Here is a 144,179-nt window from a genome sequence, read left to right as displayed (position 1 = left end):
ATTTCTCCAACCGAACCGTGTGTTGCCCAGAGGGTGATGTCGTCCGCGTACAGGGCATGCTGCACACCCGGGACCTCACCCAGCAGGGTAGGGAGCTTCATCATGGCCAGATTGAAGAGAAGAGGCGAGAGGACTGCTCCCTGTGGAGTCCCTCGCGTACCAAGTTGGTACGGGCCATGTTCACTGTCTTGGAGTCGGATATATGTTTGCCGATCTGTGAGGAATTGCTTGATGTATTGGAATGTGTTGTATCCACAGTTCACTTGGGACAGGTGGGATAGGATGATATAATGAGTAACATTGTCGAAAGCCCCCCGCAAGTCCAATGCGAGGACCACCTTGTCATCGTTAGGGTGCTCGACGGGATCAAGAATCTCTGCGCAGCGCGCCGGCGGCCAGACGTTGCAATGCAGCCTACCGCGAAAGCATCGCCTCCCTTCCTGTACGGTGCGGTTCGGGTGTCCACCGAGATGACAGAGAATTACTGCGTAATTTCCTTTCCTCAAAACCCGTCGCGTTCAAAGGGCAATGCATCTCGCCGAAACGGGTGGTGGCGTTCTGTACACTGCCTGGCAGCGCTACAACACGCTGTCGCGTTCCGCTCCTAAAGGCGAACCTTATAAGCGTCATTAACTAACTTTGATAACATAACCCTTACTAAGAGTACCACCAAGACTCACCACCAGCCAACCTACGCACAGCCAGGGGAAATTGCTTTCTCAATTACCGGGCTTAACCAAGGTAAGCCTTAGCCAATTTGTTTTTTTTCTGAAAACAAGTTTGCGAAGTATATCTACGACGAGGAGACAGCAGCTCTGGCGGACTCCTCGTCGTAGATATACTTCGCAAACCTGTGTTTACGAAAAAATTTATGCATGTACACATCCCAATGTTACCATATACATTAGCATTTACAAGAACACATGACACTAAACATGGAATGCGAGCCAATTAAAGAGGTGTTTAGAAAAAAAATTTATTTACATATGTGCACATGCCAAGGTTACCAGATACAGTGACATTAACAAGAACACATGACAATAAGCATGTAAGGCGAGCGAATTAAACAGGTACCATAAACATCTCTAAGTGACTAACAGGAATCGCACGTAGGCGATGTAAAACAGGATAGCATACCTATTGACAGAAGGGTGAAAAGGCAATAATTTGACATTGAAACACTTAAAAGGAGACCTTAGCGCCAGTTTGGCCTAAAAACCAGTACAAGACGACTGTTATTTACAGAAATGAATGGGGATGACCGTTGCCGGAGAAACTCTTCCTCACCCAAGAAAAATAGTTCCTCGGACAAAAACTGATCAGTTCCCGTCGGAGACGGCCGAGAATCGGCCACACAGCGCGGCGTCGAAAGCCTTCAGCGACCGCGGCGCATCGACTGCGCCATAAACTAAAAAGACCTGCAACAATTAACAGGCGAGCAAAACGGCCGCTGGGGAAGCGGCCGCGAGAGACGAAGCACGAAATGCCCTGCCCACGGAATCCCGCATAAAAAGTGCGCCAAAAGACACCCGCTGCCACGCAGGTGACTGTAGCGTTGCGATCACATTCTGGGAGCGGGCAATTCGGACAGGTACTGGAGCGTAACACACCCCATCGCTCTAACCGATCACAAGTAGGCAGCACTGCCCAGCCAACTTTCCAGACAAAGTCGCGTAGATGGTCTGGGAGAGGTGTCGACGCTAAGCGCGCCCACTGAACGCGGCGAATAAGTGAGCGGCGAGCCGTTGGCACAACAGGCAACAATAGCGAGCCCATAATGTCCACCACACGGTCTGCGACGATGTTGACATCAGGTGCTACTGCTGTTACGTGCCTGTAAAAGGCCACTGACGAGGCATAGAAAGCGGTAGGTTGCTCTGAATGAGGTCCATGATTAACAGGGGCCGCGGGATCCAAAAAGCGTAAAGAAGGGACCAAAAAGTACCGAGTCAGGCCTGATTCTCACAGCCGGTCTCCTCTCCGGCGCGGCGGGCGACGGAGCCGGGAACCGCGGCCGCAACGGAACGGATTTGTGTTCTAATCGAAAGAGGCGCCGGACACCGGCAAACCAGTTTGGGCGGGCGCTCGCTGCTCCCACGTGACTCTACGTCTGTGCCTTTTTTTTTTCTTCCGCGCGAAAAAAAAAACGCTGCTCGGTGGTGTCCGTAGGACATGCCGAAGTAGCGGTGAGGGTCGTCTGTCGTCTGCTTGCGCTTTGGTTCACTGCGCTCTTATCGGAGAAAAAAAAACGATGCAATCCCGCAACCGGTGGAAAAAGGTTGAAGTTAGTTTATTAACTCCACCCAACTCCCCTGTTTTAGCAGCGAAACACCACGCGTACAGCACCAAAACAAATATATATGAGTAGAGCAAGCTACTTTTAAAGCCGCTGCAGAAATGAGTGCTGCAGTCACAGTATTCAGGCCAATATTCACGAAATTGAACATATGTAGGGTGGTAATGAACTTTGTTATCAATGGCTTGAGATTGGTCTTTATACAACCATTCAAGAATTAAGCTAGCAAAACAATTTAAACGACTAATAAAAACAATGGGGCCTCAAGAGCTAGCAACGGGTGAACGGAATTTTGTTTTTTTCTGCTCTTTTCGTTATCTCTGCAGTTACCTCTCTCGCCCCTTTCTCCTTTCTTCACCTGGATGGCTACCCTTTGCATCAGCCATCCCCTTCACTTCGCTTTAAACCCGGCAGCAGTCTTTTCGTCCCCCACTTCGTTACCCTCCAGAAAAAAAAACAAATAGTTTATCGTATATACCACGCCTAGTGCAAACACAATGCTCATTCGGAAGGAAGGAAGGGAAAACTTTATTTACACTAATGGTTTTTCCTGCGGTTTGGGGGCATCTTCAGAGACGTCTTGGTTCTACCCCCAGGAGCCTTCTCTGTCGAAGTCGTCCGCCTCTAATCAGTGGTCGGTTGCCCTCAGTCCAGGGCTCCGCTGGCCAATGCCGCCCGTTGAGCTCGCTGTACCAGACCTTGTTGGTCTTCGCAGCGGTCGCTGGACAGCAGAGTCTCCCACTGCTCCGCACTCGGGTTTTGTATTTTGGGGACCACGTCTATGTTTTGGCAGGCCCATGTGATGTGGTATAGTGTAGGTTTTTCGTCGCACCAGGGACATTTGTTCGTGTATATCGTAGGGTGCATTTTGTTTAGTATATGTAGGTTTGGGAAAGAGCCTGTTTGTAATTGTCTCCAAGTGACAGCTTCCTCTCTGCTGAGAGATTTGTGCGGTAGGGGATATCGCATTCTCCTGCCTCTATAGTTTTGTAGTATGGCCGAGTATTCCCTGGGTGCTGGCGCGAGTTCCGCGGTCTCGTCGGAAGCTCGGAAAGTAATGTATCCTCGAGCTAGCCTGTCGGCCTTTCGGTTCCCTGCCACCCCCGTGTGCCCCGGTACCCACACAATTTTGTGTCGGATCTTGTCGTTTTGTTCTTCCCGGTTTTTAATTGTGTCACTCGCTGCAAGGAGTATACGGAGCGCGTGACGACCTATCCTGCCATTCATGTAATTTCGGCAGGCTGTTTGAGAGTCCGTAAGTATTGTTAATGACCGCCCGGTTCTTAGCCCTCCGCCATCGCTAGAGCAACGGCTACTTCCTCGGACTCTGCAGCTGTGCAGCCTCGGAGAGACGCGCTGGTCATTTCGCGTAAAGACGAATCGACCACCGCCGCTACAGCGATTTTGGTATCTCCTCCTCTCTAAGACGCGTCTGTATACACGGTCGTGGCTTGAGGAGCGTATGTTTTCTCGATGAATTCGGCCCTCGCTTCTCTTCTGCCTCGATGGAGGTTGGGATCCATGTTTCTTGGTATTGGCGCTACCTTGAGGGTCTTGCGAAGCTCGTCGGGGATCGTTGCCGTCCTCGTCATTTCTCGCATCTGCTCGCGGTATCCGAGCCTCTGCAGGAGCGCTCTTCCTGTCGTTGTTTGCAACAGCCTGAGTTTTTGCGACTCAAGCTGCGCCTCTCGTAGCTCCTCAAAGGTGTTGTGTAATCCCAGGGCCATGAGTTTTTCTGTAGGCGTGTCGCGCGGTAGTCGGAGCGCTGTCTTATACGCTTTGCGTAGCAGGGCATCCGCTTGTTGTATTTCATTTTTGTTGAGGCACTGGTAGGGTAGGCTGTACGTGATTCGACTAACTACTAGGCTTCTGACTAGTTTTAGTGTGTCTTCTTCACGCATGCCATGTCGCCTGTTGGTGATGCGGGTGATCATGCGTGCGACTTGTAGCGTTGTTGCTTTCAGTAGGGTAAAAGTGTGAGTACTGCGCTGGTTGGATTGAACCCACATGCCCAAAATTCGTATTGTTGTCTTTTCGGGTATGGGCGTCCCTTCTATGTAGACGTTGAGTTTTAGGTCCTCGTTGGTTGGGACGGTCCGGTTTTGCTTGCCTCTCCAGACTCTCAGCTGTTCCGATTTCTCGGTCGAGCATGAGAGTCCTCTTTCTGCGAGGTATTGCTCTACACAAGAGGCCGCTTGCTGTAGCCTTTCTTCCTTCTCTCCGAGACAGCCCGTGTTTGTGCAGACTGTTATATCGTCAGCATACATTGCATGCCTGATGCCTTCGATGTTCTCTAGTTTTCGAGCTAGGCCTATCATAGCTATGTTGAAGAGTAGGGGTGAGATAACTGACCCTTGGGGTGTTCCTTTGTTTGGAGTGCGAATTTTTTCCGATCGAAGGTATCCTATGCCGATGGTGGCAGTTCTATCGGACAGGAAGGCTTTGACGAAGCCGTGGATTCTGCGTCCGCAATCCAGGTTGTCTAGGCCCGTAAGGATCGCTTCGTGGCTGACGTTATCGAATGCCCCCTTGATGTCCAGGGCCATTATGACATTTTCTCTCGTCCGAGGTACGTTTCGCAGGACATCTTCTTGTATTTGGAGGAGAACGTCCTGCGTCGAGAGCTTCGCTCTGAAGCCGAACATGGTATGTGGTACACAGTCGTTGCCTTCCATATAATTTTGCAGTCTGAAAGTCACAACCCGTTCGTAAAGCTTGCGAAGGCACGACGTGAGTGATATAGGCCTGAGTGCTCATTCGGAGACCCGTTTTGGCTCGGACACCTCGTATATTGCCATATGAAATAAAACTGCCATCCGCTCTCTGCTCCTCGACAGCGGGCGCTTTTCGGGGCGCAAGACGCGTTCATCTCCCGACGGAGAGTACAAATATGAGCAGGCTTTTTTTATTTTCTCCCTGCCCGCGCACCCGCGCATCGCCGCCGCCGCCGACTATGCTCGCCAGCGCCATCTCTTGGTCGCAGCAAGCAAGCCGCGGGTGACGTGAGGCGAGCTCGCGCTATGACTGGTACGTTTTCCATGGGGCGGGGCTCCGTCGCCACCGCTCGACGGAAACGTAGAGCAGGACCAGGCGGCACCGGCCACCCGATTTGGGGGGGAAAATGGCCCAAACCCAGCCCCCTCCGTAGGCTGCCGGCGCAACGGAGGCGAAGGAGCAAGGGAAAAACCGGCTGTGAGAATGTGGCCTCAGCGTTCGCTCCGGAGACGCGTTTCCTAGCATTATATGCAAAATACCCTTTAAAGCTAATAGCGAGGACGTAAAAGACAAATTTGGAAAGGCGAAACCTCCTCTCTCCAGTGGTTGCCCAAGAACAGCACGAGCCACAAGCTCGGTACCGTCTGACCAAAAAAAAAAAGAAAAAGCTGTAGTCTGCACCCGCCTTATTACACGAAGGGGTGGTTTAACAGTGTAGCAGAGGTACCAGAAGGCACCGAGAATGACTGACTAACCCAGGTAGCGCCTCTCAAGCAGAGGCAGGTCGAATGTCTGCGCCCTTCGCACACGAGCTGTAATGTCTTCGACGACCGAAGACCACACACCGTTCCATATTCCAGCACAGTCGTAGGATGGATGGAAAACTTTATTAAGCAAGCGAGTTTGGACCGTGCAAGGTCTCAGGGCCACCGTACAGCCTTCACATTACGCGCGTGTGTCCAGGCCACGTAGGGCCATGGCACTGGCACCCCGTTTCACACAGCGAAGTTGCGTGTCCGGGTCCTGTGACGCAAGGAGGGCCTCCCATTCGTCCCATGTACCGATGGCGGGCTGTCCCTGCCAGGGCTGGGCAAGATACTTCAATATAGTATCTTCGATGCGATACTCGATACCTTTGAAAATTGTATCTCCGATACAGATACAAGATACAGTACCGAAATCAATTTTCGATACAGATACTCGATACTGTATCTTCGATACTTCGATACATCACTAAAATATCAAATATAATACAGGTTATATTACGACTAACAAAGTTTACATGACTGAAATCACTGCCTAATAATTCCGGTAATATAATTGGAGAACTTAGGAAATGTACGCGTGGTTTCTGTAACCTTTAGTGTATTTCTATGGAGCACTTTTCCTGAAAGGACTTATAAATGAATCCGACCGTATGGATCTGTTGAAGCTCCGCTGTCTGCGCAGTTGGCCTTGTTAGAACTTTAATTTGGACTAAAGCCATATACCAGGTGTCCCAGCTAAATGTAACCAAGCTTTTAAAAAACACGGGGTGTCCTAGCCGTCTGAAACCAAATGAGGGTTGTTTAGAGTCGCGTGACCTAGTCCGCAGTATTTTTTTAATTCTTCAAGGTTGACTAATTAGTCAACTTAATTAACTAACTTTTTATTTATTGACTTCAGGAACAAAGTGTCAATGGAAAAGTTGTAGATCGCGGACCGCGGACACTAGGCGCGCCGCCGGAGCGGACGCCCTGCTAGCTTCGTGTTCGAGTGCGACAGGAGTTGCGCGAGGCGCGATCTCCGCGTCCACAGACGCCGTCTCGGCGAAACAAAAAGGAGGTAGTACGAAGGCCGTAATGTAAAACCAAAACCAAAGCGTATGTATACAGGATGGTCCACTCTCCGTGAACACGCGAGTATGCGGCCGCGGTCTTCGGAGAGCCGGTGAGCCTGTCCCTACCGTTCACGAAAGAAGTGGCGGACGACGCGCAGGCAATTTGCTCGCTGCTCGATTTTCCAGCCTTGCGACTGCGAGACGCAAGCCGCTGAACCAATCAGCGAGACAGTCGAGCTTTCGGCAACGACGCCGCCCGCGGACACGCCGAGCGACTAACTGCGCTGCCCCCCGTCCAACGTTTCTCCCTGGCTGCCGTAGTCGTCGCTAAGCCTAACTGTTTTTCATCGATGCCGCAGCTGAGGGCGCTTCGGAATTGGCCAGCGCTGTAGTAAAGGTGCTACTCGCGTCACCGTTTTACTGTGCTCCTCGTCTCATAATAAAATAAAGACATGATCGATTTCTGCGACGCCTCCAACAGCGGAGCTAGCAGACAGCAGGCCAGCCGCACTGGGCATCAGGAAGAAATTTGCTTGTATCGCAGTTATCACTTCTACCAGCAACTCGGTATTGGCCAACGATCCTCAAAAATGATTCATTTGTTACATTCCTCTACTCCAGGGCTTGTTATGAACGCGAACAAAGAATATTAGCGCATTTTTCTGACGCCGGCGGCAGGCATATACAGGCCGGCAGCTTCAGACTCGCTGTCCGTTTCAGACGAATCTTCACTGCTGGACTCTGAGCTTTCAGTGCCCGAGTCGGAACTGTCACTTCCATGAAGTAAAATTAGTGCCGCACGGCTCGAAGCAAGATCATTGCCGTCCACTGTTGACTGGAAAGCGCCCGTCTGTCCCGGCTCGCCCGGCTCACCACGTAGCGACGACAGGAACGAAGCGGCTGCTGCCGGTCGCGACCGGAAGCAGACACGGAAAAGAAAACGTCACGCGAGGTTCCGGTCAAATCCGCCGATTTCGGCAGATCAAGAATCGCTGCTCCACGGAGCGATCCGGGATTTACGCCTGATCCCGATCTGCCATTGGAACATACAACTCGCGCTCCCATTTTACCATTGGAATACGACTGATCCAAACCGAGCAGAAAAACTTGATCCCGATCTGCCATTGGAATTCACCATTAGAGAATAAAATCCGTTTTTTCTGAAGTCCTCTCCTCGATGAGACTTCGGGTGCACATTGAGGCAGAGAAGTGAGCGAGCAGCTGGTCACGTGATAACTTTCTTTTAAGGCCAATAAATGAAGCTACGTAAATCGTAACTTGACGGAAACAGCACTACTAGCGGTTTTTCGAGGTGATCTAAAACTTTTGCATTGACACTTTCTTCCTGAAGTTAATAACTAAAAAGGTAGCTAATTAAACTTAACTATTAATTAACTTTTAAGCGCGAAAAAATTCTCAAGACTAGGCCACGTGACTATGAACAACCCTGAGTTGGTTTCACTGCATGACTAGGACACTTCGCCTTTCTTAAAAGTTTGGTTACATTTAGCTGGGACACCCGGTATATGTTGAAGTGATTGCTTCCGTAAGCAGCCTAGCGAAAAATAAATTAACTCAAAGTTCCTCATACGAACCAATCTGTGAGCACTTGCTATATGAATAAACCTGAAACGTTTTCTGTTTTCGGTTCGATACTATAGAGTACTTACCCGATGGCCTGTGCTTTTGATCAAACTAAATGATGCAAGCTCCGTGCGCTTGGGAACCGAACAGTTAGTTTGCCAGTACTGCGACAACAAACTTCTGAAGCTGAAACTATTCTTGAAAAGCTGGAATTAAAACAACAACAAGTAAAATGGCTGAACGTTTTTATTAGGCTAAAGATAGTCGTTACGTTTACTTGAAGGTCTTAAGTAACAACATTTGCTCGAACCGCCGGTCCGAAAGAGCCCCGCGATGTGGGCGCGCTATAAGGGAGGCGGCAAATGAAAAAAGCCTCTCTACAGGAGCAGACGAGCACGTCGCAGTATTATACTTGACGAAGGCGCCTCTTATCAGTGGATAAGAATGAAGCATAGCAACATCAACTCGATGATCTTGTAAATAACTGAGAAACTGAAGCTTCACTAACGCCTTCTGAGAGCTACGGCTGGTTATACCGCTTGTCTCTTCAAATGAAAAGAATGCGACAGCTGACGCATTTGATGCTGCTGGTGACGATGATTCCACTGCCTCGCGTGCGGAAGAATGCGCGGCTTGTGTTGTGCTGACATAGTCGACAGCAGCTTCTTCTGTAAGCTTCTGAGCATGACGGAGGAAGTCTTCCATTTCTGCTCGCAACCACCGCAACTTGAAATAGGGGTGTAGAACAGCAGTAACTGTTGCCTCTTCTGCACTCGGTTTCATCTTCAAAAGATGGTCAAACCTGCGGGTGAATCCATTTCTAACTCCGAGAAACGATGATCCAGAAGTGGTAGCTTGGGAGTTAGCTAAAAAGCAGCGAAGGTGCTGCCGCCCGTCTGGTACTACCGCCTGAGCGAGCGCTTTTACAGGTTTTTTTTTTTTGTATCGAGTATCGTAAAATACACGATGCACTAAAAATGTATTTTCGATACCGATACTCCGATACTCTAGTTTTCAGCACGCGATACCTAATACCGATACACAAAATGTATCGAAAGATAGTATCGAAGATACATGTATCTTCGATACTGCCCATGACTGGTCCCTGCGGGGGAGGATCGGCAGAGCAGCCGAAGAGGATATGGTCCAGGGTGGTGTGCGATTCTCCGCAGAGAGTGCACTCAGGGCAAACATGGCGGAAGTACGGTAGACGCTGAGGGGTAGGAAGAGTTCGGGTCTGGAGTCGCCTCCAGAGGATTTCTTGGGAGTGCGATAGGCGGGGGTGGGGAGGGGAATAGAGTCGACGGGCAAGGCGTGCTTGTTGAGTCAGTTCTGAGAACGTGTGTGCCCGCTCCCTCGAAAAATCCCGGCTGGGGTCGCCATTAGCCCGGCAAATAAGTTCTCGGGCTATGTTATCGGCGGCCTCATTTCCGGGATTGCCAGAGCGAGCCGCCACCCACACGAGCTCAATACGCCTATCGGCATTTAAGGTGCACATTCACAATATCTGCCACGCGGGGGGATGGACGCGTCCACGGGCGAAGTTAAGATGGCTGTTTTGGAATCGCTAAGTATATAAGCCGCATTAGTTTGGGCAATGGCTATTGCTATAGCTGCTTCCTCTGCTTCATCCGGGGTACACGGGGGGTCTATGAAATGGGTAAATGGGTGGGCTGCTGGATGGTAAGCCACAGCTACTGAACGGTTTGGACCACACGCGGCGTCCACCCAGCGCACATCCTCTGAAGTGCCATATTCTTTATGGAGAGATTTGGCTCGCGCGACTCGGCGGTATTGATGGTATTCAGGGTGGACATTCTTAGGAAGGGGTTTCAGGATAAGCGCGGTGTGTATGGCGCGAGGGAGAGAGATGAAGTCTGTCGTGTGTGCCGGTATGCGAATTCCCAGAGAATTCAGTATATGTCGTCCGGTTTCCGTGCTAGCCAGACGAAGGTACTGTGTGTAGCGATGTGCATCTATAAGTTCTTGTATAGTGCTGTGCATTCCTAATTTGAAGAGCCTGTCAGTGCTAGTGCTCTTTGGTAGGTTTAGCGCTGCTTTGGTAGCCATGCGGATACGAGCATTGATCTTGTCTTTATCCGCACAGGAGAGGTTCAGGTAGGGCGTGGCGTAAAGAATGCGGCTAAGCACAAAGGCACCTAAAATGCGCATCTGAGCGCACCACTGCAAAGATATTGTAGATGTAATACGAGTCAGGGTAGACCCCACAAAAAAGTAACGACTTTTCGAGTAATTAAGAGCAGCTCCAGACAAGGAGGCGTACTCACGAAAAACATTTAGAGTTTCAAGCAGGCTGCGTTCATCAGCTAAGTACAGAGTGATGTCATCTGCATAAGCAGTGACGCGTACCGTTTCGCTCCCTGGCAAAGCCAGACCTCCAATAAGGGAGTGGCGATTGACTGCCAAGAGGAAAGGCTCTAATGCTAAGATAAACAAGAGGGGGGAGAGCGGACAACCTTGACGGACGCCGCGGCGAACATCAAATGCGGTACTTTCCCGGCCATCGAGGAACAGAGTGCTTGAAATATCTCTGTACGTCTCTTTAATGAGAAGCACGAAAGAAGCGAGGAAACCGAAAGCATCCAGCGTCCCGTAAATATACTCGTGCTCTTAAAAAGTCGAACGCCTTTTCTTGATCAAGGGAAACAAGAAGACCCTGTGCACGCCGCCGTAAAGTATACGCTAGGATGTCTCGCGTTACAGAAGATAAACTATGTATTTCACGGACTGGGATGGAGCAAACCTGGTGGCAGAAATTAAGTGACGGGAGGAGAGCCCGTAGACGACGAACAAGTAATTTTGCTAGTACTTTGTAATCTGAATTTAGTACAGTGATAGGGCGCCAATCTGCCGGAAATGTCGAGAAAGGAGACTTTTTAGGAATAAGGAAAATGCGGCCTCTTTTGAATGATTCAGGGAAGACTTGCTGAGTGAAGCATATTTTTAGCACTTCCGAGAAAATGGGGCCAACAATATCCCAGAATTGTAAATAGAACTCCACAGGAAGGCCGTCTGGTCCAGCTGCTGAGCCTCGTTTCATGGAGTCCAACGCCTTATTGATTTCCCCTGTTGTTGGCCGAGAGATAAGGCCGTCATGGAGTTGAGTGGAAACCTGCGGCAAGCCTGCTAAAAACGAGTTCGTGGAAACCACATTGCGATGAAGCAGAAGGAGCGGCTGAGCAATACTCCTGAAATGGCTATAAAACGCACTGAAATTCCTGCCACCTGGTTGGGACATCACCTGCGGTAGATGTAAAGGCAGGGGCACCTTGTGGGCTCAACAGCTCTTGACGCGCAAGCCGAAGTACCTCGGGATAAGCAGTGGAACTGCGTCGACAATGCCATGCAGCAGCTGTCACAGAGGAGGCACGTAAAAGGCGCTGTAGGCGCTCCGAAAGCTCCTCTTTCCATGCGCACATAAGCGACGAAGGTGACGGGGTGCGTTGAGCAATACGCAGCTTCGCCGTCACCACGCGCACCTCATCGGACACGCGAGCCCTACAAGCAGGACCAGACGCGGCGCAATGGTGACGCCACTGCTCCTCCAGACAGTCCCAGTCACCAGGCACTGCCGCAACAACCGAAAAACGCAAGACCCGCGTGAGCCCTTCTTTAGTGCTCGCGTCGTGAAGGATGCGTACATCCAATCGCCATGTTCTCTGAGTAGATACTGAAGTCGCCGGAACCGCGAGTGATAGAAGAAAAGGGCGGTGGTCTGATATGTGCACCGGTGAGGATGGCAGCGTCATTACATTAGCTGCACACACTGGCCGCGAAAGGCTCGTCGGAACATACGCCCTATCTAACCCACTCGCCGATGACCCGCGACGCCAAGTCCACACAAAGACGTTGCCATAGAGGAGCTCATAAGCGTCCGTGAGCATGAAATGGCTTACTAGGCAGCCCAACACGCGCGCATTCCAGCCTGGCCTACCCCTACCAGGGCCCTGCACATCAGCGACCGTATCGAGCACGCAGTTGAAATCCCCCAACATCACATGACGCCCTCCAAGAAAATAGACATCTAAATCTTTAAAGAATGCGTTCACCAAATTAGAATGCGCAGGAGCATAAATGCAAAGGATTCTCAGGTGATGGTGGTCAAAAACATTAATGGGAAATTAAGTTTTTTTACATAAAGGTGATTGGGGTAGGACCCCATTGGCCCTTTCCCCTTACAATACTGGGTGGAGCCCCTATTCCGGTGCCCCATTGGCAAGCAACGCCGCCCGCGTCCGTTGAACCGAAGCCTTTTAGCTCTTTATGTCTTGACAGCCGAGCAGGGCCGCCTCCCAGTCCTCTCTGGTGGGGTTGGAGTTGGGGGGGATAGATGGGTTTGATTGACACGCCCAAACCATGGGGAAGGTGTCAGCCACCTCCCCACAGAATTGGCACGCGCCATCAAAGAATGTATTGAAATGTTTAGGCACCGCCGGGCACAGTACAGTGTTAGTAAGAATTCTTATGAGGAGGCGCTCGTCAGCGCGAAACAGACCCTTACAAGGGGCTGGGTAGCGCCGGTGCTCCTCCTCGTAGTAATCGGTGATTTGTTTGAATGTAAGGACCATATTGTCTGATTGGGAGTACCCTTCCAAGGACAGGGAGATAGCCCGGGGAGAGAGTGCGCGGGCGGCCTAATCGGCCTGTTCGTTTCCCTGCAGTCCTGGTGACCGGGGGCCCAAATCAGGTTGCGTGGAGTTGGATCTTCGCATCGACAGCTATATTCCAGTATGCGCCAGGCAAGCGGGGGAGCCCACCCAGCCCAACTCGTACTTCCGACAGGCCCCTCGCGAGTCGGTTATGATGTGTTTTGACTTGGGATTCGTGAGAGCCAGAGCAATGGCAATCTCCTCGCGTGTGTTGCGTTGTAGGCTTTGAAAGTGAGCCCGTTAACTGTGTTTGTGCTGTGTACGACTGCGGCCGTGTACCAGCCCCCGCGGTGTGGGCCGGCAACGTCCACGTAATACACGTGTTCTTGGTTACCATAGTATCGCGCCAACGCTTCCGCGCGCGCCTGGCGAAGACCGCTATGGTCTTCTCTGGACATGTTGCGGGGAAGGGGTCGGACCCGGAGGGCGCGTCTCCAGGGTTCTGGCACTCCCTCCCTTTCCTCAATGTGGTAGTCATGTTTGATGTCTACCCGATCCAAGAGGCGGCGACCGGACGTGGTCTGTGCAAGACGCGTGTATTGGTTGACTAAGTGGGCTTCTCAAAGCTCCCGAAATGTGTTCACCACGCCCAAGGCCAGAAGCCTCTGGTTGGACGTGGTGACCGGGAGATCGAGAGCCCGCTTGATGACTTTCCGCAGGTTGACCTCTAGTTGGTCATCATCGTGTTTGCGCAGGTGCAAGTAGGGAGTTGAGTAGAGGATTCTACTCGTTACGAAAGCATGGGCAAGCCGCCCTGCATCCTTGCTTCGGAATCCGCCCCGCTTGTTGGAGACCCGGCCGACCATGCGGCCCACCTGGTCTTCCACCGTGCGAAGTTTGGCTAGGGTGGTGTCGACTCTGCGTTGGTGGTGTATGAAGATGTCAAGGTTGCGGATCTCCTTGGCCTCCCGGATCGGTCCCGAGGGCAGACTGATGCGAAGCGGTGTTGTGTCCCGAAGGGAGGGACGTAAGTGCACAAATTATGATTTAGCTGGGGCGCACTGGAGTCCGCAGTAGGCCGCGTAGTCGTCGACTAGGGCCGCCGCTGCTTGCAGGCAGGACTCCATGTGGCCCAGGTTACCTTGCGTGGCCCAGATTGTAATGTCATCCGCATAAAGAGCGTGATGTATCCCGGGCAGAGAAGACAATTTGGAGGGAAGACGAAGCATTCCCAAATTGAAGAGCAGGGGAGACAGCACCGCGCCTTGAGGTGTTCCCCCCGAGCCGATGGTGTATGGCCCGTGTTCCGCATCTTGTATGCGTATATAGGCTTGACGGTCTGTAAGAAATTGTCTTATGTAATGGAATGTTTTGTGGCCACAGTTGGTGTTACTGAGGTGGTCCAGGATTACTTCATGTTTGACGTTGTCGAATGCGCCTTTAAGATCCAAGGCCAGGACCACCTTGTCGTTGTGGGGACATTCTACAGGATCTAAAATTTCGTGGTGGAGCTGCAGAAGTATATCCTGTGCTGACTTGTGAGGACGAAAACCGAACATAGTGTCCGCGAAAATGTGCTGGTTTTCGAGATAATCGGAGAGGCTGTCACGCACCATCGTCTCCATCAGCTTGCCGACACAAAACGTGACGGAGATGGGGCGAAGGTTCTCCACATCAATAGGTTTGCCGGCCTTCGGAATGAAGGTCACGAGAGCCGATTTCCAATCGAGAGGGAGAGCAGTCTCTCCGTCCCAAATGGTATTGATGTATTTGAGGAGCGCGGCGTAGGCTGCGTGGGGAAGGTTGGCCAAGAGCTTGACCGTAACCTTGTCGCGCCCGTGTGCAGTGCCCCGCTTCATCTTGCTTAATGCCGCCCGGAGGTCGTGGAGCTGGAACGGAGTGTCCAGCTCTGTGTTCTCTTCGCCTGCATAGGAGTACGCCGCCGGCCGGGGGTCTTTAGTGGTGCACAGGTATCGATCCCAGAGCGTGTGCGCTAGCTGTGTTGTCGATCCTGTAAAGTTGTGCAATGCCCTATGAAAGTGGCGTTGGGTTTCCGTGCGTGTTTGTATTGGATCGATGAAAGCGCGGAATAGGCGCCACGTGTTGCGACCAGAGATCTGGCGCGCAGTCGCGTTGCACCGGTCCACCCAGTTAGTGTCGGCTAGCTGAGTAGCATGTTCCGCTGCCTATTCTGTGAGTTCGAGGATGCGTTTCTTCAGGCGTCTGTTATGTTTCTGTTTCTTCCATCGTTTGGTGAGGCTGCGGCAGGCCTCCCAAAGGTGGAGCAAGTGGTTGTCCACGTCTGTTTGTGTTTTTGTGAGCTGTCTCTGCTTTTCGTGTTGTATGAGTGTAGGCGTGAGCGATTTGGACCATGCGTCGTATCCCGACTGGAGGGGGTCTACGATGGGTAGGGAGGTGCGGACAGTCGTCCAGTCCGGGACACGAGCTTGTGTTAGTGGGCGTTTCAGGGGACGCATGTAAATGGTTGTGTTGATTATACAGTGATCACTACCCAGAGTGTCCTCTGTATTCAGCCAGTCGGCATGGCGTATGTTGCGTGTAAATGTGAGGTCCGGGCAAGTATCTAGTCGAATCGAATTGCCGACACGTGTTGGGTTGGCGGGGTCAGTGTGTAAAGTGAGTCCGAGTGTGGAAAGAAGTTCCGCAAGCTTCCTCCCCCGTCTGTCTTCCCGGGGGTACCCCATAGCCTGCTCGGGACGTTGAAATCCCCGACGATCAGAAGGGGATACCTTCCAGCCACCTGCATAGCTTGGGTGAAAATTTCATTGAACGTGCCGTTCTTACGTTTGGGTGGGCAGTAAATGTTTAGAATGTGTACAGGTGCGTCAGTCCGCTTTAGGGGCAGCACTGACACCATCGTGTATGGGAAAGGCGTTGTTCTGGGGAGCGTGACCTCCTGCGCAGTATACTGCTTGTGAACAAGTATACATGTCTGCGGGTTGTGTTCAAATGTAGTGCAGTTTGTTAGTTTGGCCCCGGCGCCGGGTTCCTGAAGGGCAACCACGGCAACGAGGAACTCAAAGGTCTCAAGATAGAGGCGGAGATGAGTCCGCTTCATGCGGTTCTTGAGACCACGGCAGTTCCACTGAGTTAGTGTAAGCGGCTGAGTTGTTCTTGCTCGCCATGGTTGGGGGCCATGGTCGGAGCGGAGGGTGGGGTTCCGTTGTTAAGACTCCCAGTCCGCTAGTACACGGCGCAGACGTGCAGGAGTCTTCCGAGAAGTCAAACTCATCGGGAATAACTCTGTTGAATTTTGAGGGGCGGTTAGCGTCCCTGATGGGCCCTACGCGTTTAAGGACGCGCGGATTGTCCTTTATCCATTTTTGGATAATGTGAGGTACGGCTTGTGTCACCTGTGCCATGACACTCTCTACTTGACGCGCAATGGTATCGTGGATAATTTTGTGGAGGTCAGGCAATTGTGTGTCAATCGCGGTCACCCGGGTCTCCAGGGCCGCGGCGCGACTCTCCACAGGACTAGGAATCTCCCTGTCTGTGGTTTCCTTCCTCGGCGCTCGACGCGGGCGGAGTAGGGAATTGTGCTTTGAGCGAGTTAAGCTCGCTGGCTAGTTTTTCGCTTTGAGCTCGCAAGAGGGCGAGCTCGCGCTTGAGTTCCTGCGTCTCGGCGGTGCTGGTGGGGGAGGAGGGAGGAGGGGAAGGAGAGGAGGCGACTCTCGCCCAGCTGCCTACCTTGGCTTGGTTGCAGGCGGCGCCGCTTACGGACTCCCGAAAAGCATGTGATCATTACTTGGTAGGGGAGATCTCCCCCTTAGCTTCTTGTATTTTAAGACGGATTGCCACTGATCCAACACCCAAAAGAATCATTTGGACTCCTGGCCACCAGGGCTTACGAGGTAATGAGGCCGCTGACGCGGCTGCCCGAGCGCTTATTCACCGGGCTCCTCATCCCAGCTCTTCTGGCTCGGATACTAACCAGCCGCTGCTGCGATTCAGGGAAATTATAACGCATTATAGCGACATCCACCGTCTTTTTCCGGCCCCTGCAAAGAGGCTGAGTAAGACGGAGGAGCGAACTTTAAGGCGCCTGCAGACAGGTACTCTACTCTGTCCTGCAATCTTAAAGCATTACGATCCATACACGGATGGGCGATGCCCGCACTGTGCGGAGACCTGTGATATCTTCCACATGGTGTGGGCATGTACTCAAAATCCGCACCTCCCCCCTTCCCCTACCCCTTCCAGAGAGGCATGGGAGACTGCCCTCCAACTGCTCCTCGCTTGAGTCCCAAAGGGCTCTGCTGAAACGGGCGAAAGACGGGGCATTGTCATGCGGTGTCCCGGACTAGGGACGCCGACCATGTAGCGGGGCCACTTTGTGGCTCCCAAACTCTATTTCAACAATTAAAAGTTTTCACCACCACCACCAAATGAAGCGCTGAGAGCTGGGAACTCCGCTGCCCCGGGTGGTGGCGGTACCGCTGCTGTCTTGCCAGGCGGAGGCCGTGGCGTCTTCTGGTTGTTTTGCTGCCGGCCGGTGGCGTGACTTCCCCGTGTCGCGCCGGAATTGGCTCCCTTGGGTGGCTTGATTGGCGGCCTGGGCCCTGGATGCGGAAGCCGGATGAATTTGCTGGTGCATTTGCGGGAGCTGGTGAGGTGCGGGCCCCCGCATATTATGCACATGGGATTGCAAACGTGGGGGGCCATCCGCTCAGTACCAACCCCCACGTTCTGGCCACAAAGGCCGCAACTTTCTTTGACCGGGGTGGGACAGTTGTCCACCCGGTGCCCCAGCGTGCCGCAACGGTAGCACGCTGGCACCGTTTTCTTATACTCCTTGACGGGAGTCAGTTCTGTATTGTAGTGGACGTAACGCGGAACGCTGCGTCCCTCGAAAGTTAGCACAGCTACATTCGATGTTCCCAGCTTGCGCACATGGACTAATTCACCACCGCGCCACTGCACACTATGTTTCAAGGATTCGCTGGTTTCAGGGCTATGCACAGTAATCACACCACGACACACATCACCGGTGAGCTTTAGGTGTCCGTGAAGCGGGAGCGATTCTTTGCTGGTGGTAATTTGGATGTCCGTCAGAAGCTTTTGAGCCACCTCGGGGTTCTGCGGGCCACAGACGATAATGTTTTGTTCCCAACTGGGAGAAATTGCAATCGCATTCACATGCTGTCTGCCGATGAGTTGCGAAATGGCAGCGCCGAGTTCACCGTGCTGAAATGCTGTCTTGAGGGCGACCGTACTGCGTGGCCTCAGCACGATCACGTAGTCGTCAGGGTTCATCCTGACCGTTGGCTTAGGCGTCCAGTTGGAGACTGGTGAAAATGTCTTTTGTGGACATTTAGAAGACGGAGCGCGAGCGTCTCCTGTTGCTGAGTTGTCAAGAGGAGTCTTGGGCATTGCAGCTCCTCGTGCGTTCTGCCGGCGCCGGCTCTCAGCGACTTGAAAAAGGGCAGCTTGCTGCGCCGAAATGGTGGATGAGCCATCCTCTGGCTGGCTTGCAGGGACAGACGACCACGACAGAGTCGTGGGGTCGTATCCGCGTTGTTCAGGCAGAGCCATGTTGAGAGGTTGACCGGCGGGCGTCTCCGCAGCCAGCGGCGGGGGAGCATTAGCCATTAGGCTCAGCTCGACCGCTACGTGGTGTTGCGGAGGGTTGCTCGAAGTGGCCGAAAATTGGGCGTACCTGGGTCAGATCGGTGTCTCCAGGATCCTACTGACTTCACAGATGCAGGCGCACAGGTTTGATGGGTGTTACATCAGATTGCCGCGGTTCCAGTCGAAAATCGACGGGGCCGATGTGCCACGCGTCCGATCGCTCCGCGCTCAAACCTTTGAGTCCCTTCTCAGGTGAAGTGCGTTAAATGTGCAGTCGAACGCCAGCACGCGTCCAAGTGCATCGTAGATAACACGATGATCTCGCAAGAGTAAGCGGTTCAAAACAAGAACGCCAACGCCGCTAGAAAGAACGCGTGCTGGCGTACGAAAAGAAGGCATCGACACCAAACCTACGCTTGAATTTAAACATGTCACTGAGTCGACAAAAATTGGTTTCTTGCAGGCAGACGATATCGCAACCCGAGGAACGAGCGAATGCGACTACCGCTGCCTGCTTCGAAACACTGCGGCACTCCTGCACGTTAACAGTAATAATCTGAAGGTTAGTCATTTTGCAAATGGAAAATAAAACCTGGACAGTCATGATGTGTAATCAATACAAAGCGCACCGCGAACGGCGCTAAACGACCTCACTTTTTGCGGAGGGTCGGACCTGAGGAGGCACGACGCCTCCTTGGGCGACCTGCAGAGTTGTCCGAGTCCGTGGTCGACGTATGTGGATGCTTTAAGGTAGAACTCAAAGCGACCATCTCAACATCTGACGACTGTGCGCTGGAAGTGCTGGCGCTGGTCCTCGATGTCGAAGAGGACGGCGACTGCACAGGGTCAGCGTCTGGAGATGATCTTGGCTCCTCTCCAGCAATACCAACGACGGCGATGTCGGCGTCGGGTCCTCCTCAGGCGGCATGACAGTCTCGTCAATGACGAGGTTGATTGAAGAGGCTGAGGACGGCAAGCTGCTGTCGTCACCGTCAACCTCAGCTATGTCAGCGTCCCTGCTCAAAACCGCAACGCTGGCCGCGGGCTGTAGCACGGGCTCCAAGAGAGGCACGTTCTCAGGGGTTTCCAGGGCCACAGTAGGCTCGGCCCCCGTGGCATCAGGGACGCTCGGAGAGACTGAGGCTGACGCAGCAGGTACCTTTACTGTCTTCTCGCTTGGTGCAGTACTGGCCGCATCAACAGCAGACACGGGTTCTTCCACGCAGGGACGCTGAGACGCAGCGGAAGCACCGTTAACGGCGTCGGTGTTGGATCCGCCGGATTCCTTGATGACTTCAACTGCTCTCTGTGCGGCCTGCGGCGGCGCAGGGCGGGCCGCAGCCTCCGAGTACGAGGGCTTGATAGTGCACGCCACGGTAGCGTGTGGGTCACCACAAGGCGACATGGCAGCACTCAGCCTTGGCCTTGGTGCCCAAAGACAGCACAGCGGGCGGAGAAAGGAGCAATGCACAGTTCCCTGAAGTGCGCAGTGAACCCACAACGCCGGCAAACCCGCTGCATGCCTTTGTAATCACTCGTCACGCGGTGGGCCGCGACCTTGATGTAGTTGGGTGCGGCTGACTCCGGCTTCATTTCCATTCGCACATACCAGGCCCCGGTGGTGACAGTGGAACGCGACCCCATGACACCGCGACTTATGTGCAGCATTTGCCATAAGGGGAGAGAGCCTTGGCAAGGGCGTCACTGGGTACACGGGCGGGCAGAGAGAGAACAGTCACCTGGGTCACCTGCGGGCGCAGGGGAACGATGGCGACGCGTTCCTTGCCGATGATTGGGCAGGAAGCTTCGACGATTGTAGCCATGGCGGCTTCGCTGTTCACAGTCACTTGGTAGTTGCGTCCACCGAAGTGCTGGACGCAGTAAACTTGCTCCAATCCAACAACGGAGGCTGTCGCATCGACGACATCCTCCGGACTAGCCCCCTCAGGGACGACGACGTCAAAGGAAAGAGCCTTTGTATCTGGCTGACTCACCATATTGAGGCGCCCGCCAGCCGAAGGACAGCTTAACAAAAGAGCACGTCCAAAGGTCGATGGAAAACATTATTAAGCAAGTGAGTTTGGACCGTACAAGGTCTCAGGGCCACCGCACAGCCCTCACATTACGCGCATGTGTCCAGGCCACGTAGGGCCATGGCACTGGCACCCCGGTTCACACAGCGAAGTTGCGCGTCCGGGTCCTGCGACGCAAGGAGGGCCTCCCATTCCTCCCATGTACCGATGGCGGGCTGTCCCTGCGGGGGAGGATCGGCAGGGCAGCCGAAGAGGATGTGGTCTAGGGTGGCGTGCGGTTCTCCGCAGAGAGTGCACTCTGGGGAAACATGGCGGAAGTGGGATAGAAGCTGAGGGGTAGGAAGAGTTCGGGTCTGGAGTCGCCTCCAGAGGATTTGTTGGGAGTGGGATAGGCGGGGGTGGGGAGGGGGATAGAGTCGACGGGCAAGGCGTGCTTGTTGAGTTAGTTCTGAGAACGTGTGTGCCCGCTCCCTCGAGAAATGCCGGCTGGGGTCGCCATTTGCCCGGCAAATAAGTCCTCGGGCTACGTTATCGGCGGCCTCATTTCCGGGATTGCCAGAGTGAGCCGGCACCCACACGAGCTCAATACGCCTATCGGGATTTAGGGTGCACATTCTCAATATCTGCCACGCGGGGGGATGGACACGTCCGCGGGCGAAGTTAAGAATGGCTGTTTTGGAATCGCTTAGTATATAAGCCGCATTGGTTTGGGCAATGGCTATTGCTATAGCTGCTTCCTCTGCTTCTTCCGGGGTACAAGGTGGGTCTATGAAATGGGTAAATGGGGGGGCTGCTGGATGATAAGCCACAGCTACTGAACGGTCTGTACCACACGCGGCGTCCACCCAGCGCACATCCTCTAAAGTGCCATATTCTTTATGGAGAGCTTTGGCTCGCGCGACTCGGCGGGATTGATGGTATTCAGGGTGGACATTCTTAGGAAGGGGTTTCAGGATAAGCGCGGAGTGTATGCCGCGAGGGAGAGAGATGAAGTCTGTCGTGTGTGCCGGTATGCGAATTCCCAGAGAATCCAGTATATATCGTCCAGTTTCCGTGCCAGCCAGACGAAGGTACTGTGTGTAGCGATGTGCGTCTATAAGTTCTTGTATAGTGTTGTGCATTCCTAATTTTAAGAGTCTGTCCGTGCTAGTGCTCTTTGGTAGGTTTAGCGCTGCTTTGGTAGCCATGCGGATAAGAGCATTGATCTTGTCTTTATCCGAACAGGAGATGTTTAGGTAAGGAGTGGCGTAAAGAATCCGGCTAAGCACAAACGCATGCAGCACCTTGAGATTATCTGCTTCGTCTAGACCGGCTCGTGAATGTGAAACCCTTCTAAGAAGATGGATGACGGAGTAGGTGGACTGTTTTAGTGCTTTCAGTGTAAGGTTGTTTTTCCCCGTTTCCTGTAAATGCAGGCCAAGAATGCGGAGGGTAGGTGTTTGCGGTATGGGAGTGTCATGCAGGTAGATAGTGATGGGGGAGGTAGGGACACGCCGCGGGCGGATTATGAGGAGTGCTGACTTTGTGGGGGAGCATTCAAGCCCAATGTTTGCCGCGTGAGTAGCGATAGTTGTAGCGGCTTCCTGAAGGGTCGATTCTATGTCGCCATCCGAGCCGTATGTGGTCCAAACCGTTATATCATCCGCGTAAAGTGTGTGTCCTAAGTGCGGGATGCGGCTGAGAGCCTTGGCCAGGGGGATGAGGGTGAGGTTGAAGAGGAAGGGAGATAACACTGCCCCTTGCGGGGTACCAATGTTACCAAGCGTGAAGGGGGGGGGGCGTCTGTATATCATCTATATGCAGTGAGGCTGTGCGACCGTTTAAGAAGGCTCGGATATAGTTGTAGGTCTTAGGCCCCAACTGCAGCTCTTGGATGCCATGCAGGATGCCGCTGTGCGTAACTTTGTCGAATGCTTTGGTGAGGTCGACTGCCAGGATTGCTCTGGTGTGATGTAACATGTCATCTCTCGGCACAGGACGCCCTACTGCAGATTTCACACGCTATCCTCCAAAGGTCGAACACCGGCCACCGACTCAAGCCGCTGGCCGGAACACACACCGAAGCGTCCACTAGCTACCGAAGCTGGCTTCACCTTCCCCGATGCAGATGGCATGACGTCACAGCAGGGGGTCATGCTAAAGGTCATTGGTAGCTACCGGCCTCGCTACGCGACGGGCTGAAAGCGCAACTGTATTGCTTTCGCAATAAAAAATTATTTCTATATCTTTACACATCCCAATGTTACCATACACATTAACATTTACAAGAGCACATGACACAAAGCAGGTTTGCACTCACCGTGCAGTAATATTTCACAAGTGGAGACGCCGGCAACGCCTCGCAGCTGTGACTTTTTCATATTCAGCGCACCAAGATGCACCGAGTAATATCATGTGAGAGAACACACAATTGCAAGTTCGAGAAACTAATAGCACTACACTTCGAACTACAGCGCAGGTTTTAATAAAAGTTCTAGATTAATATTTCTAAACTAAATAAACTAAGATAGTTTTAATGATTTTTGATAAAAAATTGACTTTGGCTTAGCTAAGGTTAAGCCTTGATATTTCGAAGCGAAAAGCTGCGGCGAGGCGAAGGAGGAGCCGCGCGTGTAGTGAATACAGTGCTGTCTTATAAGGTTCCTTTAGAGACATGTACTGTGGTATGCAATTGTTTCGGGTGTACACCGAGATATGAGAGACAGGCATCTGCTTTCCTTAAATGCAATTTTAATTTCATTTCATTTTCCTTAAGGCCCTTACGGCGCGGTTCGACAAACTCTGGCAGGAAGGAACGGTGCCCGCCGAGTGGAAACATGCGGTCGTGGTTATGATCCCGAAGCCTGGCAAGAAACTACAAGTGGAAAACCTCAGACCGATCTCCCTTACGTCTTGTCTAGGCAAGATGTACGAAAAAGTAATAACGAAGAGAATCCAGTTGCACCTGGAGAGGAACCAACTCTACCCCGATAGCATGTACGGGTTTCGAGCTCACCTGTCCACGCAAGACGTACTCCTCCAGCTAAAGGAGGAAGTACTGGAGAAGATGCCAAGAAGCGGGGAGAACGTTGTCATGGCCCTCGACATCAAAGGGGCCTTTGACAACGTGAGCCACGCCGCCATCATGGAAGGCATAAACGACACGAACTGCGGGAAGAGGGTCCACGACTACATCAGGGCCTTCCTAAGTGACCGGACAGCAACCGTAGGGCTAGGCGAGTTACGAAGCGACGTCTTCGCCACGCCCTGCAAGGGAACACCCCAAGGCTCTGTCATATCGCCTGTACTCTTCAACATGGCGATGCTAGGACTAGCGAGAAGGCTCAAAGGGATCCCGGGTATTTAACACGCGATGTACGCCGACGACATTACCGTATGGACCACCCAAGGGTCGCTAGGAGAGAAACAAGATCGGTTACAAGAAGCTGCCACCTGCATAGAAGACTACGTAAGGGAGAGAGGCCTGAGGTGCTCGACCGAAAAGTCGGAGATCATCAGAATAGGGAGACACCCCACCCAAGCTTCACTGGATGTCGTCCTCGAAGGACAGCTGATCCAGGAAAAGAACCTGGTCCGCATCCTGAGTATGTGGCTGCAAAGTAGCCGCAAATGCAGTCACACCATCACCCTGCTCAAGAGGGCCGCGGAACAAGTGGGAAGAATGATCAGCCGAGTATCTCAGAGAAGATACGGAATGAAGGAAGAAGACACTCTAAAACTCGTGAACAGCTTGATCGTCAGCAGGGTCATGTACTCGCTGCCTTACCACGCTACAACGAAAGCGGAGAGGGAGCAGGCCGACTGTGTCCTCAGGAAGGCCTACAAGATCGCTTTGCACCTACCCAGGAACGCATCAAACGAAAAACTGCTCCAGCTCGGAGTCAGCAACACCTTCGACGAGCTCGCAGAGGCTCAAACGGGTGCACAACTGGTTAGACTCAGAGGCTCCCCCACAGGAAGGGCGCTCCTGAAGAGGTTGGGTCGGAACACCGGTGGTCTGGCTGACAGATACACAGAAGTACCAGACGACCTCAGAAGGACTTTCAATGTAGGGCTATTGCCTAAAAACATGGATCCCAACTTACACGAGCAGAGGCGGAGGGCTAGGGCAGAGCAGATGGACAAAAGGCTAGGCCGATCCGAAAACACACTATATACGGACGCTTCTATGTACGCAAGCGTAGAGAAGCGCACAGCCGCTGTAGTGGTAGTCAATGGTACAGGGGAAATGACCTCCTGCGCTTCAGTGGGAGTGTCGGGGATAGCGGAGGCCGAAGAGATTGCCGTCGCGCTGGCGGTAGCCGAAGGCTATAGAAGAGGCCGCTCCCTGAACATTCTAACGGACTCGAAAGAAACATGCAAGAGTTATACGAAGGGCAACATTAGCGGCATCGCCCTTAGGATCATCGGCGAGGCGGCAGCTTCCGCTGGAAAAACGCCTATACAGCATATCATCTGGGTGCCAGCTCACGCAGGCGTAGCAGGAAACGAAAGGGCGGACAGCCTGGCTCGAGGGCTCACTTACCGAGCAGGCTTATCGGACGCCCCGGAGTTACGGCTACTCACGTGCGAGGGAGGCTACGCAGAGACCCTACAACTTTATAGGGGAACTAGATTGAGGTATCCACCACCACACAGAGCACTGACTAGGGAAGAGGCTGTAGGATGGCGTAGGCTACAGACGAACACTTTTCCTAACCTGTACATATACAGCAAAATGTCACCAACGCAATTCAGATCAGACTGTCCCTGGTGCGGCGGTACACCTACACTCTATCACATTACCTGGGAGTGCGAAAGAAACATAGCATTCCACAATTATCAAACACCGAGTGAGGAGCAATGGGAGAGCTGTCTCTCCAGCAGCGAGCTCGAGGCCCAGAGGGCCTTGGTACAGCACGCTGTTGAAGCGGCACGACTCAGTGGAGCCCTGGACTGAGGGCCCACCCTTGCTCGAAGACTCAAGTCGCCAGCGCCCAAGCAGGACGACCAAGAAGTCTTCATCTCCGCGAATCTCTTGAAAGAGCAATAAAAGTTTTCTCTCTCTCTCTCTCTCGAGTGTCCACCGAGATGTTGTTGTTGTTGTTGAAAACTTTTATTGTCCAACAGATAAGGACCACACCGCCTGGGGGTGGTGGTGACGAGGTCGACAGCCTTCGGGCTTGCGGCCGCGTATCTTTTTTTCAGCCAGCGTCCGCTCCAGCGGACGCGGTTGTTGCGACGCGCGTCTTTACTTTCTCTCTTTTTCTCTTTCCTCTTATCTTTCAACTCTCTTCTATCTGCATGTGGCAGCGGTGGTGGCTCGGCTTGAGCCAGTTGGCAGGCCCGTGCACTTTCCTTTTGTTTCTTCTCTCAGTCGCAACCACCAACCAACCGAGCCGCTCTGTCTCACCCCCTTTAGGGGGGAGGGGACTTAGGAGCGGCCCAGCCGCACGGGATTGTCGCAGTCGATGCTGGCCGGGTTGGTTTCGCCGGCGGTCTCTTCTGCCAGTTGGACGGCGGTGAATTGGAGCTCAGGGTCCGAGCTCCGTAACAAGGTTTCCCAGGCTTCCCTACTGCTAATGTTTTGCGCCCTGCCTGGGGAGTAAGGGCACTTCCCTATTATATGGTCGAGGGTTCCTCTCACCCCACAAATTTTACAATTTATCGTCCTCGCAGTCCAATCGGATATGTTTATTTTGTACTGGGTTTGGGTATACTCCAGTCTGCAGGCGTCTCCACGCCGCCGCCTGACTCCTATTTAACGCCGTGTTTGGTGGGGGAAAAGACCTCCGGCATTGCCTGTAGTGTTCTGTAATCTCTTGATACGAGATTTATCGCCCTTCTCTATCATGTTCGGCCTGAGCCAACCCTTCCAGTACAGCTCAGAGGTAGAGGTCTCGAGCTGCACTGTGGGCCGCCTCGTTACCGCTGACAGATTTAGTGCGCCGGGGTCCAGATGATGTTGATCGTCCTATCAAACGCTCCTTGTGTTAAAATTGTGTGTCCACCGAGATATGAGTTTTTCATGGCGCACTGTTTGCCTATCATTTATTTTTTTTGTGATATTTTATTTCTGTCATATCTTTATTGTTTTTGTTTGAGTGGTTATTTTTATTTATTTTTATTGTTTTTTCCTTATTATGTATTCGTATTATGTCAGGCGATGTAATCTGCGGCGGCGGTGGCGACGGCGGCTCCCTGCGCCGTGCGTGACGTCACTCGGTTTCGCGCATGCGCACAAGTGCCAAATCTGGGTTCCGGATCACGCGAAGCGCGGTGTTGACTAGCCTAGTGAAGCTTTTCGCTTCAAAAAACGTTAGAGAGCACTGCGGCGACCCGCGAGGGAGAATGCGAAAGCACGGACGCCTGTTCCACTCTTGTCGTCTTTCATTGCTTCACTTGGGGACTCTGCCTCACTTAGTACAGAGAGAGCAAAACTTTATTTAACAATTATAGAGGCTTAGCTGGCGAACATAGTGATGTAAATGCCGGCAGCTTTACCCGACGAGGTGCCTCATTGGTTAAGGCGCTCGTCTACCGAGCCGGAGTACTCGGGTTCGAAACCGACCGCGGCGACCGCGTTTCGATGGAGGCGGAACGCTAAAGGCGCTCGTTTGGTGTGCGATGTCAGTGCACGCTAAAGATCCACAGGTGGTCGAAATTATTCCCGAGACCTCCACTACGGCCCCTCTTTCTTCTTTCACTCCCACCTTCCTCGCTTCCCTTACGGCGCGGTTCAGGAGTGTCCACCGAGATATGTGAGGCAGATACTGCGCATTTCATTTCCTCAAAAACCAATTTACCGGCGTCTCCCTTGTGCGTGTGCCTAGTACGGGATGCGGCACTGTTCCAAAAACATGGAAAACAGCCAATATACACTTTATCCCCAAACCCGGTTAGAAAATGAGCATCGAAAACCAGCGCCCCATATCCCTGACGTCGTGTGCAGGCAAACCGATGGAAAAGGCACTCCACGCGCATTTCTCCAATTGTCTTGAGGACAATGAGCTACTGCCACACACGATGCTTGGATTCAGGGCACACTTGTCTGCCCATGATGTGCTTCTGCAACTCAAACGCGAAGTCACTGAACCCGCACGCTGAAGGAGTGACCAAGCGCTTCTAACCCTCGACCTCAAAGAAGCGTTTGACAACGTGAAGCACTCCATGATGCTAAACAACCTCCACACCACGAACTGTGTCCAGGGAGTTCATTCATACATCAGCGATTTCCTTACTAACAGAACCATCAACACCAGAACCGGCACAAAACAATCAACGCAAGTGAAGATGGGCACGAGAGGCACTCAACAAGGGGCAGTACTATCCCCAGTTCTCTTCAACATTGCACTCCTAAATCTCCCACCCCTTCTCAATCAGGTACAGGAAATACGCCACGCCCTGTACGGTGATGAGATAACCATCTGGACAACCATGGGAAGTATGGGAATGATTGAAGAACAACTACAAACAGCGGCAACAACAGTTCAAAATTATGCACGGACGTGTGGACTAACCTGCTCTCTCGAAAAATCTGAACTCATAGTCTTCTGTCAACGCAATAATCAGGACACCACCAACATCCGCGTAGACAACTCATCCATCAAGGAAGTTCGGGCCCTCAGGATACTAGGTCTGTACATAAATAACAACGGCAACAACCCTCTCACCCCCCAGAAACTACGGCTCGTAAGCGAGCAAGTCGCCAGTATGATCGTCAAGATGAGGACACGCAAATCACGGATGCGAGAAGACGATTATCTGCGACTGGTGCAGGCTTTCGTTTTAAGCCGCGTCGCCTACGTAGCGCCCTTCCTCCGCCTCAAGATGCGTGACATCAAACACCTCGACATCATAATCAGAACAGCCTACAAGAAGGCCCTGGGGCTCCCTCCTCGACATCGACGGACCGGCTCTTGCGACTGGGTGTGCACAACACGATAGATGAGCTGATAGGCACACCTTACGGCGCCGGTGGTACGCCTCTCCACTACTCGGACTGGCCGACAAGTCCTGAGTGATTTAAACATCAACTGCCCCCGACAGTTAGACACCAAAACCGACATCCCAGCCCCACGGAGAGGACAACTCAAGGCAGCTCCACTATCCAGAAATATGCACCCCGATTTTCACCAGTCGAGACAACAAGCAAGAGCTGAAGCTATGAAAAAGCACTACGGTGGGCGTGAGGGCGTCTTCTACGTCGATGCTGCGGGTCCCGCGCAGGGAATGACGGTCGTCGCGATAGTCACCGAAATAAAACAATGAACGTACTAGTACTGGCTAGCCAGGACACACTGGCTGCGGAAGAAGTGGCGATTGCTCTAGCTGCCAGGCACTCTAGCTCGGAATACATTGTTACAGATTCACAGACAGCCTATCGCAATTACCCCAGGAGCAGGGTCGCTCCGCTAGCAGCTAAAATCTTGCAAGATCACTACCTACACCCAAGGCTACCAACCCACAAAAAAACACTTATTATGGGTACCAGGTCACCAAGCCATCCCAGGGAACGAGAACACACATGCCTCAGCCTGAGCATTTCTCCCCCAGGCACCCAACACGGATGCCATGGAACCTCCTACCCCACTACTAACTTACACGGACATACTTCAGCACTAAAGAATAGCCCGTCGGGTCGACCCTTCGCCGGCTAAGACACTACACAAGCGGGAGGAACAACATCACTGAAAGCTACAGACCAACACTTACAACAACGCCCGAAGACTAAAAGGAACTGACCGGGAGTCTGTTGACTCACAATGCAAATTCTGCGGAGAGAAGGCAGACCTGTACCGTATGGTATGGGCCTGTCAACGAAGTCAGGCGATCACTGTTAACCAGCCAACGCAGGAGGGGTGGAAGCCAGCTCTGACCAGCTCGGACGAAAAGAGTCAAACTCAACTCATCGAAAGAGCCCGGACAGCAGCCTACGCCAATGGTGTTCCGGACTGAGAGCTCCAACCGCCGCTACAACCTCCTGAACGACTTCATTAAAATACTTTCACCACCATCCCGGACACGTGATCAGGCACGTGTCCTTGTGGCGTCATCCCAACTTTCCCTCCAGCTTGTGAGCAAACTGTTCAACGCAGCAAGTAGCAGAAAAAAATGATTTGTCGCAAGAGGTTGCTCGGAAAGAGCAACAAGGATTTCACAGGCTCCACCTCTCGCATCACCAGCCATCCCTGGCTCTGGTGAATAGCTTAACCTGTGCACCACTCCGCCAGTGATAGTTTTTTTTTATTTGCTCCTACTGTTCGTCCTGCCTCATATCCATATTGAGGTGACATTGAACGAAATAACGACACGCTGAAATTCATAGAAAATGGTACATCCTACATCTGGCAAGCTCTTCTGACGAAATAGCAAGCAGTATGCACGCACGCACGCACACACACCCACACACCCCCCACTCGCACACACCCACCCACCCACCCACACACACACACACACGCGCGCGCGCACGCACGCACACACACACACACACACACACACACACACACACACACACACACACGCACGCACGCACGCACGCACGCACACACACACACACACACGCACACACGCGCACACGCACACACACACACACACACTAGTATACAGGATGTTTCACCTAAGATTTTACAGAATTGTTACAAACAGGCTTTCTGAGTTAGAAGAGCGCTTATTTAGCCATTGCGCAGAAAGCACTATGGTACATCAGAGTACAGCTATGACCTGCAAAGTAGCAGGGTGGTTAAGTCGCATCAAATAGTTAACTTTCTAACCATTGCTGCTGGCTCCTTATTTCTTCATAGGCGTGTAGCCCACCGTAGGTAATATCCATTACAGTTTTAAGAATTTCGAAATTGTGGTTATGGTTTGGCTTGCCGTTTCCGGGTGTATAAAATCTCGAAGCGACTCAGGCTATGATTCACGCCTTAGTGGAGGGCTCAGGAAATTTCGACCGCATGGGGTTCTTTAACGTGCACTGACATCGCTCAAACACAGGTCTCTAACCTTTCGCCTCCATCAGAATCCCAGCCATGGCAGTCAGCACACGTGCCTCTGGAAATTTTAGTGCTGTCGCGCTGAAAACGATAGAGTCGCTGGTCCACGTGGCCAACAGACGAGGCAGCAGCCCAGAGATGACGGACCCTGTAGGCATGCGGGTACGCGCAGACCGGGCAGAATCGTGGGAAGGGCGGGTCAGGCCACGAGTGCAGGCTGGAAGCCGCAAGATGCACAAGTAGATTGCCCTCACTCCAGCGTGAGGAGGACTGTGGTGCAGGAAAACTGATCGGCGAACAAAGAATAAACACTAAAAGATGACAAAAATGTAGCGCACTGCCGTCGACTGCATATCCCTTTAAAGATGATGGAATGAAGCAGAAACAGATATTTGAGGTCGTTTCTAAGCCAGCTTTTATGGCCTGTGTTTTCCAACAGTGAAGCGCTCACAGGCTGCTGTCACCGGTGAATGGCTGCCCATATGTTGTCAATAACACCCCACACAACGGTCCTCCTGCTGCAGCAAGAGCGCTACCGACGAGAACAAGAATGCACGTGAGCAGCTGTGAAGAGTTCAGTTCTTTGTCCCAGTTGCATATCTCTTGATGACGAAAATTCACAGGGTACTGAAGATTGCTAACGTGCAGTGCAGGCGAAAGCATTAGTGAGCCAACGTGCACATTCGATCTTTGAGCAGATTGCGCGCACTGCGAAATCAAACGAAGACGCGCCTACGCACGCCGATTCCACAAACGCTGAATCTACAAAGGGCTCGGAAGCACTTGGAATGCTTTCTCGCGAGCTCGCTTCCAACGTGGCTAAGAGACATATGCTATATGCAATGAAAAATCGTGTCGCACCACCTGCAAGTCGTACGTCGAACAGGTGCGGAATTCCATTTCTATTAGATAATAAAAATTAGGAGGACGCTTAAGCTTCGCCTTAAGAGTAGATACGATAGCGCCTTCCCCTCGTTTTCCTCTTCTCATTCCTTTTCTTTCTCACTGCTCACCTAAACTCAAGTTACAGTCGTAGTTGTCCGCACATCTTTCTCGACAAAGCCGGTGTCACGAGCGCCAGCATAGCTTTCGCACCGAACGAACGTTCAGTAAGCCGCAAGCTTCGTGGTTAACGCGCCTTGGATGTGCGCTGCTCTGTTCGCCGCTCACCGCGTAATTCCTGCTTGCCCGTCCGACTCCACTGCGCCCGAACGAGAAGAGCGGGAGGCGCTGCCGTCGCGCGCTGTCTGTTGGGCCATGGATGGATGGAAATACTTTATTTTCGTCAGGTAGCATGTGTGGACGATTCCGTGTAAGATGACACTCAACCCATGGCTGACGGCGACATGGGTGGCCCACTCCACGGCCCTGGTCTGTACGACCGAGTCTGAGCTGGCCAACACGGCCTCCCACTGCTGGAGGGAAGGATCACGCATAATATCCGCCGGTGGCGGTGCTATGCTGCAGCTCCATAATATATGGTCATAGGTTGCCAATTCCTCACACCATTTGCACTCCGGCTGAATGTCCGGGTAGATTTTGATCAACACGTGTGGGTTGAAGAAACATCTAGTCTGCAATCGTCGCCAGACGCATTTCTGCGCCTTCACCAATTGCTTGTCCGGGGGTGGGTAAATCCTCCGCTCAGGTCTGAAATGGTCAGTAACGGATACCAGCCCATCTCTCGTGGACCTTCCCGGGACGTCCGGCTCACCTACTCGGCGGACGAAACCTCGAGCATTCATGCGACCCGTCTCGTTCCCAGGGTTCCCAGAGTGTGCAGGTAGCCAGATAATTCCCGCCTCCGTAGTCCCTCGCGCCGTGGCCCGATTCAGCAAAAGCTCCGCTGTGACAGATATTCTGCCCCTCGCCATATTTCGGATGGCTGTTTTTGAATCGCTGAAGATCAGGTCAGCATTACTACTAGTTATAGCTAGTGCTATCGCGGCTTCCTCTGCAGTTTCTGGCGAGCGGGTTTTGACTGATCCAGAAGCGATCAAGCGTCCCCGCCCGTCCACCACCGCAACTGCAAATGCGTCCTTGTTCTTATACTCGGCGACTTCTACATAGACTGCCCCGTCGTACTTCCCGTACTTAGCATGTAAAGCTTTGGCTCTTGCCTTCCTGCAGTCCTCGTATTGTACTGGATGCATGTTCTTGGGCAAAGGTTTTATGTACAAGCCCTTGTGCATTTCCCGCCTCATCTGAATTTCATGTCACCGGCTGGAACGTCAACTCCAATGCCGATCCTTTCCAATATGTCCCTTCCTGTTTTTGTTTTTGCAAGCCTACCGAGCTGCATCACCAAGTGCGCCTCCCGTTGTTCTTCTAGGGTGTTGTGCACCCCTAATCCCAGCAGCCTTTCGGTAGACGAATTGTGAGGCAACCCAAGGGCCGCTTTATACACCTGCCTAATCATAGCCTCCACCTTGCATTTCTCCGTCGCGTCCAACTTCAAATAAGGCGTCGCATACGCAATTCTACTGAGCACAACCGCCTGCACTAGCTTACACAAGTCCTTTTCCTTAACACCTCTCTTACGATTGGCGATTCTCCTGATTAGCCGCACGATTGCATTGACCGTATTTTTAAGCCTTCGCAAGGACTCGCTATTCGTCCTGTTAGTCTGCACATACATACCCAGGATCCTGATCGTTTGGACCTCAGCGACCGGTACTCACACCACTTTCACCTCTAAAGGTGATGGCGGCACATAGTGTCTCGCATGTATCCTTCTTGGTTTATCCCTCAGCACAAAAAGCTCGGACTTGGGCTGAGCGCACGAGAGTCCTGCTTCCCCTGCTAGCTGCTCCACAATATCCACCGCCTGCTGTAGAGTTTCTTCCAATTGTGCGTCACTGCCTCTTGTTACCGATAGAGTAATGTCATCTGCATAAAATGTATGTTTAAGTCCTGACATCCCTTGAAGCCTGGGTGGTATCTTGATCAAGGCGAGATTAAATAGGAACGGCGATAATACCGACCCTTGCGGTGTCCCCCTGCCCCCCTATGGGAAGGGATTCGATTTCATTTCTCCGACTACAATCTCCGCCGTCCTACCCTTCAGAAACGATCTGATGTACCGGAAGGTTCTACTCCCCGGTCCTATGTCTGATAGGTTCCTCAACATTGCCTCATGGGTAACATTGTCAAAGGCCTTAGATAGGTCGAGCCCCAAGAAAGCATTGGTGCCCGTGCCGTACCCAGGATCAACCACGTCTTTTCTGAGCTGTATCACGACGTCCTGCGTTGATAAATTAGCCCTGAAGCCAATCATTGTTTCAGGTATCAACTCCTTGTCCTCTACATAACCCTGAAGCCTGTTCAGGACCACATGCTCCATCAATTTGGCCAAGCACGACGTTAGCACGACGTTAGCCAGTGGCGTACATTGCGAGGGGGCGGGAGGGGAAGATAGAGTGGCTTTTGAGAACGCCGCCTCATGGCGCTACGTGCGCGCCAAACGAAGAGGAAAAGTAGTGGTAACGTACTTTGCTACTCGATTAACTGCGACTTCTGTAATCTCCATGCTCATAATTACTAATGTGCACCACAGCACATGTCTCTAAAGCGCCGTTCTCAGACAACACCGTATTCACTAGACGCGCCTTTGTTCATTCCAAACGGAGTGGTTAGCGTGCTCGTCTCGCACTCCGGAGTCCGTGGTTCGATTCGCCATTCGACCAATTTTCTATTGGGCTCTATTGATTAATGCTTCTGTGATTTTGTAGCGAACACTACATTGACCTCGAACTTGCGATTTCGATCTGCGGTGCTCCGAGGAGGCACAGAGACCGAACTTGAGCCGTTTGCTAGCAACCGCCACAGCTGGCGGACGCCGCGCGCTCGCCGCCCAATCTGGCATGACCTTACAGCGCGCGCCTCACCGCGGAGCCGCCACCGCCGTTTGGTATGACGCCACACCGCTTGCCTTATCGTTGCGCTCGCCTCCGCTCGCTTTGCCCACGGCTAACCAAGCTATGGCTTGGCTTTCTGTACGTATATCCTTGCATAGTCGAGCTAAGCCAACTGCCAACTTTCTTCGCAGGCCAACGCCGCCGGTGACAACACCGGCTTTTCTGCGACACGGGGCCCTTAATGCTGTCGCGTTAAAACCAGCCGTGGTGACAACAGCGGTTAAGGCTCTCGGCTACTGACGCCGGGTTCGAACCCGATCGCGGCAGCATGTTTCGATGGGGGTGAAACGCAAAAGGAGCCCGTGCGCTGTGCGATGTCGGTGCGTGGTCAACATCCACAGGTAGTCGAAGTTATACGGAAGCCCTCCACTACGGCGCCTCTTTCTTCTTTCCTCCTTTCACACTCCCTTCCGGCCGCGGCAGCTGAATTTCGGTGGAGGCAAAATTCTAGATGCCCGTGTACTGTGCGATTTCAGGCGAGTTAAAGGACCCCAGGTAGTCGAAATTTCCGGAGCCCTTCACTACGGCGTCCCGCATAGCGTGAGCCGCTTTGAGACGTTGAATCCCCATAAAGTAAACCATTATCCCTTCCATTACGGCGCTGTTCGGATGTCCGCCGAGATATGAGAAAGTACTGCTCCATTTGCTTTCCTCGAAATCTATTTTTGTGGATAATAAGTTTTTTTCCTCCTCCTCCCGTGTGACAGTTTTGATACGAAAATTGGCTTTTGAGGAGTAGAAATTGCTGCATACCACTACCGCTCTTTATTGCGAGAGATAGAGCATGGGAAGGCATACAATCGAAAGCGCATAGGTCGTTGGTTTGAATCCATGTCGTAAGCTAGACTGCAACTTGAATAGCACAATTGAGCTATATGCAACTACAAATAGCCTGACACCATTCGAGTCGCTGTATGAGAGACGGTTGCATATACAATTTCGGGAGGAATGGATTCGGTAAAAAAATGGCTGAGGGTTAGCTAAGGTAAAGCCTAGTCAGATGCGAAGCATATTGATGCCTAGTCTTGGTAATACACGGCTTTCCTTGGTTGAATACTTGGTCATTTTAATACAACCACTAGAAGCCTTCGTCGTGGGGGAAGACAACGGCATGGCTACAGCGGAACGCCGACTAACACCGATACGCGCGTTGGGTGAGCGCCTGGATTGCCACCGAAGCCGCGTGCGCCTGCCCGGTGGAGCGAGCGTTTCACCTACACCGAGTGTGAACGCGCGTTCGAAATGCGCGGGAATGCCGCTCGAGGACATTCCGGCGTCTGTGCGATGGCATCGTTCTCCCTCTCCCAGCGCGTGACGGCGATCTGTCGTGACGTCATCGCGTCACGTGGTGTGGCATCATCGTGTCGCGTAATTTGGAGGCGCACAACCACAGCGACGGCGCGAGGTGGGCCCCCGTTTCTCCACTGTCGTGACGCCATCGTGTCACGTGGTGTGGCATCATCGTGTCGCGTAATTTGGAGGCGCACAACCACAGCGACGGCGCGAGTTGGGCCCCCGTTTGTCCACTGCCGTGACGTCATCGTGTCACGTGGTGTGACGTCATGTATCACGTGATTTGGAGGCACACAATCACAGCGACGGCGCGAGGTGGGCCCCCGTTTCTACACTGTCGTGACGTCATCGTGTCACGTGGTGTGACGTCATGTATCACGTGATTTGGAGGCGCATAACCACGGTGAAGGGCTGAAGTGGTAGCTAAAGTAGTGTGCTTCGCATAAAAGGCACCACATCGATGTCTGCCAGAGGAGGAGGAGAGGAGACTAATGAATAATGGGATGTCTGCCAGAGAGAATGTATACATGGAACGACATGCATCTTCGCGGTGTCCCCAGTGCGATGCGACCGAGACCCTCGAGCACGCCATGTTCGAGTGCGTAGTGGCGCGCACTTTTTGGAGACTTTTGTCCGGCATGTTTTTTGTAACTCTCGACGCGCGCACTAGGCCGCCCGACTTTTTTGTGCGCCTGCTCCTTTGTGTGGGCGCTTTTGTGTTGTGGCGCCAGCGTGGCGTCGCGTCTCTACAGGGCCGACCGCAGCGAGCCATGTTCCCCCTGCTCCAGCGGGTTCGGGCGCGCCTCTTCCAACAGGCGTGCGTGGACCGAGTGCTTGGTTCACCGGACGCGGGCGGCGTTGCTTGCCAATGGGGCCCCGGAATAGGGCCTCCACCTAGTATTGTTAGGGGAAAGGGCCAATAGGGCCTACCCCAATCACCTCTCTGTAAATATTTATTGCATTATAAATGTTTTTCACCACCACCACCCCGAGGAAGAGTTCCTTCGGCGTTGGAGCACTCGCTTCATCGCCGTCGACAGGGGCCGCGTGACTGTACGGCTCCTGCCTTATTGAGTGTGTGCAGTGCGCGGTGTTGTTGCGCGTTTCTTAGTTAGGGAGCGTGCTTCCCCCGCTGCATCCGGACATTATGGACACTGTGGACATTAGCGTTTCTGGCAAGGCTACCCGTCATCCCCCACCACCCCAGTCCTCCCAGGCAGATCCGAGAGACCAGGAGCTCAAGGCCTTGCGTGAAGAGGTTAAGCCGCCTTTCCTCCCTCCTAAGCACCCCCGCCCCCTCCATGCCCCCTAAACCCGCACCCGCTGTCATTAACTCGACCCCATCATCCACAGACACATCGAGCACCCCTCCCGCAAAGAAACAACGCACCACAGACGCCACACCCCCTCCCGTACCCTCAGAAATAGACGCTAAATTAGCAGCACTCGAAGCCAAATTTGACCACAAACTAAAAGAGCTAGACGCACGCCTCGAGGCCAGATTCAATCACCTTGCCGCCACCTTCACCGAAAAACTTGAGCAGCGCATGGACGCTATGCTTACCAAGATGATAGAGCTCTTCGAACATAATCTTAACCATCGCTTCACCCAACTTCAAACCCCCTCCACTCCCCCCATCCTTCCTCCGCAAGCACAAACCACCTATCCTGAGCCACACATACCAATTGACACCCGTCTTACTTCCATCCTCAATCCCCTTACCATCCAATATGGCGGGGGGGAACACTAATTATCTACCCATTTCAACTTGGAACTGCCGCGGCTTCCGGGCAAAGCGCGCGCCTCTGCAACTTCTCCTTCCCACCATCACACCCACGCCCCACATACTACTTCTACAGGAGACCGCACACCGGGCAACCCTCCCCTCCTACACATCTACACATTCAGATACCACTAACACACCCAGGGCGTCCACACTTGTCCACCGCAGCCTCACCTACAAAACTCATCACATCACGTCTGAGACGCCCTGCGTGATCACTGAACTTATACATCACACACATTGACTTCCTTCCATATTTATAGCAAACATATACCACCCCCCGTCCCAGCCGATGGCCTCGCTAGAATCACTTCTGCGAGACCTACATCATCTAGCAGGGAAACATCCCCTACTCATAGGCGGGGACTTCAACAGTCAGCATACTGACTGGGGATACACAACCACGACACATCGAGGTCGCAGGCTCTGGCTGCTCCTGCAGAACCTCCAACTCACTGTGCACAACACGTTTCAGACGCCTACGAGGATCGGCAACAGTGTGAGCATGGACACCAGTCCGGACCTGACGCTGAGCCGCTGTATCCGCGGCGTTACCTGGAACAGAACACAACATACACTGGGCAGTGATCATTACATTATACAAATCACTGTCCCGTACAAAGCACCCCGTCACGCAAATACAACACACAAACTCATTAACTGGGATGCCTTTCGCGCTGTACGCACCGTCCTCCCAGACACTCCCATCGCAGACATCGACGAATGGGTGCAGTCACTCAAGCATGACGTTCACCGCAACACGCGAGACATGAAACTACAACCGAAACACCTACCCTTGACACACGCCTAGCCCACCTCTGGGAGGCTTATCACAGCATCCAAGAACGCTGGAAAGGCAACAAACACAACAGAACGCTTAAGAAGCGGCTGGCCGCGCTGCAGACACAAATCCAATAGCACTCTGAGGAGCTCTGTCGATCCAACTGGGGACAGATATGTGACGGCATCGCCGGAAACCTGTCCAGCAAACGCGCATGGCAACTCCTCCGACACCTCATTGACCCCACGCGCACCAAATCAGCAACACAGCACCACGTGACACGCCTCACACATAAACACATTGACGATCCCGACACCCTTCTAGACACATTTCGAACCATGTACACATCTCCAGGCGGCCCCATACCTCTACCGCACTACACAGGACAAGCAAATCCAACACTCGACACCGACATCACGGAGACGGAAGTCAGAGCGGCCCTCCTGACTCTCCGGGCCAACTCCGCACCTGGTGCAGACCAAATCACAAACTCCATGCTCCGTAATCTGGATGACCAATCGATCACCCACATTACGAAATACTTCAACCAGTGCTGGAGGGAGGGTAACCTCTCGCAGTCCTGGCGCCACGCGAAGGTAATATTCATACCTAAACCCAACAAACCACTTACACTTCAAAACCTTCGCCCTATTTCGCTAACCTCATGCCTTGGGAAGCTCCTAGAGCATGTTGTGTTAGCGAGACTCACAAGTCACATGGCGGACAACAATCTTTACCCGCATAGCATGGTAGGGTTTCGTCCCCATCTACCCGCACAGGACGCTATGCTGCAACTCTCACACGACATTTTCGACCCGCTTCTTCCGGGTCACACCAAGGCAGTCTTAGCTTTGGATTTCTCCAAAGCTTTTGATCGCATTGAACATCAGCCGATCATGACTGCTCTATCCCCCTTGAATGTGGGTGTGCGCACGTATGCCTACATTCAAGCATTCCTCACTGACCGCACAGCTCAGATACACTTCGGCCCTCTGTCTTCCCGCTCCTACACTCTTCAGAGTATCGGCACCCCTCAAGGGTCCGTCTTTCTCCCTTTCTCTTTAACATCACCCTCATCCCCCTCGCCCGAAAATTGGCCACTATTCCCCACCTGAAGCACACTCTTTATGCCGACGATATCACCCTGTGGACCACTCACGGCAGTGACGGAGACATAGAGAACACCTTACAGGAAGCAGCCACCCTCACCCAAAATTACGCACGGACCATCGGACTGTATTGCTCCCCAGAGAAGTCCGAACTCTCCCTCATCCGGCCTAAGAACCACCGCTGCCCCCGCTCCCCCATTGCCATTGAACTGAATGGTGACCCGGTACCTGAGGTTGGAACCCTCCGTGTATTGGGCCTGCACATCCAGAACGATGGCAAAAACACCACCACCCTCAAGAAACTCAAGCAGGTTGTAGGCGCGATATCGCACCTCATCCGCAGGGTTTCGGGACGTCATAGAGGCATGAAGGAGCGCGACCTATGTCGCCTCATTCATGCCTTTGTCCTCAGCCGTGTGCTGTACACTACCCCATACTTACACCTATCCAAACATGACATAAACGCTTTGGATGCTTTGATTCGCAAGGCATTCAAGGTAGCACTTCACCTTCCCCTCAACACACCCACAGACAGATTACTAGGCCTGGGCCTCCACAATACGATCGGGGAACTGGTGGAGGCCCACCGACAGGCCCAATACATCAGGCTCACACAAACCTCCACAGGTCGGTATATCCTGGACACCCTCGGAATCAAAATACCGGCCAACGACCCAACCCTCCTCGCCATCCCACGATCCCTTCACCGAGAGCTCCTCATCAGGCCGCTCCCGAGGAATATGCACCCGTCCCACAATGAGCAGCGCCGCAGAGCCCGTGCGAAGGCACTTCATCGAGCGTACGGCCCCCAGCAGAACGCCGTGTGGGTGGACGCTGCCTGCACGGGTGATGAAGCGACAGCAGCTGTGGTGGACTCCTCTTTATCCGCCCTCCTCACACTACCTCTCCCTCCAGACACGTCCCCAGAGGCTGCAGAGGAAGCCGCCATTGCCCTTGCGATAACCCGCACGGAAACCCGGTACATTTTAAGCGATTCTAAAACTGCGATTCTAAATTTTGCTCGAGGCCGAGTCCATGTCCCTGCTTTTGGCATACTGGACTCGCCCGATGCCCCCCCGCCCCGCCAAGTGGAGCTGATATGGGTGCCCGCGCACTCCGGGAATCCCGGAAACGAGGCCGCCAACCTTTTAGCCCGAGGTTCTTGAAACCGGGCTCAGGTGGCCTCTGATCGGGGATTCACGAAGGAGCGCATGCGCTCATTCAGTGAGCTGACCCAGGCGCACAGAGCCTTACGCCAGCTCTACCCCCCGCCCCCCCCCCCCCTCCCTAGATAACAAACACGCAACACTCTGGCGCAGACTACAGAGACGCACACTCCCTTCACCCCTTACCCTAGCCCATTATCATCCCTCCTTCCCCACTCCGGCATGCACTCTATGCTCAGAACCCGTCGCCTCTTCCCTCCACATCATTTCCCTCTGCCCGGCGGACCCTCCCCCGCGGGACCTAGAGAACCTCAAGACCTGGGAGGACTGGGAGACCCTGCTGCGCTCGGAGGACCCGGCCGTGCAGACCATCGCCACCGGCAGTGCTGCCAGTGTTATGGACCTTCGGAACATAAACACTTGAGTGCAGTGGGGTCGTGCGGGGACCCTGGGGCGTGCCCCGAATTCCTCTGTAAATAAAGGTTTCTCTCTCTCTCTCTCTCTCTGGACATTATTACGTGCAGTGAATGACTTTTGTTTGCAGGGCGACAGGAGTCGCCGTCGTGTCTTGAGTGATCGCTTTTCCGTATTTGAGCGTCACTAGTCGCGAACTGTACTCTTGTATTTTTTGAGGGACTGTGGTCCCTTATCGTGTAACCATGGGGTCCAATAAAATTCTCTTGGAGGACATGTATATAATTGTCTGAAAAGGCGGTTCGGGGCTTCTTCTGTGCGTCCTGTGGACTAATCATGACGTCAGCCTATTGTTATTGAAGCCGTTTGCTTTTGTCGCAATGGACAAGTAAGGGTTTTGCTTTGAAACTGGCAGGAAATAAGTTTTTCTATACAATAGACTTTTTTTGGACTTTGACTATTACAGAGAGGATTTCGCGTGCGACCTCCAGCGCCTGACCATTAAATGTCATGAGGAGGACGGGAAGGGGGGGGAGGGGTCTATAGTCCGGAAACCCCGTGAATTCTGCGGTGGCCCGGTCTCGAGCCGCCAGGGCTTATTGGGCCTGGAGGTCGGAGCAACTGAGCAGGACAGCCTCTCAGTCCTCTCGGGTAGTGTGGGATGGGATGGGAAGGAAGGATTTGAGGGGAAAGCCCACACCATGTGGTAGGGTGTCCACAAACACCTCTCCACGATAGGCGCACTCTCCTGAGAATGCTGGATTCAACTGCTTTAGTATTGCAGGGCACAGTACCGTGTTGGCGTATAGACGCAGAAGCCAGCGCTCTGCCGCCTTTTAACGCGACACCGTTAAGGGCCCCGTGTCGCGGAAAAGCCGGTGTCGTCGTCGGCACCATTGGCCGTGAGCGAAAAATCGCAGAAGCATTAAAAATCTCTGCCTCTCCCGTAACCGAGAGTAGAGTAAGCATGAAATGTTTACGGGCCTAATGTCATCTCGGTGGACACCCGAACCGCACCGTACAGGACGGGAGGAACGCCACCACCCGTTCAGCGCGATGCCTTGCCATTTGAACGCAAGGTTTTTTGAGGAAAGGAAATGGCGCAGTAATTCTCTGCCATCTCGGTGAACACCCGAACCGCACCGTAAAGGAAGGGAGGAACACCACCACCCGTTCGGCGCGATGCCTTGCCCTTTGAACGCAGCGCTTCTCCCCAGGGCCCCTGTGCGCCTGCGCGGCTTTGCTTCGATGCGCGAAGCCCCTAAGAGATCACGTATGGCAACGAAGTGTATCGTGGCATTTATGTGCTTTTCGCACGCGTTATTAGAAATCGAAAATTATAATTCCGTGCATTATCAAACGCACAGCTCGACTGATACTTGATAAACATTGAGAAGCCACTTGCAGCAGTTATTTTTTGTGACTCCTTTGGAGACCAATCGGCGCTTGCATGCCGGTCGCGTAGGAGGGCTTAGAGAGTCTCGTTAAATCTCGTTAAGTCTCGTACGGTGCCCGGGTGTTCTCGTTTCAGAGCCCGGATGAGTGGATTTCGGTCTCAGCGTGACGTCACCGCACTGCCGACAACGGGAGCTAAAAGCATTTCATGCTTAATAAATAAAATCCAGTACGAAATTGGTCGAGTTCGGGAATCGACCCAGGGCCTCTAGACTGCGAGGCGAGAACGCTAACCACTCCGCCACGTCAACTCGATGGTTTGGAATGAACAAAGGCGCGGAGCGATAGGACGCGTGGCGCATCGGCTGCGTCGATTTTTCGGCTGGAACCGCGGCAACCTGATGTAACGCCTATCAAACCTGTGCGACTGAATCCGTGAAGTCAGCTGGATCCTGGTGACCCGATCTGACCCAGGTATGCCCAAATTTCAGCCATTTCGAGCAACCCTCCGCATCACCACGTAGCGGTCGAGCTAAGCATAACGGCTCCGGCTCCCCCGCCGCTGGCTGCGGAGACGCCCGCCGGCCAACCTCTCAACATAGCTCTGCCTGAACAACGCGCATACGACCCCACGACTCTGTCGCAGTCGTCTGTCCCTGTAAGCCAGCCAGAGGACGGCCCATCCACCATTTCGGCACAGCAAGCTGCCCTTTTTCAAGTAGTTGAGAGCCGGCGCCACCCCCGGCAGAACGCACGGGGAGCTGCAATACCCAAGACTCCTCTCAACAACGGGAGACGCTAGCGCTCCGTCTTCTAAACCTCCACAGACGACTTCTTCACCAGTCTCCAAGTGGACCCCCAAGCCAACGGTCAGGATGAACCCTGACGACTACGTGGTCGTGCTGCGGCCATGCACTACGGTCGCCCTCAAGACGACCTTTCAGCAAGGTGAGCTCGGCGCTGCCATTTTGCAACATCGTCTGTGGCACGCAGAACTCTGAGGTAGTTAAAAAAATCTCTGCCTCTCCCGTAACCGAGAGTAGAGTAAGCATGAAATGTTTACACTGAAAGCACTAAAACAGTCCACCTACTCCGTCATTCATCTTCTTAGAAGGGTTTCACATTCACGAGCCGGTCTAGACGAAGCAGATAATCTCAAGGTGCTGCATGCGTTCGTGCTTAGCCGCATTCTTTACGCCACTCCTTACCTAAACCTCTCCTGTTCGGATAAAGACAAGATCAATGCTCTTATCCGCATGGCTACCAAAGCAGCGCTAAACCTACCAAAGAGCACTAGCACGGACAGACTCTTAAAATTAGGAATGCACAACACTATACAAGAACTTATAGATGCACATCGCTACACACAGTACCTTCGTCTGGCTGGCACGGAAACTGGACGATATATACTGGATTCTCTGGGAATTCGCATACCGGCACACACGACAGACTTCACCTCTCTCCCTCGCGCCATACACTCCGCGCTTATCCTGAAACCCCTTCCTAAGAATGTCCACCCTGAATACCATCAATCCCGCCGAGTCGCGCGAGCCAAAGCTCTCCATAAAGAATATGGCACTTTAGAGGATGTGCGCTGGGTGGACGCCGCGTGTGGTACAGACCGTTCAGTAGCTCTGGCTTATCATCCAGCAGCCCCCCCATTTACCCATTTCATAGACCCACCTTGTACCCCGGAAGAAGCAGAGGAAGCAGCTATAGCAATAGCCATTGCCCAAACCAATGCGGCTTATATACTAAGCAAATTCCAAAACAGCCATTCTTAACTTCGCCCGCGGACGCGTCCATCCCGCCGCGTGGCAGATATTGAGAATGTGCAGCCTAAATCCCGATAGGCGTATTGAGCTCGTGTGGGTGGCGGCTCACTCTGGCAATCCCGGAAATGAGGCCGCCGATAACATAGCCCGAGGACTTATTTGCCGGGCAAATGGCGACCCCAGCCGGGATTTCTCGAGGGAGCGGGCACACACGTTCTCAGAACTAACTCAACAAGCACGCCTTGCCCGTCGACTCTATCCCCCTCCCCACCCCCGCCTATCCCACTCCCAACAAATCCTCTGGAGGCGACTCCAGACCCGAACTCTTCCTACCCCTCAGCTTCTATCCCACTTCCGCCATGTTTCCCCAGAGTGCACTCTCTGCGGAGAACCGCACTCCACCCTAGACCACATCCTCTTCGGCTGCCCTGCCGATCCTCCCCCGCAGGGACAGCCCGCCATCGGTACATGGGAGGAATGGGAGGCCCTCCTTGCGTCGCAGGACCCGGACGCGCAACTTCGCTGTGTGAACCGGGGTGCCAGTGCCATGGCCCTACGTGGCCTGGACACATGCGCGTAATGTGAGGGCTGTGCGGTGGCCCTGAGATCTTGTACGGTCCAAACTCACTTGCTTAATAAAGTTTTCCATCCATACGGGCCTAATGTCATCTCGGTGGACACCCGAACCGCACCGTACAGGAAGGGAGGAACGCCACCACCCGTTCAGCGCGATGCTTTGCCATTTGAACGCAAGGTTTTTTGAGGAAAGGAAATGGCGCAGTAATTCTCTGCCATATCGGTGGACACCCGAACCGCACCGTAATGGAAGGGAGGAACGCCACCACCCGTTCGGCGCGATGCCTTGCCCTTTGAACGCAGCGCTTCTCCCCCGGGCCCCTGTGCGCCTGCGCGGCTTTGCTTCGATGCGCGAAGCCCCTAAGAGATCACGTATGACAACGAAGTGTATCTTGGCATTTATGTGCTTTTTGCGCGCATTATAAGAAATCGGAAATTATAATTCCGTGCATTATCAAACGCACAGCGACTGATATCTTGATAAACATTGAGAAGGCACTGGCAGCAGTTATTTTTTGTGACTCCTTTGGAGACCGACCGGCGCTTGCATGCCGGTCGCGTAGGAGGGCTTAGAGAGTCTCGTTAAATCTCGATATGTCTCGTACGGTGCCCGGATGTTCTCGTTTCAGAGCCCGGATGAGTGGATTTCAGTGCCCGGATGATGGCTCTCGGTGTCGGCGTGACGTCATCACACTGCCGACAACGGGGGCTAAAAGCATTTCATGCTTAAAAGCTGCTCACGGACATTCAACTCAACACCAGCAAAGGATCGCTCGCGCTTCACGGCCACCCCAAGCTCACCGGTGATGTGTGTCGCGGTGTGATATCTGTTCACAACCTAGAAACCAGTGAGTCCCTAAAACATAAAAATTACGAGGAACTTTAGCGGCTAAAGTGGTGAAAGGCGAAAGCCTGAGTGCTGCATTCTGCTACGCGATTGTTCACTTCACATTTTGTTGGTGCATTAATTAACTGCCAATTAATGACGGCTTAAGCTTCGCCTTTAGGAGTGGAACGCGACAGCGTGTTGTAGCGCTGCCAGGGAGTCCACGGAACGCCACCACCCGTTCGGCGTGATGCGTTGCCCTTTGGACGCAACGCTTTTTAAGGAAAGGAAATGGGGCTGTAATTCTCTATCGTCTCGGTGAACACCTGAGCCGAACGGTACAGGAAGGGGAGGAGGAGGAGGAGGAGAAAAGCATTTATTTTGTAATGTACAGAGAGGTGCTCGGGGAGAGGCCCCTAATGGGTCTCACCCCTTACAATGCTAGTCGGAGTCCCTCATTCCGGGATCCCGTTGGTCGAGACCGCTACACAAATCCGCCGAAACCGGGCCTGTTGGGCCGATAGTTCCTGGCAGCTGAGCAGGGGCAGTGTCAGTGAAAGAAGAAAGCGGGGCCGTAGTGAAGAAAATGAAAATTGTGTTTGAGGAAAGGAAATTACGCTTTAACTGTCTCGCATATCTCAGTAGACACTAGTCGAAAATTGTATTTGAGGAAAGGAAGTTACGCAGTAACTGTCTCACATATTTCTGTGGACACCCGTCAAAATTCGCACGTGGTGACGTCACGACAATTTGGACCAATCTGAAACGCGGACAAATACGCCTTGGTCATCGGTAAATTGGTTTTTGAGGAAAGGAAATGTATCTGTCTCTCATGTCTCGGTGGACACCTAAACCTCACCTTAACGGGAAGGGAAGGAGATGGGAGTGAACGAAGACACCGTATTCACTAGACGCACCTTTGTTCATTCCAAACCATCGAGCTGGCATGGCGGAGTGGTAACGTGCTCGACTCGCACTCCGGAGACCGCGGTTCGATTCCCAAGCACGGCTAATTTCTTACTCGGTTTTATTTACCTGGTCTGACTAGAAAGGTTAATTGGACTAATTGGTTAAGTAAGCAATTAACTAAACTCAGTCAAACTTACTTGGAGCATCACTATACGATCCCTTTAATTGGTTGCATGGTTAGTAGCCAAAGTACAATTGGACCCGTTTGAAATTCGCGCACTGTGACGTCACGACCGTTTCGACCAACTGAAAAGCGTGACATTTCTGTCGACAGCTCCTGCTTACAACGATGCGACATTAAAGACTTCCGCCTTAATATGCAGTGGCATGGTGGCGAACTAGTTCATCTCCGCATGCTGGGACGATCCAACGTAGCTGTGTTGACTTTCGAGGGACGCAACGTTGCGCGTTACGTCCACTATAACGCAGAACTGACTCCCGTCAAGGAGTACAGAAAAAAAACACTGCCAGCGTGCTACCGTTGCGGCACACTGGGGCACAAGGTGGACAACTGTCCGACCCCGGTCGAGGAAAGATGCGGACTTTGTGGATAAAACGTGGGGCTTGGAACTGGGGGTATGGCCCCCACGACTGCAATCCTATGTGCATAATCTGCGGGGGCCCACACCTCACCAGCTCCCGCGAATGCACCGGCAAATTCATCAAGCTGCCGCAGCCAGGGCCGAGGACGCCAATCAAGGGAGCCAATTCCGGCGCTGCACGGGGAGGGCGGCAGCAAAACAACCAGAAGACGCCACGGCATGGCGCCTTCCCCTGGCAAGACAGCAACGGTAACGCCACCACCCGGAGCAGCGGAGTTCCCAGCTCTCAGCGCACCATCTGGCGGAGCCGCCTGCAACCAACCCATGGTAGGCAGCTGGGCGAGGGTCGCTTCCTCTCCTTCCCTTTCTCCGTCCTCCCCGACCAGCACCACCGAGACCATGGAGGAAGAAAAACTAGGAGGGAGCATGACGTCACAATCTTGAAGCCTAGTCATAAAAAATATAATGGAAAGAATCATGGGAAATAGGCCCTCACGTGACAAGGCAGTGGTAGCTCTTAGCCGGATTTCGGTTTCGCTCTCTCGCTGTACGAGCAACTGCGCGACCATCTGCTTGTGTTAACTGACGGCTCCGTGGTGAGCGCAAACTGCTCGCTCGCCGCAGCGGCCACCGTCCCTGAGCGACGCGTGCGCTGACTGCGGCGCAGTGGAGACATTGGAGCACATGCTCCTTCGCTGTGCCCCTTCTGCAGTGCCGCGTCGAGAGATTCTCGCGGCCTGCAGGGTGCTGGGAACCATCCCGGACAGTCTCGAAGCGCTCCTGTGGCCGCGCGGCAGTGCGCGCACCCGTGACAGAACGATGGTGAGCCTCTGTGCGTTCATCGAGCAGGCGGGCTTGACTTCCCGCTCGCTCTTCGCCAGGTAGTGCACCCGTGACACGAACGCTACGTGGGTGCTACCTCGGACGGTATACGCGGCCGGGCGCCCCATCCCGGCCGCTAGTGCAGTGTGCCGCGCGCGCGATTAGTCCGAGACAGGAGGCTACGAGCGCGCGGCTATACTGTTTACTTCTTTTTGTAAGTGATTGTGCGCAGTGGCCGGGAGACCCCGCGCAGGGGCAGACGTAAAGCCGCCGGCACTCTCTCTCGACAGCGAGAGAGAGAGAAATACTTCACTGCTGCATTTCACGTCGGAACCGCGTATGTGCGCGAGCGTATTCGGCACGACTTGTGCCGGGCCCATGGGCGGGCCGAAGTCCGCCTGAGAAACAGAATCTTGCGCAGCGCGCCGAAGCGCTCGTTAAACACGTCCGTTCGCCATGAGTGCTCTGGAAGCCGCTGCGCCCTTTTTTAGAGGCTCGTTTCTTCGCCTACTCTCGAGTTCTCCGCTTATAGCATGCGCTGAAATAAACGCTCCGTATGTGTGTATAACGACGAAAGGAATTCCTCTCCATTCTCTTTATGAACCACAGTTGAACAGTGGCGAGGTCGCGGCCGCCCCCTTTGATGAAAAGTTTACCTGCAGTTTTCTACAGTGCACCCAAAAACTCAAGAGTGTAACAACAGAAGTGTTGAGACGTGGAGCCTTCAGACAACCTCGAGCTCGGTACGCATTCCGCCAAAGCTGCAACACAGGCGCTGCGCTTCAGCGCTACATGGGAGCACGGACGTTCACTAAAAAGCACCGCTGGTTGGCAGTCTGGTAACTGTGGAGGAGGGCCTATTTCCCATGAGTCAGTGCGCAAAAGGGCCCTCGGCAGCGGCGTCAGAGGAGGATGGCTTGCAGAGGCTGAGCGCACTCTCTCCTGGTTTTTTTTACCTCCATGACCGAGACACAGGAACTCAAGCGCGAGCTCGCCCTCTTGCGAGCTCAAAACGACTAACTAGCCAGCCAGCTTAATTCGCTGAAAGCCCATATCCCTACTTGCGCTCGTGTTGAGCGACGAGGCAGGAAACATAACAGACAGGGAGATCCCTCTTCTGGGAGGCTTATCACAGCATCCTGGAACGCTGGAAAGGCAACAAACACAACAGAACGCTTAAAAAGCGGCTGGCCGCGCTTCAGACACAAATCCAACAGCACTCTGAGGAGCTCTGTCGATCCAACTGGGGACAGATATGTGACGGCATCGCCGGAAACCTGTCCAGAAAACGTGCATGACAACTCCTCCGGCACCTCATTGACCCCACACGCACCAAATCAGCAGCAAAGCACCACGTGACACGCCTCACACATGAACACATTGACGATCCCGACACCCTTTTAGACACACTTCAAACCATGTACACATCTCCAGGCGGCCCCACACCTCTACCCCACTACACAGGACAACCAAATCCCACACTCGACACCGACATCACGGAGATGGAAGTCAGAGCGGCCCTCCTGATTCTCCGCGCCAACTCCGCACCTGGTGCAGACCAAATCACAAACTCCATGCTCCGTAATCTGGATGACCGATCGATCACCCACATTACGAAATACTTCAACCAGTGCTGGAGGGAGGGTAACCTCCCGCAGTCCTGGCGCCACGCGAAGGTAATATTTATGCCAAAACCCAACAAACCACTCACCATTCAAAACCTTCGCCCGATTTCGCTAACCTCAAGCCTCGGGAAGCTCCTCGAGCATGTTGTGTTAGCGAGACTCACAAGTCACATGGCGGACCACAATCTCTACCCGCATAGCATGGTGGGATTCCGCCATAAACTATCCTCACAGGATGCCATGCTGCAACTCACACACGACCTTTTTGACCCGCTTCTTCCAGGTCACACCAAGGCAGACTTAGCTTTGGATCTCTCCAAAGCTTTTGATCGCATTGAACATCAGGAGATTATGACTGCTCTATCCCCATTGAATGTGGGTGTGCGCACGTACGCCTACATTCAAGCATTCCTGACTGACCGCACGGCTGAGATACACTTCGGCCCTCTGTCTTCTCCCTCCTACACACTTCAGAGTATCGGCGCCCCTCAAGGGTCCGTCCTTTCCCCCTTTCTCTTTAACATTACCCTCATACCCCTCGCCCAGAAATTGGCAACTATTCCCCACCTCCAGCACACTCTTTATGCCGACGATATCACCCTGTGGACCACCCACGGCAGTGACGGCGACATAGAGAACACCTTACAAGAAGCAGCCACCCTCACCCAAAATTACGCACGGACCATCGGACTGTCTTGCTCCCCAGAGAAGTTCGAACTGCTCCTCATCCGGCGTAAGAACCGCCGCTGTCCCCGCTCCCCCATTGCCATTGAATTGAATGGTTACCCGGTACCTGAGGTTGGCACCCTCCGTGTATTGGGCCTGCACATCCAGAACGATGGCAAAAACACCACGACCCTCAAGAAACTCAAGCAGGTTGTAGGCGCGATATCGCACCTCATCCGCAGGATTTCGGGACGTCATACAGGCATGAAGGAGCGCGACCTATGTCGCCTCATTCATGCCTTTGTCCTGAGCCGTGTACTGTACACTACCGCATACTTACAACTATCCAAACACGACATAAACGCTTTGGATGCTTTGATTCGCAAGGCATTCAAGGTAGCACTTCATCTTCCCCTCAACACACCCACAGACAGATTACTAGGCCTGGACCTCCACAACACGATCGGGGAACTGGTGGAGGCCCACAGACAGGCCCAATACATCAGGCTCACAAAAACTTCCACAGGTCGGTATATCCTGGACTCCCTGGGAATCAAAATACCAGCCAACGACCCAACCCTCCTCGCCATCCCACGATCCCTTCACCGAGAGCGTCTCATCAGGCCACTCCCGAGGAATATGCACCCGTCCCACCATGAGCAGCGCCGCAGAGCCCGTGCGAAGGCACTCCATCGAGCGTACGGCCCCGAGCCGGACGCCGTATGGGTGGACGCTGCCAGCACGGGTGATGAAGCGACAGCAGCTGCGGTGGACTCTTCTTCATCCACTCTCCTCACACTACCTCTCCCTCCAGACACGTCCCCAGAGGCTGCAGAGGAAGCCGCCATTGCACTTGCTATAACCCGCACGGAAGCCCGGTATATTTTAACTGACTCTAAAACTGCGATTCTAAATTTTGCTCGACGCCGAGTTCATGTCCCTGCTTTTGACATACTGGACTCGCCCGATGCACCCCCGCCCGCCAAGTGGAGCTGATATGGGTGCCTGCGCACTCCGGGAATCCCGGAAACGAGGCTGCCAACCTTTTAGCCCGAGGTTCTTTAAACCGGGCTCAGGTGGCCTCGGATCGGGGATTCACGAAGGATCGCATGCACTCATTCAGTGAGCTGACCCAGGCATACAGAGCCTGTCGCCAGCTCTACCTCCCGCCCCACTCCTCCCTAGATAACAGACACGCAACACTCTGGCGCAGATTACAAACACATACTCTCCCCTCGCCCCTTACCCTAACCCACTATCATCCCTCCTTCCCCACTCCTGCTTGCGCCCTATGCCCAGAACCCTTCGCTTGTTCCCTCCACACCCTTTCCCTCTGCCCGGCGGACCCTCCCCCGCGGCACCTAGAGAACCTCAAGACCTGGGAGGACTGGGAGACCCTGCTGCGCTCGGAGGACCCGGCCGTGCAGACCATCGCCACCGCCTGTGCTGCCAGTGTTATGAACCTTAGGAACATAAACGCTTGAGTGCAGTGGGGTCGTGCGGGGACCCTGGAGCGTGCCCCGAATTCCTGTTAAATTAAAGTTTCTCGCTCTCTCTCTCCTCCTGTGGAGAGTCGTGCCACGGCCCTGGAGACCCGGGTGACCGCGATTGAAACACAATTGGCTGACCTCCCCAAAATTATCCATGATACCATCGCGCGTGAGATGGAGTGTGTCATCGCAGAAGTGACAGAAGCCGTAACCCCATTATCCAAAAATGGATAAAAGACAATCAGCGCGTCATTAAACGTGTAGGGCCCATTAGGGACGCTAACCGCCCCTCAAAATTCAATAGAGCTATTCCCGATGAGTTTGACTTTTCGGAAGACACCTGCAAGTCTGCGCGGGGCGTTAGCGGACTGTGGAGCCTCAACAACGTAACCGCACCCTCCGCCTCCGACCATGGCCCCCAATCCGAAGTCGCGAGCAATAACAACTCAGCCCCTTACACTAACGCAGCGTCCGATCCGGCGGACGCAGTTGTTGCTGCGACGCGCGTCTTTTCTTTCCTTTTTATCTTTCCTCTGATCTTTTAACTCTCCTTTATCTGCACGTGGCAGCGGGGGTTGCTTGGCTCGAGCCAGTAGGCAGGCCCGTGCAATTTCCTTTTCATCCTTCTCTGAGTCACAACAACAACAACGACAACGCAGTGGAACTGCGAAGGTCTCAAGAACCAGAAGAAGCGGACTCATTCCTTGTACAATAAAGCTTCTTTCTCTCTCTCTCTCTCCGCCTCATCTTGAGAACCTTTAGTTCTTCGTCGCCGTGGTTGCCCTTCAGGAACCCGGCGCCGGTGCCGAACTCACAAACTACACTACATTTCAACTCAAGCCGCAGGCATGTATACTTGTTCACAAGCGATACACTGCGCAGGAGGTCAGGCTTCCCACAACACAACCTTTCCCATACACGACGGTTTCAGTGCTGCCCCTAAAGCGGTCTGACCCACCTGTACACATTTTAAACATTTACTGCCCACCGAAACTTAAGAACGTCAAGTTGAATGAAATTTTCACTCAAGATGTGCAGCTGGCAGGTAGGGATCCCCTCCGAATCGTCGGCGATTTCAGCGCCCCGAGCAGGCTATGGGGTACCCCCGGGAGGACAGGCGTGGGAGGAAGCTTGCGGAACTTCTTTCCGCACTTGGACTCGCCCTACACACTGACCCCGCCAACCCAACACGTGTCGGAAATTCCATTCAACGAGATACTTGCCCGACCCGCACATTTACACCCAACATACGCTATCCCGACCAACGTTTTTAGATGCCGACTGGCTGAATACAGAGGACACTCGGGGTAGTAGTCACTGTATAATCAACACAGCCATTTACATGCGTCCCCTGAAACGCCCACTAACACAAGCTCGTATCCCTGACTGGACGCCTTTCTACCTATCGCTCTACCTATCGTAGACACCCTCCAGTCGGGATACGACACCTGGCCCAAATCGCTTACGTCTACACTCGCACAACACGATAAGCAGATGCAGCACAAAGAAACACAAACGGACGTGGACAACCACCTGCTCCACCTTTGGAAGGCCGGTCGCAGCATCACGAAGCGATGGAAGAAATAGAAACATAACAGACGCCTAAAGAACCGCATCCTCGAACTCACACAACAGGCAGCGGAATATGCTGCTCCGCTAGCGGTCTGGCCGCAACGCTTGGCGCCTGTTCCGCGCTCTCATCGATGCAATACAAACACGCACGGAAACCCAACGCCAATTACATAGGGCTTGCACAACTTTACAGGAACGACAACACAGCTAGCGCACACGCTCAGGGATCGATACCTGTGCACCACTAAGGACCCCCGGCAGGTATCGTACTCGTATGCAGGCGAAGAGAACACGGAGCTGGACAAACCGTTCCAGCTCCACGACCTCCGAGCGGCCTTAAGCAAAATGAAGCGGAGCATTGCACCCGGGCGCGACAAGGTTACGGTCAAGCTCTTGGCCAACCTTCCCGACGCAGCCTACGCCGCGCTCCTCAAATACATCAATAACATTTGGGACGGAGAGACTCCTCGCCCTTTCGATTGGAAATCGGCTCTCCTGACCTTCATTCCGAAGGCCACCAAACCTATTGATGTGGAGAACCTTCGCCCCATCTCCCTCACGTCTTGCGTAGGCAAGATGATGGAGACCAGGGTGCGCGACAGACTCTCCGATTTTCTCGAAATACAGCACACTTTCGCGAACACCATGTTCGGATTTCGTCCTCACAAGTCAGCACAGGATAAATTTCTGCACTTCCACCACGACTTCTTAGATCCTGTCGAATATCCCCACAACGACAAGGTTGTCCTGGCCTTAGATCTGAAAGGTGCATTCGACAACGTCCAACACGAAGTAATCCTAGACCACCTCAGTAACACTAACGGTGGGTACAAAATATTCCACTACATAACACAATTTCTTACAGACCGTCAAGCCTACATACGCATACAAGTTGAGGAACACGGGCCATACACCATCGGCTCGAGGGGAACACCCCAAGGCGCGGTCCTGTATGCTCTGCTCTTCAATTTGGCAATGCTTCATCTTCCCTCCAAATTATCTTCTTTGCCCGGGGTACATCACGGTTTTTATGCGGATTACATTACAATCTGGGCCACGCAAGTTAGCCTGGGCCACATGTAATCCTACCTGCAAGCAGCGGCGACCCTAGCCGACGACGACTACGCGGTCTACTGCGGACTCCAGTGCGCCCCATCTAAATCAGAATTTGTGCACATACATCCCTCCCCTCGAGACACAACTCCGCTTCGCATTAGTATCCCCTCGGGACCGATCCGGGAGTCTAAGGAGGTCCGCGTCATTGGTCTCTTGATACACCATCAACGCAGGGCCGACACCACCCTAGACAAACTTCGAACGGTGGGAGACCGGGTGGGCCGCATGGTCCACCGTTCTCCAACAAGCGGGGCGGATTACGAAGCAAGGATGCACTGCGGCTTGCCCGTGCTTTCGTTACGAGTAGTATCCTCTACTCTACCACCTACTTTCACCTGCGCAAGCACCATGATGACCAACTGGAGGTCATCCGCCGGAATGTCATCAAGCGGGCTCTCGACCTCCCGGTCACCACGTCCAACCAGCGACTTCTGGCCTTGGGCGTAGTTACATTCCGGGAGCTTCGAGAAGCCCACCTAATCAACCAATACACGCGTCTTGCACAAACCACGTCCGGTCGCCGCCTGTTGGACCGGCTACACATCAAACATGACTACCATATTGAGGAAAGGGAGAGAATGCCAGAATCCTGGAGACGCGCCCTCCGGGTCCGACCCCTTTCCCGCAACTTGTCCAGAGAACACCATGGCGGTCGTCGCCAGGCTCGCGCGGAAGCGTTGGCGCAATACTATGGTAAGCAACAACATGTGTATTACGTGGACGTTGCCGGCCCACACCACGGGGGGTGGAACACGGCCGCAGTCGTACACAACATAAACACAGTTAACGGGCTCACTTTCAAGGCCTACAACGCTGCACACGCTGAGAATATTGCCATTGGACTGACTCTCATTAATCCCAAGTCGAAACACATCATCAGCGACTCGCGAGGTGCCTGTCCCCCGAGGGGCCTGGGCTCCCCCGGTTGCCTGGCGCATACTGGAATATAGCTGCCGATGCGAAGATCCAACTCCACGTAACTTGTCTTTGGAAGCCTACTCCCAATCAGACAATCTGTCCCTTACATTCAAACACATCACCGATTACTACAACGAGGAGCACCGGCGCTACCCGGCCCCTTGTAAGGGACTAGATCGCGCTGACGAGAGCCTCCTCCCCGGGCTATCTCCCTGTTTTTGGAAGCCTGCTCCCAATCAGGCAATCTGGCCCTTACATTCAAACACATCACCGATTACTACAAGGACGAGCACCAGCGCTACCCGGCCTCTTGTAAGGGACTGTATCGCGCTGACGATCGCCTCCTCATGAAAATTCTCAATAACACTGCACTGTGCCCGGTGGTGCTTAAACATTTCAACACATCCTTTGGTGACACGTGGCAGTTCTGTGGGGAGGAGGCTGACACCTTCCACATGGTTTGGGCCTGTCAATCAAAGCCATCTATACCGCCAACCTCAACCCCATCAGAGAGGACTGGGAGGCGGCCTTGCTGGGCTGTCAGGACCTAAAGACCCAAAAGACCTTGGTTAACCAGACGCGGTCGGCGTTGCTTGCCAATGGGGCCTCGGAATAGGGGTCCACCTATTATTGTTAGGGGAAAGGGCCAATAGCGTTACCCCAATCACCTCTCTGTAAAAATTTAATACACGATAAACGTTCTTCACCACCACCTAGTGAATTCGGTGTTGTCTTAGAAGGGTGCTTTAGAGAGATGTACTGTGGTGTCCATTCCTTTCGGGTGTCATGCGAGATATGAAAGAGACAGGCGTCCTTTTCATTCCTTAAAACCAATTTTCATTTCATTTTCCTTCCCTTACGGCGCGGTTCGGGTGTCCACCGAGATATGAAAGGCAGGCGTCGTCTCCTTTCTTTCAGGGGGGTGGAGGTGGTGGAGCGATAGCGGCTTCGGCCGCGTATCTGATTTTTCAGCAGCGTCCGCTTCGGCCAACGCGGCCAACGCGCGTCTTTTCTTTTTCTCTTTCCTCTGATCTTTTAACTCTCTTCTATCTGCACGTGGCAGCGGTGGTGGCTCGGCTCGAGCCAGTAGGCAGGCCCGTGCAATTTCCTTTTCATCCTTCTCCCTGTCACAACAACCTTTCTTTCAGGCAAGGCGTCGCGATGGCCTTCCGTAGACCCCTTGGCAACGCTGCAACACGCTGTCGTGTCCCACTGTTCAAGAAGAAGCTTAAAGGGGTGGAGACACCAAATTTGTGGTTCGCGCGTTCTTAGTTTCAAACGCTTCTTATGGCTCCAGGAAGCATGATACACACTGAAATATTCATGTATTCACAGTGAATAATTTATTATCGCATTTTTAGGTGAACGATTTTCGGTTTCGGTTTCGGAACGCCGAGTTGTACAGTGACGTCACAGAGGGGGAAGATCAACTACTTCGCCTGGTCACGTGGGCCCACAAAAGTTGTGACGCACCTACTGCTGCATCGTCTGCTTTCCCACACACGTGCTGACCAGCGCATATGAAAACAAACAACTGCACGTCTAGTCCCAGCAGCTCGGATTCTGACAGATCTGATTCCAACGAGTGAGGACATCGACTTTTTTTTGATCACACGCTACTATCGCCTTCGCGGGTTCGCGTGAGGATGCGAAACACTGCAAAATGCCAGTGAGCATCGCTGCGCCGCTCTACCCAAGCTGCGCCCACAACCGGTGTCACACTTCGCCGCCGTGCAGCAGTACCTGAGCGCTGCTTGGGATGGTGTACAAATATCACAAGAAAAGACAAGATCGCCTTGTTATCAGAACTGCCAGCTATACTCGAGCAGCGACAAAGCATATACCTGCTTATGTTGGGGGCTTTCGTCAACGGCACCGCTCGCGGGCGCTCCGGGCGACGAGCTCTGCTGCTGCCTGGCTGCCGTGGTCGTCGCTAGGCCTATAGCCTGTTTCGCAAGCGGCCGACGCTTCGGAAGTCGCCTGCGCTATAATAAAAGGCCTACTTTTCACAAATAGCTTTAGTGTTAACAGCATCATCTCACAATAAAATAATATTATGGTCAATCTCCTCGACGCCTTCGGCAGTGGAGCTTGCGGGCGCCAGGCGAGCCGGACCCGAACGTCGGGCCAGCGGCAGCTGCGAGGCGGTTGTGGCAAGAAATTTGCTCATATCACAGTTGTTACCTCTACCAGCAGCTCAGTATTAGTCAGCGATCCTCAAAAATGACAATTTTTTCACATTTCTTGTCCCATGGTTTATTATTTACGTCAAGAACACTCTTCAGCTCGCTTTTATGACGTCGGCAGACGGTATCCAGGCTGGCCGACCGGCCGGCAGGCTCGGCGTACTTCACGTCCGCACAAATACAAAACAGCCATGCTACCAGAAAGGATATGCTTCCTAGATTCGAGATACGACAGCATGACTGTGCTAAAAGTGTATCTTTCGGCAACGACACTGCCTGCGGCAACGCCGGGCGACGACCTGCGCGCTGGTCCCAGACTCCCCTAGTCGTCGCTAGGCCTAGCTGGTTTCGTATCGACTTCGCAGCTGAGGGCGCTTCGGGACTGGCCAGCGCTCAGAAACGTGCTCCGCTCGGCACCCCTTTACTGAGAACTCGTCCCATAATAAGAGATATGTTCGATTTCCACGACGTCTTCAGCAACGGAACTAGCAGACGGCAGGCGAACCGCACCAGGTAGCAGCAGCACAAAACCGATGGGATGAAATTTGCTTGCTTCGCAGTCATCACTTCTACCAGGAACTCGGTATTTGCCAACGATCGTCAGAAACGATGCATTTTTGATATTCATATATCCCAGGGTTTGCTATGAACGTGAACAAACAAAACTATCGCGTTCTTCAGATGCCGGCGGTCGACACGAAAACTGGCGCAGGCCGCCAGGCTCCAAGGAGTGCGCCTTATGTCATCATGACGCTGCCGCTCTCCGCGTTCGCATTGGCTGCCGCTTCCCGTCGTTGCGTTTGCCGCGAGCGGCCCGCCGTTGACATCTAGCAGGCCGGACGCAGGCGGCGAGCTGCAATCGGACGGTGCGACGCTGCTCGCAACGGCGCGCCGCAAACCGAGCGAGGGGCGGTTAGCAGCAAATGCGGCTCGCTGGTGCGTCGACTGCGCTCACGCGGCTGTGCCCCGCTCATCGTACGTCACTGTATTTTGGTATGACGTCACTAAAACTTTAATTTTTCTTCCCACCTTGTGACGTCAGGGTTGATGGCGCTAGCGATGGCTCTAGATCGTGAGAGTGAGCATTTAGGTAATCTTTGAAACCGAATTAAAATATTTTCTAAGCGTTTGTTGTGTCCAACACCTGGCTGTCAGTGCCCTTGCATACATAGGAATCCCATAGCAGGCTTTTTATAGCTTCAAAATTTGGTGTCTCCACCCCTTTAAGCGTCCTTCATTTTTTTTTCTCGCGATTCTTCGTTGTACATATGCTTTACAAATTGCTGTGTAGAAAAAAAATTTGTATGTACACATCCCAAGGTTACCATATACATTAACATTTACAAGCCACGAATAGAAGTTTATTGGACTGATTATTCATACAAAGGGACCATAGTCCCTCACAAAGACAAAAATAACAAGGCAGCGACTAGTGTCGCTCGGTACAAACAAGCTATGAAACAAGAACACGACGGCGACTGCTGTCGCCGTTCACACAAAATCATTCGAAGCACAGAATGTTCAAAGGGTCCATAATAGACACTTTTAGTTACTGCGTACGTAGCGACATTGCGTACGCAACGCTCACTACGTTCCGTACGCTGTAAAGGACACCCCCGTCACACTTATAGTTGTCCGTACCGCCGCAGAGCAGTCGCGTAGCGCGTCGTGCTGTGTCGCCATCTAGGGACAAACACTGAAAGCGCTGTAGCACTCGGCTGAACATTTTTCAGTTTCTGACAATATGAATAGTATATTACTGTTTTTAATAGAGGAAAAAATGTATAATGGTTAATGATGTGCAAAAGTAGGCACATGACTAAAACAAATTATTCGACAGGTGTGGTTACTATGACGATAAACGTACACAATGTTAGTTACGCTTAAAAGGTCAAAAATCGCCTCCTTATCTGAAAAACAAGGGGCATTTGTCCCTAATATTTTCGCGTGTGGGTGAGAGTAGACAAAATAAAACCTAACAGCACAGTTTAGAGCGAGCCATCGCATTGAAGAAAGCAGCGGCGAAGTGAAATCGGTCCGAAGCGGGCGAGATGGTCGCCGCCATGTTCTCTACGCAGCACGTAGCGTGCCGCGTTGCATACGCTACGCTATGCTTTACAGCGGGCGGGCGTCCGCAACGCGCGGCTAGATACGTTGCGTTCTGCGCATGCGCATTCGTTACCCGCGGTGTCGTTGTGTACGCAAGCTCACTGTGTACGTCCAACTAAAAGTGTCTAATGTACAGGCATCGCGGGGGGAAGCGCGCTCACTAAATACGATGAACGCGCACCGACACCGCGCACCACACACTCAATACGGCAGGAGCCGCACCGTCACGCGGCTCCCGCTGGCGGCGATGAAGCGGGTGCTCCACCGCCGCAGGAACTCGTCTTCTGGGAGGGTCACATGATCTAAACACGCCTGTTGAAACAGGCGCGCCCGAACCCTCTGCAGCATGGGGAACATGGCGCGTTGAGGCCGGCCCTGCAAGGAAGCGACGCCTCTCTGGCGCCACAAAACAAAGGCCCCGACACACAGCAAGAGCCGCACAAATGCGTCGCGCGGCCTGGTGTGCGAGTCGTGGCTAACAAAAAACATGCGCGACATCAGCCTCCAAAAAGTGCGCGCTACGACGCACTCAAAAAGCGCGTGTTCGAGGGTCTCTGTCGCACCGCACTGGGGACACCGAGAAGAAGGAGCGATGCCCCACGCGGCGATGCGGACTCCCGTTGGGAGGACTCTCCAGCCTCACAGCCAGCCGAAGTCGCGGACGTCTGGTGGTACCCAGTGCGACGTCAAGTCTCGCCACCGTACCCGCCTGCTCCGCTCTAGCTGTTCAGGTGTAGCCTTCTGGATGGCAAGGAGCTCGCAAACGCGGGAGGCCTGCGTCTGAGAGACGTCGACCTCGGGCAGGGTTGCGGTGAGAGACTCGGCCGTCCGACAGACATACCGGAAGAACGCCGGCTGCCGTTCGGCTGAAGGACCTACGAGTTCACCAAAAAAGAGGCGCCGCGAAGTCCCGAGAAGGTAGGCGAGGAGCCCTCTTCCCGGGTGGTCGGTGGCGTCGACCAGGTCGCGGACGCCTCGAACAGCAAGCACGCTGCACATTGTGCGCAGGTTGGGCAGCATTTACAAGCCATGAAGAGAAGTTTATTGGACTGATTATTCATACAAAGGGACCATAGTCCCTCACAAAGACAAAAACAACAAGGCAGCGACTAGTGTCGCTCGGTACAAACAAGCTATGAAACAAAACACGACGGCGACTGCTGTCGCCGTTCACACAAAATCATTCACAGCACAAAATGTTCAAAGGGTCCATAATGTCCAGGCATCGCGGGGAAGCACGCTCACTGAATACGATGAACGCGCACCGGCACCGCGCACCACACACTCAATACGGCAGGAGCCGCACCGTCACGCGGCCCCCGCTGGCGGCGATGAAGCGGGTGCTCCACCGCCGCAGGAATTCGTCTTTTGGGAGGGTCACATGATCTAAACACGCCTGTTGAAACAGGCGCGCCCGAACCCTCTGCAGCATGGGGAACATGGCGCGTTGAGGCCGGCCCTGCAAGGAAGCGACGCCTCTCTGGCGCCACAAAACAAAGGCCCCGACACACAGCAAGAGTCGCACAAATGCGTCGCGCGGCCTGGTGTGCGAGTCGAGGCTAACAAAAAACATGCGCGACATCAGCCTCCATGCCAATAGGGAACCCAAGCTCAAGTTTGGGAGCGCGACGCCAGCGCCGCAGCGGCGAGCAGCGGAAACTCGGGGCGGCGTCGTAGCAGACGCCCTGCTAGCTTTGTGTGCACGCGCGACGGCAGAGTCGCGCGAGGCGCAATCTTCGCGCTGACAGACGCGGTCTCGGCGAAGCAAAAAGGAGGTAGTACGAAGGCCGTAATGTAAAAACCAAAGCGTATGTACACGCTGATCCACTCTTACCGTGAACACGCGAGTATGCGGCCGCGCTCTTCGGAGAGCCAGTGAGTCTGTCCCCACCATGCACGAAAAAAGTGGCAGACGACGCGGCAGGCAAGTCGCTCGCTGCTCGATTTTCCAGCCTTGCGACTGCGAGTCGCAAGCCGCTGAACTAATCGGCGAGACAGTCGAGCTTTTGGCAATGACGCCGTCCGCGGACAGTCGAGCTTTCGGCAACGACGTCGCCCGCGGCCACGCCGGGCGACGAGCTGCGCTGCTCCCTCGCTGTCGTAGTCGTCGCTAAGCCTAACCATTTCGCATCGATGCTGCAGCTGAGGGCAGTTCGGAACTGGCCAGCGCTGTAATAAAGGTGCTACTCGCGTCACCGTTTTACTATGTTCACCGTCACATAATAAAACAATGACGTGATCGATTTCCGTGATGCCTTTAACTGCGGAGCCAGGTGACAACAGGCGAGCAGCACTGGGCATCAGCAAAGCGGCTTTGGAAAAGAAATATGCTTGTATCGCAGTTATCACTTCTACCAGCAGCTCGGTATTGGCCAACGATCCTCAAAAATGATTCCTTTTTGACGTTGCTCTACTCCAGGGTTTGGTATGAACGCGAACAAACAATATTAGCGTATTTTTCTGACGGCGGCGGCAGGCAAACAGGTCGGCGGGCCGGCCCTGAGAAGCGCGCCGCTGTCGCTGTCATCACGACGCTTATACGACTGCGGTGCACATCAATACCGTCACGACATCCTCCTGGTCGCCGTAGTGCATTGCGAATCGCACCGAGCGCGAGTGCAGGAGACGCGGTCAAAGCAGACGAAATTCTCGAAAGCGCGCAAGCAATGTTATTCCGGAGAGTTTTCGTTTCAAGCCAGAAGGCGACCCGGAGGTCGCACTTGCAAGTGTGAACAATGGTGGACAAATGTTTAGGGGGTTCCCCCAAGGTGGAGTAGAATGTTGACGAACTGTTGCCTGGTCGCATGTCCTTTCGACTCGCACGTAAGTGGATCGCCGTGCGCATCGCATGCAACAACTGACAACTACGATCAACAAGTGTCTCGCTTTATTTCGCAGAGCTGATAGTACTTCGCATATTTCGAGCATATAATTATACAGTGGACTTACCTCTAGTTACATGTCATACAGTACGACGTTAATACTCACTCGAGAAACGCATTTTACAGTCAAATGGGCCTCCTCATTGTCGATCGTCTGCTCCACACAGTAGACGCGACTAATCAGTTTCCCCCCTTTAATTAAGTTTGTATTGCAATACTGCGCGTCAGTCTGAACGATCTTATTGTGGCTCATGCAGGCGACACATCGCGACAGCGCGGGCGCGCGCACGTGCAGGAAAGCGCGCGTGCAAAGAAGCGTGGTGAAAGCAGCGCGAGCAGCGAGCAGCGCCCCAGTTTTTACTTTTCTCCCATAGATGGCGCTGCACATCAGGCGCAGCAGCGCCACCCGGCGATGCTTTGCCTATTAAACTATGCCCTAATATATCGTCAGAGGAGACGCCGGCAACGTCTCGCAGCTGTGGCTTTTCATATTCAGCGCACCAAGACGCACCGCGCAATTTCAAATGAGAGAACAGACCACAGTAAATTCGCGAAACTAATAATACTACTCTTCGAGCTAGCACACAGGTTTTAATGAAAGTTCTGGATCAATATTTCTAAACTGAATAAACTAAGAGCGTTTTAATGATTTTCGATAAAAAAGTTGGCTGTGGCTCAGCTAAGGTTAAGCCTGGATATCTCAAAGCGAAAAACAGAGCGAGGCAGAGGAGGAGACGCGCGTGTAGTGAATACGGTGCTGTCTTAGAAGGTTGCTTTAGAGACATGTACTGTGGTGTCCATTCCTTTCGTGTGTCATCCGAGATATGTGAGAGACAGGCGTCCTTTTCTTTCCTTAAAACCAATTTTGTGGTGTACTGATAGCGCATGCGCATGTTTTAAAAAATCTCTGCCTCTCCCGTAAACGAGAGTAGAGTAAGCATGAAATGTTTACGGGCCTAATGTCATCTCGGTGGACACCCGAACCGCACCGTAAAGGAAGGGAGGAACGCCACCACCCGTTCGGCGCGATGCCTTGCCCTTTGAACGCAGCGCTTCTCCCCCGGATCACGTATGACAACGAAGTGTAACGTGGCATTTATGTGCTTTTTGCACGCGTTATTAGAAATCGGAAATTATAATTCCGTGCATTATCAAACCCACAGCTCCACTGATATCTTGATAAACATTGAGAAGGCACTGGCAGCAGTTATTTTTTGTCTCGTTTGGAGACCAACCGGCGCTTGCATGCCGGTCGCGTAGGAGGGCTTAGAGAGTCTCGTTAAATCTCGTTAAGTCTCGTACGGTGCCCGGATGTTCTCGTTTCAGAGCCCGGATGACTGGAATTCAGTGCCCGGATGACTGGAATTCAGTGCCCGGATGAGTGGATTTCCGTGCCCGGATGATGGCTCTCGGTCTCGGCGTGACGTCACCACACTGCCGACAACGGGAGCTAAAAGCATTTCAAGCATAAAACTGATTTTCATGTATCGCTTATCAGCCACGCAAGCAGTCGGCACATCACATGTCCATCGGCCTATATAAAGGCACTGTATCAATAAACGTTTGTTCAGTTCCAGCCTGGCGTCCGACTGATACACAACAGTTGGCGACGAGGCAGAGACGGCGATGGCCGTCGGCAAGATCGGCGAGTATCGTCTTGGCACGAACGCGTCATGGGACGAATACGTCGAGCGCCTGGAAATGTTCTGCGAAGCGAACCAGATAACGAAAGGAGAGCAGAAAAGAGCAGTCCTGTTGGGCAGCTGCGGCGAAGAAGTGTACGGGCTCATCGTAACTTTGGTGAAGCCAGAAAGACCGACAGCAGCAACCTACGAAGAAATCAAGACTGCCGTTCTTAAGCACCTGCATCCAAAGCCTTCGGAGCTGTATGCAAGGTTTTTGTTCTACAGGCGAAACCAGGCTGCCGAGGAATCGGTTGCGGACTACATCACGGCGCTTCAGAAGTTAGCCGAAGACTGCGGTTCTGGCAGCGCCCAGCTCCCGTTGGACGTCATGATGCGGGATCGTTTCGTATGCGGACTCCGGAACGAAGGGGTTCAACAGCGACTTCTCGCAGAACACAGCCTTACGGATAAGGTTGCGTACGACTGGGCCACAACTGCAGAAGCAAGCGCTAAGCAACAGCGAGACATATGCAAGCCCGGTCGATACGAGACGGACTGCCAGGAAATGGTACAAGCAACCCGTGAGAAGCAAGATACCCCAGCGCAGGGGTCCACCTGTTACCGGTGCAACAGTAAGCACGCTCCGCATTTGTGCCGTTTTAGAAAGGCGACATGCTTCCACTGCAAAAAGGTTGGACATATAGCTAAGGCTTGTCGGTCGAAAGACGATAGTAGAACTGCTCGGAAGACAGCGTATGAGCAAAAGAAGAAAGGAGGTAAGAGCAAGGGCGTGTACGAAATGATTGCGTTGTTTTGCCCTGTGCGAAGTAAATGAGCAAGAACAGAAGTTCATGGTTCAAGTAGTGATTGAAGGGCAAGAAGTTCCGATGGAGGTTGATTCTGGCGCATCGTGCTCAATTGTGAGTGAAGATACGTTCAGGGTTATTGAAAGGAATCACGCTAAGATACCACTGCAAGATTCTGGGACAACTATCGTGACCTGGTCAAACGAGGCGTTACCCTTGCTGGGTCAAGCAAGTGTCTTGGTGGAATTCAAAGGCAGGAAGGCAAAGCTACCTTTGCTCGTGGTACAGAAGCAAGGCAACAGCCAGATCGGGCGAAACTGGTTTAGCCCGTTAGGTATTGGCTTGCGGGGAATACAGCAAGTAAACGTGGAGGACGTGCCTTCGCGATTTCCCGAAGTGTTTCGCAGGGACCTTCCTGGCTTCAACGGACCGCCAGTTCATATCGAACTGAAAGATGACGCCCAACCGGTGTTCCTCAAAAGTCGACCAGGTCCACTGGGCCTCAAGCACGACGTGGCCAACGAAGTGGACCGCTTGGTGCAACAAGGTGTATGGGAGCCCGTCAGCTACTCCAACTGGGCAACACCACTGGTAGTGGTAAGAAAAAAAGATGTAACTTTACGTCTTTGCGGCGTCTATCGCAGTACCGTAAACAAAGCTATTAAGAGCAGCGGATACCCCTTGCCCACTACAGCTGAAATGCTGAGAGCTCTAAGTTCAAGCAAGTTTTTTACCAAGTTGGATCTAGCCCAAGCTTATCAGCAGCTTGCGCTAGACGACGAGACGGCTGAGGTGCTCACAGTTAACACTATAAAGGGACTGTACAAGGTTAAGCGGCTGCCGTTTGGCATTTCGGTCGCACCTTGGGTTTTTCAACGAGTAATCGACACGCTGTTAGCCGGCATTCCCGGAGTGAAAGCTTATCTGGATGACATATTAATTTCTGGATGTAACGCCGAAGAGCACGCCGAGAGATTAGAGACTGTGCTATCGCGTCTGCAGAAGGCACAGCTACGAGTAAACAAGGACAAGTGCGAATTTAACCAGACGAGCACCGAATTCTTCGGACACAGGATTGATGACTCAGGAGTACATCCCAGCCGAAGTAAGACGAACGCCATCCGGCAAGCGCCTGCGCCCGCAAGCAAAAAGGAGCTGCAAGCCTTTTGGGGATTGCTGAATTTCTACAGCAGTTTCCTCAAGGGGAGGACGGAAGCGGCCGAACCGTTTTATCGACTGCTCGACCGTGACCACGAATGGAAGTGGACAGGTGAGCATCAGCGGGCGTTTGAGAGACCGAAAAATTTACTCAGCTCAGACTCCGTACTTGTGCCCTACGATTGCAAGCGTCCTTTAATTTTGTGCTGCGACGCATCGCCTTTGGGGGTGGGGGCAGTGCTAGCCCATCGTGCGGATGACGGGAAGGAGCAACCCATAGCTTATGCTTCTCGCACTCTTGGCGTCAGTGAACGCAACTATGCTCAGATTGATAGAGAGGGTTTGGCTGTGGTCTTTGGCGTAAAAAAGTTCCACCAGTACCTAGCTGGGCGAGAATTTACAGTGATAACAGACCACAAGCCGTTACTCGGCCTGTTTAACACGGACAAGCAAGTGCCCGAAGTTGTGTCGCCCCGAATGCTTCGTTGGATTTTACTGTTGTCTGTGTATAACTACCACCTTCAGTACAGACGAGGCCATGACAACTCCAACGCCGATACACTCAGTCGTCTACCAGCCCCGGGAGACGAGGACGAGCCAAGACCGCCTGGGGACGTGCTCTTGTTGGAAGCGGTCGACTGCGCACCGCTGCAAGCGGCGGACATTGCTGCGCTGATCAAAAAGGACTCGTTTCTATCCCGGGTAAAGGAATGGCTACTCAGTGGCTGGCCGTCAACACAAGTGGACAGCAAGTTTGCGCCTTATGAGGTGAGACGGTCGGAGTTGTCATTGCATCGTGATTGCATACTGTGGGGGAATCGCGTCATACTTTCAACCGCAGCAAGAGAGAATGTGCTACAACTCCTGCATGCAAATCATCCAGGGATGAGTGCCATGAAAGCATCAGCTAGAGGGCTCATGTGGTGGCCGAAAATGGACCACGAAATTGAGGAGTTTGTTCGGCACTGTCATCCATGCCAGAGTAACTGGCAAAGCGATCCCAAGGTTCCAGTGCATTTTTGGACCAAGCCAGATCAGCCTTGGAGTCGACTGCACATTGATTTCGCTAGCCCAGTGAAAGAAGTTTTCTTAGTCGTGGTAGACGCGTACAGCAATTGGGCTGAAGTCGAAATCATGCCATCCATGAAAGCTACGGCTGTCGTCAACAGCTTAAGGAAGATGTTTGCGACACATGGTGTACCAGACGTTATCGTTTCAGATAACGGCACAGCTTTCACTAGCACAGAGTTGCAAATGTTTTTTAAGTGTAATAGCGTGCGTGCTATTTTCACTGCACCTTATCATCCAGCCAGCAATGGTAGGGCGGAGAGGATGGTAAGAGAAGTTAAAGAAGCATTGAAGAAGAAGCAGGAAGGTTCGACGCAGTGCAAGATTTCCCGGTTTCTGTTTAAGCAACACACGACGCCACATTTGGTCAAGGGAAAATCGCCATCAGAGTTAATGTTCGGAGGAAGACTGAGGTCAGCGTTAGACAGACTCCATACGGACCGGCAACACGCACCTAAGCTAGAACTACCGGAGACTAAGAGGTTTCGTGTCGGTGACGCGGTCTACGCTAAAAGCTTTTGTCCAGGTCCGAGGTGGAAGGCTGCCAGGGTTGTGGCAGTCAGAGGTCCGGTGTCGCACGTGGTACAGCTAAACAACGGCGAGCGTCATCACAGGCACCGCAATTGAGGAGCGCCTGGACGCGGCTCGAAGTTAACCCAGTCACAAGTGAGGACTACCACGTCAGGCTTCCTCCTACAGCTAGGCAGCCACAGCCGCTGTCTGCTAACCCAGAAGCAAACCCTGGGGGAGTCCAGGCCAAGCCACCCAAGACCGGTCAAGCCGCGAAGATCAGCGCGTGTTCGACGACCTGTCCTGCGTTACGGCATTGATGTCTAGCTAGTCAGTTTTGGATTGTGCAAATAATCTTAGGAGAAATGAGTGGGGTGTACTGATAGCGCATGCGCATGTTTTAAAAACTGCATGTTCATGTATCTCTTATCAGCCACGCAAGCAGTCGTCACGCCACGCAAGCAATGAAATTTTCATTTCATTTTCCTTCCCTTACGGCGCGGTTCGGGTGTCCACCGAGATATGAGAGATCGTCGTTTCCTTAAAACCCATTTTCCTTTCATTTTCCTTCCCTTACGGTGCGGTTCGGTTGTCCACCGAGATATGAGAGACAGGCGTAGTCTCCTTTCCTTCGGGCAAGGCGTCGCTCCGTACAGGCGATTGCGTTGCGTGGACTCTCTGGCAACGCTGCAACGCGCTGTTGCGTCCCACTATTAAAGAAGCTTAAGCTTCGTCCAAATTTTTCTATTGCGAAAGCAAAACTGCTCGCACTTTCAAGCCATCGCGTGACCCGGTCGCAGTTACGTTTGACCTTTAGCGGAGTGAATATGGGCTACCAACTAGTGATGCAAAACTATCGGGAAATTGACTATCGATAGTTTTTTGGAAACTATCAATAGTGCAAAGAAATTCTCGATAGTCTCCTATCGATAGTAATACTATCGATTCTACTATTGATAGTGTTGCTATCGATAGTACTACTAGTTATAGTACCGCTATCAATAGTGAAACTGTCGATGGGAAAACTATTCATAGTAACTATATTGGTATTATGCATTTGTTGGCCAGCGATATAACCAAAACATTTGCGATACCTGATTGGTTTGACTGTCTCATGTGGCTTAATGTCCCAAAGAGACTCAAGTTATGAGGGATACCGTAGTAGAGGTCTCCGGGTAAATTTCGACCAGGTGTGGTTCTTTAACGTGCACTGGGACAGTTAGGAAAAATACCTCGAACTGCATCCGATGACACAACAAACAGCCCAAGTTGTGCTGGCTTGCTTCGCATTCGCACGCTAACATTTTATCCAGCAACTTTACATAGACAACATCTCCAGAGCTCGGTGACGCGTAAGCCGCGAAAACGGCTGAGTCCTGTCAGTTACTCATACCATCACCTCCATACCACACCCTCAGGAAACCAACTTTAGGATGCAGTGGGTACGCGTAGTTGATTTTATAGTATCGATAGTACTATATATAACAATTAGTATCGATACTGCTATGGATATTACTATCAATGGAACTATCGATAGTACTGTCGTTGGTACTATCGATAGTACTACCGATAGCACGCTATCGATAGTACTATCAATAGTCTTTTTAAGCATGAAATGCTTTTAGCTCCCGTTGTCGGCAGTGTGGTGACGTCACGCCGAGACCGAGAGCCATCATCCGGGCACTGAATTCCAGCCATCCTGGCTCTGAAACGAGAACATCCGGGCACCGTACGAAACTTAACGAGATTTAACGAGACTCTATAAGCCCTCCTACGCGACCGGCATGCAAGCGCCGGTTGGTCTCCAAACGAGTCACAAAAATAACTGCTGCCAGTGCCTTCTCAATGTTTATCAAGATATCAGTCGAGCTGTGCGTTTGATAATGCACGGAATTATAATTTCCGATTTCTAATAACGCGTGCAAAAAGCACATACATGCCACAGTATTTAAGCATGAAATGCTTTTAGCTCCCGTTGTCGGCAGTGTGGTGATAGTCACGCTAAGACCGAGAGCCAACATCCGGGCACTGAATTCCAGTCATCCGGGCACTGAAACGAGAACATCCGGGCACCGTACGAGATTTAACGAGACTCTCTAAGCCCTCCTAGAGGACCGGCATACAAGCGCCGGTAGCTTCGCGCCGAACGGGTGGTGGCGTTCCTCCCTTCCTGTATGGTGCGGTACGGGTGTCCACCGAGATGACAGAGAATTACTGCGCCATTTCCTTTCCTCAAAAAGAGTTTCGTTCAAAGGGCAACGCATCACGCCGAACGGGTGGTGACGTTCCTCCCTTCCTGTACTGTGCGGTTCGGGTGTCCACCGAGATGGCGGAGAATAACTGCGTAGTTTCCATTCCTCAAAAAGCGTCGCGTTCAAAGGACGAGTCATCACGCCGAACGGGTGGTGGCGTTCCGCGGACTGCCTGGCAGCGCTACAACACGCTGTCGCGTTCCACTCCTAAAGGCGAAGCTTAAGCGTCATTAATTAGCAGTTTATTAGTATTTAGTCATTAATCAGTCATTACACACTAATCAGTAATTTGTCATTACTTCGTCATGAATTATGTGTGACGTAATCCAGTGGTAACATCACCAGTGTCACATACGCAAAATGGTGCTGAAAACGCTTTTGCCTCTACTCACTTCGGAGAGTTTCGAACGCGCTGCATATACATTTTTGTCAGCCCTGCGTCTGGTCGTGTTCGCGTGCGCTTCGCATTATGCCCGTAAACATTTCATGCTTACTCTACTCTCGGTTACGGTAGAGGCAGAGTTTTTTTTACATCGATAGTTCGATAGTGACTTCACTATCGATAGTATCGATAGTACTATCTTTAGTTTTGCATCTCGCTCCTTCAGATAGCCCGGCTGCAGTTACGCCGCGCCGCGCACGTGTGGCGCTACTGCCGCTGTGACGTCACACCAGCTGTTTATTATGGGCGACCAACTCACTGCTTCAGAGAGCCCGGCTGCAGTTACGGTGTGTGTTTGCCGCGCTGCGCACCTGTGGCATAACTGCCGCTGTGACGTCATACCAGCTGTACTTTGTTTTCTTTCTCTCAGTCGCAACAACATCAAAAACAAAATATAAAAAATACCGAAGACGCTTTGAGTCGTCGCGCAGCGGCGGCCGATAGCTACCCGTGACCTGTTGACGCGGGGCACTGCGTTCCAAGACGCTTTCAGTCGCGCAGCGGCGGCCGGTAGCCACCCGTGACCTGTTGACGCGGGGCACTGCGTTCCAAGACGCTTTCAGTCGTCGCGCAGCGGCGGCCGGTAGCCACCCGTGACCTGTTGACGCGGCGCACTCCGTTCCTTCAGTTGAAGGCGCTGCGCATTTGCTTTCGTAATAACCAGGCTTAACCAACGCTAAGCCCCGCCAATTTTTTTACTTTTCGGAATTCTTCGCAAATTTGTGTTCAGAGAAAAATTTGTTGATATATGTACAAATACCCAGGTTAGCATACAACATTTACAAGAACGCACTACTCTTGCATAAATATGCCCAACTACATCGCCAGCGGAGACGCCGCCAACCCCTCGCAACTTTGGCTTTTCACATTCAGCGCACCAAGAAACATCAAGTAATTTCCAATGAGAGAACAGGCAACTGCAAGTTCGTGAAACTAATAACAGTACTCTTAAAAATTAGGAAACAGGTTTTAATGAAAGTTCTAGCTTAATATTTCTAAACTGAATAAACTAAGACCGTTTTAATGGTTTTTGGTTTAAAAAAAGGCTGTGGCTTAGCTCAGGTTAAGCCTGGATATCTCGAAGCGAAAAGGTGCGGCGAGATGGAGGAGGAGACGCGCGTGTAGTGAACGCGGTGCTGCCTTAGAAGGTTGCTTTAGAGACATGTACTGTGGTGTCTGTTCTATTTGGGTGTACACCAAGATATGAGAGACAGGCATTTGCTTTGCTTAAAGGCAATTTTCATTGCATTTTACTTAAGGCTCTTACGGCGTGGTTCGGGTATCCACCGAGATATGAGAGAGACAGGCATCGTTTACTTTCCTTAAAACCAATTTTAGGGTGAAAGCCTTTAAACATTTTTCCGCGTTTGAGATTGGTCGAAATGGTCGTGACGTCACTGCACGCGAATTTTGATGGGTGTCCACCGCAATATGTGAGACAGTTACTGCGCATTTTCCTTTCCTCAGACACAATTTTCGACTGGTGTCCACCGAGATATGTGAGACAGTTACTGCGTAATTTCCTTTCCTCAAATACAATTTTCATTTTCTTCATTACGGCCCCTCTTTCTCTCCACTTCTTCTTTCACTCCACTTCCTCGCTTCCTGTACAGTGCGGTTCAGGTGTCCAGCGAGATGACAGAGAATTACAGCGCCATTTCCTTTCCTCAAAAAGCGTTGCGTTCAAACGGCAACGCGTCGCGCCGAACGGGTGGTGGCGTTCCGTGCACTCCCTGGCAGCGCTACAACACGCTGTCGCGTTCCACTCCTAAAGGCAAAGATTAAGCGTCATTTATTGGCAGTTAATTAATGCACCAACACAATGTGAAATGAACAATCGCGTAGCAGAATGCAGCACTCAGGCTTTCGGCTTTCACCACTTTAGCCGGTAAAGTTCCTCCTTATTTTTTCTTTTCATTTTCCTTCCCTTACGGCGTGGTTCGGGTGAACACCGAGATATAATTTTTTTCATGGCGCACTGTTTGCTTTTCATGTATTATTTTATTTGTGATATTTATTTGAGTGGTTTATTTGAGTTTGAGTGGTTATTTTTATTTATTTTTGATTTTTGATTTCTTTTTCCTTATTATGCATTCGTATTATGTCAGGTGATGGAGTCAGTGGCTGTCAGCAGCGGCGGCTCCCTGCGCCGTGCGTGACGTCACTCCGTTTCGCGCATGCGCAGAAGTGCCAAATCTGGGCTCCCGCTCACGCGAAGCGCGGTGTTGACTAGCCTAGTGAAGATTTTCGCTTCAAAATTGGGTTGGAAAACATTTATTCCGGCTTCCACAACACGATCGGGGAACTGGTGAAGGCCCACCGACAGGCCCAATACATCAGGCTCACACAAACCTCCACAGGTCGGTATATCCTGGACTCCCTCGGAATCAGAATACCGGCCAACGACCCAACCCTCCTCGCCATCCCACGACCCCTTCACCAGGAGCTCCTCATCAGGCCACTCCCGAGGAATATGCACCCGTCCCACCATGAGCAGCGCCGCAGCGCCCGTGCGAAGGCACTAGATCGAGCGTACGGCCCCGAGCCGGACGCCGTATGGGTGGACGCTGCCTGCACGGGTGATGAAGCGACAGCAGCTGTGGTGGACTCCTCTTTATCCGCCCTTTTCACACTACCTCTCCCTCCAGACACCTCCCCAGAAGCTGCACAGGAAGCCGCCATTGCACTTTCTATCACCCGCACGGAAGCCCGGTGCATTTTAAGTGATTCTAAAACTGCGATTCTAAACTTTGCTCGAGGCCGAGTCCATGTCGCTGCTTTTGGCATACTAGACAAGCCCGATGCACCCCCTCCCCGCCAAGTGGAGCTGATATGGGTGCCCTCCGACTCCGGGAATCCCGGAAACGAGGCCGCCAACCTTTTAGCCCGAGATTCTTTGAAGCGGGATCAGGTGCCCTCGGATCGGGGATTCACGAAGGAGCGCGTGCACTCATTCAGCGAGCTGACGCAGGCCTACAGAGCCTCACGCCAGCTCTACCCCCCGCCCCGCCCCTCCCTAGATAACAAACACGCAACGCTCTGGCGCAGACTACCGACACACTCTCTTCCTTCACCCCTTACCCTAGCCCACTATCATCCTTGCTTCCCCACTCCGGCATGCGCCCTATGCCCAGAACCCTTCGCCTCTTCCCTCCACAGCCTTTCCCTCTGCCCGGCGGACCCTCCCCCGCGGGACCTAGAGAACCTCAAGACCTGGGAGGACTGGGAGACCCTGCTGCGCTCGCAGGTGGTGGTGAAAACATTTATTACGAATGAACAGGAGGTATGTTTGGATCAGCCCGTAAGGGACCGATCCTTACAAACACTAGGTGGAGGTCCCTAGTATGGGATCCCAGTGGCGGCTGCCGCCGCCTGGGCGCGCCCGACTAAGGCTTGTTGGGCCTGTAAGTCGTGGCAGCCGAGCAGGGTCGCCTCCCAGTCCTCCCGGGTTGGGTTGGGGATGGGGGGAATAGCGGGGTTGGAGGGGCAGGCCCACACCATGTGATAGGTGTCAGAAGACACTGCACTACAGTGTGGGCAGCTGCCGCTAAAGGAGGGGTCAAAATGTTTTAGCGCTGCCGGGCACAGCAATGTATTGGTGAGAAGGCGGAGAAGGAGCCGCTCATCCGCCTTCTTCAGGCCTTTACATGGACTAGGGTAAAGGCGATGACAATTTTGATAATATGTTGTAATATTTTTGAATGTATATACCGGATTAAAATCGGGTTCCTGATCGGATGGGGAGGAGAAAACAGCCCGGTGAGAGAGCGCGCGGGCGGCTGCGTCTGCTGCCTCGTTTCTTGTCAACCCCTGATGAGCAGGGGCCCATATGAGGTAACGGTGTGCGGGGTCCGTATCCCGTATGCAATTTTGGTATATTCGATAGGCTAGGAAGGGAGTGCAGCCTTGTTCGACGTTCCGACAGGCCCCTCGCGAGTCGGTGATTATGTATTTTGAATTGGAATGTGAGGCCGCGAGAGCAATCGCGACCTCTTCTGCTTGTGTTGCACTGCGGGCTCTGAAAGTTAGGCCGTTAACTTTGTTGCTGTTGTGAATTACCGCGGCCGTGTACCATCCCCCGTGGTGAGGGCCGGTGGCGTCCACGTAGTATACACCTGTTTTGTTGCCATAATATCGGGCTAGCGCTTCCGCTCGTGCCAGGCGCCGACCATTATGGTCTTCATGTGACATGTGTACTGGAAGAGGCCGCACGTGGAGGGCACGTCTCCACAGTTCCGGGATGCGAAACCTGTCTTCCATTGGAGGGGTGTGTTGGATATGGAGTCAAGCAAGAAGGCGGCGACCCGACTCCGTTAGCGGCAAGCGCGTGTACTGGTTTGTAAGGTGCGCCTCCCGGAGCTCCCGGAAAGTATTCACCACCCCAAGAGCCATAAGCCGGTTGTTTGAAATAGTGATGGGGAGGTCAAGGGCACGTTTAACAATTTTGCGAAGGATGGCCTCAAGGGCGTCCTCCTCTTGTTTCCGTAGGTGGAGATAAGGAGTCGAATAGAGAATCCGACTAGTTACGAAGGCGTTTGCCAGCCGCAAGGCATCCTTACTTCGTAACCCTCCGCGTTTGTTGGAAACCCGGCGGACCATGCGGCCCACCTGGTCCCCCACCTTACGGAGTTTGGCCAATGTAGTGTCTGGCCGCCTGTGTTTGTGGATGTAGAGTCCGAGTGCCCGTATCTCATCACTTTCGCGTATGGGACCACTCTCAAGAGAGAGAGATTTTAGTTGTGCACTTCTGTGAAGGGCGGAGGTGCACAAATTCCAATTTTTGAGGGGAACATTGAAGACCGCAGCGGCGGGCGTAGCGGTCTACTATCGTCGCCGCTGTTTGCAGGCTGGTTTCAATGTCTCCTGTGCTGCCCTGCGTGGCCCACAGTGTGATGTCATGGGCGTACAGGGCGTACTGCACGCCGGCGACACCACTTAGCTGGGCCGGCAGGTGCATCATGGCCAGATTGAAGAGCAGCGGGGAAAGTACCGCGCCTTGAGGGGTTCTCCGCGTGCCGAGTAGGTAAGGACCATGGTCTCTATCTTGAATTCGAATGTAGGATTGACGATCCATTAAAAATTGGCTTATGTATTGGAATGTGTTGAGGCCACAGTCGGTGTGACTTAGGTTAGTGAGTATGATCTCATGTGTTACATTGTCAAATGCCCCTTTAAGATCCAAGCGAGTACTACCCGGTCATTATGGGGGCATTCGAGGGGGTGAAGAACTTCCCGATTGAGTTGCAGGAGGACATCCTGTGCGGATCTGTGTGGGCGGAATCCGAACATGGTGCTCGCAAAGACTTGTTTGTGTTCAAGATATGTAGATAACCGATCCCGCACTATCGTCTCCATTAGTTTGCCCACACATGAGGTGAGAGAGATGGGGCGGAGGTTGTCTGTGTCAATTGGTTTGCCAGCTTTAGCAATAAAAGTGACCAAAGCCGTTTTCCATTCGATTGGCAGGGGGGCGTCCCCACGCCAAATCGCATTGACGTATTCCAGGACGGACTGGTATGCCAAGTCGGGCAGGTTCGTCAAAAGCTTGACGGTGACCTTATCCCGTCCTGGCGCAGTGCAGCGTTTCATTTTGGCGAGAGCCGCCCGCAGATCATGGAGCTGGAAAGGTTGATCCAGCTCCGTGTTCTCTCTGCCTGCATAAGAGTACGCAGATCCACGGGGGTCTTGGGCACAGATACTGGTCCCGACGTTTCTGTGCCAGTTGAGTCGTGTTGCCAGGAAAAGCGTGCAGGGCTCGCTGCAAATGTTTTTGTGTTTCGGTTCGTGTTTGGGTTGGGTCGATTAGGGCTCGAAAGAGACGCCACGTGTTTCGGCTGGACATTTGTCGCGCGGCCGTGTTGCATCTATCTATCCAGTTGGAGTCGGCGATTTGGGCCGCGTACTCTGCCGCTTTCTGGGTAAGCTCGGCAATTCGAGCTTTAAGATTTCTATTGTGTTTCTGGTGTCGCCAACGGCGGACGAGGCTGCGACGGGCTTCCCAGAGGTGTAGAAGGTGTTTATCCACGTCCGTGACTGCCTCTGAGAGCTGGATGTGTGTTTCATGCGAGGAAAGGTGTGCCAGCAGCTGTTGGGACCATGCTGTGTAGCCTTGCGCGGAAATGGGTGTATTATCAAGTGAGTTAAAATTTTGCCTGAATTTCGTCCAATCTGGGATACGGGCTTGGGTTCTGGGACGCTTGAGGGGGCGTGTGCGAAGTGTAGTGTTAATGATGCAGTCTTCGCTACCGAGGGTCTCCTCGGTGTTGAGCCAGTCTGCGTGTCGTTTGTTGCGAGTGAAGGTTAAGTCCGGACACGTATCCCGTGTCACGGAATTTCCTAGCCGGGTTGGGTTGCGCTCGGAGGACCCGGCCGTGCAGACCATCGCAACCGGCCGGGCTGCCAGTGTTATGGATCTTAGGAACATAAACACTTGAGTGCAGTGGGCTCGTGCGGGGACCCTGGGGCGTGCCCCGAATTCCTTGTGCAATAAAGTTTTTTGTCTCTCTCAAAACTGCAGATGCAGACGGTCCGCGCTAGATGGCCACCAAACCTTGGCTGGCGGCGACCTTAGTGGCCCACTCTGTGGCCAAGGCTTGAATGGCCGAGTCCGAGCTTACCAGCACGGCCTCCCATCGCTCAACAGAAGGAATTCGTATTAGATCCTCCGGTGGAGGTTCTCCTTTACATTGCCATAGTATGTGGTCATGCGTGGCTGTTTCGCCAAAGAACCTGCACTCGGGGATATAGTCATCCGGGTACATTTTTGACAATAGATACCGGGTAAGAAAGGACCTCGTTTGGAGTCTCCTCCAGGTGCTCTCTTGCGCCTTATCCAACGTTTTGTCAGGTGGTGGAAATTTGTGCCTTTCCCATTTGTAATGAGTTGTAATATTATGAAAAGATGCCAGCGCCTCCTTCGAGTAACACATGGATACGGTCGACCCACCGACTCGGTTGACGGAACCTCCAGCCATGTTGTGGGCTGCCTCGTTTCCCGGATTCCCCGAGTGAGCCGGCACCCATATCACCATATTCCTTGTAAGGTTCCCTGGTCAGTTTCAGTATTCGCTGTGCCACATTCGAGATTCTGCCCCACGCAAAACTACCGACGGCCAATTTGGAATCCGAGCAGATCGTTTCCGCGTCAGTGCTAGCTATGGCTAGCGCCACAGCCACCGCTTCCGCTGTTTCCGAAGATTTTGTAACTACCGACCCCGAGGCCCGCAGCCGCCCGCGCGCGTCCACCATCGCCAGTGCGAACGCTCCGCGTGATGTGTATTGTGTCGCGTCTACATGACAGCTCTTGCGTCCGTATCGTATTTTTTGTGCAGAGCGAGTGCCCTAGCTTTCCGCCTTCCTTCGTGGTGGGAAGGGTGCATATTCTTTGGTAGTGGTTTGATCCCTAGTCCCTTCCTAATGAGTTTGGGTATCTGTGTTTTCGCGTCCGCGGGTGTAGGTTCTATGCCTATGCCTAGGCGCTCTACTATGGTTTTGCCTGCCTTAGTGCGCTTAAGCCTTTCTATTTGCATCGTGAGATGGGCCTCCTTGAGCTCCTCCAGAGTGTTATGTATTCCTAATCCCAAGAGTCGTTCTGTCGACGTGAAGTTCGGCAGTCCCAAGGCTGCCTTGTACGCTTGCCTAATTATCGCCTCGGCTTTGTCTTTCTCCTTGGCATCTAGCTTAAGGTATGGCAGTGCATACACCATCCTGCTCAGAACAAATGCCTGCACTATCCTACAGATGTCTCTTTCTTTGACTCCCCTTTTGCAGTTGGCGATCGTTCTGATTAACGTAATTGACATATTAACTGATGTTTTCAGCTTTTCCAGTGTTTCTTTGTTTTCCTGTTGGCTTGTAGATACAGCCCCAAGATCCTTATTGACTGCACTTCCTTAATGAGATGTCCCCCCACGCACACGTTAAGTGGTGGTGGGAGCGCTTGTCGCCTGGCACCGGAACCTCTGGGTTTGCCTCTGATGACCAGTAGCTCCGATTTTGAGTGTGAGCATGTTAGACCTGCCAGCTCCACGATAGTATCTACCGCGCGTTGCAACGTTTCCTCTATCTGATCATCGCTCCCGCTGGTGGTCCAGAGGGTGATGTCATCTGCGTAGAATGTGTGTCGCAGCCCGTATATGGCCTCTAGTCTGGGCGGAAGTTTTATGAGAGACAGATTGAAGAGAAACGGGGACAGTACCGATCCTTGCGGTGTCCCTCTGCCCCCTAGCCGAAAAGGCAATGACTCTATCTCGCCTGCAGTTATCATCGCGAACCTATGGCTGAGAAATGAGCGGATGTATCGGAACATTTTTTCTCCAGGGTTAATGTCTGATAGGTTCTGCAGAATGGCGTCGTGTTCCACGTTATCGAAGGCTTTACTGAGGTCCAGGCCGAGTACTGCTTTGGTGCCCGTGCCCCTCCCAGGTTCTATCACGTCTGCCTTCTGCTGCAGCATGACATCCTGCGTGGATAAATTTCTTCTGAAGCCTAGCATAATTGGGGGTATGATCTCGTTGTCATCCGTGTATCCTGCAGTCTTTTTAGGATTACACGCTCCATGAACTTGCCTACGCAGGAGGTGAGCGATATGGGGCGCAGATTGGCTATGGCTAGTTTGTTCCCTGGTTTCGGAATAAAAGTAATATTTGCATATCTCCAGGCTTGCGGGATTTCGCCCTCGTCCCAGTATTTATTCATGAGGCCCGTGATTGCCGTGACCGATTTTGCGTCTAAGTTCCTTAACGCTTTGTTTGTGACCCCGTCCGGGCCTGGCGCGGACGTGGTGCGTAGTTGTCCCATGGCGAAGCGAACCTCTACCTCAGCGATTTCTGCATCTAGATCTGGATTCGGGAGCCCTGTGTAATCTGGAAGTTCAGAGCATGGAGCCTTGCTGAGATATCTGTCCTGGAGTTCTGGCAAAAAATCCTACGTGATGCCTTTGTATTTGTGGATCAGTCGAGCGAGCTGACTTCTCTGCGTCGTTTTTGTTTGCGTGGGATCTAGTAGACGTCTGAGCATTTGCCAGGTCTTTTTGCGTCCTAGCTGTCCATTGATGCGGTCACATATATGACCCCACTGCTTGTCCTGAAGCTCCAGGGTGTAGGCTTCTATATGTCTTTCTAGTTTCGATATACGTTTCCTTAGCGTTCATAGGTGTTTGTGTTTCCTCAGTCTGTTTTGCAGGCTGCGGTATGCTTCCCACATATGGAGCAGCCGCGAGTCTGAGATTTGGCCCTCCTCTTCTATCGGTACCTCCGCTGTGGTTTTCGTAATGTCCTTATTAAGTGATTCTATCCAATCATCGAGATTCGTGATTTCTGTTTCGGCTGTCTGCTCTCTTAAGTCCCTGAATTTATCCCAATCCGTGATCTTTGTCTTCTCTTTTGCTTTTTTGTGCCTAGCCGTTTTAAAGGTCGTGGCTAAAATGTAATGATCACTACCTAGTGTGTATCCCGTGTTGAGCCATTCGGCTCCAAGTATGTTCCTGGCTAGGGTTAGGTCCGGTGACATGTCTACACTGACACTATTGCCTAGCCTTGTGCATTCCTGAGGGTTGTTTAATACAGAAAGGCCCAGGTTTTGGGTCGCTTGCCAAACTAAGTTGCCTTTTGGGCTGGCTTTAACGTATCCCCATTCCGGATGCGGGGCATTGAAGTCTCTGACCACTAGTAGCTGCGCTTTGGCTGCCAACCTCAGGCTTCGAATCAGTAGTTCCGGAATACCCGTCCCTCTGTCTCTCGGCAGAATAAAGAGATTTTCATCATCTCGATTGTTTGGCACTATCTCCAATAGGACATAGTCCTCCTTGGAGCTGTCGATGTCGTGCTGTATTGCCGTGACATTACGCTGCACCAGCGTGGCGCTGAACGCGCTCGTGACGGTACTGGCGTCATATCCCGACGGTAGGAACGCTTTGTAGCCCGGAAGTTTTACTGCGCCGCTAGCTTCTTGTAGCGCAATAACGTCTGGCGGACGCTTTATGTTTTGTATGTGGAGCTGCACGTTCCCCCGCTTACGGCGGAAGCCTCTGCAGTTCCACTGCCACACATCAACTTTTTGGCGAGGGGCCATGATGTTGCGCCGCGATTATCTGTACTGGCTGCTGACCACGCACCGGACGAAGGCGCGCCTGCATTTCGCTTAGTTTTTCCATCACTCGTTCGAATGACATGGTTACCTGATTTTGGAACTCCCTGAATTCATTGGATAAGGCGTCCACCACATTCGTGAGTGCGTCCATTCTGCCCGTTATAGGTGTCCACCTTATCCTCCAAGATGTCTATCCTTTCTGTGACTGCATTTAAGTCAGTCCTGAGATTAGCGGGGCTCTAATGTGCTGCGGCGTATCAGACTTCGAGGCTTCTGCTGCTTGTTTGTTGTTCTTCTGTCCGCTCGGGGAAGGTGGTCTGTTGATTGGAGTCCTAGCCTCCGTTTCCATCGCTTCCACCCCTGCCTGCGACGCCGGTGGCGGTGCTCACGTCTCCTTAGCTGGTGCGGGGGACTTGGGTTCTTGTCCCCTAGCATTCGGAATTAATTTGGCGGAGCTCCGCCATCTCCTTTTCTAGCCTCGCAATTTTATCATCGCGTTCCTGTATCTGCTTTCTTAGTTCCTTCTCTTCAGCACTGTTAACATGGGAGGCCGCAACCGGCCACTCACCTTTTTATCAGGCTTGTATCTGCCTCTTCCCTGGCTCAAGCTTCTTTCTTTTCTTCTGCTGCTCCCTCCTTCCTTCCCCGGTAACGGCGGAAATGAACTGGATCGGTCTCGGGGTTTGCTCTCGCGTCTCGCCCCTCGTCTCGCCTCTCGCCGCGGAGTCCTTGGTTGATGTTCCGCGTGGCGCTGCCCCTGGTTCTCGTTCTGCTTGCTCGCTTGTTTCCGGACCACAAGGCGATGCTTGCAGTTGCGGCTCCCAGTATGATGCGCCCCGTGGCACTTTATGCAGTCTGGGATGCAGGTTAGTGGTTCCCCTGCTGGAGGGGCCGGTGGTCGTTACCGCAGCGGCGGCATAAGTTTGTCTTGGGTTGGTAACAGACGTCAGCCCACTGCCCGACCTTGCGACATTTGTAGCAAGCTTCCACTTGCTCTCTGTACGGGAAGACGCAGATGACTGTGCTCCAGTAGTAAACTTGTCTTGGAATCTTGTTTCCTTTGAAAGTGATCTGGATAGTTCCCGACTTGCCCAGTTGTCTTGCGTCGACAATGTCGACGTCCTTGTTTCTCCTCATGAAGCCCTCTCGGACCTCATCCGGCGAGGATCCATCGTATGCCCGGTAGATTACTCCTCTATCCGAGTCGTCCGGCGCCGCGACGTCCGACGCCACCTCCTTGTCTTGCCCTCCAAGCTTGAGGACTTTCATTCCCGCGTACGCCGATGCTCTTTGTCGGTCTGGGGTGCTCACAGTTAACGTGTTGTTCACGAAGTTCACACGCGCTGTGTCCACGTCTTGCGCCGCCAACTGCGACACTTTTGCTGCTTCCCATATGGAACGCTCGAGCGCGCGGGGGGCGACGCTGGTCAGACCCCAGTTTCTCGGCCGGCAGACGATTTTTTAGTCGTGTAGTGGGACGGTACCCACTTCGTGGTGGGCGGTCCTCGCTTCTTCTTGGCTGGTGTGTCGGAGTTCGACTTCCCGTCGGCCTGACCCGGCTTAGGCCTAGCTTCGTCGACATGGCTGTCTGCGCACTGTTTCGAGCGCCTGGCGCGGTCTTCAAGGCGGAGGACGGTTTCCCATTCTCCGTTTTCTAGCTCCGCTGGAGTTATGTCCTCCCCTTCGTCGGTGTAATTCATCTTCGGGGTTGTGCAGGTCTCGGGGTGGCTCGGCTGAGCGAGCGCGGAGCCCGGACGCAGCACTGGGCGAGGCCTAGGCATGAGGACTAGCTCCCTCCGCCAAGTGGTTGGGGTAGAACGTCCGAAAGATACGGAAGCTGGGCGTCGACTTGCCGAAATCTGGTACCCAAGGGTGCCGGGTGGTCCCCACAGATGTTGCAGTCGTCAGCAGGTCCGAAAACCGAAGCGTTCCGCCAAACGTTGGCTTCGATGTGGGAGCCCATGCGACGCGCGTCCGCACGACTCAGCAGCCAGTGAAGGAAAAGCTTTCGCTTCAAAAAACGTTAGAGAGCACTGCGGCGATCCGCGTTGGGAGAATACGAACGCACTGACGGCTGTTCCACTCTTGTCGCCTTTTCTTGTTTCACATGGGAAATCTTTGCCTCAATTGGGAGAGATAGCAAACCTTTATTCAACAATTACAGAGGATTAGCTCGCGAATATAGTGAAGTAAATGCCCGCAGCTTCTTTCCCGCCACGGAGTACCTGGGTTCTAACCCGACCGCGGTGGCCGCGTTTCGATGGAAGCGGAACCCAGAAGGCGCCCGTGTGGTGTGCGATGTCAGTGCAAGTTAAAAGACCCCCAGGTGGTCGAACTCATTCCGGAGGTGCCTCCTCTCGGCGCCACTTTCTTCTTTCAATCTCCCCTTTCTTCCTTCCCTTATGGCACGGTTCAAGTGTCCACCGAGATATGTGAGACAGATACTACGCAATTTCATTTTCCCAAAAACCAATTTACCGGAGTCTTCTTGGTCCGTGTGTCTAGTACGGGATGCCGCAATATCCCTCCCGCCACCTCGCGAGCCTGGCGTGCGAGGGCAGCTTCCGCCGTCGCACTCGAGCTCTCGAGGACGGTCTTCCAAGCCTCTTTGCTGGGAATGGGATGGGGAGGGAAGTGGGCACTGCGTTGACAGGCCCACAGCATTTGGGAGAGAGAGCAGAGCTCGTACCGGTGTGAGCACAAAGCATTTATTTTCGGATCATAGCGAGCAGCCATTGCAGGCCATCAGTAGGTGTTCTGTAGCTGTCGCGGAATGCGTTCTTCTGCCTTCGATACTCCCTTTGCCGGTGGAGGTTACTGGCGATGCCGGTTTTTTGGAATAGTCGATGATTTCACGAAACCGCAGAAGCAGTCCCTAGGCTCATCGTCTGCGGAATGTAGGTACCCGGAGGTTGAGTGCTCGGGCAGTCGGATTTGCAGCTTCGTTTCCAGGGAGTCCCTGGTGGGCCGGCGCCCACACGATGCGTCTAGGTGTGGGTTTTGGCGTGTCGGACGACGTTGCAATTTCATAGGCTTGTGGACATACCTCGTCCTTTAAATAGCTATCGCAAGAGAAACGTGAGTCGGAAATGATAACCTTGCATTGTGTGCCTGCGAGCGCGAGGCCGATAGCGACTTCTTCAGCCCGGTGGGCATTCTCGGCGCGGAAGGAGCGCACATTGGCTTGCATGTTCTGGTGGACTACGGCTGCTGTGCAGTGGGCCGATGGAGTTGGACCTGCGGCGTCTAGGGAGGGCACACCGGGTTTCGAACTATGTTGCGCATGCTACGCCCGAGCACGCGCTGTGCTCTAGCCTTCGTGTGTCCGTGGAGTAATGTTGCGTGGCACGGGTTGGACCCATAGCCTGCGGCGCCACTACTCCGGGACACGGAATGGTTCCTCCAGCACACAGGGTATGCTTATGTTAAGGCAACTGAGTAGGCGGCGTCCTGACCCCGTGAGCTGTAGCCTCGGGTATTGATTCATTAAATGAGCCTCTCGCTACTCCGATCAGGTGTTGAGCACTGCCAGGGTGATCAGGTGGACCGTGTAGGTGGTAATCGGGAGTCCAGAGCTCGTTTCACGATTTTGCGGTTATTGCTTTGTTTCAGCTGCCCTCAGGCGGTGGTAGTAAGACGCGAAATATAGGAAACGACTAGTGACATAAGCTTCAGCGAGACGGAGCCCATCACGGCCGCTCAAGCCACAGCGTCGGTTAGACACGTGTCGTAGTATGGGGCGTACCATTTCCTCTACGCGCTTGATTTTGCCGATGGTGGCTTCGGATTTCAGCCAGCGGTGAATGTGTAAGCATAAGACTCTGATCTCGTTACCCTCGCGGAAGGTAATGCACATCAAGGTGGAGTCCTCCTCTCCCAGCGGCAGGCCCTGCTCCGGATCGATGATCTGCAGTACGCGCGTTCCCGCATGGGGACCAGGGGTACTCCTCAGGGCGCTGTGCTCTCGCCTTTGCTGTCCAACATCGCAATGATAGGGCTACCATCCCTCCTGCAGTGATAGGAGGGTGTGTGCCACGCATTGTAAGCCGACGATGTAACAATATGGGCTAACCAAGGCAGAGTCGGTGAGATGGAGGACAACCTCCATCAAGCCGCGACCATAGTCGAGGCATGCGCCAACTCATGCGGGCACTCTTGTGCCTTAGCCAAGTCTGAGCTACTACACATTCGTGGCTGCAAGGCCTCACTTGGGACTCGCGCGAGACTTGGGGTCCGTTGTTAAGCACGTTTTAGACGCCTTCCTTTGGTATGTTTCCGGAGACAAGTGATCGTTGACTGGGGTTCCTCACTCTTAGAACTAAAGGAGTGCAGAGGAGTGCCCAGAACACACTTTGAAGGAGTATTCGCTTGTCCCATATTCCACTCCTTTTTCCAGAATAAAATTACTCCCTCTGGACAAAGAGTGATCCAACACCTACTCAAGGAGTACTGTACTACTCCTGCAATAGAGTACAGGCACTCCTCCGAGGGAGTAAAGCTACCACATTGAAACAGCATCCTACTACTCTTTCAGGTAGAGTTCCAGGACTCCGTTTGTTAGAGTGACTATACTCCTTCAAGGAGTATCAGCCCAGATCTTATTTTACTCCTTTAAAAGGAGTTTCACGTGTTTTCAATGTATCGTACTAATTTTCTTATTTCATATATTCTTCAGAGCAAGTTGGTCATATGTTTTGCAGGATCCACCTGCGCTACATCTACAAAAGAGTAATGAGCAAAAGGGATTATAATCTTTGAGTAGAATAATTTTTGCTCATACAACTACTTTATGGCTACACTACAGTTTGCACATTAGTATGGTGCTCTGTCTGCGTTGGGAATAACAATGGTTCAAGAAATAATGACACAAATGTACAACACTGATAACTTTTATTTCTCAAGTCATTGCTGTGATTGCTGTGGCTGCCCAAAACACGCTCGGGAGGCGCTCGCTAGGATCAAGCCCCATTAGTGTCTCAAGCAGCAGACAAGCCCGCTTTGTTTTTGGGGTGTACTTGACATTAAATGCCAAGAACACTGCCAAAAGCAAAGTAAACCCATCTACCAAATCCACCGCAGTGAGCTGTAAGCGCTCAAAAGAAACTAAGATGCTGGATGATGCCGTAGCTTGCTCGGCTGAGTGAAGGAGCTTTGGCTATGAGTGCATTTCACCGGGTGCCTGCAAACATGAATGAAAATAATGCAAGTAAGAGTCAATTCCAATGCCCTTTTCATACTATCCTGCATATAACCCCATGAAAAAAAAGAAAGAATACAACTAGAATGTACTGATCGTGTGTGTCATGTCGCCACTAGTGTGTACCTATATTGTGACCAAGTGCAGACACCTTTCATTGCAAACCTTCATTCAGAGCTACAATTTTATGAAGCCCAATACAATTATCACTATGCTAGTCCTTTCAAAAGCTGTGTGCATGTAAAACAAGCACATATTTACCAAATGAAAATTTTAACATGAGCAAGCTCTTCTGCAAGTATCATGATCAGCCTGACTACGCCCACTGCAAGGCAAAGGCCTCTCCCATGTTCTCCAATTAACCCTGTCCTTCGCCAGCTATGTCCACCGTGTTCCTGCAAACCTTCGCCCATGGAACATGTTGCTGCTTCCTGCTACGCCTGCCTTCTCTTGGAATCCACTCCGTTACCCTTAAGGACCAGCGATTATCTTGCCTTCGTCTTACATGCCCTGCCCAAGCACCCTTCTTTCTCCTGATTTCGACTAGGATGTCTCCAACCCGCGTTTGTTCCCTCACCCACTCCGCCCGCTTCCGATCTCTTAATGTTACGCCTATCATTTCTATTTCCATAGCTCGTTGCGTTGTCCTTAACTTAAGCTGAACCCTCTTCGTTAGCCTCCACGTTTCTGCCCCATAGGTGAATACCGGTAGGATACAGCTGTTGTATACTTTTCTCTTGAGGGGTATTGAAAAACTGCCATTCATGATCTGAGAGAACCTGCCATATGCACTCCACCCCATTCATATTCCTCTAGTTATTACTCTTCATGATCCGGATCAGCGGTCACTACCTGCTCTAAGTAAATGTATTCCCTTATCACTTCCAGTCATTTCTAAAACCACACCTATTGTGCTTGACGGGTCTTGTCACATAATACATTGTGCAGTTTAAAATATAGGGTAACCTTGAATCGGGAAAACACTTAAACCAATGACAGTTTTCTTGCTGAAGAGAAATGGCTGTTGCAATTCCTGTTTCTCAGATACCATTAACTGAATTTCATGCTCTAAAATAGTGAAGGAAAAATTCAGAATTTCTCATCTCAAAGAGGCAGACAACAAATTTCAGTTTGGTTTGGGTTGGTTTATGGGGTTTAACGTCCCAAAGCGGCCCAGGCTATGAGAGACGCCGTAGTGAAGGGCTCCGGAAATTTCGACCACCTGGGGTTCTTTAACGTGCACTGACATCGCACAGTACACGGGCCTCTAGAATTTCTCCTCCAAAGAAATTCCAGCCGCCGCGGCCGGGATCGAACCCGCGTCTTTTGGGTCAGCAGCCGAGCAAATTTCAGCTGCACATTTTTTTTTGTTTTTAATGATGCATAAGGCATTACTATGCACGGATAACCACACAGTATTTGCCTATGACTGCTAAATAATTTGTAATTAAATATCTTCTCTCTCCAGCTTCACTTTTAAAAACTGAGCAACGGCAATGGCATCAAAGGTCAGTATAAGCCAGGGGAGGCATGAGGAAAACTGCAATATAATTGCAGCTTCGTCATTCATTGTGATTCCGACTCTTAAGGCAGGCTGGCTTTAGCATTGTAAGAGGATTCTGGTGTGGGCTAGTTGGTTCATGCTTAATAAACAGATTCACAACAGCGCTACGGCACAAGGACAAAAGAAACACGAAAAACACAGGACGGGCGCTGACTACCAACTCTTTATTGCGTGAAAAACCAGCACAGATTTATACTATTTCCTTGACCACGTGATGCACTGTCAGCCACGGGACACAGCGAAGGAACGCTTCACACGTTTGGGGAGTCATCACACAGCTCGACAGAACTCATAAAACGTGCATGCACTATCAAAAACTATAGCATTACCAAGCTAATGATAAAGGGACTAACAGATACAAAGATGTGCATGGACAAGCTACAGCCAATGACAACTGCAGCTCAGATAGGCAAGAAAATGAGTACTTCAAAGCAAAGCGGAATCTTTGGGCTACGTAAAAAACATTCAAGAGAGCGAGAAGGCGTAAAAGCATGAGAAAAGCATGAGAAAAATGGCGATGAAAAAAAGTAAAAGTTGCTAGGCAATAGGCACAGTCAGCAGGCTAAAAGCGAAAACAAGAAACCGACACCAACAAATAACACGGTAAAAGTAACAATCGTTAAAAAGGGAAACTAAAAGAAAGAACAAAAACATGAACCACCACCGGCCAAGCAATGAAGACGGTAAAACAACTAAAAGTCTTTAAAAGACAGAGGAGCAAAGTTCCGCATAAGGTCAACAAACAAAACAACGCAAAATAAAACACTATAAGGTGAGATGCAGGAAAAACCATTTGTCAGGATGTCTAGCAGTTAAAACGCAAGAATCGCGTCCGCTCAAGAAAGGTCCTTTCTTTCTCCTGTAAACAGACAGATGAGCTGCTGATGCACTCGTCCCCAGCCTTTTCAATCAAAAAACCTTCAATAATCTCCCTTTCTATTCTACTCCTTGCGGTCGCCAGAAACTTGGTGTCTGAAAACATAGGTCGACAATCGTGACGGGGTTGGTTACAATGCAGTGCCATGTGGCTCCCAGACTTGTTTTTTACGTTCAGGAAGTGTTCGCTTGCTCTGTCATTGAAGCAGCGTCCGGTCTGGCCGATGTATACTTTTCCACAAGTGAGGGGAATCTGGTAGACAACTGCGGATCGACATTCGGTGTACTGACGGGAATGTTTTACTGAGCAGGTCGCCCGCTTCTTCCGGTTTACCATCGGACACACTCTTGCCAACTTACATGGGGCAGAAAACACAACGTTCACATCGTACCTGGCTGTAACCTTCTTAACATTGTGCGATAGCTTATGGATATAAGGAATTACGGCAACACGTTTCCTTTCCCTGGGCTCTCTCCTTCCCTCGCCTAGCTTCATTTTCTGTAGTAAGGCTTCGCACAGGCCTGCTATGAGGAAAGGTGAGTAGCCAGCTAAAAGAAGGCGTTCAACCTGGTTATCAAAGCTGTAATCAGCCATGTGCTGGCAACTTTTTGTTAGTGACGCATGAAGTGCGCTAGTTGCGACTGCCCGCTTGACAAGTTTGGAATGCGCACTGTCGAAGGGGAGTAAACCTTTCTTCGATCTAACGTTGTACGACCAACACGCTCGCTTACCACTAAAAACCAGCAACAGATCTAAAAACTGGATCCTGTTCTCTTTTGGCATTTCCCACGTGAAGTTCATTCCACCAGAATAGCCCTTGAACACTCCTACGATGTCCCTGACGGCTTGTGCTGCTGCTATTGACATGCCACAAGCCGTCAGGGACATCGTCGGAGTGTTCAAGGACTATTCTGGTGGAATGAACTTCACGTGGGAAATGCCAAAAGAGAACAGGATCCAGTTTTTAGATCTGTTGCTGGTTTTTAGTGGTAAGCGAGTGTGTTGGTCGTACAACGTTAGATCGAAGAAAGGTTTACTCCCCTTCGACAGTGCGCATTCCAAACTTGTCAAGCGGGCAGTCGCAACTAGCGCACTTCATGCGTCACTAACAAAAAGTTGCGAGCACATGGCTGATTACAGCTTTGATAACCAGGTTGAACGCCTTCTTTTAGCTGGCTACTCACCTTTCCTCATAGCAGGCCTGTGCGAAGCCTTACTACAGAAAATGAAGCTAGGCGAGGGAAGGAGAGAGCCCAGGGAAAGGAAACGTGTTGCCGTAATTCCTTATATCCATAAGCTATCGCACAATGTTAAGAAGGTTGCAGCCAGGTACGATGTGAACGTTGTGTTTTCTGCCCCATGTAAGTTGGCAAGAGTGTGTCCGATGGTAAACCGGAAGAAGCGGGCGACCTGCTCAGTAAAACATTCCCGTCAGTACACCGAATGTCGATCCGCAGTTGTCTACCAGATTCCCCTCACTTGTGGAAAAGTATACATCGGCCAGACCGGACGCTGCTTCAATGACCGAGCAAGCGAACACTTCCTGAACGTAAAAAACAAGTCTGGGATCCACATGGCACTACATTGTAACCAAGCCCGTCACGATTGTCGACCTATGTTTTCAGACACCAAGTTTCTGGCGACCGCAAGGAATAGAATAGAAAGGGAGATTATTGAAGGTTTTTTGATTGAAAAGGCTGGGGACGAGTGCATCAGCAGCTCATCTGTCTGTTTACAGGAGAAAGAAAGGACCTTTCTTGAACGGACGCGATTCTTGCGTTTTAACTGCTAGACATCCTGACAAACGGTTTTTCCTGCATCTTACCTTATAGTGTTTTATTTTGCGTTGTTTTGTTTGTTGACCTTATGCGGAACTTTGCTCCTCTGTCTTTTAAAGACTTTTAGTTGTTTTACCGTCTTCATTGCTTGGCCGGTGGTGGTTCATGTTTTTGTTCTTTCTTTTAGTTTCCCTTTTTAACGATTGTTACTTTTACCGTGTTATTTGTTGGTGTCGGTTTCTTGTTTTCGCTTTTAGCCTGCTGACTGTGCCTATTGCCTAGCAACTTTTACTTTTTTTCATCGCCATTTTGCTCATGCTTTTCTCATGCTTTTACGCCTTCTCGCTCTCTTGAATGTTTTTTACGTAGCCCAAACATTCTGCTTTGCTTTGAAGTACTCATTTTCTTGCCTATCTGAGCTGCAGTTGTCATTGGCTGTAGCTTGTCCATGCACATCTTTGTATCTGTTAGTCCCTTTATCATTAGCTTGGTAATGCTATAGTTTTTGATAGTGCATGCACGTTTTATGAGTTCTGTCGAGCTGTGTGATGACTCCCAAAACGTGTGAAGCGTCCCTTCGCTGTGTCCCGTGGCTGACAGTGCATCACGTGGTCAAGGAAATAGTATAAATCTGTGCTGTTTTTTCACGCAATAAAGAGTTGGTAGTCAGCGCCCGTCCTGTGTTTTTCGTGTTTCTTCTGTCCTTGTGCCGTAGCGCTGTTGTGAATCTGTTTATTTAGCATTGTAACTAATTAAAACGATGAAGTAGCGATATCGTAGCTTTTTTGTGCCTTCCATAACCTATACTGAACATTGATGTCATAGCAATTGCTATGCTATTGAAACAGGGAAGAAAAGAAATCTGGTTGTAATTATTTAGCGATTGGAGACGAATACTATGCAACAATTCTATGTATACGAATGCCCAGCACGTCACTACAAAGAACACACATAACCAAAAATTTGGTGTTTATACTCATTTAAGGTAATACTACTTCCCACGCAAGAACACGACAGCCATGTGTAAACTTTTTGCTTTCATAGTAATAAAATCTATCCAACGACAAGTTAGGTGCAGCATGCCTGCTCTTTATAAATATGCAATACTGACAATGTTTGACACTAGCATTTGGCATGAACGAGATAACTGTGATTACTTCGCACATTACGTGCCAGTCCATACTATTATGCACAATTTAGATTTGCAAATGTAATGTGTAATTCTCTATGACTGCCACGTTAGTGCACTGCAAACCAATGAAGTTGTCTTGCATTTGCAATGTTCTCACTACTTTTATGCAACACTGATCACTTCAGTATATCTGCATCGTTCTGTTGGACGGCCACGGGATAGCTAGAATTAAGGCTATTTTATGTGATGGAAACCATTGACTAGACAACAAAGAAGAAAAGCCTCAACTACTGTCCTGGTGCTGGGACGTCTAATAAGAGCTCAGAAAGACTCGGTTTCAATACGCCAAACCCTCCGCATAACATTACCCTGTGCGAAAATACCCCACCCCACCCTAGCTTAATTTCTGTCCACATGCACCAAGGCTCACTGCACCTGTTATAAATATTGCCCTAAATATTGCAATCAAGCTGCCCGTGTATGCATAGGCTATCTGTGCATCGAGAAAGAAAGAAGTTGTTAGGAATGTTTCACACCAAAAACAGAAAAAAAGGCAGCCTGTTTCTCAGAAACAGCTAAGAGCATGAAATGGTGTGTCCAAAAAGATTAGGCTGCTTTGTACTTATTTATGACAACGAGAACTGTCAGAGCTGCGCTTTCAAAAACTCAGGAGCTTTGTGCACAAACGTAGCTTCCGTATGCACGTCTTGCAGCACCAACGCTTCCGAATTGAAACGACCGATGAATATGCACAGGAAAAAGCAAATAGAGAGCGCTTGAATTTAAAAGAAAAGCTACCTTGCACAATCAGAAATTTCACGACAGAACCTTCCAAACAGTGATGTGTACTGGTTGCGGTATACCGAATATAAACCTAGCAAATAAGTGTGCGCTTTGTTAACGAGCGGGATTCTGTGGCGGCAATGCTACAGCTCCAATTCCGAAAACCTAATGCTGCAAAAATTGAGTTTTCAAAATACGTGCGAATGCACGATACACTTTTGCACGCATTTAGAACTTTCAGTTGTGAAACACAGACAACGAATCTTGTGTATGCGTCTTCCTTGGCTGGTAAAAAAATTCTAAAAGTCTCCAGTTTGCCTGTGTACTCCACAAATTCTAGGATCCCTGTCCGCTACATGTCAAATTTCACTGAAGCGAAAGTAATACAACCGACAGCTGATGATCTGCTAGGGCAACAGGATTTCAAAAGTTTGAGAAGGGCAGTGGGAGTCCAATCCAGGTGGAGTAGTGAAATTTGACTAGTAACAGACAGGGATCCTCCAATCTGTGGAGGACACAGCATACATTTTATAACATGCTTAACGAATTTTTGGGAGCAGCATGCTTTTACCCTTCTACTATTTGTTGCTACTGAATCAGTTTGGCGTTGACAAAAGATCTGTAATAAGGAGTAATTACTCATTGACATTCACTCGAGCACAGCCAAATGGCTACAAAGGAAAGCTATACAGCTTTCACAGAAACTTCGTAGTTAAAGAAAGATTCGTCCTGGTCCGGTGTTTGAACTCAGAACCACCTCTTCACTGGAGCAGTCGCTCTATCAATTTGTCCAACCTGGACGGCAAGCTTATGGTAGGGCGAGAGCGAAGTGATCAATAACTCGAGTGGGAACTGTGCTGGTCCAATGTTTTAGGACCCCTAAAACATTGGACAAACAGTTCCCGCTTCATGTTACCTCTAAAACATTGGACAAACTGAGTTCCCGCTTCATGTTACAATACTGAGTGACATTTTGGTCTATACACCAGAAATACCGGTAAAGCATCATGATAGAACACAATATTTTTTAAAGGGATAAAGGAATATGTTCGCCCTTTCAGAGGGCACATATGCATAAGAGGCAACATGTGTGAAATAGTCTCTGCACCTGAAGCAGTGTAATACCCGTGCCACATGCGCACAAGAAATGGCAGTAAATGCTTAAGGCCTTAAGTTTGTTAATGCCATTATTTTCGGAGTTGGTGCTACACGTCTACTTTTAATGCCATTATCGAAAGTGACGATGACGATAACGCTTGCAAGGTAGTCAAAAGTTTCATCCTAATATAAACATTCCTAATGAGCAGAATATATCGGGAATGATGTTCAAATGTAATGCAAAAACGATTTTCCAGAAAATACGGCTGTTCCTGCTTTATAGTCGAAAAAGTAGCCATAAACTCGCATGTCAGCACATAAGTCGAGAGTACCAGTCAATAAGGCTGGTTAAAATGGCGCTCTTCGCATCGAAAATGCGGTTTAGGTGCCTCATCTGGCTGAAAGTTAAGAATTAACCATTTTATAGTGGGCTAGGCAGTTGTAACTGACAAAGCTGCATGCTTTTCTGCGTGTGGAATGGGAACGAGAGTACACATTGCACGGGCGAATGAGTTGTGGCGAACTCAGTAGGTTGCGAATGGCAGTAAGGGTAATGCCATTAAATTTATGCGTGTGGCACCGCATGAATGCCATTAAAACTTAAGGCAGTAAGCACTTAATGGCATTAAATCTGTCCATGTGGCACGGGTATAAATTCCATTATGTTAACAGCAGCAGTCAAAAGCTTCATGAGCGACTATTTCATACAGATCATGTAATTACATTCATGTAATTCAGGATCAGATTCATGTGATTATACAGGGAGGTACTGCTGCTAAGTGCACGTAGAGCTCTGCATGCATTTCTAAACCCGGCTGTGAGCCTATGTCTATGAAATTTTTCTAAATAGGCAGGTAAGGTATGCATCACTGGAAAACAATACCTACCACAAACAGCTGAGGAGAGATAGCACAGCCAAAAGCTGGAAGCACGAATGGCCCAGTAGATACTGGCAGCTGGCAACTGCAAATAAATATGTCAGAGCAACTGTTGTCAGTGGCCGTAACAATGTCATGAATGACAAGAGAAGAAATTGTCTACTGCTTCATAAATTAGAATAAGGTAGTAACATAGGAACACAAAAAGCAATGAGAGGGCCCATGACAAAAGAAATGAACAGATTGTATGTGATGCACCGATATACATTTTTTCAGTAGATTTACATGACTGTCACACCCGCATAGAAAGATGAGCAGGCTGGAATACCACTATTTTTATGCATGATGAAAAGAGCGTAACTATTCGAATATAGCATGCACAGGATTTTATTACTACTAGGGTGCTTTGCAGCAGCACCGAAGGTATTTTTAAATTGAACGTAGCGACCAGTAGACCCGTCTGCTTTGCACAAATGATGAGAGGATGGAAAAGGCATGCATTCATTAGCAAGAAGCACGATATCTCACATCACAGCATGAAACGAAAATTGGTATTGCATTTAACAAATCTGCACAGAAATAAAAACTGCCTAGTGGCAATGCAAGTAAGAGCAAGGGAACAAAATACCGAAGAAAACTGGTGAGTGTGGTGCAGGGAGGTCTGTGGGTAGGGTCTCGTGCCTGGGAATAGTTCCGAGCGCGGAGAATCGCCGGCAGCACAGCTGGTGGCAGTCAACCAAGAATAAATAAGAGAAAGTGAAAATCAATAACAAACCATCACCGATATAGCGAACGACTTGAAAGCGGGCCGCACAAACGAGGGATATAGCAAAAAGCTTGAAATCCTAAATAAGTGCGCAGTTGCATCCCAAACAGTTCTCAAAATCTGAAGGCGAGGAAGCATCGACACCTACACCTCAGGGCAGACGCAAGAACGATCTAACTCTGACATAATACTGTGTCAAATTCTGTTCCATGGGGAAGCACAGATAAAAATTTACAAATGACTAGGCAAGGGATATGCCCCAGCCTTTTACACGCGATCATTGTCCCCGAAAAAATTGTATGACAAATATTAAGGCGTAAGCACTAATCCCACGAGTACACACACTGAGCACTGTCTGTTGGCAGCTGGCCTAGCGCGAGTGCTCTGTCGCTCGGCACTGCCGCTCATCGTCATCTTCTAAGTAGCACAAATCAATCCGACGGGCACCAGCCGCGAGGCAACTCGACCGTTGTCAGTTCTCTTGTCTGTCCGCAGCTGGCCTAGCAAGAGCGCTCTCTAACGTGGCACTGCACGCTCATCATCCTCTGCTATGTAGCACAAATCTATGCTATTGGAATGTAATTGTCTGTTGTTTTTCGCAGCGCTAGCAAGCGACCGCATAACTCTGTTATGATAACTGGTGGCATTTTTATTTACCGCGGCACCCGAGTACTAAACGCAGATAGAGACTATGGAGCAACAGTTGCCATGCGGCCTATACGCCCGCTCTTTTCTGGTAAAGGCCGATTCACACGATTTTCCGTTCGCCCGCTGCCGCGGCCGACAGCGCGCCTCTCAATGTGGTGACGCATGAATACGTAGTGCGCGGGCCGCGGGCGAACGGACCGTCGTGTGAATCGGCGTTAACGCATTATAGCTGAGGCAACCGCACGCAGACTGCCTGCACTGCCATCCCTATATAGGCGCACACTAATAACGCGTGCGAATAGAGATCAGAAGTAAAGAAACGTACACGGGACTCACTGTTCAGACGGCTCATCAAGGCTTAGCAAAACCGCACATTCTTCTTCGTTGCCTCTCCAGATGACAAGAAGTCGTAGCGCTACCTTTCTTCAGGGCTTTACCCGTTGAAAATCACCAGTGTTGACAGGGCGTAATTCTCGTCGTTGGTTTCCAAAACACACTTGTGTTCTTCATACACGTCCACCGCACGAGCACTCAAACAATGCTACGAAAACCCAAATAACACAAAACGTGACGACGGCTGCAGTTTTGCTTCGTTGAAAAAACCTACAAATGCGCTTTTTTTATTACTAATATTTGAATTGTGTTCGCAACAAAAACAAATTATATTTTTTCATTTTATTTCTTTATTAAATGCGAATACCAAAGCGCTTTTAGATACTTTTGCTGACATGTCGTTTGTAGAAGCTGCGATCCTGTGATCCCATCCCCGGGTGTCCTAGCAGACGACGGCGCAGACGACGCTGTTGACGGAATGCAATTTCGATTGACGGCAGCGAAAATCCCTTAAATGCGACAAAAAAGGCAAAGAAACGCACCGTATCGCAAACTGGTCCATATCAAGGATATGTTCGACGCGAGCGGTAGGACAAAGAGCAGCTGCGATGCATTACTCTACGCGACACTGGCATGGTCGACGGAGATCTACATGAAACAGAGCTTAAATGTGACCCGTACAAGCGGATTACTGTGATATCAACTGCGTTACGGAACTACGACGATACTTGCTTCACACTTTAGCTTATATGCAACAGCGGCCCGCACTCGCCGCATCCTGTTCGAGTGTACTTTCACTAGCAAGAGCCCACATGCATGGAAGCCGACAGAAGCAACTGTCTTTTCGAGTTCAGATTGTTCCGAGAAATACGAGCAGCTTACTTTAGCACGTACTCGAATTCAAGTTCTCAGCCTGTGTGTCACGTACGGTGACGATGGCGTCGAGGACGAGCTTAAGAATCGCCTTAACGTGGCCGCAACGCAGCCGGTATCCCAAGCATTCGTGCGCTAATTGTTGTTCACCTGTACTGCGATCGTGCGCTCAGTCGCAGGCCAGCCGCTAGCTGCTCGATTTGCCAGCCTTGCGAGTACAATTCGCAAGTTTCTGAGCCAATCTTTGAGCGAGCCGAGCTTTCAGCTATGACGCTGCTCGCGAGCGCGCCGCGCGACGAGCTTCGGCCTGCTCCCTGGCTGCCGTATTCGTAGCTAAGCCTAGGAGGTTTCACTTCGATGCCAGAGCTGAGAGCGCTTTGAAACTGGCTAGCGCTGAGGTGCTACTCTTTGCATTGTAAGTACGTTTTATTGTGAACTATGTCTCGTAGTGAAATAAAGATATGTTCGGGTCCACCCGAACGGTGATGATGGCGTCGAGGACGAGCTTAAGAATCGCCGCAACGCCGCCGATATTCCATGCATGCATGTGTGCTAAATTTGTTCACCTGTGCTGCAAACGTGGGCATAAAGGCTCGCTCAATCGCAGGCCAGTCGCTGCTCGGTTTTCCAGCCTTGCGTGCGCGATTCGCAAGCTACGGAGCGAATCATTGAGCGAGCCGAGCTTTCGGCAACGACGGCGCCCGCGATCGCGCCGGGCGACGAACTGTGCGCTGCTCGCTGGCTGCCCTTGTCGTCGCTAAACCTAGCCGATTTCACATAGATGCTGTAGCTGAATGCACTTCGAAACTGGCCAGCACTTAGGTGCTACCCTCGGCACCGTTTTACTCTGAACCCCGCGTCATAGGGAAATAAATATATGCTCGGTTTCCGCGACCCCTTCAGGAGCGGAGCTATAGCAGAGGCCAGGCGAACTCCAGAGCAGCAGCAAAGCGGCTATGGGAGGAAATTTGTATGGCTGTTATCGCTTCTACCAACAACTCGACATTGGCTAATGATACTCTATCCCAGAGCTTTGGTCGTGAACAAACAATACCAGTGCATTTTTCTGACGCCGCCATCCAGGCTGGCAGGCCGGCCCCGAGAAGCTAGCGCGCCCTTACGATTGTATGGCCATAAGGGCGGAGGAGTAAAACAAGCACTGAACTCCCTTGGGGTATGCAGGAGTGGAAGTGCCATTTTACTCTTTTGTCAAGAGGAGTGAACAGGACCTTTCACTCTTTCTCGTTTGTAGAGAGAGTAGATTGAGACCTGCAGGAGTAGCGAGGCTCTTTTACTCTTAATGCAGGAGTAGCAGTTCTTAGAGTGCTTTCGCTAGTGTTGCGAAGTACGGTTAGATCCCTGTCACGGGGCTTCAATTTAGATAGAGGCGAAATTGTATAGGCCCGTTAGGTTAGGGTACCAGCATGCATAATCCACCTCTTTACTGTGCTGTTCCGGCTCTAAAGGGGAAACTGAGTGATTTTGAGATGGTATTTCATCGTGACAGTAATGCTGATTTTGTGTCAAGCTCACGTCTGGCTTTGAAACTGCGCAGCTGGACCCAATATGCACTGTTTGAGTTTTTCTGTATAAAGCGGGCGGAATGGATGCGCTGCAACCCGTTTGTTTCTAAGAGGGCGCGCTGAAGTGCGCTTTTTGTGCTTAACAGACGAAAAACTGTAGTCAACTGGTTCGCAGTGTGCCTGGTAGATTTTGCATGACTTGTGCCCGTCTGAGTACCGGCGGACGTAGCAGGTTCCACGCAGGAAATTTTGAAGCATTTGTTTAATAACAGGTATAACAATAAATGCTGCAATATTCTCCTGTTTTGATCCCTTTTTAAGCAACATTAAACTTGAATTTTGTGCAGACGCCATTTTCAACCGCTCCTAGTGAGTCAATGCTGATATGTTGCGCAATTCTTCGAAGTATTCTGTTCCAATGGAAAAGAAATGGAATACAGATACCAGTATTGACAGTAATTACCAATGTGGAGGGAGAGTGCTTCAGGAATTATGAGTTCTCGTTAGAATGTATTATGACATACATTTATGAATTTTTATCTGTATTTACTGAAATGAAGAAGCCGGAGCGATCGCTAAGTAATCGCGATCGTCTAGTTACCTGAAATACGCGGGTTCGATCCGGGCCTCGGTGGTTGCATTTTCATGGAGGCGAAATGCTATAGGCCAGTGTAATAGGCTATGTCAGACCAGTGGCACAAAAACCTCAGGTGGTCGAAATTATCCGAAGCCCTTCACTACATCGACCTTTGTAGCCTGAGGCACCTTGGGGTTTTGAACCCCATAAAATCAAGCCAATACAATAAAGATTACCTTTATAGAAGGGATAGCCAAGATATGCCTTGAGTTGTAAAGCACGTGAGTAGAGAAGGAATACATTTTTTTAATAAGGTGACTTGGTGAGTGATTTGGTTCATGATCGTATATTTGAGCAGCAGAAAGTGAACGTCCTTGTTCACTTTCTGCTGCTCAAATATACGAACATTTTTTTTTTCGGTTACCTTTATATCATTTTTCCTTTTGCGCTGCACAAATAAATATTGCCCGCATGATTCACTGCTGACAACACGCCGGAAGAATGCTTGTGAGGAAACTAGCGGACCATTACTATTGACACTTATTTATAAAATCTGCAGCCTTGCGGTGCATGTATTGCATATTCCCAGCGTGGATATCTTGAAAATAAACTAAATTTGTAAGTATCGTGATCATGATATCAATTTTTAAGACCGCGTCGTGACCTTTTTCAACGGTTGTAGACAAATTGTCTATTGACAGTCTATAGACAATGGTGTACTGAAGGTTTAGTAGATTTGTTTATAGAGAAAGGTCTATACAATTGAAGACCCTAAATCTATTGAATGCTTATAGAGAGTCTATAGACCCATTTGCATATACTGTGTATTGAAAGAAATCTACAGGAAGTGCATGGCGATAAGTCTACAGATCGTGCATAGACTGTCCATAGACCTGTGTCTATTAGAATCTCAATAGACATTTGTCTATAGACTTATTCAGTAAAGTCTAATAGAACTATATGGCCATAAATCTACAGATTGTCTATGGACTAGTCAATGGGCATGTCTATAAATAGACTATAGAGTCAATAGACTAAAATTTTTGTAGGGGCTGCCTTGCGATAAAAGGATGCATTTTATTTTGGTAGCTGGATACGACAATTAGGTGTCTGTTCTGAGGCAGAATCCTTGAAGCGTGCATGGACGAAAACTTCTGTTCTGAAGTACATGAGAGAACGGCATTGTTTCTTACCAGGAATGTTTTATGCAGTGTTGTCTTATTTTACATTTAACACTCCTTCCACGCAACAAAGCACGGCATCCCCGTTATGCATTCTATTAGCTCTTACAATTACGACAAAAACTTGTTAGGTTTTAAGGCGGCAGCCTTTTATGCCTCATCGTTGTACTGCTTCAAGACCTCTTTAAGCATATCAGGCGAAGGAAGAAAGCATATATAGCTTCTTTGATTTTTGACTGACTATAGGCGTCATTGTAAAGTAACTTTTTCATAGGGACTAAGCAAATACTGTAATTCAGATTGAACCCGGATGCTGCAATGCCCGTTCTAGAAATCGGGAATATGGAGCCTTCTATTTCAATTGTATAGAGAGCATCAAAGTAGAAATTACCAGAAGCCTATTCAACACGTCGCTCCGTCATCTCTATGTAAGAGGCTCAAGGCGGCAGATTAAGATATTTAGCCTTTTTGGGTGTAAGCAAGAAGCTCTTAACTAACAGCTGAAAAGGTTCCGGCGAAAGGTTCCCATGGCCCGACAGCATGCATGTTTTTTATTGGAGTATATTTCAGCAGCGCAAGGCGAAATCATTTGCCGTGGCGACTGGTGTTACACGTTACGCGTTGGACCGAAAAAAGGTATGAGTGTCTAGCATTCTTATTAGTTCTCTGTTTATTGAGGAGCCTAAACGTAATGTGACTGTCTGCCTTTTCAGGCTCTGCGATCATTAAGTGGCGTTTCCAGGAATAAGGAAGTATGACCGTCCAAAAGTGCCGTTCTATAAGAATATATCTATAGCACTATATATGTATTATATAATATAATAGTATGCATGCAGCTTGCATATTTTATAGTCGTAAAGTGCGTCCTTACGTGGAAGCCCTCTTTTTTGAATACCACCATATAGAGCCGCTCGGTTGCTGGGGCACGAGCAGCTTTTCGCTCGACAGTGATTAGTTTTCTGCGGTAGAAGGAGAAGTTAGATGGAGTATTAGACGGCCGAGGGCATCTGCTAAAACGCCCACTGTTTATAGAACCATGTAGTAGAAGTGCAGGTTGCTATAAATAAAAAAATTCGAGATGAGGCCAGGAACATTTCAGTTTCCAGCAGCTGCGGTTTTTCCGGTTCGATATTTCGGACGATTGACAAGCAGAGCCGATCGACAGCATTCAATTTCGCATTTCGCTTATTCTTATCGTTGAGTTCTTCTTCCACCGTCCAATCAAGCAGTTCGCCAATATGTAAGCAGTGGCAAGTGGCGCATGGAATGCGGTATATAAAGCATTAGCATTTTAATTTTCAATGATGTTTTTCATGCTCTCCAGTGTTTGCCTGGCTTTTCTGTCGCGAAGAAGGAAACCGGAATTTTTTAATGCTCTTGTTTGGTAGGCACTACATAGATAGGTATTGCCTGCGAAAAAGGGCTAAAGCATGGAGTTGGTCTTATGATTGAGTTACGACCCCCGAAGGCAGAGCACCAGTGGTATACCGACACGAACAAACTTCAATGAATGCTGTGATTGTAATAATAACAGCTGTCACAATCTTTTACAGTAATTCACTGTATTTTGAGCATAAAAAAATGCCCTATTGAGAAGACGAACACTTTTCTGATTATGCCAAACGAAATTATAAAAACTTACTTGCGCTAAATATATAAGCTATAAGATAAAATTGAAGAAAGGGATGCCAGAATGGTAAATGAGGCACTGCTCGTTAAAAATGAAGTTTACAAATTGCTTGTGGCTTGTGCAAAACATAAAAGACAGAATGTGACGAAATAAACTGCAAAAGAATAAGCAAGAGCAAGAAGACAAATGAGTTTTGGCTCAAGCAAATAGGACTGGAATTCGGTCCAACGCCTAACTTTTCTCTGGAAGGGAGAATGGTATTGAGTAACCTGAGGTCTTCATTCGAGTGGCTCATTTCTCCTGTGTGGATGGCTGTCCTCAAAGATTTTTGTCACAAGCAGCGACCACTTACAGCATGTTGCACAGCGTCGAATTCAATTTTCAGCGCCCTCCGAAGCGATACAGCGTAGCGCAGATAATGCACCCTAATACTGGCACTCAGGACCGACAGTATACATTCTAACGGCAAAAAGGCCCCTCTCACTTGAAGTGCAAACACCCTACACAGCACCAGGCAAGCCCTTGTCATTCCTCTTCGCTGCAAGAAATTAACACAAAGTGTATTTCTCAGGCATTCAAGTCTACCATTCGCGCATTCTATCTGAACGTACGCTTTATATCACAGCACATATATCACGCCCGCTAAAAGAAGCACGTGCCTTCAGCCAGCTCACCGCACAAGAGGACAACATCTTCTTTGGGCACCAATTGGGCAGTACAGTAGGACTGCCATCGTTCCTGCACTTGGTCTCTGCAAAACGCCAGCGCGGATCCCACCCATCCAGAGTGCAGCATAGGCTCCCTGCAGCTCCTATACATAAATTACATTTCGTGACCCTACATAGAGCGCATCTGTAGTGACCGCAGGCCACGACCACGACAATGAAAACGCTAATAAAAAAATTACCGACGATTACATTACTTCCTAATGCGAAATTTGAGCGCAGCAAATAAGCTGTTTCACCTTTTCGATAGATTGAGGCAAAGAAATCGAGCAACACATGTATGCGCTATCACAGAATTTTTTTTTTTTCACACGTATTCGCAATTTCGGCTCGGGCGGTGCACATATACAGATCCGCCGCCACCGATCTGGCTCTCTGATTGCCACCGCACAGGGGTTGCATTGGAGGAGGAGCGAAGAAAGGAATTAAGTTCGAGCCGGCGCTTTGACAACCGGAGACTCGCAGGAACAGGGGGGAGGGGGGCGGCGTGTACACCCAGCGGCAAACGATGGGGGCAGAAGCGCGCGCAGCAAGCGGACAACACGATAAAGGGAGGAGGGAAGAGATAGCAGCGACTGACTGATGCCGCTGACGCCGATAGCGCTGGGGGGATGAAAGGGGGGCGGAGCTGGTTACGAGGCCGACGCCGACGACGACGCGAAACCCAGGAACGGACGCCAAAGAGCTGCGCTCTAAAAACATTGGAGGGAACTGCGGAAATCGCATTGGACTAATGCGAAAGCACTGACGCCTCCTCGCTACCTCGAATTGGTCCTCTTTGGCTATAGTTTCTCCTCTTTGCCTCTCTGTCGATTGTGGTGTCGGGTCTAACAGTCGAATCACATGGTTCACCTTAAACCACAGTTAATGAACCATACTCTATAATTAACTCGCATTTGCTTCACAATTCACTTAATTCACACTTAATTCAACTAAATTACAATTAAACAAACTAATCTACAATTAATTCATTTATTTCACACTTCAATCAATTATTTCGGAATTTATTCATTTAATATACACTTAATTTACAATTGATTCCCTCTAATTACGTTTAATTCATTCCAATGTATCATTAAGTTACATTATACCTACATAACAGACCTTAATGTATAATTAATTCGCCTAATTCACTTTAATGCACTTTAATTCATCTCCATTTACTACTGCAGTTTCTACAATTTGTTATTATTGACTAGATTTCGATTAACTTCAAAGCCCGCATCGTTTCACACACGGTATCCATTTCAGACATTCAAATTTCGCGTCGCGCGTTGGCACCGCCCACCTTTTAGGTCACGCGGGCCAATCATGGGGTACATCACATGGTGTCTCACGTGGCAGCGCACTTCCGGCGATTGAAATTTCGCGCCACTCTCGGTCCGACCACGTTCACTTTTAGTCACTTTTTGGCGCTAATTAATTAACTAATAATCAGACCGGCACCAAAATTTTTGTGCCGAATCGTTACATCATCCTCCTTCGAATAGAAGCTTTTTTGAGACGATATTTGGTTATAGTTGCCCACAATCCCTGCGGACACTGTTTTGATGACAGAAAGCCGCTGACATAGCCTAGCAATGCTTTCACATTAGTAAGAGTGGAATGGAGTGCAGCTGGCGGGCCCCGTTAGGACATGAATCAGAGTGTCCCTATGGGGCAAACGCTTGAAGGATAACCAAAAGGATTGACATTAAATTAAGGATAATGCTATGGACTACACAGGGCAAATCCACAGCGCTAACGTTATGGCACAGGAAGCAGAATGGGTCATGAAAGAAAGGAAGGAAGGAAGAAAACAGGAAGGAAGAACGCATGAAAGAAGTGAAGAAATGAAGCAAAACAGGAAAAAAGACTAGGAAACTACAAAGGGAGGAAGTGAAAACAAGAAAGAAAAGAAAAGAAAGTACGAAAGGAAAAGAGGAAGGAAAAGAGGAAGGAACGAAGAAGGCAAAAGGGGAAGAAAGGCTGGAAACAAGGAAGAGAGGAAAGAAGGAGTGAACCAAGGACGGAATAAAACTTTTATTGAGAGGGAACAGAAGTGCGTTAAGGATATCCGAGCTTGAATCGTGAAGAAAAAAATGGGCATGGCCAGGGTATGTAATGCGCAGGAACCACAACACATCGTCTCTCAAGGGGACGGAGTGGATTCCAAGACAAAGGAACGTTAGCACAAGGTGGCAGTTATGCGCCCGGGTGGAAGTGATTATAAAGTTTGAGCGCATATTTTGGGCAGAGCTTTCATACGACGAGTTTATTGGATGCCAGTTGGGAGCACCTCTTCTACTGGAGTGGATGTAGTTCAGCTGATGATGATAATAATGATGATGCTGATCCCTTATTTCTTGATCTACAGACAGGTACGTAGCCTCTAAGAGTCCTTGCTGTTAACAAAAACAAACAGCAATTTCTGTGCTCTCTGAGACATCAACGGCGTATTTTATACTGCACCCGCTATTACACAGCCTCCTGCCGATTCGCCCGTATACTCATTATACACCATCCCCCTCCCCCCTTTGCCCCATACCTTTCCTCAGTCTCACTTGTCAGTGACTGGCAAGCCTAAGGGTGCCTTTATTATTCTCCTCCACCTCATAGAAATATGTTTGTAACATGAATTTCAACTAAAGAGAGTGTCTAACAACTGTGCTAGCGTGTTCCATTTCGCCATATATACGACGCTCCCAGCGCCCGACCTTTCAGGTGCCACAACTCGGGAGTGCCGAACGGAGTGCGAAACCATTTCAACATCGACACGCAGCGGGAAATAGCTCTAAATTTCTTGCTTGCATACCCGGTTATTTGTCCTGAGTGGCAGGCCTTTGTTGCATCGCTGAACCGACTAAAGCGGCTTCGTACCCTCATTTCTGCTTCAAATCATTACGACTGCCACACCTAATATTTTCAGACACTTAGTTTTGCTAGAGGAAATATATTTCGTGTGTACGGCATAAATCAGAATGAGATACGGATGGTCAGCCTTTGTTATCGGCCCTGAGAGAGCCCTGGGCTTGCTTTCGCTTACGCTACCGAGCATCGAAACTTTGCAGTATCAAAAGGGAGGAATGGTAAACGAAACGTTGCAGTATCAAATGGGAGGAATGTTAAAGGAATATTTTTTTCATCCAGACTGATGTGGCTGTGTGGAAGCGCCTTTATGCTGTTAACATAGCGATACAAAAGCTGTTCAGTCCAGAACTGCAAAATAAAAAGAGCGGACAAAGCAGACCCGTAATCATCCCGAACTTGTCACATCTTTTTCTACATAAATTGAAGCCCCTCCAAAGCGCAAGCCCTGCGTAGTAAGAAGCCGACCGCAATTTTGGAATCAGTGCCATATAAATTGTGAGCCAAGCTGTGGGTCAAAAAACACCACGTGTCCGTGAGTACTCTGTAAACGGCGCTTCACTCTGCCATCATGCTGCGCTGCATCTTGGTGTGCGCTGCCTTTTCCGTTCCTTTTGCTGCATGCCATAAAAAGGGTCTGCGTACTGAGTGGGAGGCCTTTAAGGCCAAACACGGTGAGTGCCTAATGTTTTATACTTCGACGTGATGGCAATTTCTTTTGGCAAACTCTCTTCCTATATAAATTACGCGTTCGAGCTTGTTGGCTTTCATCTAGAAGCAATCAAGGCCAGAGCACAAGACAGCACAAGAAAGGGGAAGACGCACCAAGCAGTGCTGTGTTCTGGCCCTTCTTTTTCCCTTGTCCTGTCTTGCGCGGCTCGGTTAAATACGACGAAGCGGTGTTTCGCAGCCGGGTAACGGTTTGTGAACGACCACTTGCTGCCGTTGGAACGCTTTGAATCGGCAACGAACAGCTTGTCTAGAGCTGAAACTCCTAGTAGCAAACAAAAAGGCTGCTTACCTCTTTCAACCATATTGAAAAAGTGAAACTCCACAGCGGGTATCAAGCGGCGTGAAAGATAGCAAGTCAACAAGCTAGACAAAGCAGCTTTATAAAATTACGAAAACCACGAGAAACCCATGCAAGTAGTAACCAAGTAGTAAACCATGCATGCCATGTACATGCATGCCAAGTACATGCATGCCAAGTACATGCATGCCATAGTAACCATGCAAGTAGTAGACCATGCAAGTAGTAACCAGTTGGCCTTCTTAGCTGTAGATGCGACAATAAGTTTTCAATATGCGACAATAAGCGACAATGCGACAATAAGTTTTCAACTTGGCAGCAGCGGCAGCTAGCCGGCACTTCGACTTATCGAGCGCATTTCTGCACTGCAGGTTGGATAGCGAATAGTGGTCATACCCAGCTAGCATCCACGTGACCCACTTGGCTGCGGCAGCTTTCCACTGGCGCTGACTCTACCGGAAGCTATCGGAAGCATCTTCGTCGACTTCCCGGGGACTAGCTTCATAAAAGGACTGCGCGTGACGGACGGACCACTTGGCAGCAGCGGCAGCTAGCCGGCACTTCGACTTATCGAGCGCATTTCTGCACTGCAGGTTGGATAGCGAATAGTGGTCATACCCAGCTAGCATCCACGTGACCCACTTGGCTGCGGCAGCTTTCCACTGGCGCTGACTCTACCGGAAGCTATCGGAAGCATCTTCGTCGACTTCCCGGGGACTAGCTTCATAAAAGGACTGCGCGTGACGGACGGACCACTTGGCAGCAGCGGCAGCTAGCCGGCACTTCGACTTATCGAGCGCATTTCTGCACTGCAGGTTGGTGCGAAGCTATCCTGTGGCTGGTTGCTTTGTTTTTTGTTTTTGCTGTTGCTGTTGCCAAGCTTGTGTTTCTTCTGCAGCGCTATTGAGCTTATTGAGCTTTTTGTTTGTACGGCTTGTGCATCTAACTCACAGCAAGTGGTAATGCCTAACCCATCGCAGTCCTCAGACCGGGACAACCGTTCCGACCTGCGCGATCTTCGTGCAGAGATTAAAACGCTGAGAGACAGCGTGCAATTCATGAGCGACGAGTTTGAGAGCATGAAGAAGCAACTGGCTGAGGCGCGGACAGAAACGGTTGCTCTAAGGAAGGAAAATGAAAGTTTACAAGCTAAATGCCAGGAAAGTGACGCCGCACTCAAACGACTTGAAAGCAGAATGGTTCAGTGTGAGCAGTACTCTCGTAGGACCAACGTAGAAATCCGAGGCATCCAAGAGAAACAGGATGAGAATGTTCTTGACATGGTGACTTCGATAGGTGAAATTATAGGCGAGCCTGTAAGTCCTGCCGACATCGAGGTGTGTCACCGTGTACCAACTAGAGAAGAGGGCAAGAGCAATGTACTGGTGCAGTTCAAAGGCAAACAAAAAAGAGATGCATTTCTTGAAAGGGCACGTCGAACTGTAATCAAGGATAGCCAGCTCGGAATCCAAAGTGAAACACAAAACGAAATGCGGATCTTCGTAAATGAACACCTGTGTCCTGCACTGAAACGCCTGTTGCACCTAGCTGGCACAAAAAAGACTGAACGCGGATGGCGTTTTGTGTGGGTGCGGAACGGCAAGGTCTATGCGCGAAAAGAAGAGGGGTGCGATGCAATACGGATTGCTTCTGATAGGGATCTATGTAAGATTGACTGAGCGTTTTTTCTTTTTCTTTTTCCCTAAGGCTTTACTCACCTGTTCATGTATAAAGAATACACTTTACCCTGCGACATTTCACTTCCCTGCGGTCAAACGCAGAATAGCATCTCTGCTATTCATATTAATGCACGGTCTCTGGCTTGTAAAGAAGATCAGGTCACTGTGTTCCTAAGTAGCTTCCATTTAAAATTTGACGTCATCATGTTCTCGGAAACCTGGTATCAAAATAGCAGCCCTGTACTGATCTTAGATGACTACACCCATTACAACATCAACAGAACAGGCATGCGTGGAGGGGGTGTTGCACTATATGTTAAACGATGCATATCAACAGAGGTTTTCAAGGAATTTACACGTGCCACAACTGATTACGAAAGCTTGCAAGGGTGGAAGAGCGGGCTAGTTGGTAGTTCATCTTGAGGAAAAACACAGCGCACTCTTAAGACACGGACAAAGAAAGGCAAGACGATACAGCGCTGACTTCAACTGATTATTTTATTGTGGAGCAACATATATATATACGTTGGAAAAGTGGGCGGGAAGACATGAGTAACATCTGCTGTGTTTGCACGCGACCGAAAGATAACAAACTGCAATTGAAACTAACATGAGGGCAAGAGTGACCCTTGGAGGGAACAAAAAATGAAAGCTAGACAAGATAAAGAGACAAGTGGAGGGGCGATTAAACGGATCACGCTTAAAAGGATGACGCTTAGAAGGATGACGCTTAGAAGGATGACGCAAGCAGGCAGTACAAGAGACAAAAAACACTAGGAGATGACAAGGGAACAAAATGCACTAAAAGGCCAAAAAGACCATTAAAAAATTTTTAAAACCGATAAAAGAACCAAAAGGGACGTTAAAAGCAGAAGACAGATAACAACCTTGTCCAAAAGGTAAAAGAGGCTAAAAGACGAATTTCGGAATCCTACAGATTAAAATTGCTCTATGCCTGGCTCAAATAATCTAACTCACGTTTCGTTAGCGCTATCGAGGGTGTGCTAACACAATCTTCACCTAGCTTTAGAATGTGGGCGGCTTCTATAATTTCGCGTGTGGATTGATGCGCGTTTCTCGCGATGACCGAGCAGTCATGAAGGAAAGGCTCGCAGGAACCGGAGGGACACTTTAAACAGTGAACACCCAAGTTTTTCTTGACAGTGTTAGAGACAGTATTTGAGTGCTCCATAAGACGCTCATTGAGGCAACGTCCGGTTTGCCCCACGTAGGCCTTGCCGCAGCTCAAGGCTATCTTGTAAACTACACCAACCTCGCAAGGAACGAAGGGTGCACGGTGCCTAACAAGGCAGGCTGGCTCTCTCACAGCCGGGGCATTCACTCTGCGACAGAGCTTGGATAGCTTGTCGGGCGCCGAGAACACTACTCGGACACCTGCCTTTTGTCCAATTCTTTTGAGCCTGTGAGAGAGACCATGCAGGTACGGCACCACAGCGACTTTGTGTTGGTGGTCTGGGGCAGCACTCACTTGGCTTCCTTTGAGTTTCCCCAAGAGGGAGCCGGCTACTGAGATCAGAAGGTGCTCGGGGTAGCCAGCTTTTATCAGCCTCCGATTCTGCTCTTTCAGACTATGGTCCATCGAGTGGACACAGGACTTCATTAAGGCATTTGTGAAACAGAGGTTCACAATGCCCCTCTTCACGATCTTGGAGTGAGCTGAACTGTAAGGCAACAAGGACTTGCCCCCTCTTGGCTCATACAACCAACACAGGTGATTTTGTGCCGTCGTTAGCCTCAAGTCGAGAAAGCGTAAAGACCCATTCACGGGTACCTCATGGGTCAAAACGAGGGGCGAGAGGTACCGTTCAAACACTTGGAGCACTTCTGAAACTGAGCTAAGAAAAGTACGTTCATTACTGGCCAATAGGATTAGGTAATCGTCCACGAACCTGAAAACCTTCACGGCTGCTGACGAACAGAGCTGCTCTTTTATCAGTCGGTCATGATGGGCGAGGTAGATATCGCTTAAGATTGGAGCAATGCATGAGCCGATGCATACTCCGCTCTTTTGAATAAAATGACATTCACCCCAGGTAATGAAAGTGGAGCTAAGATAAACGGTCAACAATTCTAACGATAACAATTCTAACAATTCTAACGGTCAACAACGATACAGCGCTGTATCGTCTTGCCTTTCTTTGTCCGTGTCTTAAGAGTGCGCTGTGTTTTTCCTCAATACGAAAGCTTGTGTGTGATATGTGGCCTTGAAATGTTTCTTGTCATCTACCGCCCTCCATCTGGCAATCGCAACGAGTTCATAAATTTTCTAGAAGAAATACTTGAATATGCCTCGGTTCACCATTATCGGTTGCTACTTGGCGGTGACATGAATATTGACATGCTGACTGATAGTCAACATTCTTGTGAATTAGGAAACAAGTTTCTTGCTTCTGGGTTCCACAACGTCATAACGACGCCAACTCGTGTAACGTCGACAAGTCAGACACTTCTCGATCTTTTCGTTATTAATTCAGACACACCTGTTCTAGCGGCTGGTACAATCAGTACTGACATCAGTGACCATTGTCCTATATATATAAGTTATTCTACCAATTTAGTCCGACAAAAACAGTGCTCAAACAGGCTAAAGTACAGATGCTTGTCAAGTGATAACCTTGAAACATTTCGCAGACGAATAATCCATGCGGACTGGTCATCCATTTTTTACAAGGTCTCCAGCAGTGACGCCTACGCTGACTTTTTGTCAATATTCCGTCAGCTGTATGAGTTGTCGTTTCCATATCAGAATGTTAAACTTAAGAAAAAAATAAGGAAACCTTGGCTAGGACCAGAACACATAAAAATGATAACTGAAAAAAACCTTCTTTTTCAAGCCTTCCTCAGGACAAAAGACCTAGCTCAACTTGAAATATTTAAGAAGTATCGGAACAAACTAAACGCGGAATTGCGAAGAGCAAAGAAATACTACTACAACCACCTTTTCAGTACTGCAAGAAAAGAGCGTCCGGACAAAGTTTGGAAAATATTCAACGAAGCCCTAAATAGACAAATAACCCGAGAAAACACTTCTGAATTGACAATAGATGGTAAAAAATTATCCGGAATTCCTCTAGCCGAGTATTTCAATGAACACTTCGTCAATGTGGCAAAGCCAGCAGTCGACAACTCGACTAGCGCTTTGCTTCACTACCAGTGTAAGGAGACACTATTTCTTTACCCAACGGATGAAACAGAAATCTATCGCACATTTATAAATTTGAAAAACACCAATGCCAGCGATATTGACGGCTTTCAAATAAAGGCAGTGAAATACGTTATCGATATTATTGCGCCGCATCTAGTATATATATTCAATCTGGCTCTTACATCTGGATGTTTCCCGGATAGGATGAAAATCGCTAAAGTTTCAGTTCTTTTTAAGGGGGGCGATAAAAACGATGTTAACAATTATAGACCCGTCTCAGTACTTCCTGTATTTTCTAAGGGTTTAGAGAAGATTATTCTTTTGCGCATGAACAGCTTTTTCGTTAAACATAACATGCTTTCAGATGCTCAACATGGCTTTCGGAAAGGCAGGTCAACGGAAACAGCACTATTAACTCAGAAGGAATTAATAATCTCTAATATTGATGAAGGCAGACTTACCCTCGGAATTTTCATTGACTACAGCAAAGCATTTGATCGCCTAAACCATGAAATATTACTAGACAAACTGTTCAGTTATGGTGTCCGAGGAGTTGGTTTCGCTTTACTTAAATCTTTTCTTTTGAATCGTCAGCAGCGCGTCTCTATCGCTCAAAGTGACTCATCACACAGATTACTAACTTCCGGCGTGCCACAAGGAAGTATTTTAGGGCCGTTTCTTTTTAACATCTATGTGAACGATATCGTGCAAAAGGAAAGCAATGCAATATACGTGCTCTACGCAGATGACACGAGCATCTTTTTCACCGGTAAAAATGTAGACGAACTAATAATAGAAGCCAAAAAAGAGCTTGCAATAATTTGGGATTGGTCAAGTAAGAACTGTTTAAAAATAAATGGCAATAAATCTAAGGCCATATTATTCATGGCCAGAGGGAAGCAAGCACAGATAGAAGAAAGGTTGGTTCTTGGGGGTGCACCCATAGAAATTGTTAAGAAACATAAAATTCTTGGCGTGACCTTTGCTGCTGACATGTCGTGGAATCATCACATTCAATCATTATCAAGGACACTATCTACGTCAGTCGGCGCACTAGCACGGTGCCGTCATTTTCTTCCAGATAGAGCAAAACTTCAAATTTATCATGCACTGTTTTCCTCTCACATAAATTACTGCACATTGGTTTGGGCCACAACCACACAAACAAATATTCAAACACTGCTCCTTCTTCAAAAGAAAGCACTTCGTTGCATTGCAAATGTGTCCTATTTACATTCATCTGCACCATTGTTCACACGGTATAACATAATAAGCGTCGAAAAAATTTACGAGTTCCGTCTACTGTACTCATACTTATTTTCCGATGAAAAGTTTAAGAGCCTCATAAAATTCCTTTCGCATTTGCAGAAACAGAAAAGTGATTGTCGCACCCGTGGATCTGAGAAATGGCTGATACCACGCAGACGTACAAATTATATGCTACAGTCGCTCACGCACAACTTGCCGTGCTTGCTTAACAAATTACTGTCTGCAAATTTTGACGTAAGCGCATGTAATAGAAAACAGACGCGTGAAATTTTTTTCTCATCCCAGTTTTTGTGCAGCTAATCGTATTCAATGTATTTTCATTGCCTTTATGTTTTTCGTACTGTATACTTTCTTGTGCTGTGTTTTGATGTGTTTCGAATGTGTTCCGATGAGTCAATTTGTGTGAAAGTGTAACTGAACATGTGTTCAGAATTTTGTGTTGGCTATATGCTGCTGCCTTGTACGGGCATCAGGCACCCTCAAGCTGCCAATGGCAGCTTTTTTGCCTGATGACCCCCAACGAGTCGTTGGAAATAAAGTTTTGAATTGAATTGAATAGGCCTTCCGTCGGAAGCATTACTAGTAATGCACAATTTCTTGTTTTACCAGGAAAAAAGTACTTAACAGCCTCAGAAGACGACTTGAGGTATAAAATATTCGTCGAAAACAAGCGGTACATCGCAGAGCTCAACAAAAAATTTCGCCGAGGCCACGTAGCGCACCGCCTCGCTATGAATCACTTTGGGGACGTGGTGAGTACTCGAAAGCGCGATCAGTTAATGATTGAGGATTAAATTTTAATTTGTCATGTCCTAACGTGCTGACACACGTGAATGAACATTACTTTTTCAAGAAACGCTGTGGGTTTATTAAAAAAGGCGTCGTATATCACAGGAAATGGAAATCATTGGTTTTGCGATTTCTATAACGTGCGTTTGGATCACCCAAGAAAGGGAAATAAAATTTCGTGGAGGCTTATTCATAATTATAAGTGTATTAATAATATTCAAGAAGGTTTTTTGCTCGAAATAGTGCCGTAAACTGCCGTAAACGTCGTTGGTATTTCAAATTTCAGAGCAAACAAAACGAAAACTTACGGCAGTGACTCTCGTTTGCAAGCGGTTTTTAAGGCTTCGATGTACTCCGACGTAACGTGCCCACGCGCAGGGTTCGGGCTCGGCGATGCCACGTTAGCGAACAACCGACGTCTACACACCCCTTTACCGAGTGGCGGATGTACCGAGCTTTGATGAGCCGCTACATCATTTTCGAGGCCTTTTGGGCGTTTCAGCGTCAGAGACGCCGACGTGCATTTGTTGCTGTATTCTGTGACATGCAAGCTGCGTGCATCCGGTACCATGAAAGCTTTCACTGAATGCATACCGCCGGGCCGATTCAACTCAAATTTCTTGGGCTTTGAAGGCAACCCCGACGACCAAAGAGCCATAAACACAAGCGTTCCGCTACTTGACACTGAGACCCCTGCCTTTGGCTGCACAGTGTTACTGTACATCGGGATGCTGGGAATGTTGGCGGGACATTTGGCACCCCCTTATGTATACGAGGGCAACTTACTTGTACTTCGCATGGTTGGTAGTTTTTAGAGTTCCCCTCTAATATTACCCCGTTCTATGAATAAAATTGTCAGTTTACGCTCGTCCTGCACCTTGTCTCGTGTGTGAGTTCTTTTCACGCAACTTTACCATGTAAGAATGTGGTCACCAACTAGACTGACAGCAGGTTCTACATCTCTCTCAGCAATGAAAATGTTCGCGTACTACCAGATGCTTCGATCGCGCTCGAAAGTTTCGGTGCACATCGAGTTTAATGAGGATCGAAACTTTCCGTGTGACGTGGTCATACCCAAAAATTTTGGACCAAAGCACTTTTCAGCGGGAAGCCGTTCATGAACGCCATTTTTTAGTATAACGTAAGATTTCACTATAACAAACAATATATCCGCAGATCACCAGACATCAGTTTTGCATTTTTTTTCTTTCAATGGTTTTGGTATCGTCAAAAGCTTTTCGTATTAGTTTTCTAAGGCAGCTTTAACTGTTCGATGCGTTCGATGGAGAATCTTCAAGAGGAAGATTTTGCTTCATTAATATTTTCATTACAGTATCTTACAATTTTTCCTTTTCAAAATTTTGTCTGAGAACGTTGGACATGTGCAAGAGTGTATAGGCTATGAATAAACAAAAAGAAATATCTATATCAGTGCAGTAGAGTCTATAGAGGTCTGTAAAAGTCTATAGGCTGTTTTTATGAGGAAATGCATAAGGCTGTTCTAGAGGGAGTGACACAGATGAAACATCACCCTAGTGTAGGGTGAAAAAAAAAAGAATACTCACCCTCTATATTTTTGGTTTGTGCTGTGTTGTATTTTTTTTCACTTGAGTAAAAAATTGCTCAGGGCTTATTTTTTATTCATGGTTTCAGGAATAATGCACTTTCTTACAAGAGAAAAGTAATTAGAAACAGTACTGTTTTTTAGGCCTGGTGCCGAGAGCCTCTAGGGAATAAAGGAATCTCGGGGCTGATATTTCTACAGAGTTATTCGCAGGCTAGAATTACGTGAAATTTCGCTACTCTAATTGTAGACCAGGATTATTTAGCGTCACTCACATTGCAATGTCCAAGTTAATTCGGCCGCGCACGCTTTGCCACTTTAATAAAATACAAGAGAACAATTTAAATGGGACTTTCAGTTATTGAAGAGCAGCAGCGAAAGACAAGACTGATCTCGCGCAAAATCCAGAACCGGGCAGCAAAAATGTTGTATTGTTGGTGGTGCGTTGTAACGCCTGTTGCGTGGCTAATATGCACAAGTGCGTAATACAGATAAAACGCACCACTGGCTTGGGCTGTTTCACTTATCAGGGAGCATACGCCGTCGCTCCTATCAAAAGCTGCTCCGTAAATGCTCTATTTTGCTTCGCCACTCCTGACTGGAAGTTTCAAGCGTCATAAAAAATGGTGTAGATCTAAGGACCTCCATTCGGTTGCTCGACGGGCAGCCGTTTGTTACAAGATTGTTTTTAATTTCGTCTGTTCACCTTCAAAACACACACCTGTATGCATGAGAAACAGCATTAGGGAAGAGCATAGGGGTTAGGTCACTTCGAGTCTTTTAAAACTCACTTAGCAAAGAACAGGCTCCTATTGCTTTTAGTTCGCGTTGAACCACAGCCAATGCGGCAACAAATTCAACCGGCGAATACTTTTGACTAAACATGAAACATCGAAGCTACGGCGGCGAGGACGGTTCATTATTTACTGATAGTGGGCCAGAAAAAAAAATGACTCATCGAAAGTCTTGAGGTAACGCAAAGCCGTCTGTGAAATAAATTTCATTTTGCTGTCGGAACTTATGATGATAGGATTGCTGGGAATAAGAGACCTCAATCACTCGTAGCAGTCGGTTTCAAAGCATAGTATGGTAGCTTTTGGTTGCGAAAGCAACACTCTGGGCGTTTACATGAGCCCGACAAAAGTCGGGTTAAGGGGGCTGTCGGGCCGAGAACCGGTTGTCGGGCTCATGTATACGCTAGGGGGTCGAGCAAAGGGACCGTCGAGTCGAGCTGGGCCAGCCCGACTGCAGGGGGTGGGTTGACTCTGCCCTACCCGGCTGGAAGGAGCATGTATACGCTGCCGCATCGGCTTAGCGCCTCCTCTCCTGCCTCCTCTCTGGTCTGGCTGGCGCTGATCAGGAACTTGGAGATATTTTTTCCAGATGCGCGGCAAACACCGTCATGTTGCTTTCCTCCTCTCTAGCTGGTTCGGAAAGGCGGTATCCGTGCGTCCCGTGCGTTCTCTGCGGTTCTCCGTGTTTATTGTATGCGGTTGCTTAGCTGTAGTAGCCCGATTTAGGCGTATGCGCGATTTAAGCTGAAACACGGCCTTCAGGAAGGAAGGAAGGAAGGGAAAACTTTATTTACACTAATGGTTTTTCCTGCGGTTTGGGGGCATCTTCAGAGACGTCTTGGATCTACCCCCAGGAGCCTTCTCTGTCGAAGTCGTCCGCCTCTAATCAGTGGTCGGTTGCCCTCAGTCCAGGGCTCCGCTGGCCACTGCCGCCCGTTGAGCTCGCTGTACCAGACCTTGTTGGTCTTCGCAGCGGTCGCTGGACAGCAGAGTCTCCCACTGCTCCGCACTCGGGTTTTGTATTTTGGGGACCACGTCTATGTTTTCGCAGGCCCATGTGATGTGGTATAGTGTAGGTTTTTCGTCGCACCAGGGACATTTGTTCGTGTATATCGTAGGGTGCATTTTGTTTAGTATATGTAGGTTTGGGAAAGAGCCTGTTTGTAATTGTCTCCAAGTGACAGCTTCCTCTCTGCTGAGAGATTTGTGCGGCCTTCAGGAAACCACCGCGCAGTCGTCTTCTGTTCAAACAACTACAGGAAGCGAAAGCGGCTTGAAGCGGAGCAGTGTGAAGAACACAGAGAGCCACGGCGGCAGTGCGTTTGCGGGCTGGTTTGCGCGAGCACCTACTGCTGAAGTCGCTAAGATATGTGTCGTCTGTGAACCTTGTAAAATCAAAACATAAGTAATAATTCGGGGAAATGATGCAGCAGCACTGCGGGTTGCGTGAAACATTTCTGTTATAGCTCTTCTGTAAAATAGCTCTTCTGTAAAAATTTTTGTGCACGCTTGTTTGTTTTCCATCAGTTCTCCCCTATGTAATGCCCTGCTGGGCCCTTAGGGTATTCCGAATAAATAAATAACTGCCGACACTGGCGACTGATTATTAGCGAGAACGGCACTGTAAACATAGCTATTTGACAGTACTTGAAAGCCATGACGCATTGCGCAAATGCCACAGCTGTTTGCTTGCAGTAAATATCCGATAAACCAGCAGGACTTAAAAAACTCAAGGCCGCAGCTTTGACGTGTCCGCCTTGCATCGTGACACCTCATGCTTCGACCAAATACTATTTTCAACTGACGCCATAATGCAAAGTGCCGATTGTATAAAAAAAAAAAAGGGGCCTATTAGGGACGTGCAATCAACAGGCACGCAGTGCCCACCCTACCACACGCATGCACTTTTTCGCTCTTTCGGCATTAATCAGAGGCCGCACCCGAGACGGACCAAACAGATACACCCCTCAGGAACTGTCACAACATGTGCACCAGTTTCGAGTGTATAAATTACATCGCGTTCGAAGGCCAGATGCCTCTCTACTACATCCTTTTCTGAGTTTAGCGAAATGTCAGACGACGCGAAGCTCCACATCCAATTTCCTCTGTTCCTGCGACACTTTGCTTCGACGCGCGGCGCCGACGGGTGCACTGGCGCTCCGAAGAGAGCTGCCACACACTCGCATGTTCACGCTAAAAGTGGACCACCCTAAATTTGCAAGCTTCACCAGTTATTTTACCGTTAGTACGAAGTAATCAAGAAAAAAATTAGTAGTCACATTGGCGACTAAAGTGGTGCAAGGCGAAAGCCTGAGTACAGCATTCTGCCACGAATGTGGTTGTGAATGATGATTCAAGTGCTACCAGCGAATGACGCGTCCATTGGCTGTCTGCGTGTGTTACTGATGTGTGGTTAACATGTTAAGCTTTGCCTGTAAGAGTGGAACGCGACAGCGTCTTGCAACGCTGCCAGGGAGTCCACAGAACACCATCGAAAATTCGGCTGTACGCCTTGCTGGACGGTAAATTTATTTTTTGAGGAAAGGAAATGTATCTCTCTCGCATATCTGGGTGGACACCTGCACCTAGCCGTAAGGGAAAGGGGGAAGATGGGAGTGAACGAAGACGCCGTATTAGCTAGACGCGCCTTTGTTCATTCCAAACCATTCAGCTGGCATTACGGAGTGGCTAGCGTGCTCGTATCGCACTCCGGAGACCCTGGTTCGATTCCCCAACTCGACCAATTTCGTTCTCGGTTTTATTGATTTATGCGGTCTAACTAGAAAGGTTAATTAGGCTATTTCATATTTATATTATTGTATTTCTATCCATCGTGTTCTGTCATTCACCTGTCAAATGTTGGAACTGTCTAGGATGTTCGACACAACGTATATGAAACGAGCAACGTCGAACTGAGTGCGGAAGTGCGTGGTGGTGGAGTGAACGCGGCTTATGTTTTTTCAGTAGCGTCTCCTTCCGCGGACGCTCTTGTTGCTGCGACGCGCGTCTTTCTTTTCTTTTCCTCTTTCTTCTGACCTCTTCGTTCTCCTCTATCTTAATTAGGCTAATTGATTAATTAAGCAATTAACTAAACTCAGTCCCACTTAGTTGGAGCATCACTATACGATCCCTTTGATTGGTTGCATGGATTTGAAATTCGCGCACAGTGACGTCACGAGCATTTCGACCAATTGAAAAGCGTGACATTTTCTGTCGACAACTCCTGCTTACAACGATGAGGCAATAAAGGCTTCCGCCTTAATATATGCAAAGCCAAAAGCCGCAACAGAATTCTGTGCGCTTATGCGCTCCAGCGGTGCCTTCTCCATGTAGCACTACAGAGAGTACCGTTTTTTAGGACAGTGCAGAGGGAAAATGTAGTGAAAGACGCGGTCGAACGCAGTTTCAATCTGTTCGTGTCACCGGCGCAACGCAGGGCAGACCGCTTGAGCGCTTGACAGCAACACTGCTGTTAGCCCGGAACGGAGCGGTTTTTCTTTTATAATTATAACTACAACATAGAAGCGCTCAGCAAGTTTCGTGCTCGCATTGTTAAATGTCTCCTTTATAGATACCAGAAAGCCGTTAAATGAATTTCGCACACATGAGTAGAAGCGCACCTCCATTGTCGATTTTCAGCACAACTTGCAGGGAGACATCTGCGTTGCCGCTCGCCGAAGCACGGGCCATTTTGTTCACAGTTGCTGAGTGCAGACAGTGCAACACTTTGCAGGTCAAAATCATGCAAAAATCAACACTCGGATAAGGCTGAACACCGCCGTGAGTACTCGCTGCCAGAATTGCAGCGGTGGCCACCCAAGACAACATGGCGGAGAAATTGGCCAGACGCAAGATGGCGCTGCTGTCGAAAGATGGAGCACGCACCTGAGCGAAGCACTCTACAGCAAGCGACAGCGAGATTAACTAAACTCAGTCCCACTTAGTTGGAGCATCACTATACGATCCCTTTGATTGGTTGCATGGTTACTAGCCAAAGTACAATTGGCCCCATTTGAAATTCGCGCACAGTGACGTCACGAGCATTTCGACCAATTGAAAAGCGTGAAATTTTCTGTCGACAACTCCTGCTTACAACGATGAGGCAATAAAGGCTTCCGCCTTAATATATGCAAAGCCAAAAGCCGCAACAGAATTCTGTGCGCTTATGCGCTCCAGCGGTACCTTCTCCATGTAGCACTACAGAGAGTACCGTTTTTTAGGACAGTGCAGAGGGAAAATGTAGCGAAAGACGCGGTCGAACGCAGTTTCAATCTGTTCGTGTCACCGGCGCAACGCAGGGCAGACCGCTTGAGCGCTTGACAACAACACTGCTGTTAGCCCGGAACGGAGCGGTTTTTCTTTTATAATTATAACTACAACATAGAAGCGCTCAGCAAGTTTCGTGCTCGCATTGTTAAATGTCTCCTTTATAGATACCAGAAAGCCGTTAAATGAATTTCGCACACATGAGTAGAAGCGCACCTCCATTGTCGATTTTCGGCACAACTTGCAGGGAGACATCTGCGTTGCCGCTCGCCGAAGCACGGGCCATTTTGTTCACAGTTGCTGAGTGCAGACAGTGCAACACTTTGCAGGTCAAAATCATGCAAAAATCAACACTCGGATAAGGCTGAACACCGCCGTGAGTACTCGCTGCCAGAATTGCAGCGGTGGCCACCCAAGCCAACATGGCGGAGAAATCGGCCAGACGCAAGGCGGCGCTGCTGTCGAAAGATGGAGCGCGCACCTGAGCGAAGCACTCGACAGCAAGTGACAGCGAAATCAAGACGTATATAAAGAATTGGAGCGGGAGATGCGCGGTATGGGTAATAATTTTACTTGGGAAAAGCTGCGCACCTGCTGCAAGAACATGAAGAAAAGGTTTACGCTTGTAAATATTGAAAAAGTCGTCCTTGTGTGACCTCCCGGGTAATTTATTCGCGGATGTTAGGAGCTGTTCGGATCGGACCAGTCGTCGCTCAGTCTTGAACGAGACCATTTTGACGTGAGGCTTCGGAAGCGGCAGAAGCGAACGTGTTGACGTTAGATCGCCCCGGCGAGTGCCATGTTGTGCACATTCATCCGTGAAACTAAAATCTCCATGAAATAGAGCTGATTCAAACATAACATGAAGCTCAACGCAGCAGCGGAGACACCCATTGCAAATCAAACCGAGCCGCTGCCGGCTTCGGCACGCGAACGGGCGAACCAACCGACCGGAAAGAGCAGCAATCGGGAAAGGGAACTTTTCGTCCGCGCGTTCCTCCTCCTCTAGCATGCGTATGGTTTGCTTGCTCGACGCTAGGGGTAGCGACGATCTCTCCCCGACAGAAAACCGGTTCATGTAAACGCGGTGGTGGTGGTGAAAACTTTTCAATAAACAACAGGAGAGTTTGCAGACCAAAAATGGCCCTTTACATAGGTGGAGTCCTTAGTCCGGGACCCCGCTGGACGAGGCCGCTACTCGCGCCCGTTGGACTAGAGCCCTTTGAGACTCCAGCCCCGAGCAGTTGAGCAGGGCTGCCTCCCATGCCTCTCGGGAAGGGGAAGGATTGGGCGGAAGGGAAGGATTCTTTTGACAGGCCCAAACCATGTGGAAGGTATCGGAAACTTCCCCACAGTGAGGGCAGCGCCCATCAATTTTGGGGTCGAAATGTTTCACTATTGCAGGACACAACAGAGTGTTGGTCTGCAAGCGCCTCAGAGTTCGCTCATCAGCTTTACTCAGGCCCTTAGCAGGGACCGGGAAAAGACGATGGCGTTCGCAATAGTCGTCCAGAATTTTTCTGAACCGCAGAAGCGGTTGCACAATCTCCGAGCCGGAAGAGCCTGGGTGAGGTGCCCGGTAGGTAAGCGCTCGGGCAGCCGCGTCCGCAGCCTCATTACCTCTAACGCCCTGATGGCCTGGAGTCCAAACTATGCGTTTGGGCGAAGGGTCCGATTCCCTCACTGCGCGCTTTAATATACTCCAGGCTAAAGGTGAAATCTCGCCAGCCAGGTAGTGTTGACAGGCTCGATGCCAATCTGTCACGATTACCTTCGAATTCAAGTCCGAGGCGGCAAGCGCAATGGCTACTTCCTCAGCCTGTGCTGAATTTCGAGCTCGAAAGGAGAGCCCGTTAACGCATTGATCCTGGTGAACTACTGCGGCCGTGTAGAATCCATTGGGCGACGGCCCTGCCACGTCAACGTAGTATACACCCTGTTTGGATCCGTGTTGGTGTTCGAGGGCCCGAGCGCGCGCCTCTCGTCTGCCTTCGTGTGTATGTGTGTCCATGCTGCGCGGGAGTGGAGGGACCCAGAGCTTGTGACGCCATAGCTCCGGAATCCGACACGTCTCCTCTGGAGTGCACTCGTGTTGGATGTGCAAGCGGTCTAGCAGGCGGCGCCCGGATGCCGTCTGCGAGAGCCGCGTATATTGGTTCAGTAAACGCGGTGGGGTCGGGCTGGTTAGCCCGACATCTGGCGCACCCCGACCCGACCCGCAACGTCGGGCTCCATGTATACGAGGCTACTACTGGAGCCCAGCTCGGCTCGTCGCGTATGCTTGTGGTGGTGCGGCTACCAAACGACCTTGAGTCGCCGTTCCATAGCAACCGCTTCAGCTGCGCTCCAAGAGATGGCGCCGCGCCCCTGCCGCCTGTCGCCTACACACCCACAGGGCACCACCCTCGCACAGGCCCTGGGTTTCACAGCTCATGACAGCATCGTGCCGGCCAGGGAGCCGACACGAGCTAAACCAAACGGTTAACCACAAACTTACACCACAAGCGTATTGGCAAAAACGGCACGTACGAACTTGTGCCGTTGCCTATCAATCCAGGTTACTACCCGAGCTTACCCGAGCAATTCGAGTAAGCTCGGGTAAGTTCGGACGAGCGTCGGGCCATCTGCGCAAGACGTTGCCCTGGAAGAGCAACATGGGTCGCAAAATCCCAACGGGTGGCTGGGATAGAAACAGCCACCTGCCAGTGCAGTGGCGCATAGCTTAACCTCTGGGCCACTGCGCTGGTGGTGGTATATGAGGACTCGCCACCATCTATGAATCTTAAGTAGGAATTACCAATTCAGCATACATGGGCATTAAGCCACTAAAGATATCATGCCAAACCCCTAAGGCGGAGTTTAAGTGCCCCCTCCAATTGAAGAATGAACGCCTGCTTTCGCAGGTCTGCTCGGTTTAACTACATTAAACACCCACCAATTTTTGAATTATAACTGGAGACTGGTGGGCCGCTTTGATCCTGTCGACATTGTTTATAATTATGTGGCAACTGCAGCCTGCCCTTCCGTCCTTGGGGCACTGCCAAAGTGGCAAAAGTTTTTTCCCTAACGCACGGTAACAGCAGCATTGTCAGAATTTAAGTGGACTTAGCAGTTTTGAACTGTGCCGCATGTCATATCTATGCAACTGTGGACCGCGCGATCTCGATCTGCCTCACGTATAGGCAACAGATACGAGCGCTGACCGCTTCGTCAGTGCGTTTCGACAATCATAATGGCATGCTTCCAGAGAATCAGGAAGCTATCCATGCCTTTCGAACGCTCCTTTGCTTAATAGGCAGCGCGGAGCACAACTAGCGGTTGAGACACCAGTCGTATGGGTCATGCGTTTGCATACTTTTTCACCACCCTGGCCTATTCATCCATTTTTCTTCCCGTCTTCCTCTCGCCAAGGAGAGACTAGCAAGCCAATCTATAGATCTTCTATAATACATAAAACTGTCTCTTTTTTCGCCAATTGGGCTACAGTACATGCTAAACACTGCCTGTTGATATCAATCAATCAATCAGTCTTTATTTTCGCATACATTGTACAGCGAAAAAAGGTGACTGGAGAAAAAGCCGCTTCGTTGCGGCTTGACTGAGCTCCAGTCACCCAACACCCATTAGCAGCGACGAACGATGCACTTGCATGCGGAAACAAAAATCTGGTTTGGCACATAGTGGTGAGAAAAATAAACATGCTAAATACAGGAGAAACAAACAAAAATGCTCACATCAGAAATACCATAATTGGAAAACAAACTTGGATAAGACATTAATACATTATGTAACGATGGTAGTAAACGACTTTTGTATGAATAATTCGGTAATACTTTTATGAGGTAGTTGTGCAATATCAATTTGTAGTGTATCACAGTGATTAAGTATTGTTGGTAATGTGTGTTGAGTCATCATTATGTCGTAATTAGTTCGTGATGCTGGAACCAACCAAGGTGACTGATTACGAAGACAGAAGTAGTTTTCTCTAGTTTTCTCTAGACAGGGCCGACTGATAGCAAAGAAAAAATCAACAGGTACAAAAATTGCTAAAAAATGGACAATAAAAGCAGATTTCAGGCTTCCGAAGTACGGTTTAGCTTCGGAAATAGGTTGTTGTGTGGCAGTATTGTTTAACTTAAAGTCAGCGTCGTTTACAACGACGCGCTACATGGCAATTATCGGTTGCCTTGAAAGTTCTAGAGAAAATGATAAAAGCTTGTGCGGCTGGGGGGTGTCATTTATTGCTGTTGAAAATTCTTTCTACCCCTTTCTTGCTTTTCCCACTCCTCTGTTAAGCATCATCAATAATTTATGGAGGCACATAGATGCGGCGTCGTCACCAGCCGATGCCTTGAAATAGGAAAGTCGGAACTTTTGTGTAGTGTTTCCTTAAGGTGAGACGCAGGTCTTAAAATGGTGAAAAAAAAGGCGAAAATTTCGGTTTTTCAGAAGTGACATATTGTAGTTCAAATATAAGTTAAATTAAAATAGGCAGCTGCGAAGTTTAAAAGCGTAATTTCACCTCCAACTGCTAAAAAAAGGATATATATTTCAGGCATCTGAAGAGTGGAATTTGCGATTTCAAAGCAAACGCGGCAAAACCTCGCACCCGTCTCTACCACCCCCCTCACCGACCAGGCCCTTGATGGCCGCCATCTTGGTTTTGCTCGAAAGCTGGCGTTCTCCCCTACATCCTGCTCTTAATCACTGCTATGTAATGGATGTTGGAACATGTTATGGATTTTCGAACATCCGCATTCTGCTGCTTTTGAGGCCTCTACAACAACCTCCGTATGACTACCAACTGATTCATTGAGCATTAAAACAACACATTTTATAGGTACAATCATCACCCATGCGCAAGGTATCAAGCGATAAACCTTAATTCTCCGTGCAGTCATAGCTTATTAACCACACACGCCGCAGTTCTAAACAGCAAAAAAAAAAACATATAATACCGGCTTATAACCGTACATAAACAAGAAATAACCTCTGTTTACCAGTGAAGGCATCTATATCTCTTAGCCAGACGTCATGAAAAGAGAAGAAGGAAAAAGGCGAGAACAAGGAAATAGTGTAGACAGTGAAAACCATTCGAAGCAACGTAGTGTCAAAAATAAAAAAAAAGTCGATCCCAGCCAAAGGTTAATCAAGACATCGAAATCACAGAAAAGATTGTAGGAATCATCTTCCAGAAAAAAAGAGACAACCTACAGGTATCCTTCCAGTAATCGCCGCTCTTTATCGAGCATTAAAAGCGAGGGTATGCTGACACACCTCTCTCCCGATTTAGAAATATGAAAAGCTTGGACAATCTCTCGCTGCAGTTTGTGTTTGCCGAATGCGATAGAGTTCAAGAGCGGTTTACAACCACAGCAGTTTATCACCAATCTAAGGCGAAGAAACTGCCTGATTGATTTTTTACGTTCAAGTTCTGTTCTTAAGCCCTATGTTTATAGTATCTTTCCTTTTGCTCATTGTAAACACTAATACAGGTGAGGGGTATCTTATAGATAAATTTGCTCCTGCATTCTGTGTACTTGGTGACGTGCTTCTCATATCATGATTCGTGTTTTCGATCACTAAGTATTGCATAGGCCTCGTCAACCTTGTGTGGGGCAGAGAAACCTACGGCGATGTCATACCCATTTGCCATCTTCTCAATATTGTGCGACATCTTGTGGAAATGCGTTATAACCAGGCTGTTCGCATTGGGCTTCGATTTTCTGTCTCCGTTGTTTTGTACAGCAGGCTTTCACAAACGCTGCAAATAAATGATCTCGGATAACAGGCACTAATTAGGCGAGTCACTTTGTCATCGCGGCTTTGACTCAAAAGGTACGGGTAGGATTTATTCAGACCTGCCTGAAGATTAGTAATAGCTACAGCTCGTTTTACCTTTGAGAGCTAGTGCACTTTTCTCATGCCTGGGTTGGTACACACATGTGACTCAGAGAACTTACCAAAGCTCCATCGCGTTGTCAGCAGGAAACTTACAGTGAAGTCGACTCCGCCTGGCTGTATGCTGTAGGTGCGTAAGATTATATTAGTAGAAATATGGTTTATGGTTTATGGGGTTTAACGTCCCAAAGCGACTAAGGCTATGAGGGACGCCGTAGTGGAGGGCTCCGGAAATTTCGACCACCTGGGGTTCTTTAACGTGCACTGACATCGCACAGTACACGGGCCTCTAGAATTTCTCCTCCAAAGAAATTCAGCCGCCGCGGCCGGGATCGAACCCGCGTCTTTCGGGTCAGCAGCCGAGCACCATAACCACTGAGCCACCGCGGCGCCACGCTGTCAGGTTGCACCTCTTGTAAGAAGGCAGGGTCGATAATCATCTACGCAGCGATACACCGTTCTGACATGTAGGCCAATAAGGTTTTCGTGAGCTCTTCTGTCAGTCGCTGGCAGGTATATCTGGAACAGCACTGGAGCAACTGAGGAACTTATAGATATTACTTGTCTCTGTGCACAAAACTGATCACTGAAGATGATTACTGTGGATTCTTGATAAAATAAAGTATGTCCATAAACTGACCTGAACGAAGCGCGGCGCTTCACAGAGGGCTTAAAAACAGGCATCGAAGCATTGCACAACTACGAGCTGGAGCAGAAGGGGTCTTTACACTGGAACACCGCCTTACCATTTAGCGCTTACATTGAAAGTGTTCAGTGTAGCGGCCGATGTCCTCACAAGGAAACATTGCAAAATTAGCGACGATTTCGAAATCAACTCCGGTTGAAGTTTAGCTAGGTCAAAATCAAGCAAGTCGCGCTAGTTTATAGTAGTTTGAGTGAGTTTGTGTTATGTCAGTAAGTTCAAAGAGAAGTTTCGCTATAGTAATTGATTATTGTTCTGTAATTATTCAGTTGTGTTTCAGATGGAGCCACTGTATGTAATTATAATCGGTTGCTTATGTTCTGCAACCTGACAAGACTGATTTCAGCTAAGATATTTTGAACTAGGCTTCGTAGTTTTAAAGTCCACATCCCAACATAAACGAAAGCGAGGGTGTGAATTTGGCCAGGGTTTCTATTGCGGAGAATACATAACCGATGTGCCCTTTGGTTAACGGGAGGGAATCCTTGAGGATCGAGGTAAACGTAGGAGGAAGATGCTGACGTTGCAGATAAGTTGAATGTATTGCTTACTTTCTTCTTCCGTTCTTCTGGCTCCTTTAAGTGTTAATATCATCTTAAACCTATCTTTTTTCAAGTCTTGCTGAACTCTGGTCTCGTCACCCTCAAGTCTCGGCACCTCAACGTCCTAACACATCAACACAATCCATGCTTCTTCGAAGTCCATGCATTACGAATTGTATGCGACGTTTCGAATATCTCTGCTATACATTTATCCAAACGAAAACAAATTCCACCGCAAGTGTAGCGGTCTCAACTGACATAATCAAACTGTAGTCTTTAAGGCGAGGTTCCGATGCTTTCGCCGCCACTTGCCACTTTTCCCAATGCTTGCGCAATCACTGCAGTCCTCGCGTTTATGACAAAAAAAGTTTTAACTAATTACAAAAATCAATTGGTTTACGTTTGACTCGCATGCGTTTTTATACCACTGGAACTAGCGCACTGAGCAAAAAGCGTAGTGCAAGAAGCAATGCTTTTGTTCGACTTCCCTGCTTGCGTCATGTTTTTTTTGAAAAAAAAGCTGCTAATGCTGCAAAAAAAAAGGATTGCTTCCGCAACGTTCTAATGAATGTTAATCGAGGTACGTCCTGAGCTGTTTTCGACTGTCCTGAACAGCTGTTTAGGATGGACGCTCTGAAAAAGCTAGAAACACATATTAGCGGTTGAATAGCTTCCCTTCTAATTGATAAAACACATGCAAATTTGCAACATTTGTGACCCGTGTATATTTCTTTAGGTCTGCGAACTTTCTCTAAGCACCACTTTGTAGTTCCATTGTTTTCACTTTCAAAGTTAAAAGCAACCGATAAAATGCGACTCACGGCGCTCTTGTGCTTGGTCACCAGAAGCTATTGAGCCGCTGATATGTGATATCTTTGTCCTTTTTGGTCTTTTTTAGAGCTCCGGTTGCAAATACCTACCCACTAGGGCGAAAAACCTTTGATGACCTAGCTCGAATAACATTTCATTACAAAACACTGGAAGAGAGCTTTATTTTGGTGCAGTAGTTCTTTAGAAAACTTGACGCTACCAGGAAAGTCGAACAAAAGCATGGATTTTTGCAGTACGTTTTTGCTTAGTGCACTTGCACCAACATTTATTGCTATAACCTACGCATACGCTTCAAACGTAAATAAATTTGTCTTTCTGATAAGCTGAAACCTATTACTCTTTCATAAACGCAGGGACTACAGCTATCGCGCAAACACTGAAAAATGGCTACCGGCAGCAGTATCATGGAACCCCTACCTTAACGGATGTAGGCACGTAATGTTTAATTGCATATTTCAATTTTGTAGTAATGCCTAAGACAGCAACACAGAGATGTCCGCGAGGAACTCCCACACACCCAGTAATAAGTAGCAATTAAGTTGCTCTCTGATGTAGTTTCAGTTTCGTTTTCAGCAGCCGTAAGCTATTTGTGACGCCACAATACGCATGACATCACATGATACATTCAAGGGTCCAAATATAATCACTGCGTCGCCGTTTTACTACGCCCGAATTCTTACCACAGTTACCCTAATGCAAGAGCTAGAGCCATGGTGAGTGGACAAACAGCTATTATATTGCCTTTTCATATCTCTTACATGACCGCAAACCTACTTGTAACGTCATTAGTGTTCGCCGACTGAAACTGAACTAACATGGGTGCATAAATCGGCGTCAATTTTACGTAGGTCAGTTATACTTGGTGATTCCTACTAGACAGTGCCTTACGCATCATAACAAAGAAGAAACACCCACAGCAAGTTTTAGGTGGTTCTACTTCTTTAATAATAATGTCAAAAGTAATGCAGTGATCAACAGGCTGACGATGCATCAACAGTTGAGGTTAAGTGATACTGAAAATAGTAATGTAGTGCAAGTATCTAGGCCAAGCGCGAAATACGGATCCAGACTGTTTCGAATCTACATAAAAATGAAATAAGACTGGAAAGCATTTAGCAGACACCCTTAAAGGATAAAAGCACCTACATTTCATAAACAATTATTTTATTTTAAGAAGACTATCTGTTACAATACTGCTAAGAGAAACCTCATAGCTGCAATATTACATTTATGTCAGTGGAAGTGCGCTTAAAAAGTCAGACCTGTCTACCCCAATAATCTTGTTCACGGAAAACATATTACGGATAGTGAAATACAGCTCCTGTGGCGCTGGTACGTTGAATGATACCGGCCGCGGTGGCTCAGTGGCTTTGGCGTTCGGCTGCTGACCCCAGGGTTCGGAGTTCGAATCCTGGCGTGCTGCGGCGCATATGCCGCATATGCGGCCGCGAAATGAAAAAGAGCCCGAGTGCGTTCTGATATATGCGCGCTAAACAACACCAGGTGCTCCGAATTAAGGCAAAGGCCATCATCTGCGTCGTATTTTATAGCCAACTCGTCGCTTTAGGGCGTTAAATCCTGCATTCCGCCATCCGAAATGGATCCTGTCAATGGCAGCACGTTCACGGGCCCTCGCTTCAAGATCGATGCGACACTTTGACATCAGCGTAAATCACGTCAGTCTTGAAGCTTCGCTAAAGTTAGCGGCAACCCGTGAGGTGTCTCTGTTAGTTCCACTTCCGCCATGCCCGACTTGCAGATGCCCTGCTTCAATGTAGTCCTAGAACATGAGGTAGAAAACATGGCCGATATATTTGGCTCATCGTATTCGGTTCATCATATTTGGTTGACAGTTCTTTATTGAGCTTTTAAGCATTTTTTTTTTACAAGCGCGGGACGTGTTGGTTAAAAAGGGGAAATAGTGAAAAATGCACACAACAAACGTGTTGGGGCTAAGATGAGTGACAGTGTTGATTTCCTTAAAATGAACAGAAAGTACATTGAAATCAATTACGAATACAAACATTAGGTACATGAACACGCACGTATTAGTATGCCTAAGGATGGCATGCGTCGGTATGCCCAAGAATGTTGTGCTTGCAATTCGCGCGAACATACCCATCAATTCGGGACAAAAGTATTTTTGAGTGGGAATCCGCTTATGAACGCAATTATTTCATATAATGAAAAATTTTAATCCAACAATCAATATATCCTCAGATCACCCGACGGAAGTCATATTTTTTATTCTGTTAACGGTCTTGCTATTGTCAAACGCGTTCCCCATTGGCTATTTATGGAAGTCTGTACTGCTCGATGCGAGCGATGGGAACACTTTAAAAGAAGGATTTTGCTATCTAAACGGAGAATGAACCCTAACCTTCAATATTTCCAGAACATTTTCTTACATTTTTTGAGTTTTCAAAATTTTTGTTCGAGAAAGTTAGACACGTGTGAAGCCAAAACGCTTTCTGATCAGCACTTCAAGCTCGACTTTGTGGAGTGACACCGTGGAGTGTGTCACTAGAGTACAAGTCTAAAAGGTTGTCTATGTTAAGCGACAAGCGCATTGGCGCCCCGCTAAGGTCACCCCTTCTCCCGTCTGCAGCTCCACCGGGCGAGACCCTTGCACCCAGCATAACCTACACCTTTCTATACACAGCTACAGCGGTATACAACCATATACACACGCGCAAATCACTGAGTGCTACTGGCGCACAAATTCATTACAGCCGTTCCTACTTTGGTTTTGCGACGGTTTGCCAACCATTTATTCTGCTCTTTCCTTCCTCTTGAAATTGCTCCGACAGCGATGTACTCTGTCCTGTCTATCTTCTCCTCGTTAGTCAACTCATTATTCCTATTATTTACTTCCTTTTCTTCCTCGCTAACATGGATCATTCCTTCCTCTTCTCTGTGCGGCAATTTATGCATTGTAAAGTTTGGATGAGAAAAGTTGCAAACTGGGGACCGCATAAGCAATCCGCTGTTTGCATTAATTTTCATCAGGACTGAACGCTATGCATGGTCACGCAGGCAGTGTAAAAAAAGCCCAAAAGTTAAATGAGTTGCTCAGCGAGTAGCGTATATTTGTATTAAGTATTAATCTTAAGCGTCGATCCAAACACAGCCATACGGCTAGAAAGCAAATCCATGCAGCTCTCACACAAGGTCCGTAGTTGAAGAAAAATCCGTCCTGTGCCCAGTTTCAATCCCGCGACCACCACCTGTCTGTGGAAGTTGCGCTACCAACTCAGCTAACCAAAACGACTGACAGATGGGAGTACGACAGCTAATTAATAAACAACTCGAAATGGGAGCGCTGTTGGTCCAATGTTTACGGGAAACCCCAAGTTTGAGAGGATTTGCAGCTCTATGGCTGCGCTGGGGTAGATGCTAATTAGTAATCACTCCGTTATTACGAAAGTAAAACGGACCACACGTTTGTGGGGAAATTGTGTTTCTCAGCTGAGATCACTGATAAAGACAGCATCAGCAGTGTGAAGCATCAAGGCCACTAGTGAGCCAAAAGTGCAAAGTGTGTCCGGCTGTATATATGCGTCCCGCTGGCAGGGAGCACCAATCTGAAAGTTATTCTCTGCTCGCGTGCTTCCTTTTACTTTTGGGGAATTTGCGCGGTTATTACGAGATGTGTTCTTCAGTGTTACCCACATTAGCTCTGCAGGGTGGAAGCCAGAATGGCGACACCGCATTGGCTTTCAAATCCTGTAAGGAGCTACTGGGTTGAAGATGCAAGAAGGGCAAATGCGCTTTGAGCAGAACAAAGAGATGTGAGTCAGAGCAGCACCCTGCACGAAGATTCACAGCGTCTGCTACTTACCCAAGGTGCACTTGCACCTAGACCACTGCATCCAGTGTGGTCCGCCTCCCACTCACCTCCCTCACTCACACACAGACCTGCAATTTGGAAAGGTCACCACCCGTGGCTTGTGAGAGTGAAAAAGAAAATTCTCAAGGAGCCAAAACCTAACTAAGTGCATTTTGCCGTGCACGTACGTTTTTACTGTGATTAACTAGATCATCAAGCGCGTCCGTCCTGTACATACGTAAATATGTAAATAGACTCATTACAGTGCACCCCCACCCCGTCCATTCTAATGGTCCCCTCACTTCTTTCATTTCATTTCTACACACTGCCTGCTATCTCTTCAATTACGCTGCCCCAACTCAGCTGCTTCCGGTAGCGATGGCAGATGCCGGGTCTAGCAAAAATCTTTACCCTTGATTTACTGTTTCTCAAAACCACTTACTACTAATTACTTGCAATTCTAGACAATCATTTAAGGAGTTAAAAATAAAAAAATATGGCTCAGTAATCTGGCCCGGATGTACCATGACCGGGCTGATTCATTGTCAACGAGAAATCGACAAATTTCATCCCGCAAGAGGTTCGTTCGAGCCGACACCAGTGGCGGTGATCTCTGGAAGCGTCCTCTCCAGTGGATCAGTTTGTCTCTACTGGCAGAGAGATGGAAGAAGTGCTTGTCTCGTGTAGCACAAAGGAAGCCGGACGAGCCGCCATAGGCTTACTTGTGGAAAAGAATATGTCAAAAATACGTTGCAAAAGCAGCCGTTCCTACCACATCTGTTTTTCTTCGCCGCTAGCTGCTTAACTCCCTGGCGGACTTGGACGAGTCAGGTTCGTCATACTGTGTCATTTCCGGCTCATTAAAAGTCAAGCTTCCTGGTTTTCTGACATTTTATGCCCAGTTTAAAACAGGTAGGGGTCTTCTAGAGCGTTTTTTTTTGTTTTGGTGATAGATGGTAACATGGACACATAATGACTATTTTCGTACAATTTTCAAAAACTAATCTTTACATAGCGGTGTTTAGGCAAGCTGGCCAGTTTCACATTAGGTGCCTAATCTTCCCTCACGTCAAGGGGTCATACTGCACGCGCACTGATGCTTGCGGCTCATGCCTCGTGAGTACGCCGTAATTCAGTGGCTCGATATACCGTCGGAAAGAATAGGGATTGCCAGAAGCTATAGTCTGTGGAAGCTTCGCGATCGTCGCTGTTCACGAAAGCGAAGAGTGCGTGAAAGTTCGGGGTATATTGCACCCGTGAAGCGTCAACGGTAAGAGCTAAGGTCCCGATGTGCCACGTGTACGTGATGTCGAGAAAGGAAAACGACGCCAGAATCAGCATGTGGGCGCCATGAACCCGTAGCAGCCAGGTGGAAGAGACAGGCTAACCACGACAGGTGCACTCGGGTGATTCGACGCCAGTTCGACGCCTACACGTTTGGCTTCGCACGTTTGCTTCAAAGGCTGAAGGCCAAATTCGAGAACGTTCCTGCTCATTGAGGATGACACAAGAGCGGCTCGTATTCCTTCGATCAAATTTTAAGTAAGCCTTTGTCAGGCCCCCATGGAGCATCCTTTTTAATGAGGTAGACACAACGCTACCTTCAAGCTCCCGTACGTCGCTCTTTCACCAGTATGCAAGCTTCACTTCACAACAATTCGCTCTACGCTTGAGCAGCAGGGCGTCTCCGTCGTCTGCAGCGACTTCCAGTTTAGAGTGAGCATCCGATGCTGCCGCAGCACTGCCTCTGCGTTGCAATGAATGAGACGTTGGCAGACCAACTACCTTTTATTGACAGGCCACCAAGAGCATTCAAGCAAAAGGCTTAAATTGGAAAACCTAAAATCAAGCCGTCGTATACGTATGCATGTTTTTTTAATTTAAATAAATATTTCTTCATTATTAGCCACGTATTCTTGACGCATGATGAGCAGACGCGGCTTCTTGTCCTCTGAGTGCCTCCTTACGTAAGGCGCGGCTAAGAATAGCTTTAAAATTAAATGGCTCCCTCCAACACTTCCTTGAGCAACGGAATCAAGGAGGGATCCTCATTTAGGCAAAGAACTCGCTAGAATTGGCTCTCAGAATTTCAATGTTGTCCATATGCGCCACTAGATTCACACAGTCGCAGAGTTAGCGACCACAAAGCGCCGAGATTCGTAGCATGCTCTATTGTTGCTGTGGACAAAAACAATAAATAAAAAAGGGTAGATTTGACGATTCATCTGGAACAGCTTCAGTACCTGGTAATTCTAGATCAAGAAAAAAGTGGCGCATTCAAATGTTTTAAATTACTAAGTGAAGGCCTTACACATACCATAATTTGTTCAGTTACTTTTAGTGGATATTGTGCGTCAAAATGGCAGCGGTCATAAATTCGACGCCGCACTGAGCGCATGTAGTTGCGCTTTAGTTTGGAAAATAACGGAGCCGCATAAAATAGCTTGGAAGCAGGTTTTCTTGTCTCCGCACAGTTTCAATCACGTTCAACGTAATATAAGTCCTATATTTAATGTAGTCTCTTTTGGTCTCAATACTGCCAGCAAAGATAAGCATTCCAACCTTCACAACTTCAATTTTGAATCTTGTAGTTATTATAAATATTGTTTTTTTATGTATTTATTGTTTTTAACAAATTTTTTACGACCACCCATTACCCATTGAAGTTACTATTCGTACATTTTAAGGCGGGGGAATTTTGAAGCGTAAAATAAGTACCTTCATTAGAAAAGAATCCTTTAACTGGCCGGTCAGTTCTGGCTGACGTACAAGCGGGGCCGGTTAAAATTACTGCAGGAATTTCTTTTACACACCACAAGAGCGGAACAATTAGCCAAATAGCGCACATGCCTCTGCGTGTATAGTGTTTCAAGGTTATGATGGTCCTTCATCTCAAAGTCAAAAAACATATCCTGCACTGACTTCTTTAATTTCACTGTCTTAGACGAAACGCGTACTTGTCATATAAAAAGCTTTTTCAGGCGCATGAATCAGTTTCCGTAAAGTCTATTTCCAAACACAGTGTTACCAAATACCAAATACAGTATCTCTGGAGTGCCGCTGGGAACAGTAATTGCACCTTTTCTATTTCTTCTCTTCATTAACGACCTAGAAACCACGTGGATGTAAACATACGTATGTTTGCAGATGATTGCACGCACTACCAGAGAATACATAAGCCAGAAGTTCAAGCAAGGCTAAACGTGGCTCAGGACAGCGTTGTGCAGTGGTGTTTTGCTGCAATATAATAGGAGTCAAAAATATTTTTCCTTCCTCCCAACAGAACAGTTCGTATACGATTATTTAAAAACGATCAGGTTCCACAAAACTGTATTTTACTATCAGCAGGGGTCTAAATTAGCGATTTCGTGAAATCGCAAAATCGCGACATTTTCCATCTAGAGATATATACAATTTTTTTTCAAGAAAGCTATAGCCTTTTTTGCAAAAATGAGCACGATTTCCTTTTGTCTAGTCATACCCATGTATGGAACTTTATTGCATTGAAACGTAAATGTTGTGTGAAACATTCATTCTGTTACGCGGAAGTACTACTTGTCCATGCAAAAAAAAAAATAAGTTTCCTTTCATGCATGTATTTAAAAAAAAAGTTTCTTTATATCCACGTATTTAAAAAAAATGTTTCCTTTTATGCATGTGTTTGCACGCCTTACTTTCCGTCTACCTTGCGTTGTTACAAGTGTATGAAGTAACCATCATAGATCCTACCAAACTGCCTCTTTGTAGGGGTGGCGAGGCTTGTCAAGCGGTCGTAATGACTGCTTTTTGCTTGCCGCCATCAGTTTTTGTAAAAAAAATCTGAAATAAAGTGATTGATTGATTGATTGATTGATTGATTGATTGATTGATATGTCAATCAGGTATTACAATTTCATTTAAACCAAGAAATAACGATGGAACCTCAATTACTGTTCTTAACTGAACATTTCAAGCATGGGCATGCGTCCGAGAGCTCGTCAAAAGTCTTTGTGACGGATATCGGTCACACTGCAACTGCATTGCGCGCTTAAGCTGACTAAAGCGTCACCATAATATTTTTCGCACCGTATAGACAACGAGGGCAATAAATATGAAGTTTTCTCGCCTTGACACTTAAGTCTTTAACACGTAGCCGCAGTCACCTCTATTCTGCTGAAAGCCCTTACGCAGTTTGACTAGAGCACGTCCGTGCAAGAATTCAGCTGCTAAAGAAATATTAAAATATATGCCATTAAAACAGTCAACAAAACTAAATCAATCGCTGCTTACTGAGTACGCTCTGTAATCTCCTCTCCTTGCGCAGGTATCGTCGATGATCCAAACTGCTTGGGCACTGATGATTATCTAAATCACGTCGTCCTTGCGGTCGGCTACGGAGTCAAAAAAGGGAAAAAGTACTGGCTCATAAAAAACAGGTAAGATGCCCTGCAACGATGCGAATAAATTTTCGGCGCACTAGGCGACAAAGATATCTATAATAAGCCCCCAAAACTGGGGACTTCTTAACCACATTCTTAAAGAACAGATTGCGATAGAATTTCGAAGCTGGTGCACCCTTCAATATTTCAATGGACCTCCCAAATTTAGGAAGTAAGCCCACCCTAGAAAATGGATTGCGGTGTAAGAGTGGTGATGAATGGGTGGTTTAAGCGGAAATGTTGAGATTAGTGTACGGGTTAAGGTGGATTAAGTATGGTTGATGGTTATAGCAAGATGGGGGGAATAGTCAGTGGATTGAGGTGGAAGAGTGGCCGGATATGTATAATCCCACAAAATAATTCAAAAGTAATCCCACAACAAAATTACTCTAGACAGTTATAGTGTCGGCTTGAGCCTTCATTTTGATTGACCTTCATGTTTCATTAGCGCTGCGTTCCTCCGCGTCATTATGTTATTTTTTCCGTTCCTTTCTTGTCTAATTAACACACTCCCACGAAGTAACGAAGCATGACCTAGCCCTGGTTTACCATATGCAAGACTGTTTGTATCTACTGAAGCTTTGCGGTATTTATAGTTATAAGAAATGGATGTCATTTTAATGACGCTGTCGTTGCACTCAGAGAATGTACCCGTAGTTGATTGTGGAACAGCTCAAAGCATACGAAAGACAAAAATGGAAGACGACACGGAGGAGCGCTGACTCGCAACCAATTTTTTTATTGAGAAAAACGAAGTAAGCGCAAAGACTCAAGAAAAACGTCTCACATAATTGGGAAAAAAAATTCTGGAGGCGATTGATGTGATTTTGAAGAAAACGTTATTTTGGAAATTGCTGTCTGTTGCTGTTTGTGCAGTATTTAACAATGGTGTAGCTTATGACATATAATTAGACCAGAAGACTACGACCCCGATTCCATTGCTTTAGTGGCGATGGCGCTGTCGAACATTCTCAAGGTTCGATTTCACTATACATAAAAAAAATTGGAGGCTTATCAAGGTTAAGCCCCAGTGGATGCGAAGCATGTTAAGCACCTGCCTCAGTGTGGGTGGGGCTAAGTAACGGAGACGTGCTTTTAGGTTAATCGTCGTACTTTATTCTTTGCAGCCCCGGCAAACACACTCTTATGGTCCGTAAATGCATGACTCTTGGTTTGCACGTCACTTCGTTTTGCATTCCTATTATTAACGTCCTTAGCGTTTGGAGGCATCTTGACCGCATACATGCCCGGCGCCAAGACGCTGGCGCGGTTGCGGGCACAGAGACTGACGCGATGGCGGGCGCGCGCCGCTTCATCCCTGGCGTGACGTCACATATCACTTGATGCAGCGATGGTGGCGCCGCCGCCGCGTCGCGCGCAACGGCGCGAACCGAAGCTTGGAGGCCTCCGCCGGGCGACGTCCGACGGCGCGATATGAGGTCCCATCTGCAGCCGGCGTGACGTCATCACGTGACGTCACATCGTGTGATCTCACTTCAAGGTCAATGGTGGCCACCGCCGGGCGTCGCGCGAAGGCCCGAAACCTACGTTAATATGCTTCGCATAATACCCCAAAAGCAGCAGATTGGACAGCCGTCGCCATAGCTCGGTTGGTAAAGCACCGGACGCGAAATTTGGAGATCGGGGGTTGGGATCCCACCAGCGGCTTGTGCGTGTTTTTCGTGTGCTTTTACTAATTTCCCATTGACGAAAAAGTACAAAAAAGATATCCTCTATGCTTCTTGAGTTCGGTGGCGATTGGTTTCCGTAATCTAAAAAGATCTCGTAGTTGTTAAGCTCGTTCTTCCATTGTAAGTCGAACACAACAAACGCACATGGTATTAGAAAAAAGTTTCAGTTCTGTGCCTCACCAACCGTTTGTGTGTTCATCACGCGCCGTTCACTCTGTCATTGCATCGATGGAGCGGATTATAGCTGCTGACGAGCTAATCAGGTAGTTTACTACACACAATAACAAGAAAGACTGATAAGAATGAAAAACACAGTGGCCCGGAGGCATATTCTAGTGTTGGCATTATGGATTCATTGGCATTAGCTGTAATCTTCGCACTATTGGTGCATCTAGAAGTTTTTGTTTTTTTAGGACCACAGTTTCTAAGGGTGCTTACACATATACCAGGCTAATGTTCTGACGAAATGAGCTTGTTAGTATACCGACAAGGTATTTGAACTTATCAACTGCTGAGTTCAGACTGGTATAGAGTGAACATGCGAAGGCGCTGAATTAGTCCCAGTAACGCATATAATTACCGTTTTCTCTGAGAACCCCAGGTGGTCGAAATTTGCAGCGCCCTTCACTACTGCGTCTCTCATAGCCTGAGTCGCTTTGGGACGTTAAACCCCATAAACCAAACCAAACCAAAGATGCCACCGTTGTTCCTTTGCAAAATACTTGCAAGAATAATGTTTTGTTGTAAGGTTAGCATGTGATATTTCTTTCAATACCGCACAATCGTTAGGAAACAGCTCAATGCATACATCACGGGAGGCCACCTTTACTAAATCGTTAAGAGTCACGAGACAAAAATAATGTACCTAAAACCTGCCCCCGGAACGGCCTAAGTAATAAGAAGGACGCTAGAGGAACAATTTTTAATTTCCACGAATTGGTTTCTATATGAAATGTACGGACTGAACCGGCCATCAAACAACTGAAGAATGCGGCTGAATGCGTTCTAATCTACGCAGAAATTTAACGTGAGGCGCTTTCTCAGAGCCCTTCGAACAGTCTAACAACAGGATTTCTGCCTTACGAAGCAGAAGAAGTATACTCGAGAACCCACGCGCATTTCAAAACACCTGTGTAACCATATGCACCGATTTTCTCAAGGCATTCGATACAACGGACCACATTTCGATCTGGTAAAAGAACTTGAACATGACATGCAACAACAGGCTCCAATAGTTTGCAGTAAGATGTGTGATTGAAACACGACGATAATCATTTACAGAAAGCCGTTCTATCTTTGAATACATTGGTGCAACACTAAGTGTGTGACAACCATATTGCCACACTTAGTTTAGACACCACTCTACTCACCACGATTATGTACGGCCGTAGAACCCGCAAGCTTCCCGAGCCACCCCGTCATCGACACACGCTCACCTCAGTTGGCTTTCACCTCCCTGCCTCACTCATAACTGCACCGGTGAGTTATATCTTCACCCTTATCACGTCTGCCGCCCACCTCACTCACCACGCAGGCGCGGAAATTACTGTCCACACCCGTTTGGACCAAAGGCTTCGAATTCTTCGGACCAACTCCAACGACACTGGGAAACGCCTTCTCGGCGTTTCATCAGTCTCCAGCGTCTCAGCGCTCTTCAGCGGCTCATCGGGCCCCGGAGTCTCAACGAAATCCGGCGTCTCATCAGAAACCGATGTCTCATTGATTTCTAGCTCCACTCCTCACCATCTAACCCTGTACGACCTCACCCCCAAAAACTCAGCCCGAGGAGTATTCCGGATCGACCGCAGCGGGCTCACTCACTACCAACTCCTGACTGGCATCTCTTCCAGGACCCACACCATCATCGGTGTACGGATGATGGGATCCACAAACACCGTCCTGGTTACGTTTGAGGGCCGCACCGTCCCACGAACAATCTACTCCGAACAAATAGCGTACCGCTGCTACCCACACCGTGCCCAGGCATTGTGCTGCCTTCGCTGGCTTCAGTATGGGCACAGACAGTTGAATGATATTGTCATCATTCGGTAACCCCAATTTCATCATTGGGTAACCGGTATATTGTGGTTGCCACCGACTATCTCACCCGGTATTGAGAGACGAAAGCCCTTCCCCGCGGCACTGCTGCTGAAATTGCTGACTTTTTCATCATCAGCATAGTCCTCCGCCATGGCGCCCCTTATGTTGTTTTAACTGACCGAGGCACAGCGTTCACGTCCACTCTTACTCAGGAAGTTATGCTGCTCAATGGCACAAGTCATCGTAAGACCACACCTTACCATCCTCAAACCAACAGCCTAACCGAGCGCCTCAATAAGACTATCGCTGATATGATTTCTATGTACGACGATGACGACCATAAGAACTGGGACGAGATACTTCCGTACGTCACGTTTGCCTACAATACTGCCCTTCAATAGACGACGGGGTTCACGCCATTTCGTTTGGTACACGGTCGTGAAGTCGTGACTATGTTGGACACGATGTTAATGCCCGATATTGCGCACCCATCCGTTGCCGACGCTGATGCATTCGTTCGCCATGCAGAGGCTTCCCGCCGGCTGGCTCGGCAACGATCTGCGTGCGGCAAGAAGTCGATGCTCACCGCTATAACCTTCGTCATCGCGAAGTCATTTTCCAGCCTGCCGATCAAGTGTGGGTTTGGAGCCCCATCCGTCTGCGCAGTCGCTCCGAGAAGCTTTTGCGCCGTTACTTCGGCCCCTACGAGGTACTCCGCAAACTCAGCGACGTTACGTATGAAGTGCGCCCGCAAGGGAGTGTTCGTTCTTCAAGACGCCCTCCGACATCCGAAATTGTGCACGTCGCAAGACTCAAGCCATACCACGCCCGCTAGGACAACTCTCACCACGTTCAGTGCCTGGGACTCTGTTTACACCCACACGTGGCTCCCCCCTCACTTTCAGGCATCGAGTCGATGCCTTTCCAGAGGGGAGGGGCAATGCCACACTTAGTTTAGACACCACTCTACTGGCGCCCCCGTGTGATCTGTCTTCGACCTTTGTCACGCGCCGGTCTTCGTCCTCTTCTGCTCGGTGCTAGGGTCGGCCGGCTGCGCTCTGCCCAGTGTGCTCACCAACTACTGTTCTGCCAGAGATAGAACGTTCTACCGGCGTCCGTGAGAATATAGTCTGTCACTTGTAGCTATCGACACGTCGAACGGAAGGTTAGAAAGCCTGAAATGTGCTGAGTGTAACGCCAGAGTAATGTGTTTGCAGTTTGCAATGTGACGAAGTCCTGTTGACTTATAGTAATCAAATTAAATAGCACCGTCACGAATAATTAAATGAGCTTTCGATCGATCCGTTCGGCAACTTTGATAATCATATTAATCCAGCAAAAAAGTCTCAAAATAACGCTTGAAGATATCCGTGATTTCATTTGCCACATCCCACCACGTATACGTGAAGGCTACATATATCTAACTCTTCAAATTAATTAAATTATTTGAGGCCAAACATTTACGAGGTAAGACGCAATAAACTCTACTCGTGTTCTGCTGAAGAATTTGTGTGTTGCATGTATCACATTTTATAGTAAATGCTATTCAATTCAATGCACTGTGGTGTAGAAGCTTTGTGCTTCTTCCTGAGACACTTAATTTTTCTTTGCGCTTCCATAACAGGTTACCTAATCCAACGGTTTGCGTGATGCTTGTAGAGTTTCGTTGTTAGAATGACACTATATTGAACTGCGGTCACAAATCCTAGCCTCTGGGCGAACTGTTCCCTTGCTGAATTGTGTCAGTCTAAATTTTATTGGAAGCCCCAAAGGTAGAGTATATTTGTAAAATGGAAGTAATTACTCATTGGCATCCACACAAGCACAGCCATACGGCTACAAAAGAAAGCTGTGTAGCTTTGACAGAAATTCGTGAGGACTGAAAAGCGGGCTCGTTGGTAGCAGATCTTTACAGAACAGCACGGCAGACACATGGACAAAAGAGTACGACGACACAAGCGCTGCCGAAACTTCGTAGAAACTTCGTAGTTGATGAAAAATTTGTACTGGTCCGGGGTTCGAACACGGGACCACCGCCTCACTAGAGCAGTCGCGCTATGAACTTAGCTCTGTTATCGAGATCGACAATTTGCTGTGGTGATCCGACCGACGACGACCGTACCCGATGACCTCAACGACAAAGACGTGCAGCGACCGACTGGTTTCTGCCGAAATAAAAGTAGCCGCCGACAACCGCGACATGACTGTACTCGTGGATATCGGCGCTGATGTTTCGGTATTGAGAAGTCGGCTAGCCATGGTCCTGGGAAAGTTTCTGACCCGTTGGTCTCGACCGAAGATCCGCATCGCCGGTGGTCATGTAGTTACACCGTTTGGCGTCTACACTTCACGAACACAGATCCGTGGTGCTACTTTCCCTGGTTGCTTTGCTGTGCTGCCCGAGTGCTCGAAATACCTGATACTACTTGATACTTGACAGACCTGATACCTGATTTCCTTCGGGAGTACGGTGACATCATCAATCTTCGTGAGCTAGTCGTGTCATTTCCCCCCATTTCCCTGTTGACGACGATACCGAGTCACGCAGGACGAAGTTACGCGTTTGTGACGACCACGTACTCATCTCGTCAAGAACCAACATGTTTGTTGCCGTAGAGTGCGATAACAGCCTGGGAACTCGCGGAATCAATATGTCGCTGCTCCTTGGTCGGCAAGTCTGTGTTGCTCGCGGAATTATTGAACTGAACAGTGGTGTCACAAAATTCGGCACATTTTTGAAACATTCAAAGAAAAACAGCGCCGCGCGGACGCGCCTCGCCGCCGCGAGCCGAACTGGGGAGGAGGAAACCCCCGCTGGGCGCCTAGCCTGTGTGCGTGTGCTCTCTCTCCCCTCCACCACCGCTCACCGACACGGGCGTGCGCCGAGGGAATGAGTCATCCACGCCGATTTCTCTGTAACGTGCGAGTCGTTTCTACTGTTAACCTGGGGAAGAGGGGGATGCCTTGCGTGCGCTAAGACATGTCCCCCTCCTCTGCACTCGCACGTCGGCGACGGCGCAACGCCAGAACACGCTCGAATCTTCGAGATGCGACCCCCGAACCCTGACCAATGGGGACGCGCGGCCGGTGAGAAGAAGGAAGGGAGGCAGCACTGCCGGTGCTCCGTGTATGTGAGCGCCTACTTTGGCGCGTGGAACAAACAGACGTGAGAGCGAGACTATAAAAGAAGGACGTTGACCGCTGTCAAGGCAGTCCGGACCGCCGTTTAAGCTTCATCGAAGCGCGCCCGTTCGACTCCCGGGAAAACACCACTCGGCCAGCATCGGACCAACGAGGCAACGTTCGCCAGTCTGCAGGACGGCATCGTCGTGGAACTCTGGTCGTCGGACTGCAGCAGTGCCCGGTGAACCAATTGTGTTTTGTTTGTTTACCTCTCTCTCTTGTGTTAGTGCACTTTAGGTGCAATATTGCCTCTGTATTGTATTCTCTCTCTTGAGTTTAACTTTGCACGCGTTGCATTGTTTTGGTAATCACTTTGTATGTGTTTGTACTAGTGATTGTTAAATCCTCTGTATCGTCTCTTTGCTGCATAAACTTTGTTTTGTTTGTGAACCTTTGGCTCCGACCCATTCTCTAGCTTGCGACCAGCGAAAGCTGGGAACCGAACGCCCAAAAACCTCTTGTCACTTGGTAGCTGGTCTCCGCTGAGTTTGCTACGCTGAGTCGAGGGCATCTCCTTTGAGTCCGAGACCGCTACCCCCACACGCTGTAAGGGTGTCTGGGAGCTTCCCACGTAAATGTGCGCGAAGTCTGGGTGACAAGTGGGCGAGCCGAGCTTTTGGTGACCAATTGTCGTGTCAACATCAGCGTTTGTCTCGCAAAACTGCTATTGCATATTTGGAAAAACTGAGCGAAACGTCTCGCTTTGTCTGAAGGCCTGGCATCAGTGGATCAGTGCAAGCACCAACCACTCTCATAAAAAGCGTCGTAAGCCAGAACCTCCCGTCTAATGAGAAACGCTGCCTGGAAAGCATTATCAAATCTTTCCGGGACAGTTCTGCCTCGACCTTCAAGGTAAGGCAGAGACCACTCACACAGCACGCATTATAGTCGAAGCCAGCCAGTGACCGTTTTGTGAGCCACCTTATTGGATCTAGGAAATGCTCCAGGACGACGTGATCTAGCCGTCGACGAGCCCGTGGGCGTTGCCTGTTGTTCTAGTGGCAAAGAAAGATGGAACCCTACAGGTCTGCGTTGATTACAATCGTCTAAACAAAGTCCCCAGAAAAAGGCGTTTATCCTCTGCCATGCATTCGTGAGCCCGTAGGTCGGTGCACAACGCCATGTACTTTTCATCACTACATTGAGGCAGTGCTTATTCGCAAAGCGACGTTGACGGACGTGACCGGGAAAAGACCGCTTTTATTACACCGGACGGTCTGTACGACTTCTGGCCGCTCCCTTTCTGGCTGTACTGGGCTCTTGCAACCTTACAGTGGATGATGAACAGACACCTTTCTTGCTGATATCAAATGGCAGTCCATTGTCGTGTACTTGGATGATGTGGTCATCCCCTCTGACACGCTCGCAGAGCACCTTAGACGCCTGTGCGCTGTGTTCGAAGCAATTCGTTCAGCCGGTCTTTCTCTGAAGCCCGAAAAGTATTACTTCGCTCTGGATGCGTTGAAGTTTCTGGGACACATCGCTGGCGCTGAAGGAGTTAGCCCAGACCCCGATAGGACAGCCGCCGTCGCTGCTTTTACTGCGCCCACTGATAAACGAAGTGTGCT

The sequence above is a fragment of the Amblyomma mixtum genome, chromosome 7, assembly GCF_055824585.1.
Source record: "Amblyomma mixtum isolate Tamu chromosome 7, ASM5582458v1, whole genome shotgun sequence".
NCBI lineage: Eukaryota > Metazoa > Arthropoda > Arachnida > Ixodida > Ixodidae > Amblyomma > Amblyomma mixtum.
This window is presented reverse-complemented; position numbering follows the sequence as displayed.